The sequence below is a fragment of the Panthera leo genome, chromosome A1 (assembly GCF_018350215.1).
Source record: "Panthera leo isolate Ple1 chromosome A1, P.leo_Ple1_pat1.1, whole genome shotgun sequence".
NCBI lineage: Eukaryota > Metazoa > Chordata > Mammalia > Carnivora > Felidae > Panthera > Panthera leo.
In genome coordinates, this window is record NC_056679.1 from 112,452,617 (window position 1) to 112,574,512 (window position 121,896).

Here is a 121,896-nt window from a genome sequence, read left to right on the forward strand (position 1 = left end):
TTTTACTGTCTTTCAGAACCCCCAGGAGTTGTTAGCACAATTGCACTGTGATGCTTTCTTCTCTGTAGAAGTTAGTAAGAGTACAGTAATTGACCAGGAATGAGCCTGGGACACACACTGCTTCCATAGACGTTTCCTTTTAGAAGCCTCCCCAACCACTCCCTCCCATTCACAAACTCAATCACATACCATTGCTTTATTCTTCCAGTGCGACTTGTCCCAATTTCAGGGATGGCATTTCTCATGCTATTTCACGATTTGACCATAGCTCTTTGAGAGCAAGTTCTCTCTTACCTCTATATCCCTAGCATGTCGCAGTACCTATCAATGCAGGAAAGTAGATTGCTATTAAAATTTGTTAAACTGTTTTTCATTTTCTAATGTTAATCCATACAATTAGAAGACACATGTCTAGGAAATGAGGAAAGTATTATCACTTAACATCTTTTGATGTTTACAGAATGAAGAGGAACAGTGTATCTGTTGTGAATAAAATTGTCCAGTCTTCACCAGCAGTGAAACAACCAAAAGTTGGGTTCTACTCTTCTCTCAGCCACACCCACATGCACACTGTTCTTCTAGACTGGGGGAGTTTGCCTCACCACGTAGTATTACGCATTTTTCAGTATCTTCCTTTAATAGATCGGGCCCGGGCATCTTCAGTATGTAGGAAATGGAATGAAGTTTTTCATATTCCTGACCTTTGGAGAAAGTTTGAATTTGAACTGAACCAATCAGCAACTTCATATTTTAAGTCTACACATCCTGATCTCATTCAGCAGATCATTAAAAAGCATGCTACCCATCTCCAGTATGTCAGCTTGAAGGTAAGAAAAGTGTTAAATAGAAACGACTTGCATTTTGTTAATGTCATTTTTTTTGTAGATCTAGATCCCAATATTGAAGCGGTCAATGAAGTTTGCAGGATTTTTATTCTGAACAATTTCCTGTTTTTCTGTAGTTATTTGCATAGATTGAGGTAAAGAACTTGAGCTATAACTTAAACTTCATTTTGCTTCCTCTGGATTGTACTACTAAAATTCAGGTCATTGTAGAGGATTTGAAAGCATGGAGCACCTAAAAAGTTACTGTGTCACTAGCTCTATTTCTCACTTTTTGTCTGAGACCTTTTGTATAAAGAAAAAATACTAATTTGTTTTATAGCTTGACGGGATAAATACAGTTTTGCAATTGAATTCTGTTAAATAGTTATATTGCCAATAATTTTCTGATAACTTACCTTCAGGAGATTAAGATTTAAAATTGTCTTTGTAGGTTGACAGTAGTACTGAATCAGCAGAAGCTGCCTGTGATATACTTTCTCAGCTGGTAAACTGCTCTCTCCAGACCTTGGGCTTGATTTCGACAGCCAAACCAAGTTTTATGAATGTGTCAAAGGTAAAGATGCCAGGCTTTTTTGTGAGATAAACAAAAGTTCTCAAATATTTCAATCTAGGCAAAAAGGATTCTTTTACTAGAAGTAGATGGTGTCTTCCTTATATTCAGAGAGTTACTTGAGGCAGTTTTCTCTTGACTAGCACGTATTTTTGCCGAAATAGCTTATGCATGGTTTCATTCTTTACGTATATTTTGTAATTTTAATAATTGTTTCTACAGTAGCTATCGTTAATGTAAAATTCAGATGTTGTGCTTAGGATTTTCAAGTGCCTTTCTTAGTTTCTTTGAATATAGAGTGTGTATGGCCAATAGTGGATGTTTTTCTTGTAATTCTATAGCTTCTGCATTGGAGGTAGAACAGCATAATTCTAAATGAACTATACCAATTAGGATGATATTGGTTTCTATAAAATAGAAACTCTAAAACGATAGTAGCTTACACAACATGGCTGAAGTTTATTTCTCTTACATTAAAGAAATCTATGCATGAGCATAGCTGGGTGAAGCTGTTGGGATCTCGAGCCCCTTCCATGCATTCCATTTTCTTTAAGGCATTTTCTTCATTTTCACCGTCCAGGATGGCTTTCTGAGCTCCAGCCATCACATCCTGTTCTAGGCAGCCAGGTGGAAGAAGTGGGGAAAGAAGGGTACGCCCCCTGCTTTTCAAGGACGCTAGCCATGAGCACCACATAATGCTTCTGTTGGTATGTCAGGGGTCAGCACTTAGCTGTGGGGCCACATCAGGTTTCTGTTTGACGAGGAATATTTCTTAGCTTGCTGGTAATGTGCCCAGCTAAAACTTGAGACTGGATTACCAAAAAAGAAGGGATGAATGGTTGTTAGGAAGCAGTCAGCAGTCTCTGCTGCATAAACTAGTAACTGTCTTCATTCAGGCTTCAGCTTGGATGCCATCTCTTCAGACAAGCATTCCTTGACCAATTTTGCTAAAACAGTGCCCCCTCCCCCAGTTACACTCCACTATATGTCAATATTTTCTTTATAACATTCATCAGTGCCTGAAATTACCTTATTTATTTAGCATGTTCATTCTCTTCTCCTAGAACAAAATGTAAGTTTTTTGAGGGCAAGGGTTCTATTTTGTTTATTTACCACTGTAAACCTAGAGTTAAGTAGTGCCTGGTATGTAATAAACACTAAATTACGGGTGCCAGTAAAACCGGCTAATGGAAACCTTCCTGTTGAAGAGGACCGAGGAATAGTAGCATCTTCTCTCTCATAAACTGGGTCATGGCTCTCAAGCATTTCCACTAGCTTGTTTATCTTTTTAAGAGACAGGGAAAATGGGTCATTTGGGGATTAGAGTAATATAAGCCATCCGATGGAAACTTACTACTTCTAAACAGTTATTTCCTTGTATATGAATGATGGAATCAGATTAGCCTGAAATTGTTAGATTCTAAGCTGTCTCAAATGCAGCCCATCAGCATCTTTTCTGGGTAAGCTGATGCAGTCACGAGGGTGAGGCAACAGTGATTAGCAGACTTCCTTTCAAGCTCTGCCTTTACAGTTAAATGAGTTGAGTGGCTTCCGGTAAAGTTGTGTATCTCTCTTGAGTGTCAATTTTTTTCACTTGTAAACTGAGGAAATATAAAATACAAGGACAGTATTTTGTTAGGCATAGGCGTAGAGAGTGCTTGCTGAAGGAATATATGGATACGATAATGAAGTGTGTACTCCAATGCTTAAAAACATCCTTCAGGACCATAAGGGTCCATTGAGAGTTGATGAAAGGGAAAGTAAACCTTAAATTTCTTAAGGAAAACGTGATGTATTTCTCTAATAATTTTTGGCACAATAAAATTTGGTAAAGAGATCTAGCTATCCACCGTTTAAAAATTTATATACATCAATTTACAATTAGTATAAACCAGTGTGCTTGATTATAAATGAACTGAGACATAACCAGTTTGGTCATTCTTTTTTTAAAAATTTTTGTAATGTTTATTTATTTTTGAGAGAGACAGAGCACAAGCGGGGGAGGGACAGAGAGAGAGAGACAAAGAATCTGAAGCAGGCTCGAGGCTCTGAGTTCTCAGCAGAGAGCCTGACATGCCTGACATGGTGCTCAAACTCACCAGCTATGAGATCATTACCTGAGCCAAAGTCCAAAGCCTGTTGCTTAACCAACTGAGCCACCCAGGAGCCCCTCCAATTTGGTCGTTCTAATAGGAGTAATAGAACCTTTGGCAGAATCTGGATGGACTTTGAAAAAGGGAAAATGATCATGCATGGATTTGGTTTTCAGGCTATCTGTCAAAAATTTCGAAATTGTATGCACTTTGGAGTCTTTATTTAATTTTCTATAAAAGGCATATCACTAAAGAATAAGATTATTTATTTATTTATTTATTTACTCATTCATCAACAAATATTTATTGATCTCCTACTATGTGCCAGATATTATTTTAGGTACTAGAAATACAGGAGTGAATAAAACAGATGAAAAATTTGTTTATTCTATGGCAGGGGTTGAAAAGATTCAGACAGTCAGTAGTTTAGGCTCCACAGGCTGTAGTTCTGCAGCTCCTCATCTCCAGCATGGTAGTGTGAAAGCAGACACGGACAGCATGTAAGTGAAGGAGCACAGCTGTGTGCCAGCCACACTTTAATTGTGAGCACTGGAAGTTTCATATAATTTCCACATGTCACAAAATGTTATTCTTTACAAAACTTTTTTCAGCCGCTTAAAAATATAAAAACCATTCTGAACTCAAGAGACATACAGTAACATACTAGGTTGGATTTGGCCAGCAGATCATAAGTTGCTAGCCCCTCTTCTAGGAAATAAATATAATTATATCCTTTTAATATTGGCAATCACATTCTTAAGATGGAAAATAATTGGAAGATGTGTGTATGAAATTTTGGAAACCTTCTTCCTTTCTTACCATTCCATTTATCAATTGTAAAAGTATGAAAGTATACTTTGTCTTCTACTGACTAATGGTGTCATGAAAAACACTAACATGTTGATTGCTTTTACTGTGTTTTTGTTAGTAAGTGTTGATATAAGTAGTTTTAATGGCCTATTTGATTGAAGCTTTAGATGTTTGAATAATGTTTCCACAATTCTTTCCTTATTGCCGCGGAAGTCTCATTTTGTGTCAGCACTTACAGTTGTTTTTGTCAACTCAAAATCATTATCATCGGTCAAAATTGAAGATACACCAGTGGATGATCCTTCACTGAAGATTCTCGTGGCCAATAATAGTGACACTCTAAGACTCCTAAAAATGAGTAGCTGTCCTCATGTTTCATCTGATGGTACACTATATCTTTTTAAGCTTTTTTGATGTTTTTTTTTTTTTTATTATACTAATAGTCACAATGTAATTTCATACTGAAAAGTACATGCTTATGAAACAATTGAAAAAGTAATATTTTTTCAAAAGAAGTCTTAATCTGTAAACTAGGCATAGTTTAAATTGCAGCTAAAAGTATTTTAGTCATAGGTATATTTTATTATACATATATTTTTATTACTACATATAATTATATGCCTGTATCTTGGCATCCATCTCAGAAATCATTTCATGTCTATTTTGGCAAATAATGAATAACTAATGTCAAATTTAGATTTATGAAATGTTGTATTAGTATCAGTAATTCTTGGTTCTTAAAAGTTTTTCCCTGTTTCCTGCAGGAATCCTTTGTATAGCTGACCATTGTCAAGGCCTTAGAGAATTGGCATTGAATTATTACATTCTAAGTGATGAACTTCTCCTAGCCCTTTCAAGTGAAACTCATGTTCGCCTTGAACATCTTCGAATTGATGTTGTGAGTGAAAATCCTGGACAGGTTGAATTTCACACTATTAAAAAACAAAGTTGGGATGCACTTATTAAACACTCCCCTGGAGTTAATGTTGTTATGTATTTCTTTTTATATGAAGAAGAATTTGAGGCATTCTTCAGAGAAGAAACCCCTGTTACTAACCTTTATTTTGGTCGTTCGGTAAGCAAAGCAGCTCTAGGCCGGATAGGTCTTAACTGTCCACGACTAATTGAGTTAGTGGTATGTGCTAATGGTCTTCAGACTCTTGACGATGAACTTATTTGCATTGCTGAATGCTGTAAAAACTTAACAGCCTTGGGCCTCAGTGAATGTGAAGTGAGTTGCAGTGCATTCGTTGATTTTGTAAGACGGTGTGGGAAAAGGCTGACCCACCTCTCCATAATGGAAGACGTTTTGATCCCTGATGGTAATTATAACCTAGATGAAATTCACACTGAAGTCTCCAAATACTTGGGAAGAATATGGTTCCCTGATGTCCTGCCTATCTGGTAATTAGCTACCAAAGATTCTTAATTTTTTTTTTTATTGGTAAGATAAGCTTCTTTCTGTCTATGCAAATGTAAATTTTAAGATGCATTGTTGAAATATTTTAGGTAAGGTATATTAACATTTGCAAACTGTCTTAATGGATTGCAGCAAAAACATTTGAAAAAAAAGTAGGAGAAATTTTAAGAGCGAGAAATATCCATAAACAGGGCTTAGATCCTGTATTGTGGATTAGGTAGCTGATATGCTAAACGCTATCAGTGGTTTGTAGATGAGTTCCGCAGCCTTCCTCGAAGGGATATTTTAGCTTGCTAAATAAATTTATAATATTGAGCTTCGGATCCCTAAATTATGATGTTTATAACTTTATATTGCTTTAATTACTTCTCTTTTATCTTGGTATTAGTGTGTTTTACAAGATATGTAGTATTAAAAACTAAGAGTAAAATAAAAGTATAGTTACAGAGGCTGACTTAATTGTACTTAATTTTTAGCACTATATAAGATCATATTATAATTCAGTAAACGATTTCTAATTTCTAATACACTTTGAATTCTTTATTACATTAGCTTGAGAGAAAATGCGCATTAGATTAAAATTAATACTAATTGTTAATAAAAATATTCTAATTGTTCATTGATTAAATATGCTTCTGAAAAATTTAAAAAGTAAATTTTGCAGAGTGTCTTTGGGAGGGAATCAGCATTTACTGACCTAATCCTCTGTATCTAAAATTGTCCCAGAGGTCCTTTGCAGAAGTGATCTTCTAATTTCATTAGTGACACAACTAAAACTCTTTAGTAGTTATGTATTGACTTGAGGGTGAAGATATATGCTTAAAATGACCTACAAGACCCTACATAGTGTGGCATTTCCCTAATTGTACCAAACTTCCCCTTGGCCCTTCTCCATTGTCTTTCACTTCCTTAAGACTGCCATGCACTCTCTAGTCAGAGGGCGTGAGGATGTGTTCTTCTTTCTGCTTAGATTACTGTCTTTGCTCCCTCAGATCTTTTCTTTAGATGTCATTCCTTCAGGGAAGCTTCTGACTTTCCACACTGACTTCTGTTTGTGGCACTCAGCGTTAATGAAATTTGCCATTTGCTTCTATGATTATTATCTGTTAATTCTACTGCACTGTAAGCTTTATCAGTGCAAGATCACTGTTGGGTTTTGCTCACTGTTGCATGCTAGCATGTAGCATAATACTTAGCAAATAGTAGACTCTTAGTAAATTTTACTTAGGTACTTGCATTTCCAGACTTGTTCCCTTATGCCTTCCCTTAATATCTTGTTTCTTTCTCAGAAAGCAACTTAAAAAGTTGCTTCATCTAAACTTAAAGTAAAAAGAAAAAAGAAATGTTTATTACTTTACAGTTCTGAACATTTTTTAATTAGGAAAAAATTTTAAATATTCTCACCTGTTAAAGAAATTAGAATAGAATACATTGTGGTTTGTACATGGTAGTTTTTTTTTAAAGAGCATATTTTAGATCTGCCTTTTTTAGAGCGTGTATTTGTGCAAGCATTCTCAGCCCTGCCCCCGTGTTCTTTCTCAGGGCAAGCTGTGTAAGAGCGGGCATCTTACCTCATTTACTTTTGTGTTTGAGACTCTCAGACTGGTGTGTGGTACATTAGTATACCCTCAGTAAGTGGGAGTGGAGCTCATATACTGGTTAAAAAATAAAACCAGTTTCTTAAAGACAGTTGTTACTATTGCAGAGCATGTCCTTTATACCTTAAGATTCCAGGAGACTACAGAAGCGGCATATAAGAAGGCACTCAAAGTCTGGTTAGGATAACGGGACAAACATAAAGGAAATAGGATAACCAAGATGGAGGGTCGGGCTGGTTGAAGATCAGAGTGATGGTGGAAATAGTGAAGAGGTAAACTTTCGGTCTCACCGGGTATTACTCTAACATGACATGGTGAAGGAGTCAGGGAGGAGTATATATACCTGAATGGTAAGGTGGTGGGATGCCAGTGGTGGTTTCACCAGAGAGCAAAGAGAGGGACTAAAGAAGGGAGATCAAGATGGAGTTTCTCCCTGTTACCTACTAACGCAGAGCGATAATGAGTACCAGTGGCCTCTTTTACAGTTGCTGCTCTAATTGGTGGTTTTTAGGGACCCAATAGTCAGACGTAGTGAACTAGACAATAAAATAACCCTTACAAAGACAACTCAGTAAAATTGATCAGCTCAATTACATGACCCTGGTTGGTCTGACTTTTATTGGCTTTATAAATTGAATAGCAAACATTTTTGGGATAGCCAAAATCAAGACAAGAAAATACAGAGTATTTTTGATGCTTTATCTAATGAAGATGTCTCCATTTACTTTGGAAGCTTATGAAAAGTACTGTTTACTTAAGATTAGAGGATTCTAGATTAAAATGGCCACTTATCTTGTCCTTCCATTAAATTACCTTCCTGCAGAAAACTCAGAACATTTTGTAAGTAAAAAGTAATTTTGTTTCCATTACTAATTTAGTCATCAAACCTGACACCATTTTTGAAGTATATTTTGCTATCATTTCACAAAGGAAAAATAAGTTATTTAGTACTATCACTTTCCTGTCATTTGAACCTTAACAATACTTTGAAGATGTTGACACCCAGATCTAAAAGGAAAAGGAAATTAAAAAACAAAACCCTCTGATGCACCAGAGGGCGCTGTATTCTGGTTCTTCATAAGAGTAATCCTTGGGTCTAAAGTTTGCATTTCCATTCAACAGATATGAGAGTGCTTATCCAGTTCTAGGCAGAAGGCAGCGTTCTTGGGGAAGCTCTCAGTTCCGGGCAATGAGTTTGGTCTTTTAAACAATCGCTTAAGAAGGTTAATTATTTATTGTTCAAACATTTTAGGGCTCCTTTAAAAACTGTCTTTGAAGTCTCCATGCTATTGCCTATTTTGTGTTCTCAGTGGGAACACAGTCTTTGTCCTTTGAAAGCAAATTTAATTTCCGGAAACAACCTAAAGTTATTTGGCAATAAGGGATCAATAAGGTAGATGATCAAACCAGAGAGTGTTGGTTATAGGTTTTGTTTTAACTAAGAATCAAACTCTTGTTAGCCTTGTATGAAGTGTCATGATACAGTAAAGAATAATATCTACCTGGATGTGAGAATAAACCAGTTGTGTAGTAGAGACTCTGAACTGAGTCTTCATTAACTCGTTCTTCTTGACCACCCACCTTCACGTCTTGTTACCAGTATAACATATCAGAATAAATACTCATGAAATCACCCCCCAGCTCTAAAATGACAACAATGACATAACAAGAACTTAAATTTTTCTGTGTGGTTTCCCTTATTCACTTCTGAGATAATTAGTCTTCATTATTTGCTTGATTTCCTTTTTGTATATTCTTACCACACTTGTATGTGTTCCTAAAAATTATGTTTTGGTTTTAATTATTTTGACTTTCTAAAAAGAGTATCATATTATATGTAACCTTAAGTACTTGTTTTTACTCAAAATTATATTGTTGTGATTCATCCATTTTGTCATGTCTAGCCGAGGCTCATTGATTATGACTTCTAGACACTATTCCATTCTGTGCTAAATCACACAGTTCATTTTTCATATCAGCTGTCCATGGGGATGTGAGTTCAGGTTTTGCCATGACAAATAGTTATATTATGAACATTTGTATGTGTATGTCCTAGCATACAGATGCAGCTACTTCTCCATTAGTAAAGTTCAGTTAATTACATTTTCCATTAGTACATCTGTTGTAAGAATGGAATCTTCTCACTGGAATTCCAAAAGGATTTAAGCAAAAATTCGTGAAAAGTTTCCAGAATGATAAATCAACCTACTCATTTCTCACTAACTAAAATCCAGGGAGCCAGTTATTTCTGGTCCTTTGAATAGTTGTATGGTCTTTTTTCCCCTTCCTACCTGTTGTCAACATAACTAAGGAAGAATGATCTAGATTTAAAGTGATGTGTAGAGGGGCACCAGGGTGGCTCAGTGGGTTAAGCATCTGACTCTTGATCTTGGCTCAGTTTGTGATCTCAGGGTTGTGAGTTCAAGCCCCACGTTAGACACCTTGCTGGGCATGAAGCCTACTTAAAAAAAAATAATGTGTAGAAATAAGTGGCTACGATATGCCTATGGCTAGATGAGGCTGACTGACTTGGTTCCAGGAGATACTTCAGGTTAAGATAGACCTCTTTCTCATTCCAGTGCTTCCTATAATGTGCTCTTACTGAAATTGAGACTACTAATGTATTTTCTTGGAATGCCATCATTTATGATTTAGAAAATCTTGTTGATATAGTGTGGGGAAGTGTGGTTGTGCAGACCAGCAAACTCTGTCTTAATCCATGCAAGCTCCTCACCCTGTGACCAGTTTGACATACCTGAGGATATTGCTTTGCTGAAACTTTTTAATACCTTAACTAAAGTTTAACTCTCATTTGTTCACTCAATATTTGTGCTTGTGTGTCTACCATTGTGCAACATTCTCTTCTTGTACCAAGAAAATAACTTCAGGCTTTTTCTTATTTTCAAGCAGAAAGGTAGCTAGTTTTAGAAGTAACAAAAATGCAGCCTGGATAGCTGGAAGTCATGTTTGTTAATCCTATGTATTGAAGACTAAGGAAATTTAAACAAACAAGCAAAACCCCTCAGATCCCATATGTAACAGAAAAATCAGAGAACCCTCAGAAATTAGTTGACAATCAAAAATCAGAGTGGCAATGAGTTGAAATAAAACACTATTTTCTATTTTGCACTCATCATGTTTTTATTTGGACACAAATTTCTTGAAAAGTAGGATATGCATCCACGTTTTTAAGAAGATGGTTTTCTATTTAGAAGATCAGGTCATCTGTCTTCTACTTAGAGATATGCAGTAGGATCACTCAAGTCACAGTTTTCAATATGTATATGGGATTGTATGCCAGGATGAACTTTCTGCAAGGGCAATACAGTTCCCAGTTTTTCTCCCTTCTTGATGGAACCTTTATATTTAATTGGCTTAATATGGAGCATTTTTATACAAAAACCTAAAAGAAAAGAAATTAAATTAGTTTTTATCTGGGTTTTAGTAGCCTTGAATCAGGAATTCAAAAAATAACAGAAATGGAAGAAAAGACCAAAAAAATGAGTTGATTGAACTCAATGAGGAAATTGAGGAAGATGACAGAATCATACCAGAAATGACTAAAATTACAAGATGCCGAAGGGAAAACAGATTCATATGAAAATTTAATAAAGACATTGAGGAATAACAGAAAAACGCTAGCTGAGAAAATTGAGACTATTAACATATTTTCTTGTTCTCACCCAGAACAATTTCAACTCTAAGACATATTCTTATAAAATGATGAGACTTTAAAGACAAATAAAAATGGACATAATTGGCACAAGATTGAAACTCTTACTAAATACCCAAAGAAAATAATTTTAAAGACAAAGACCCACCAAATAGATAGGTGGAGTTATTGTAATACTATCATCATAATGTAATATGACAATGTTGAGACCACATATATGAGTTATATCTATAAATGTTAACTCATCTGTTAAAAAAATGTTCCTACTAGCTTAAAAAGCAAAACCCAATTATATCTTATATACAGTAAAACACAACAGTTGAAAAAGGCAAAAAATAAGGGGCTGGAAAAAGATTTGTCAAGCAAATGGAAACAATAAGGAAAGCAAGGGTTATGATTCTGTTATCAGAGATTCGGATTCGGGACAAAAAGCATTGAAACGTAACAAAGGAGGACAATTTGTAATGCTAAATCCAATGAAGATACAGCATTTACAACCCCCTGCGCACTAAACACAAACCATCTATATAAGGCAGAGACTACTGGAGAAACGGAGAAATAGAAACACACTAGAAGATTTTAATACACATATCAGTGAAAACAGTCAAGTAGACAGAATTGTGCTGTCTGACATGGTAGCCACTAGCCACAAGTGGCCAGTCTGCACTTGAAATGTAGCTCATCTGAATTAAATGCACTTTGAGTATAAGATGCATGCTGGATTTTGAAGACAGTACAACAAAAGTAAAATATTAGTAATTTTTATGTTGCATTTTAAAATAATATTATAGACACTGAATTAAATAAAATATATTATTAAAATTAATTTTACCTATTTTTTAACTTTCTTAATGTAACTAGAAAATTTTAAATTATCTATGGTGACTTGTATTTCTGTTGAACATTGATGATTTAGAAGATCTAAACAAAACCAATATAATGTGTCTTATATGCATGTTAAACAATATGTGCACAATTTCAACCCTGCAAGCCAATGTGACAACTAATATAACAGTACAGGAAGAACTAAATAAATGGAGAATATAACATGTTAATTAATTAGAAGACTCATTACTTTTAAGATATCAGTTCTCGATTTCATCTGTGTAGTCAATGCAAATCCAAAGTCCCAGCAGAATTTTTGGTGGAAATTGATAAACTGATTGTTTTTTTAATGTACTTTTTAAAGTTTATTTATTTTGAGAGAGAGAGAGTGTGTGTGTGTGTGTAAGTGGAGGAGGGTCATAGAGAGTGGGAGAGAGAGAATCCCAAGCAGGCTCCACGCTGTCAGCCTGATGAAGAGCTCAAACTCATCAACCATGTGATCATGAGGCACTCTAGATCATTGAGCTGAGATCAAGAGTCAGAAGCTTAACTGACTGAGCCAACTAGATGCCCCTGATAAACTGATTTTGTAATATATTTGGAAATACACATGAGGAAGAATTGTCAAGGCAATCTGAAAGAATAAATTTGAAAGATTTATGTTATATCAAGATGTGTTTTTGGTTTTTAATATTTATTTTTAGAGAGAGGGAGTGCAAGTGGGGTAGGGGCAGAGAGAGAGAGAAAGAAAATCCCAAGAAGGCTCCGCACTGTCAGTGCAGAGCCCCATGTGGGGTTCAATCTCATGAACCATGAGACCATGACCTGAGCCAAAATCAAGAGTTGGACGCTTAACCAACTGAGCCACCCAGGCGCTCCCAAGATATTTTAAAGCTACAGTAATTAAGACAGTTGGATATTTGTGTAAGATCGTCACATTGACCAATGAAATACAATAGAAAAATCAGAAACAAACCCATGTTTATTCAGACCATGACTTACCACAAAAGACTATACTGCATTAGAGTAGGGGGAAAAAATAGTCTTTTCAGCTTAATGGTACTGAGTCAGAAACTAATGTGAGAAAAAAAGATCTTGAACCCTATCTCATTCCTTACACAAAACCCAATTCCAAGTGGATTATAAATCTAAATATGAAAGATGAAGCAATAAAACTTACAGAAGAAAAAAATACTTTTATGACTTTATGATGAGCAAATGTGTCTTAAACAGGTAAAAACATGTTATCAATAAAGGAAAATACTACCAAATTGGACTAAAACAAAAATAAGAATTTTTGTTTATTAAAAGACAGCAAAAATAAAGTGTAAAGGTAACCCATGAAGTGGGAGAAGATATTTACAATACATAGATCTGACAGACGACTCATCTACAATATACAAAAAGCTCCTACGTGCCAATAAGAAAAATGCAGAAAACACAGGGAGAAATACTTGAATAGGCACCTCACAAAAGATAACATCCATGCTATCAATAAATACAAAAAGGTGCTCCGTTGCATTAGCCATCAGGAAAATGCAAGTTAAAGCCAATAATGACATGTCAGGTAAAGGGTTAATATCCAAAATCTATAAAGAACTTCTCAAATTCAAAACCCAAAAACAATCCAGTGAAGAAATGGGTGGAGGACATGAATAGACACTTTTCCAAAGAAATTAGATGGCTAACAGACTTGTGAAAAATATGGTCAACATCACTCATCATCAAGGAAATAAAAAACAAAACCACAATGAAATACTTCCTCATACCTGTCAGAATAGCTAAAATTAACAACTCAGGAAACAACATGTTGAAGAGGATGTGGAGAAAGGGGAACCCTTTTGCACTGTTGATGGGAATGCAAACTGGAGTAGCCACTCTGGAAAACAGAATGGAGGTTCCTCAAAAAATTAAAAGTAGGACTACCCTATGACCCAGAAGTTGCACTACTAGGTATTTATTTATCCAAAGGATACAAAAATGCAGATTCAAAGAGGCACATGCACCCCAATGTTCATAACAATGCTATTAAGAACAGTTAAACTATTGAAAGAGTACAAATGTCTATTGACTGATGAATGGATAAAGAAGATGTGGTATATATATAATGGAATATTCAGTCATCAGAAACAATGAAATCTTGCCATTTGCAATAATATGGATGGAAGCAGAGTGTATTATGCTAAGCTAAATAAGTCCATCAGAGAAAGACAAATACCATATGATTTCACTTATATGTGGAATTTAAGAACTAAAACAGGTGAATATAGGGGAAGGGAAGGAAAAGTAAAGATAAAAACAGGGAGGCAAACCATAAGAAGCTCTTAACTATAAAGAAAAACAGGGTTGATGGAAGGAGGTGGGTGGGGGTTGGGCTAAATAGGTGATGGGTATTAAAGAGGGTACTTGTGATGAGCACTGAGTGTTTTATGTAAGTGATGAGTCACTGAATTCTACTCCTGAAACCAATACTACACTATATGTTAATTAACTTGGATCTAAATAAAAATAAATAAAGCCAATGAGATGCCACTATATACTCATCACAATGGCTGAAATGGGGGGGGGGCACTTGGGTGGCTCAGTCAGTTAAGTGTTCAACTCTTGATCTTGACTCAGGTCATGATCTCATGACTCATGAGTTTGAGTCTCGTGTTGGGCTCTGCACTGACAGTGTGGAGCCTGCTTGGGATTCTTTCTCTCCCTCTCTCTGCCCCTTCCCTGCTTGCACTCTCTCTCTTTCTCTCAAAATAAATAACTTAAAAAAAAAAGAATTGCTGAAGTGGAAAGTTGGAAGATAGCACCAAGTATTGTGTATGGAGCAACTGGAACTGTTACACACTCCTCGTTGGAGTGTAAATTGGAACCACTGCTTTGGAAAACACAGTAGCTGTTAGAGCAGAAGGTACATATGTACCAAGTGATCCAGCTCTTCCACTTGTACAACATTCTGCCATCAGTGAGTGTGCTGATTCCAATTATGCATTCTGAAACTGGGGAAATTACCAGAGAGTGGATTTGTGGACACACTGGGACCACTGTCAGATGGACCCTAATGAAAATCTACGTTGATCACCTGACCCTAGAAGCCTCTATTCTGACTGATTGGCCACATTGGCCTTTTGGGTGTCCAAGAATTAAGTCTCAGTTGTTGAGCAAGTGTCCAGTAGTCTCTGTGAAGCGCAATTCTTTCTTCTTCCCCAGTGTACAGCCATCCTGCTTAATGGTGGCAGTTCCCTTTGAGGACAGCTAGAAGTAAGGTTTATGGTATAAATTTTAGGCTGTGTGAACTAATCTTTGACAAAGCAGGAAAGAACATCCGATGGAAAAAAGACAGTCTCTTTAACAAATGGTGCTGGGAGAACTGGACAGCAACATGCAGAAGGTTGAAACTAGACCACTTCTCACACCATTCACAAAAATAAACTCAAAATGGATCAAGGACCTGAATGTGAGACAGGAAACCATCAAAACCCTAGAGGAGAAAGCAGGAAAAGACCTCTCTGACCTCAGCCGTAGCAATCTCTTACTCGACACATCCCCAAAGCAAGGGAATTAAAAGCAAAAATGAATTAATGGGACCTTATGAAGATAAAAAGCTTCTGCACAGCAAAGGAAACAACCAACAAAACTAAAAGGCAACCAACGGAATGGGAAAAGACATTCGCAAATGACATATCGGACAAAGGGCTAGTATCCAAAATCTATAAAGAGCTCACCAAACTCCACATCCGAAAAACAAATAACCCAGTGAAGAAATGGGCAGAAAACATGAATAGACACTTCTCTAAAGAAGACATCCGGATGGCCAACAGGCACATGAAAAGATGCTCAACGTCGCTCCTTATCAGGGAAATACAAATCAAAACCACGCTCAGATATCACCTCACGCCAATCAGAGTGGCCAAAATGAACAAATCAGGAGACTATAGATGCTGGAGAGGATGTGGAGAAACGGGAACCCTCTTGCACTGTTGGTGGGAATGCAAATTGGTGCAGCCACTCTGGAAAGCAGTGTGGAGGTTCCTCAGAAAATTAAAAATAGACCTACCCTATGACCCAGCAATAGCACTGCTAGGAATTTACCCAAGGGATACAGGAGTACTGATGCATAGGGGCACTTGTACCCCAATGTTGATAGCAGCACTCTCAACAATAGCCAAATTATGGAAAGAGCCTAAATGTCCATCAACTGATGAATGGATAAAGAAATTGTGATTTATATACACAATGGAGTACTACGTGGCAATGAGAAAGAACGAAATATGGCCCTTTGTAGCAACATGGATGAAACTGGAGAGTGTGATGCTAAGTGAAATAAGCCATACAGAGAAAGACAGATACCATATGTTTTCACTCTTATGTGGATCCTGAGAAACTTAACAGAAACCCATGGGGGAGGGGAAGGAAAAAAAAAAAAAAAGAGGTGAGAGTGGGAGAGAGCCAAAGCATAAGAGACTCTTAAAAACTGAGAACAAACTGAGGGTTGATGGGGGGTGGGAGGGAGGGGAGGGTGGGTGATGGGTATTGAGGAGGGCACCTTTTGGGATGAGCACTGGGTGTTGTATGGAAACCAATTTGACAATAAATTTCATATATTGAAAAAAATAAATAAATAAGTAAAATTAAAAAAAAATAAAAAATTTTAGGCTGTGTGACGGAGCCCTTCCTCAAAGGGGCTGAGCCTTGGTTTCTTTCAAGGGGCCCTGGGCTTGTGAACTGCTGCAAGTCTGGGGGTGGGAGGCAGTTTTGTGACCCAGTATGGTGATGATTGAAGTCACGATTTTGTTCATCAGACCTAGAGTGTTTCCATTTATACAAATCAAATCAGGCTTTAGTAGGCTGCCCGTTTGTTCAGTTCTTGGGTCACCATGATTAACTAGACAATGCCACAGATCTCTGTCCTTCAGATGAATCTGATAGCCTCTTCAGCTCTGCAGCCTGTTAGGTAACCATGCCAACCTTGGCCTTGCTTACTAAGTGGACTCCATCCAGTGGCAGCAGTTTCTCTTGTCATTTGGGTCCTATAGAGAATAACCACCATAGAGCCCTTGAGGATGTGAGCTCCCTCACAAAGTGTTTCTTATGGTGGTGAGGGGAGTGTCCTCAGGGCCCGTTTCTGACAGGAATGCACATTTGTGTTCATTAAAAGACACATGCAGGAAAGTTCATGGAATTTTCATAATTGCCTGAAACTCGATACTACCCAGATGTCCATTTAGAAAAGAATGATTATGATGCAGATCTATGCATAGAATCAAGCCCTCTACATCAACGAGAATGAAGGAACTAGAACGACACACACAAGTAAACAGTAAGCCCAATACCTGGAGTACTGGGTGACCCAGCTTAACCTAGAACATAGAAGCCTTTGAAAATATTTTCCAGTCAATTTTTGCAGGAATGCCAACATCTTTGAATTGTAGGATTTTGATGAATGAAAGTATTTATTTATTATAGTAGATACTGTTGAAAGTGACCTTGTTTGTAGACTATTAGGCAAAACCACATGGGCCACAAGAAGAAAGCCCTTCAGTCAGCTGTGGGGTTAGGTAGAGTGTGTGAATAAAGAAAATGATTTCAGAGGAAGAGGTGGAACGTATTTGAAAATGCATCTAGCTGTTTTAGTTTGGTACCCTATGGCCTTTGTATTCTAGGTGTTACTATTTTGAAGGATGTATGACACTTCGGCATATGGCATGTGCATTAAATAAATAAGCATCAAACATTTCCAGCATGTGCCCCAGGTATGGACAGCACCTCTCACCTCTTCCAGATATCCGAACTCCATTATTAATGGCATTTTTGTTCTTATAAGGTTTCTCCTGGCCTACAATCGTTCCAGTGAAAGGCGCATACACAGTCGATCCATCAGAGCACAAGACGTCCACACCCTGGTGAGGCCTATGATTTCTAAAATGTAAATAAGAATGAACAGACTGAGGAAACTGTCCTAGGGACTTTATTGCCCAGAAACGTGGTGTTAGCCCACTGTTCCCAGACTAGGATATCAAACCCTGAAACTGCCACACCATATTGGGAGGTCCCAGGTTTCCTCACTCTCTTTAGCACAATTTTAACCTCCCTTCCTGCAGGTAGTAATAACCATATTGTAAAGATTAAAGTCTTTAGGATAGTATTTGGTATATGGAGAGCCTTTAAGAATTCATTAGCTATTATTGTTGCATGGCATTTTGGGGAAATGAGACAATCTATGTAAGTAAATTTTTAAAACCTATTTATTCTTTTGAAGTTTATTTATTTTGAGAGAGAGAGAGAGGGAGAGAGAATCCCAAGCAGGCTCCATGCTGTCAGTACAGAGCCTGATCCAGGACTTGATCCCCTGAACTGTGAGATCATGACCTGAGCTGAAATCAAGAGTCAGACAGTTACCTGACTGAGCCACCCAGGGGTCCATATGTAAGTAAATGTTTAAAAGATTTTTTTAACATCTATTTATTATTGAGAAACAGAGAGAGACAGAGCATGAGCATGGGAGGGGCAAAGAGAGAGGAAGACACAAATTCGAAGCAGGCTCCAGGCTCTGAGCTGTCAGCACAGAGCCCGACTTGGGGCTCAAACTCACAAACCGTGAGATCATGACCTGAGCTGAAGTCAGACACTTAACCGACTGAGCCACCGAGGTGCCCCCATATGTAAGTAAATTTTATAGATATATGACTCTTCACCCCATCAAGACCAGTTGTAAAAGAGTTATCTCTTTATGGAAACCTATCATAAAAGAATCATATGTTCCCTTCATCTTATTTTTGTCTCAGTGACCAGAAGTTGTCATAAACAACATTTTTTGTATATGGTATTTTAATACAGTGAGTGATACCTCCTGAGTTTATTAAAGTGGGTCAAGAACAAACACAAAATGATCCCAGATTGTGAGATTTCTTGAAGTTGTCTCTGAAAATCCTCACTGTTGTTTGCATTCACTCTTTCCAGCCCCCTCTCCCTTCTAATAGGCTAGCACCTGAAAAATCCAATCTGTGAGGATTGTTAGAATTGTGTATAAAGCAACACTGAGCGGGATTCCAAGTGAAAAACCAGTAAATTATTGTAGAAGTCAAGTGCATACACACTTTCGGGTATGAACAAATTAAGTCTTAATTCTGGCAATTGAGCGGCCATTTTTCCATATTTCCCATCTCAACCCTGCTGCTCCGGGTATTTGAGGTTGCTTTGTAAGTAGCATTTGTTTAAGTGAGAACTCCACTATAATTAGGATGGAGATCGATGATGCAATTGGACACATGGCTATTTCATCAGAGAGTGGCACCCCTAAGGTGGTGCTGTGCATTATTGAAAATTCACAAATGTGTCCCTTATTGTTTAGAAGAAATGGCCTGTCGAGGGCCAGCCTCTGATGTTGAACTCCCACATCCTGGGTCAGTAACATCATGGTGTGATGGCAAGAGGAACCAAAAGCGTGAATCGTTATGCAGCTTTTCCCACCTCCAACTGTGGTGGACGGGTGCCTTAACCCTTCATACCTCAGTTCAAGTCCCTCTTGAATAAAATGTGATAGTAATGTTGATTTTCACCTTGGAAAAACCAGGTGGGTAACACTGAGAAGGAAAACACTGCATTTGCTCCCCTTTCTCTTTATTACATGCTTTATCCCCAATTCAGAGGCTATCCTTGAAACAGAGGTCTCAGAAGTTGCTCTAAAGATAGTAGTCCAGCTGGTTTCATCGTTGTGTCCTGCTGTTAAAGGGAGATGACCGTGAGTGTTTGAGGCAAGGACACTAAGCAAAGAGGTTAAGAACCAAAAGAATTTATGGTTATTTGTGAAACCCCATACCTTTGAGCAGTATACTGGCCACAGCCATGCCTGTCACATGTCCTGATCTCATTGGAAGACTTGCCAGCACAGATACTAGCCCATGGTCCAGCCAGAGCTAAAAAAGAGAAACATGACAAGCAGATTTCCTGACCTCACATATTTCCAGTCTCTTTTTACCTTGTCAGTCTCCTGGTAGCTTCAACGCTTCTGTTTTCACTATAGTTTTTCTCTAACTTTCTATATTTTATGGGCAGGTGTTCCTTTAATTCCTGATTCGGGTGTAAAGTTCGCTTTTTCCCTTACCATAAAATTCTGTCTTATGACATACACCGTATTTGTAAATGTGTTTATTTATAAGCATTAATCTCCATCATTACAGTTTGTTTCATATTATCAACTAATAAATGCCCTAAGTTATGATTCTCAAACTTTCTTTGCTTATTACTTGGGACTGCTGTGTTTAGGTTAAGCAAAAATAATCAAACAGCATGGTGCCAAGAAATAATTCAAGAAATTCTAAAGTAACTTTGAGATGTTCCTTTATCGTTAGTCCTAAAAATCAAATCCAAGAAAATGTATGAACTGAAGAAGCAAACTCTGAACTAGCAAAGCAGACTCTGAACTAAATAGATCTCTTTTCTGTCTGCAAACATGGAAGAGGGAGATTCTTAGAAATAAGAACATGTCGGACCAATTTAGCCTAGAGTGGAGGGAGAAGACAAGGGAAGGGAGTAGAAATAATTATATGAAAAATTGTGAAGTAGTAAAACATGGAGGAAGGGCTGGCTCTCTCAGTGTATTTTGTGCACACTTGTTTTAGGTGCATCTTCTCTTTAGTATATGCTAAATTGAGATAAATGCTCAATTGAATTAAATTTCCCAGATTTCCAATGTTAACGTTCACAGAGAGATGCAGTTAGCCAACTCATCCTTTCACTTCAGAATAAACTAACAAAACAGAAGCAAAAGCAAGAACCAGCTAATTTGATTGTTGATTTTCGTCAAAGATATTTTACTATTCATTAATATATGTGCTGTGAGAGGAACAACAGAATATGGCCATTTAAGTTTATATGGCTGTTTAAGTATATTCTTTAATGTATTTTTTAGAAGATGGGCTTCAAATGTCTTATACCTTTGAGCCAAACTTCAAGTCAACATCTTGATCGAGATACAATACCATCACTTTGGCAACTAGTATTTATTCTGGGGAATTGAGGCAGATATTAGGTGATTTATTAGCGTATTCATTTTTCCTCTCCTGCTGTGATGGTTAAGGGAGCGAGAGTTCCCTTTGCCATAATCCACGCCAGTCGCTGCGTAAGGAATTCTCCAAATCAAATTCTTATACAAACTTCTTATTTTCTAATTATGTTCCATTTAAATCCTAGGCCAAGATTAATAGACTTTTCTTAAAGTCCTCTATTCCACTTTTATGATTCCCTTGTTCAAGAAGGACAGCATTCAGGTGGAAGTCGGGAGAAGTCCCCCTTTCCCCTGTATTCTTCTTCCTAGTCCATTTTCAGTAGTCAAACACACACATTTCTCTTGTGGTTGTGATATTCCTGACTTTTGAATCTATTACTGAAATCCATTTTTTAAAATTAGCCGAGATTCTCAAATTGTTTTTTGGACTTACCAGTCGAAATGAAGACAGCAAAAAGGAGGACTTCTGTGGAAAACATTTGGCTTTTGCTTTCCTTGTGATGTTTCTTTCTCTGATAATTGGAATTGCCCCCACACTCTTTGAAGAATAGCCAAGGTTGAATTATGTAGCCTTGGAATTCTGCATCATTCAGGTCTTTCGTTTACTGTGAGACACACACAAAAACAAGAATGAAGCAAGTCAAAGTCAAATATTCCCTGGGTAGCTATTTGGTTCACATGTAGGGCCTATGTAAAATTGTTTGATCTGAAGAAGGAGTTAATTTTATTGGAAATGCTGACTAAACATTAACAGAAAGTGATAAGGTAGCTGACTGTCTTCTGGGCTGCAACTTCATGAATGGCTGCGTACATAGGAAAAATACAAAAATATGCACAGATTAATTTTAAGATAATAGGTACCTCTCAGGAAGGAGGGAAATAGAATTGTGGAGGACTCTACCGAGTGCTTAAACTCTAAAATACTTAGTAAAAATGTGAGAAGGAAACATGTGAAAGTATTTGTTAATTATTAGAGGTAGATACATGGCTATTTGTTATATGAATCTCTGTGCTTTTCTATATTTTTCAACAAATAGACACTATTTCTGTGTATTAGCCTCTCTTTCTTGTTATGCTTAATACTATATGAGGCCTTGGGATTTTCTACAGAAACATCCCCCTTTAAATAATTTGTCAGTAGCTGTGGGAGACTGAGATTGTGGCCCCAGTTCTTTTTACCCTTCCCTGAATCCACACCCTTCCCATGACTCTAAGGAGGCAGAAGGCCTTTCAAACTTTTGGTATGTGTTTCAGCTGTATGACATGCTGTGACCGATCAAAGGAGACACAAGTGACAGTTCGTGAGTACAGCCTGAGCCCTACGGGGTGTCGTGTCTTTCGCCTTCTTGTGTTCTGCCTTGGCCATGCAGAGAGCCCTCCCAGACTAACCTGCTGGCCCCAGGAAGAGAGTAAAAGTCCCGTGGAACAGAGTCACTGTAGCCAAGCCACACTAACTGAAGCCAGCCTAGCACACCCCTTAATTTATAGTAGAAAATCATCAGCTCTCACAATTATTGAACAGAGTAAACGCCATGGTGTTCAAAGAAATACTACAGGAGTTGAAGCAAATATAAGCTAACTAACCCAACAGTTGTTTGAAAGGCTGGCTAATGCCCCTTTTGAAGTGGTAGGAGGCACTGTCACTGTTCTCTTGTGTATCGTCCGTGACTGTAAGGAGTGTTGAGGTGGTTGCCGCGTGCTAGAGATCTTGCGATGAGAAACTCTGACCTATTCACAGTTTTGCATAAGACCTTTATCTTCTCTGAGCTCTACTTCCTCATAAGGAAATGTGTGTGGAAGTAAGGTGACTTGTTGGGCTACAGTTACTGAAGGGCATTTAACTTTTGCAAGACAAGCTCAACTATCAGCATTAAATTGACCTCTCATTTCTCCCCCATGCTTTGACTGTTTTACTTTTCTTAGCACTTTCACCAAAGCCAGAGGGAACCTGGAGGAAGAGGAGAAATTCAAACTGGCTATAATTTAGCTTTGAGGGCAGTGGTGCTAAAGTCTACTTCCGGCATCGAGATTAACTAAAAGTTACTTGCCTCTTTCACCACATCATTCTCCTGTCTAGTTAGAAGAGTTTGAGGTAAAATTACATGAGAGCTCATGCAATTGCAAGACTCAGATTGTTTCTTCCTCTTGCCCCGGCTTCTCTGTACCTGTCTCCTGCTTCCTCTGAGATGGGTAGTTCAATACCAGAGTGAGAGGGTTGGCTGTATTCCAGGAGCCAATGAACAAATTGCTTATGATAAAAACCACTGAATCGTATGCTTTTCTCTGATTAGCCAAAGAAAGCACTTGATTTTCTTCTCTCAGGGCTATTGTATCCTTTTGTTAATAGTTTCTTAATTGATTTTTAAGAAGTAGCTATATTACAGAACACTAAATCACAGAAGAGTTGAAGTTTTGGGTATGTCTGAGTGCTTCCATTTGGGAACAATTTACATGAAACCTTTTTGGTTTTCCTTAACTGTGGGAATAGTGGGCTAGAGGGTGAAGATATAATTTCTTTGGTAGCTTTGATCTTTGATTTGCTCTGCAGTTTGGAGGCCTTTGTGAAAGAGAGGAGGCCAGCGTGCTTTGCAAAGGGTTGTTGGCCTGGGGACCTGACCAAACGCACTGGCTCCTTCCTTCTGTGTTTCACTAAAATGAACCTACCTAGAAATAGCATGCTGTGTTAAGCTACTGATTTATTAAACAAATGCCTTCAGAAATCTGAAATTAGTCCAGAACTGCTCTGCTAAAGTCTGTCCTAGTCATGATAAGAATGAAGAAGGCATTAAATACAAGTTGTGGCCAGTAGAGCCTTAGCCTCATGATGAGGCCTTGTGTGTCACTTTCCATCTCTGATTTTAGAATGCCGAATGAACATTTAAATCCATTCTTCCTTCTCCCACCCCCTTCCCCTCACTCCTGCCACCCCCCACAAATCCTCTGTGTGGACAGACAACGGTAACAATTGCAAGTATGACACATTAGTCACCACAGGTTTGGGAAGTGCAGTTAGCAAAGGGGAGGGGTTTGATTACAAAAATCATTTTATTTTTATTTATGTATTTATTTTATTTCTTTTTATTTTTCTTTTTAAATTTACTTTTAATGTTTATTTTTGAGAGAGAGAGAGTGCACATACGAGTGTGGAAGAGGGGCAGAAAGAGACGGAGACACAGAATCCGAAGCAGGCTCCAAGCTCTGAAGTGTTAGCACAGAGCCCGACTTGGGGCTCAGACCCACAAACCATGTGATCATGACCTGAGCCAAAGTTGGACACTTAACCGACTGAGACACCCAGGATCCCCCCCAAAATAATTTTAATATGGAGAATCATTCCTAAGTTTTCCAATGTATGGGGCAGTTGACTTATCCTAGAAAACAGGAACTTGAAGCATTTTCTAATAAGCCATTTACTTTTTCACTCATAGGATAATGGGGGGGGGGGGGAGGGGACAGATAGTGATTCCTAAAACCGGCATTAGATTTTATTTGCTTTTTTTTTTTAATGTTTTATTTATTCTTGACAGAGAGAGAGAGCATAAGCGAGGGAGGGGCAGAGAGAGAGGGAGACACAGAATCTCAACCAGGCTCCAGGCTCTGAGCTGTCAGCACAGAGCCCGATGCGGGGCTCGAACTCACAGACCACGAGATCATGACCTGAGCGGAAGTCGGACGCTCAACCGACTGAGCCCCCAGGCGCCCTGGATTTTATTTGCTTTAAATTAAGTTGTAAACTACTGAAAAGGGAAAGTTCTCTTTATGAAATGTAGACATACAACACAACTTTGTGTCATGTCTAACACAGTATTTCAAGGTTAGAGGGATGTGGCCAGGAGGTTTGCTGACTAGAGGCTTCTGAGGGAACATTATCTGTGTCAGAGTGGCAACTGTGAAGTGCAGGTACCATTACTTTCCTGCCTACATCCAAGGCAGACATTACTCATCAAGCACGGTCATCTGTCAAACTCTACTCACATGTGTCCTCATGATCTTGCTCCTCACAGAGTCTTTCCCAACTGGGAAAGCATCCTGATTAATATCTACTTCTCAGAGCACCTGGGTGGCTCAGTTGGTTATGTGTCCAACTTTGGCACAGGTCATAATTTCACAGTTCGTGAGTTCAAGCCCTCCTTGGGCTCCGTGGTGACAGCTCAGAGCCTGGAGCCTGCTTCAGATTCTGTGTCTCCCTCTCTCTCCACCCCTCCCCCGCTCACGTGCTCATGTGTGCGCTCTCTCTCAAAAATAAACATTAAAAAAATTACAAGTAAAAATAAAATAAAATCTACTTGTCATTCTTGATTGAGGTAAATTTATCTTAATCCAGAGTCTGCTCTTATTTATTTTATTTTATTTTATTTTACTTTATTTATTTATTTATTTTTTAATTGTATTTGTATTTTTTTCAGTATCCCAGACTCAGGCACAGGCAGGGTGAGTGACTCAAATTCATCAAGTTACTGGAAGATAAATGAACACAGAGGTAGATAGATAAGTAGGTGTTACTTTCATTGGAGGTGATTCCTCTCTACTGAGGGGTTGTACTCCCTTCTTGATGTTGGAGCCCTCGGAGAAGTGGTTTGATCAATTTGGAATGAGAACAATAAGAGATAAAGAATTTTAAGGGCTTTTCCAACCAACTATGTGGAATCTTTTAAATTTTTTCCTCTTGATTAAATGGACTAGAAAACATGTCCCTCTTGAGTGACACCAAATGCACCCATGAACCTCTGTCTCTTTGATTCCCTTTCTGGCACCCTAAGCCCATGTTTTTCAACTGGGAGTACCTGGATGTAGGCCAGGTAACACAAAAGCAGTGACACTTGATATCTATTTTTTTAGGATTTGGGAGTGGGGCGAGAGGAAGAGGAATAACCATTATTTATTTACTATAGTAAGTGTGTGTTTTTTTTATATCTGCCGACATATTAAATCTTTTTTAAATTAATATTTAATTTATATATTATAAAATTTACCCTTTTAAATTTTGTAAAATTTATTTTAAATTAAATAAAACCCTTTTTTAGTCTGTTTACAAAATCACACAAATATTACCAGAACTTTTGTCACCCCCAAATGAAAAACCATACACGTTAGTAACCACTCCCCATTCCTACTATCCCCAGCTCCTGGCACCTGTTGATCTACTTTTCCTCTTTTTGAATTTGCCTATTCTGGACATTTCATATAAATGAAATCCTTCAATATGTGGCCTTTACTGTCTGGTTTCTTTCACTTAACATAATGTGTTCAGGGTTCATCCATGTTGTAATATGTATCAGAACTTTATTCCTTTTTATGATTGGATAATAGTCCAGTGCATGAACATACTACATTGTTTAGTTGATGGGTATTTGGAAGGTCTCCACTTTTGGCTATTATGAATAATGCTGTTATAAACAATCAGCTACAAGCTTTTGTGTGGCCATGTGTCTTCAGTTCCCTTGGGTCTGTCCCTAGGAGTGGAATTGCTGTGTGTTTAACTTTTTGAGGAACTGTTAACCTGTTATCCAAAACAGGTGCATCAGTTTACATTTGCACCAACAATGCATGAAAGTTTCATCTTCTCCATGTCTTTACCAATGCTTGTTATTATCTCTTTTTGTTTTTTTAATGTTTATTTTTGAGAGAGAGACAGAGTGCAAGTGGGGGAGGGCCAGAGAGAGAGGGAGACACAGAATCTGAAGCAGGCTCCAGGCTCTGAGCTGTCAGCACAGAGCCCGAGGGGGCCATGAGGTCATGACCTGACATGAAGTTGGTTGCTCAACTGACTGAGCCACCCAGGTGCCCCTTATTATCTCTCTTTTTAATTATAGCTATTCTAGGGGATACAAAGTGGTATCTAATTGTGGTTTGGATTTGAATTTCTCTCATAACCAGTGAGGTTGAACACCTTTACATGTGCTTATTGCCCATTTGTATATCTTCCTTGGAGAAATGTCTTATTTAAATCTTTTGCCAAGTTTTCAATTGAGTCATTTAACCTTTTATTGTTGAGTTGTAAGAGTTATTTTTTATCTTCTAGGTACTAGTCTTTGTCAGATATATGATTTCCAAATATTTGGTTTCACCATATGTGTTGTCTTTTCACTTTCTTGATGGTGTTCTTTGAAGGTCAGAAGTTTTTAATTTTAATGAAGTTTACTGTATTTTTTTTCCTCTGGCTGCTGGTGTTGCAGGTGTCATATCTAAAAAATCATTTTCTGATCCAAGGTCATGAAGATTTATGCCTTTATTTTATTCTAAGAGTGTTAAATTTTACATTTAGGTCTTTGATTCATCTTGAGTTAATTTTTATATATGGTGTGAAGTAGGGGTTCCAAATTTATCTTTTTGTATGTAGCTATCTGGTTTTTCTAGCACCATTTGTTAAAAAGACATATCATTTCCCTCCTGTAATTTTGTTTTATTTATTTTTATTTATTTAATTTTGTTTTATTAAAAAAGTTTTTTAACGTTTATTCATTTTTGATAGACAGACACAGAACGCAAGTGGGGGAGAGGCAGAGAAAGAGGGAGACACAGAATCTGAAGGAAGCCTCGGGCTCTGAACTGTCAGCACAGAGCCTGGTGCAACGCTCGAATCCACAAACTGTGAGATCATGACCTGTGCTGAAATGGGACATTTAACTGACTGAGCCATCCAGGAACCCCTCATGTAATTTTATTTTCTGTACCCTTGTTGGAATTCTGTACTCTTGATTCTGTTTCATTGATCTATATGTCTGCCCCATGCCAATAATGCACAGACTTGACTATGCTTTCTAGTAAATTTTGAAATCAGGAAGTATGAGTCTTCCAACTTTTTATTTTCAAAAATTGTTTTGGTTATTCTGGATTCTTTGTATTTTCATATGAATTTTACAATCAGCTCGTCAGTTTCTGGAAAAAGACTGACAGGTGGCTGAAATTTTGATAGAGATTGAGTTGAATCTGTAGATCTGTCTGGGAAGTATTGTCATCTTAATGATATTAACCCCCCAAGTTTTTTTTAAATTTTTTAAATGTTTATTTATTTATTTATTTATTTTAAAAATTTTTTTTAATGTTTATTTTAGAGACAGAGAGAGACAGAGCATGAACGGGGGAGGGTCAGAGAGAGGGAGACACAGAATCTGAAACAGGCTCCAGGCTCTGAGCAGTCAGCACAGAACCTGACGCGGGGCTTGAACTCACAGACCGCAAGATCATGACCTGAGCTGAAGTCGGACGCCTAACCGACTGAGCCACCCAGGCGCCCCAATGTTTATTTATTTTTAAGAGAGGGAGAGAGACAGAGCCTGAGTGGGGGAAGGGTAGAAAGAGGGAGACAAAGAATCTGAAGCAGCCTCCAGGCTCTGAGCTGTCAGAGAAGAGCCTGATGTGGGGCTTGAACTCACAGACCATGAGATCATGACCTGAGCCGAAGTCAGACACTCAACCGACTGAGCCACCCAGGCTCCTCTCCCCAGGTTTTGAACATTTATTTCGGTCCTCTTTAATTTATTTCAGTGAGTTTTGTAGTTTTCAAGGTATACATCTTACACTTCATTTGTTAAATGTATTACTAAGTATTATATGGTTTTTGCTGCTCTTACAAATGGAATTTTTTTAAACTTTGTTTTAAATGTTTATTCATTTTTGAGAGACAGAGAGAGACAGAGCGCGAGTGGAGGAGGCACAGAGAGAGGGAGAGACACCGAATCTGAAGCAGGCTCCAGACTCTGAGCTGTCAGCACAGAGCCCTATGTGGGGCTCGAACTCACCAACTGTGAGATTATGGCCTGAGCCAAAGTCATATGCTCAACTGCCTGAGCCACCCAGGTGCCCCAAATGGAATTGTTTTCTTAATTGCATTCTCATATTGTTCCTTCCTAGTGCATGGAAATGCAACTGCTTTTTGTATATATACCTTCTGTCGTACAATTTTGCCAAATTAATTTATTAGCTCTAAGAGTTATCATTTTTTTGATGGATTCCTTAGATTTTTTTTGATATACAAGCTTATATCATCTGCAAATAGGCCTTTCTATTCCCCTGTTCCTCATTACTACCTTCTTTTGTGTGCAGTAGATATTTTCTAGTGTACCTTTTATTTCCATGTCATTTCTTTTACCATATATTTTTCAGTTCTTAATGGTTACCCTGGTAATTAAAAGTTAACTTTAACAGTCTAATTCAGATTAATACCAACTGAATTGCAATAATATACAAAAAGTTTCCCCCATATAGCTCCATTCTGTCACTCCTCTTCTTTGCTTTGTCATACAAATTATACCTGTATCTATTGTGTGCTCATCAACACCCAGATTTAGAATTATTGCTTTATTCACCTATGTAGTTACTTCACTGGTACTTTTTATTTATTTATTTTTGTATGGGTTCGAGTTATTATTTAGTGTCCTGTCATTTCTGCCTGAAGGACTTTCTTAGCATTTCCTGTAGAGCAGGTCTTTTAGCAACAAATTCTCTCCAGTTTTGATTATCTGCAAATATCTTAACTTCTTCATTTTTGAAGGATAGTTTTGCCAGTTGTAGAATTCTTATTTAGCAGGTGTTTTTCTTTCGGTACTTTCAGTTTTGTTTTGTTTTTGTTTTGTTTTCTGTACTATGTCCTCCCAATGCCTTTTGGCCTCCACAGTTTCTGATGATAAATCAACTGTTAGCCTCCTTGAGAATTCCTTGTATGTGATGGTTGCTTTCAAGATTCTGTTTTTGCCTTTGTCTTTTGATTGTTTGAGTATGATGTGTCTGGTCTTTGAGTTTTTGAGTTTTCCTTACCTAGATTTTGTTGAGCTCCTTAGTTGTGTACATTAATGTTTTTCATCAGATTTGAGAAGTTTCCAGCCGTTATTTCTTTAGATATTCTTTCTGCCTTTCTCTTTCTCTCTCCTGTCCTTCTGGGACTCTGTTATGCATATATTGGTATTCTTGAGGATGCTGCACAGGTCTCTGAGCCTCTGTTCATTTGTCTTTATTATTATTATTATTGTTTCTGAGACTAGGTAATCTTAATAGACCTATCTTCAAGTTTGCTGATTCTTTCTTCTCCCTTCAGGTGTTGAGCCTCTCTAGAGATTTTTTTAAAATTTCAGTTATTGTGTTTTCCAGCTGTAGAATGCATTTTATATATGCATACATTTTATAAACGTATATAAAATTTCTGTCACTTTATTGAAATTCTCTATTTGGTGAAACATTGTTTTCATACTTTCCTTCAGTTCTTTATAAATGATTTCTTTTAGTTCTTTGAACATATTTAAAATACTGACTTATAATCTTTGTCTAGCCTGTGCAGCATCTGCTTTTCCTAATGACAACATCTATTGGCTGCTCTCTGTGCTGAGTCCTCATATAAAATTGTGTGGCTTTTTCTGATTGTCAGAGCCTTGACCCCCATGGGAAGTGCTTGTACCTGTATAAAATGTAAATGTCCTCTCTCTTTATTTGTACTGTGTGCTAAGGACAAAGGATCAAAAGTGAGGAGGTTACTCCTTGCAACTCATCAAACTTACACTTTCTGCCTTCACAGCTTACAGCCACTAATATTTTACCTGAGGTTGCTCTCAAGAGCTCTTGTGAACTGATTGACTCTCCATCTCTGGCAAACCTTATAGCTAAAAGACATAAAATAAAACAAGACCACTCTAGCCTGCAAGATTTAAATTATACATGAATTTTTCCCAATAAAAATTTTCTTTATCTCATTGGGCACAAGTATATAACCAACAAAGACTCTATACCTGCTCTTCATTTAAATCCACTTTTTTCGCAAATGAGAGACTCTCGGTTTTAAAATCCTGCCTAAGGATTTTGTCTCACCACTGACCATTTGATTATAAGATTCTAGAATGTACTAAGCCCCAGTCAATAGACAACCCTCACTCTATCAAATACTTCCAGACCCACAGTGGGCATATTTCCTCACCCAGTTTCACCATCTGCTAGTACTTTGACCAACAGAGAGCAAACAGCCCAGGGCCACCTAGGGAAACACAGACTTAGATTACCTCAAACCATGGTAAACAGATGTAATGGGCCCACTGAGCTTTGAACCCTCAAATTGCACCACACACAGACATGGTCAGAGCACTGCCAGAGGTTACAACACACACATTCTTGGCACTATTGTTCTGATTGACTCAGACCAGCTGAACTTCTTAAACTGTATGATAAATTCATTACAACAATGGAAGAAATGATGCTCTTCTGTTCAGGGATTAAAATGTCTCTCTAGCTACTGATACCTCCTGAAAAAGAAACTGACTTCGAAAGTTACAGTGCTACTTCACCGTTCCACAATTCAAGCCAGCCCACATTTGGTGGGCAGTGTGTGTGCAAGGCGCTGGGTGCAGCACTGTGAGAATGGAAGAGGAGTCGGGAGGCAAATAAGCCAGGAAAGCCTGAGAACTCGGGAGGGGTCAACCCTGGACATGAGAATGAGGATGACAATGGGTCAGAATGTACGACACAGGCAAAGGGAGTGTTGATTGTCCTGTAGCTCCCTGAGCCCATGAAGGATTTCAGAGCGCCTTATAAATCCAGCCCAATCCTACTGTTTGCTTGTTTCCAGGAGTAAAGATGGGATTTTTGGATTTCATTTGACTCGAGGGAGATCTGGAACTGCTCCAGGAAGATTTGCGTTGGATGCTATGAAACAGGATAAGGAAGTAATTGTTGGATATGTAAATACATTTGTGCAAGGGTGAGGTACATTTGTGTTTCTGTCTTCAAAGTTTACTTTTAAAGTGTTTTATGAGAAGTAATATCAGAGATATAAAACAATTTTTTTGTGGTTGCTAAATAGAAACCATCAGGAAAAGAAATGTAGTTGGACCTGTTGGACATCAAAGATAGAGATTGTGACATTCAGAGTTCATTACCCTACCTAAACTGAACCTGATCCAGACAGCAAGGTAAACAGAAGTTTTCAGGGACAATAGAATAGTTCTAGGATGGAAGGATCTTTTGTAATTCTAAATTCAGATGTTTTTGACCCTTGAACAATAGGGATTTGAACTCTGTGGGTCTACTTATATGCAGATTTGGGGGGGGGGTTGTCAATACAATACAATACAATACTGTAAATGTATTTTCTCTTCCTTGACTTTTTTAATAACATTTTCTTTAGCTTACTTTATTAAAGAATACAACATATGTAGAAGATACAAAACTTTTCTGTTGCAGTTAGTTGACTGTTTTATTTTGATAAACAGGCTTCTGATCAAACAGTCTATTCATAATTAAGTTTTGGGGGAGTCAAAAATTATACATGACTGCTCAGGGGATCAGTGCTCCTAACCCCTATGTGGTTCCAGGGTCAACTCTAATTTTATTTCTGCTGGAGATGTTTTCTTTCTGTGGTTAACAAAAGAATATCCATTTGTATTAATTAAGGTTCTTCCCAGAAACAGAACCAGTAGGGTGTGTGTGTGTGTGTGTGTATGTGTATTTGCATGTATGTGCATACAAAATAGCTCTATTATTTTTTATATTTATGTTATATACTTATGTATATAGTCCATGTATACCAAAATAACCCTCTATAGACTACATACTAGAGAGAGAAAAAAAACGTGAGGGAAGAGTTATTTTAAGAAATCGGCTCATGTAATCGTAGAGGCTGGCAAGTCCAAAGTCTACAGGGCAAACAGTCAGGATGAAGACCCAGGGAAGAGTTAATGTTGGAGCTTGGATTCCAAAGGCAGTCTGGAGGCAGAATTCTGTCTTCCTTGTAGGGACCTCCATCTTTTTTTCTTTTAAGACTTCAACTGGTTGAATGAGGCTCACAAACATTGTAGAGAGTAATGTGCTTTACTGAAAGTCTACTGATTTAAATGTTAATCCAAAAACTACCTTCATAGAGATATTTAAACTGGTGTTGGCCAAATATCTTGGCCTAGCCAAGTTAATCCATAAAATTAACGAGCCTAGCACCTTTGCTTCGGAAATAAGAATTTAACTATGTGCTTTGACTTCAAGAGTTGAACTAGAACAGAGGCAAAACTTGACATGCTGTGGGGACTTGCAGCTGTGGGAGCCTTCACAGGACTTCAGGAAATTTCATTATGTTGGTTTAATTTATGGAAGCTTTATGTACCTAATTACATTGTCGCTGAAAACTTTCCTTATGGTCTGTCCAATTTAAAACTTTTGATGAGGAGTTAGAGGAGAAATAAGACATAATGAAAATGATTGAGCCAGGGAAACGTCCCTAATTCCCACGTTTCTTTAGCATGTTTTGCATTTTGTGAGCACTCTGCACATCTCTTTGTATTTTACCAGTGCCAAACCGTACAGAAACAGAAGGGCGGCCCGGGAAGGGCAGAGAGTGGGTGGTGTGCTAGAGCAAACGGAGAATCCCACAAGGGAGCAGGCATTCAGGTTAGCCTGAGGCCCCACATTTTCGATAGCAAATAGCACAGTCTGTTCCAACTCATCATGTAAGAGCAATGTCAGTTGGAAGAGGGATTTCTGGCCATGGGTTTTGAAACAGAAATCACCTAGTCAGTGACTTAGTGCATTTGTTGATCATTATCAAATATTTTGAAACATCTTTTCATTATCAGAAGTTACAGTTTGTCCCTTTCTTTCCTAAATCTTGGTGTAAGAAAAAAAAGGGGTGGGGGAATGTTATGCAAAAATCCTCTATTTAACAATTCAGAGGAGTTCATTTCTTGGCGTGTTTCTTTTTAAAAGAACAAAGCGCTTTTTTGTGTGTTTTCCTTTACTGACTCATTCGTTTGTGGTCCTGGTTTATGCCAAAATTGCAGCTCAGATGAGTTAAGTGATGACTGTCTGGCCTTGATTCCTGGGAAGCTCTCTTCTGCACCCATTGCCCTCTGAGGATGGTCTCTCTGGGATGACTCTTCATTCCTGGTCTCTTGGAACCATGGGAGCTCCGGGTGTGAATAAGTCGGAAAGAGATTTTCCCTTTTGTATCTCACATTCACCTAAGGCACAGAATACCCGAAGGTAATAATGGTGCTCTCTTCTGTGGGAGACTGAAAATGTAAGAGTCAGGGAACCTGATTATATCATGTTACCTAAGGCAGTGCTATAGGAAGATGAAGGGTGGTCTGAAGGATGGATGGAGAGTAAGTGACCACAAAGAAACATTTTAAAGTGGTGACAGGGTATGTTGGGAAGTCATGTAGAATGGCTTCACAATCTTCTAAGATTGGGTAACTAAACAAGATGAAGGTGGTGAACAAACAACCATGAGCTTGAGATGAAGCATGGTTGGAACTGCAGCTGAGAAATGAGAAATGAAGAAAAGGATTGCGAAGCAGCTGGGGCCCAGGAAGCCAGGCATCGAGTCTCCAGCAGTGTCTGACTGCCCAGGAGTGGGAACAGAGGATGTGATGAGCAGAGGGAGGCTGAAAGGTATCTAAAGCCCAGGACTGACACGCTTGAGGGAAAGTGCTGACCATGAGTTCTAGGCTAGGCAGAGAAACAAGAAAGAGGCCAGATGGGAACTTGGAAGAAGTTCGAGAAGCTAAAGTCATGAGATGAGTGATGGCAGGATTAGTCTGAATACTCTCTTTCTATCCACGGAGCTCATTCCTGCTTCAGCCACCACCATGAATCCTTGTGAATTTGCTTCCCTGAACACTTTTTCTTCCTTCCATTCTACTCGAATGCCCTTCTTGTCCTTAAAGTTCGGTCAAGTTGTCCTACCCGCTCCACGAAGTTCTCCTATTTCTAGATTTGTCAGCACCTTTTCTCAAAACTCCCTCAGAACTTTTTTTCTGAGCCACTTAAATTACCTCAAAATTATAGTCCTATATTGTATCTATTATATGTATATATATCTTATTTCCTTGTGAAGATTTGCAACCTGTCCTGATGTAGGAATGGAGTCATATGCTACTTTTCTTTCTCTAACATGGTTAAATGCTATTTGAACACAACTATGCTTAATTTATGATGTATTTGGTGGCTCTGTTGGTTAAGGTTTAACTTCAGCTCACATGATGATCTTGTGGATCATGGGGTCCAGTTCAGAGCCTGGACCCTGCTTCACATTCCGTGTCTCCATCTCTCTGTCTCTCTCTGCCCCTCCCCAAGTCGTGCTCTGTCTCTCTCTCAAAAAATAACTAAACATTAAAAATAAAATAAAATAAAATAAAATAAAAGTAAAAAGTATTGGTTGATTATCCAGTAAATGGCATTACTACCACATACTTATTTTGAGACTGGTGGGTTTTGTCAGATTTTTTATATTTGAGTATTTGCAATATGTTGTCCTGGTCACTCATGAGGAGTTCAGAATATGTGTCAAATAATTCTTGTTTCCAATATTATTTATCTCTATGAACCATTTGATTCCAATAAAATGTTCATGGGAGAGGGGTTCCCAAGCATTTATTTTCACATTTATTAAATTATGATAGAATCAAAAGAACTAAGACTCTCCCAGATATTTTATATTTCCTTGGATTAAGCATAGAGCAACTTTGCACTCTATTGTAACATGGTGACTAGTATCTAGCAACAAATAAATATTAAATGAATGATGAAGGATTAGTGTATTGTACAGAAGGTGACTTTTCGGCATGGACCAAAATGACTGCCAACAGGCCAACTCTACCTCTAATTAGCTGGTGACCTTGGACAAGGTGTTCCCTCTTTCTCCTTCAGTTCCTTGTCCGCCCCCCCCCACCCCCACCCCCATGAGATGCACGAGTGGACTTTTGGCTTAAGCAGTATTCAGAGCTGTTGGAACCCCTGCCGCCAGCTAGTCTGCATGGTCACATCATGGCTTTCCACTAGTGGGTGCCATTGAGCAGACTTCAGAGACTGCCTCTGCCTCTGCTCTCCGGAGTAGCCTGCAGCATTTCCCATCCTGACTGACGCATTTGGGTCTGAAATGGCATAGGATTAGGAAAGTCATTGGGCATAATTCGACGCCATCAGCTATTCTGAAGGTCTTCCTTGGCTCTCTGGTTTTGAGTCATGCCCACACTGGAAGCTTGCTGTTTTGCCACCACAGCCTGTTGCCATCAAAACAGTTCATCCTTTGTGGAAAATGCTGACCCTTCTATTGCTCTGCTCTCTTAATAGGCAATTAATCTCTTCCTACATATTCAAGGCAGGCTTCATCCTCCCTGGGCTCCTGGACTAATTTTCACAGGCAAAATCTTAGAGATGACTTAAGTTGTAAAAGTTCAGAGCAGAGTGAAAGCTGAGGAGTCATTCTAGTCAAATCCTCTTGTTTTACAGAAGAAAGATCCAGAGAGGATTAAGTGATTGGAAGCCACCCAGCCCCTCAGAGAGGCAGGGCTGGAATACTTGTGAGGGATACTTGTGAGGCAGAGGTCGACCCAAAAAGTGACCCTCAACTCAAGGTTCCTCGTAGCTTTCATTACCTTAACTGCCCTCTCTGGCATTTTCAGTGATGCGGAAGGTATGTGAGTTGCAGCTTGTATTGGTCTGTTTTTGAATAAATGTCCTTCACTTTGCCCTTATTGGCCGGTCATTGTATGCCAAGTGCTAGGCTAAGCTCCCCAAATGCATTATGTCTCATTTAATCCCAGGCTGTGCAGTCCAGCCTCATAAGGACAGTCTCTGGAGCCAGCAACCTGCGCTCAAATACCAGCTCTGCTTCTCAAGAGACTTGTGGGCTGGGGCAAGTGATATACCCTCCCCGTGCCTCGTTTTCCTCTGCTGAATCTGGGGATGATACTAGAACCTCCTTCTATTCAGTGAAATAAAGCATACAAGCCACTTAGCAGATAACCTGGCCCATGGGAAGCACCCCAAAAATGTTAGCTATTGTTTCTATCATTCTAAGGCATTAGTTTCCTTCATATTGATATACCACAAGAACTATCTATGTTCCCATTTATACTGTAAGCGAAATATTAAAAGTATATTTAGCTATCAATATGTTAATAACTCATTTGTCCTTCATATAAATAATGTTATTGTGAAATGAACAAATAAAACCAAAGTGCTATAATTCTGCTTAAAAAATTCTATGCTAGTCTTCAAAAACAGTTTGTTTTCTCCTGACGCATCTCTTCGCCCTCACATTTACAAAGGTCGAAACATGGGGCACCTGGGTGGCTCAGTCAGTTAAGCATCTGACTTCAGCTCAGGTCATGATCGCATGGTTTGTGGGTTCGAGCCCCGCGTCGGACTCTGTGCTGACAGCTTGGAGCCTGGATCCTGCTTCTGTTTCTGTGTTTCTGTCTCTCTCTGCCCCTCCCCCATTCATGCTCTGTCTCTCTCTGCCTTTCAAAAATGAATAAATGTTAAAAAAAAAGTATATAAAAAGATGAAAACAAAAATAAGAAAACACTCCAGATCAAAGGCATCACCACATTTCTTCCTGATAGTCTGTTTTCTTCTTTTTTCTTTTTAAGTTTATTTATTTTGAGAGAGAGAGAGAGAGAGAGCACAAGCAAGGGAGAGGCAGAGAGGGAGGAAGGGAGAGGATTCGAAGCAGGCTCCATGCTGTTGGCATGGAGCACAACGCAAGGCTCAATCCCACAAGCTGCAAGATCATGACCTGAGTCAAAAGCAAGAGTTGGACACTTAAATGACTGAGCCACCCAGGCACCCCTCTCTTTGTTTTGTTTTTTCTTTTTTTCTTTTCTGTTGTGTTTTTTTTCTTTTAAGGATTGGCACTGTGTTTATGGCTCTGACCCAAAGTCCTTTTCCACATACACTTTGTAATGTGTAGGTGATAATTGTGGTTAACTTGTTTCTTCACAGAAGAGGACAGTGAAGGACAGTGGAGACTTTGATTCCCCACATGGGTCAATGTGGTAGCATTGTCTGAGCCGTGCATCAGATCCCCATGACAATAACCCCCACGTGTTTACAAGTTACATAAGTTCTTGCCTTCTGGACAGCCATCAGAGTTAATACACCACAGTCCGAGGATTCTGCTTGAATTCCCTTGACAGGCTCAATATTCAAAGCAATAGCTGTTTTCAGTTTGTTGCATTATAAACCTGAAAGCTGGGGTTCTAGATATAAATAGTATGCACAGTTGGACAACAGCATTGCCATCACGGTGAGATCACTTCCAGGAAAACACTGAAATGTAGCAATGGGAATAACATCTGGCCTTTCAACAGTTGCATTTGATTTAGCCTTGGACATCCCACATGAAATAGAGGCTGTATTTATTAATGACTTCAGTTTCCATGCAGTTCACTCATTTTAACTTGGAACTCACAACTTCCATAGCTATTTGTTAAACCTACTATGTTTAGGGTATGGATGCAAAACTCATTTGACCTAGTAACTGCTTGCTCATGCATTCCTCCCTGATGCATCCATTCCCACCTTATACTACCCCAAAAGAATACAGCCAAAGAGGACCCTAGGGAGCTACATTTGTCTTTTTCTGATAGTGGTGGTGGTGATAGGCTGGGGCTGGAAAAAAAATTGTTTATTTAATAAGATAAGATCAAAATGGGAATCTTTTGTTTCTCTCTTTCCATTTCAGTGTCTGGATATCATTTTAGTTTTCCCTGTGTAGCATTGAAACCCTCTTTTTCTTTTTCTTTCTTTCTTTCTTTTTTCTTTTTTGCTGGCTACATGGCCAACCAAAATAAAAGTTCCCTTGCCAGCCTCTGTGAAGCTAGATATGAAAGTAACAAGTGTTGGCCAAAGAGATACAAGCAGAAATAGGACTTGCAAATTCTTGAAAAAAATTTTTTAAATGAGCTTGTAAAAAAAAAAATGTTTTGTTTTGTTTTTAAATGGGTGGCACAGTCAGTTAAGCATCCAGCTCTTGATTTTGGCTTAGGTCATGATCTCACGGTCATGAGATTGAGCCCCACATGAGGCTCCGTGCTGAGCATGGAGCCTGTTTAAGATTGTCTCTCCCTCTCCCTCTGCCCCTCTCCCCGCCTGCACATTCTAAATTAATTAATTAATTAATTAAACGAGCTGTGAAATCCCTTTTCTTATCTTGTTCTTCCCATATTTGGAAAGTGGTTCCAACAGCTGGAGTTTCAGCAGTCATTTTGGACCAGGGGTGGCCTTGAAAATGGAAGATATATATGTGTTGTGAAAACAGGAAATAGAAAGAGCCTCAGTCTCTGACACGGTGGAGGGTCTTAATAATCCTAGGCAGAGAATTTCCAGATTAATGTGGAGAAATAGTATAAAAACAGTAATGTAAATAAAATACAAATATACAGCACAATGATTTATCAAAAAAGAAAGCCCCGTGCAACTACCACTTGGTCCATTTTTGTAAATATTCCATGTAGGCTTGAGAACAAAAATGTATCTTTTGTGTTTGGGATTGTAGAAGATGTGTCCATTGTGTTAGTTTGCTAATCATGTTGTCTACATTTACTATATTTCAGTTGGCTGGCTGCTTGCTCTTTTGATTATTGAAATAGGTGCACAACAATCTCCTGCCTGTATCCTCTCTGATACTTTATTCACACACTTATATTTTGAGGCGATTTTATTGGATGCATACAGTGTTAGAATAATTGCATTATCCTCTGAATTGAACTATTCAGAAACATTTTTTTAATTTGTTTAGATTCAAGTTAGTTAACCTACAGTGGAGCTTTGGTTTCAGGAGTAGAACCCAGTGGTTCCTCACTTACATGTAATACCCAGTACTCCTCCCAACAAGTGCCCTCCTTAATGCCCGTCACCTGTTTAGCCCATCCCCCCACCCAACACCCCTCCAGCAGCCCTGTTTGTTCTCTGTATTTAAGTCTCTTATGGTTTGCCTCCCTCTCTGTTTTTATCTTATTTTTCCTTCCCTTCCCCTATGTTAATCTGTTGAGTTTCTTAAATTCCACATATGAACAAAATCATATGAGATTTGTGTTTCTCTGCCTGACGTACTTTACTTAGCATAATACACTCTAGTTCCATCCATCTTGTTGCAAACGGCAAGATCTCATTCTTTTTGATCGCTGAGTAGTATTCCATTGTATAGTAGTGAGTTGAACTACTTATTTTTAAAAAAGTGTTCATCTCTGGTAATACACTTTACCTTAAAGTCTCCTTTATCTTTAAATGTTAATCTAACAAAGTCAAATATATTTAGAGGTTTCCGTGTTAATCTTTTTTCATTCCTTCACTTTCAACCTTTCTGGATCCCTATGTTTTAGGTACATCTCTTATAAATGGTATATAGTTGGGGTTTGTATTGTTAAATCAGGTGTCATAATCTTTCTTTTTTTTTAAATTAGAATACGTAAACTGCCTTAGCCACACTGAAGAAGCATGATAGGTCCCTACGCAAAATGTGTTGGACGTTGAGGCTGCTGGCACCACACATATATGCCAGAGGATATGAAAAGGTTTATCACTTACATAAGTGAAGCTGTCTGGGAGAACACGTCAGGCTCCCAGAGGAGGTCTGAAATGGCTTGAGAGAGCAAGGAAGGGAGACTGTGGTTAGAGTATTGGGTTGGGGGCTTACGTGGTTTGCATCTCCTACTGGTGCCAAAGGAGAGAGCACCAGCTTATCAGTTTTCCTGGATGTGGGGGAGGGTGAGGGAAGGGTGAGACTTAAGACCTGTCGGCACTGAAATTTCCAAAAATGGAGGCAGACTCTCTTTGTTACATAGACCCATTCGTTTAATGTAAAAACTGATAACTTTTGTTTAAATCCATCATGTTAGTCCCTTTCCATTTTTATTGCCTATTCTATATTAGCTTTTCTCCCCACTCTTTCCTTTCTTTTGACTAAGGATTTTTATATTGGCATTAGTCCCTCTGTTAACAGAAGCATTTTGTATGTTTAGTCATTCTTTTTTCCTCTTTTTTATTGAAGTATAGTTGACGTCCAACACTTTATTAATTTCAGGTGTACAACATAGTGATTTGACAATTCTTTCCATTATGCAGGACTTACCATAACAAATGTGGTCACCATCTGCCACCATACAGTGGTGTTATAATATTGTTGACTGTATTCCCTATGCTATACTTTTCATCTCTGTGGCTTATTTGTTTTATAACTGGACGTTTGTACCTCTTAATCCCCTTCCCATATTTTGCTCTTTCCCCCACCCCTCTCCCCTCTGGCAACCACCATTTTGTTCTCTGTATTCATGAGTCTCCCTCTGTTGGTTCATTTGTTTTGCTTTTTAGATTCCATATATAAGTGAAATCATATGGTATTCTTCTTTGCCTGAGTTATTTCACATAGTATAATACCTCTAGATCCACTCTTGTCGTCACTCATTGTGAGATTTCATCCTTTTTAAAAATGGCTGAGTAGCATTCCATTGCACATGCACACTACATCTTGTTTATTCATTCGTCCATTGATGGTCACTTAGGTTGCATCCATATCCTGCCTATTGTAAATAATACTGCAGTAAACATAGGGGTTCATGTATCTTTTCAAATTGGTGTTGTTTTCTTTGGGTAGATACCCAGTAGTGAAATTACTGGACCACATGGTATTTCTATTTTTAATTTTTTTGAGGAATCTCTGTACTGTTTTCCACAGTGGTTGTACCAGTTTGTATTTCTGCCCAACAGTGCACAAGGTCTCCTTTTTCTCCACGTCATCACGAATGCTTATTTCTTGTGCTTTTGATTTTAGCTATTTTGACAGGTGTGAGATGATATCTCATTGTGGTTTTGATTTGCATTTCCCTAATGGTTAGTGTTTTGAGCATCTTTTCATGTATCTGTTGGCCATCTCTATGTCTTCTTTGGAAAAATGTCTATTCAGATCCTCTGCACATTTTTAATTGCATTATTACAAGTTTTTTGCAGTTGAGTTGTATGAGTTCTTTGAATATTTCAGATATTAACTCCTTATTGGATATATCATTTGCAAATATCTTCTCCCATTCAGTTTGTTGACTTTTCATTTGGTTAATGGTTTCCTTAGATGTGTAGAAGCTTTTTCTTTTGATGAGGTCCCAATAGTTTATTTTTGCTTTTGTTCCCCTTGCCTCAGGAGACACATCCAGAAAAATGTTCCTAAGGCCAATGTTCAAGGGATTATTGCCTGTGTTTTCTTTTAGGCGTTTTATGGTGTCATGTCTCACATTTAGGTCTTTATTCATTTTGAGTTTTTTTTGTGCATGGTGTGAGAGAGTGGTCCAATTTCATTGTTTTGCATGTTACTGTCCAGTTTTCCTAACACCTTTTGTTGAAGAGACTGTCTTTTTGCCACTGCATATTCTTGCCTCCTGTGTTGAAGATTAATTGACCATATAATTGTGGGTTTATTTCTGGACTCTCTCTTCTGTTCTAATGATCTATGTGTCTATTTTGTGCCAGTATCATACTGTTTGGATTCCTACAAGTTGGTAGTATATCTTGAAACCTGGGATTGTGATACCTCCAGTTTTGTCTTCTTTGATAAGATCGCTTTGGCTAGTTGGGGTCTTTTATGGTTCCAGACAAATTTTAGGATCATTTCTTCTAGCTCTGTGAAGAATACTGTTGGTATTTTGATAGAGATTGCGTTGAATCTGCAGATTATTAGTCATTCTTTTAATAATTATTTTAGAGATTTTAGCACATATTATGACTTTCCAAAATCCAGTGTGAATTGGTGTTTTTCTTTCTGGACAATGCTGTGATTTTATTTAATACTTTAACTCTCTGCTTTTGGTTGTATTTTCATTTTTATGACTTTTAAACACATAAGACATTATTATTTTACACACTTGAATGTCATTTAGATTTATCCACATGTTGTCCATTTCTTTTCTTCTTTGTCTCTTTCTGCATCTTCAGATTTCTGTCTAGGATCATTTTCCTTCTACCCAAAAAATACTTTTTAGTATTTACTTCAGTACAAGCCTGCTGATGAAAAAAATCTCTCATTTTTTACTTGTCTGAATTTTTTCATGTCACCATCTCTGAAGAAATTTTTTGGTGGATATAGAATTCTGTGAGAGCTGAGAGCACAGAGCCTGGAGGCTGCTTGGGATTCTGTGTCTCCCACTCTCTCTGTCCTTCCCTGGATGCTCTGTGCTTTACAACACAGAGCCTGAAGGCTGCTTGGGATTTTGTGTCTCCATCTCTCTCTGTCCTTCCCCTGGAGGCTCTGTGCTGAGGGCACAGAGCCTGGAGGGGCTGCTTGGGATTCTGTGTCTCCCTCTCTGTCTGTCCTTCCCCTGGAGGCTCTGTGCTGAGAGCACAGAACCTGGAGGCTGCTTGGTATTTTGACTCCCAGTCTCTCTGTCCTTCCCCTGGAGACTCTGTGCTGAGAGCACAGAGCCTGGAGGCTGCTTGGGATTTTGTGTCCCCGTCTCTCTCTGTCCCTCCGCTGGAGGCTCTGTGCTGAGAGCCTCTGTGCTGGAGGCTGCTTGGGATTGTGTGTCTCCCTCTGTCTCTACCTTCCCCTGGAGACTCTGTGCTGAGAGCACAGAGCCTGGAGGCTGCTTGGGATTTTGTGTTTCCATCTCTCTCTGTCCTTCCCCTGGAGGCTCTGTGCTGAGAGCACAGAGCCTGGAGGGGCTGCTTGGGATTCTGTGTTTGACAGAGAGGGAGGGAGACACAGAATCCCAAGCAGCCTACAGGCTCTGTGCTCTCACCTGTCTATCCAATAATTACTCCTTCCCGGGTAATCTGTTTTTAATGTTTGTCTGGGATGTTTTTACAGTTGTTTTTGTTTGCTTATTTTTGTTTGTGATTTTGAACAGAATTGCTGTGATGGTCCTATTGTGGCTCTCCCTTTAGTCCTGTTAGGTTCTTAGAGCTTCTAAGCTCTGTGGCTTGATATCTTGTATCATTTTTGGAGAGCCCTCAACCACTGTCTCTTAAATTTTTGCTTGGGATCCAGTCTCTCTGTAATCTTGTTTGGAGATTGCAACTACACTTTTGTAAGACCAGAGTCTCACCATCTTTGCTGTGCCTCTTCCTTTCTCCTCTGTGTTGTTTAGTACCTTTTCCTTTCTGAAAATTTTCCTTTTTCTGACTAATGCTTCTCCAATTTTAATGTCTTTAAAATCACGTAGGGATCTCATTAAAATATAGGTTCTGATTCACTTGGCCTGTAGTGGGGCCCAGGATGCTGCATTTCTAAAATGCTCCCAGGCATGAAGAGAACATTAAAAAAAACAAAACAAAAAACAAAAAAACAACTAAGGAGGTATGAATAAAGTTGGACTTGAGTATTAGTTCATTAATTGTAACAAATATACCATATCAATATAAGATATTACTGATTGCAATAATTGGGTGTGAGTTATATGAGAACTTTCTGTACTATATTTGCAACTTTTCTGAAATCTAAAATTATTTAAAAATTTAAAAATCTACTTAAAAAAATACCCCCAGCTTATGTCAGTGCTGCTTGTCCACAGACCATAGTATAAGCATAATATTCTAGCCTATCTTACCAATTTTCTCGTGGGTTATCTCTATTACTAAACACATCTATTGAGTTCTTAATTTCATTTATTGTATTTTTAATTTCCAAAACTTACATTTGATTCTTTTTATAACTATTAGTTCTCTGACCAATATTCTCAAGCTTATCTCCTATCTCTTTGAAGGTAAATAGCATAGTTGCTTTTAAGTCTGTGTTGTAACTTAAACATCTGAAGCCCATGTGGGTTTATTTCTTCTCTCTATTGTTTTTCTTAATTGTCTCTCATGTTGTCATGTCTTTGTGTGCCTCTGGTTATTTTGAATCCCATGTTGAACATCATATTTACAAATTTTTTATAGAAATAATTAGAGGACTAAGATGCAGTTATAATTCTAGAAAGGAATTATGTTTGCTTTTGCCAGATCCCAAAGCATCCCAGGAAGCCAGGGTGAGCTCAAAAGCATTCTAAGATTCAGATGAGCTACAGTCCCTGCAAGACCTACCCCCCTCTTTCGCCCCTACTCCCTGGGGGTGCAGATGATTTTCAGTGTCTTGCCCTGAAGCAAAGCGGGTGACTTCAGTCTTTTACTTGACAGGCCCTGGATTCCACTGCCAGATCTCCTAGGCTGCCTAAAGTCTGTTTAGACTGTAAGTCTAAGTAGTAGGTTGGATCAGTTCAGCCAGAGGCCACTGAGAGGAATGCCCTTCTCTTATTCAAGATAATTCCTGTAATGTTAGCAATACACTCTTTCTCTCTTAAGCCTTCATAACATACAAGTCCCTCACTCAGCCCAAGTACCAGTGACTTCAAATGGGAAGATTCAAGAAAACTGTAGGCTTTATTCTACATCCTTCTTTCTCCCTATCCTAACAGTTTACAAATTCAAGTTGAAGAATAAAACTGGAAAAGATGTGACCCTTCAAGGCAGAAGATTAAGTACAGCTATGTGGTCCTCAAATGTCAGTACACATGAGAATCCTTGGTATGGTTATTGAACATGCTTATGTCTGGGTCCCCTACCCAGAGGTTTTTGGCTAGAGTGTTTCCCACAAACTCTGGATGGTTTTGATGCAGGTTTGATCATGAGGTCTTCTCAAAATGCCTTCGTGGACAGATTTGTGCCATGCTCCTCCACCCAGCTCAGAGCACCTCAGTGGCTTCATGGCACAGGTAGACTAATCAGGGTGATCTGGCCTCGGCCCACCCGCTTCTTTATTCCCACGCCACCCACTCCCCACTTCCACTCTGCGCCCTTTAGCCATCTGGATGACTTCTTCCTGTTTCTCTAGCATGCCACGGTTTAGTTCTGCCTCGGGGCCTTTGCACTAGCTGTCTCCTCCATCTGGAAGGCTCCTCCCTCTGTCTCCCTTCTTTTGTCCTCAGAACTCGCTTTAAAGGACACAGGTCTTCCCTGACCCTTATCACTCTCTATTCATTTTCATTCCTTTAACAACTGCTGCCATTTGATTTGTTGGTTGGTTGTTATCTGTCCCCTCATTAAATTCGAACTCCTTGCGGGTAGGAATCTTCCTCGTCCTGTTCATTGCTGTATCCTCAGTATCTAAAAGAATACCTGGCATAGAGTAGATGCTCAGTAAATATTTATCAACTACAGAAACCGAACACACGCAGGCCGTGTGGGTGCCTTCTGGGGAATGCTGTTCTCTCTGCTCTTTAGCGAAGTCTTGAGCTGACTTATTTATTCGGTGTAAGCAGTCGCTGCTGAGCACTGAGCATGTGCTCTGCATAGGCTGCGTCTGAGGTGAGAAGTGGACATGGCGTGCAGACTGATGGAGACACAGCCACACAGACGAATACGGGACAGTCTGGAAAATGCTGTGACCCAGCTGGGGAAGCAGAGAAGGCACGATCTTCTGCTGACCCTTAGGCAGCAAAGTCCGGGGCAGCCACAGAGAAGGATCCTTTGGGATGTGTGCGTTTCCCCCTCTTACTTAATGTCTCATTCCAAACTTTAGTAAGTGCCATTGAGGACAAGTGTGTGCTTCTCTTATAGTGAATAACAAGGGAGTCTGGCCTAGCCTGTGAGTCAGGGAAGGATTCCTTGAGGAAGTAATGGCCTGAGCCAAGTTCTGCAAGAAGGGCAGGGGATCAGAGGGGGCTGGTGCTGGGGCAATGCCAAGGGGGAGAGAAGAGGAGGGCACCCCAGGTGCAGGCATAGCTTGCGCCAGTGCCCTGCACAGAGATGACCTGTGTGTCCTGCAGGGGCACGAGAAGGGAATGTGGGGTGAGAGGAGCCCACAGGTGGGGCTTGGGGCAGGTGTGCAGAAGTCCAGCGCACAAACTTCATGGACCACATGAGAGACTTCGGTGTCTATCTCAGAATAAAATGGGAAACCACTGAAGGTGTTTATAAGCAGAATAAGAGCCATGATCGAATTTGTGTTTGGGAAGAGGACTCTGGGTGCAGGGAGGGAAACTGAGAATGACAAAGAGGGACTGAGAAAGGGTAGCAGGGAGGACATCGCAGTATCAGTGGCTGGGTCTTCGCTGGCAGTGGAAGTGGAGAGAAGTAGACAAAGTTTGGAGACATTTCGGAGGGAATACAAGCAGCACGATAACAGGAACACTCATGTGCTGTGCTGTGCTCACTGCAGTCTGTCACTGCCCAGCACAAAGTACCTGGGTGATTACCAGTAGTGCCATCAGCCCTTCAGATTAGCCCAGTACGTCATTCAGAGGGGTCGGTTCCCAGACAGGCCTTCCAGAGTGACTGCAGGGAAGACGTTTCCATTCGATGCAGCTCAGGTGTGTGAAGAAGCTGGCAGGTGAACCCAGGCCCTCTGCACGTGGCCCACTCTGGGGTAACAAGGAGCTGCTGGTTCTTAGCACCCACACCGATGAGTAGAGGAAAAGCTGCCTCCTGTCTTCTCTGTGTGCTCCAGCTGCCCTTCCTCTGTGTCCCCTGTTGTCAGCTAGCTCCATGTGTTCCCTCACACGGAAGAGGGAACTTCTGATTCACCCAGACATGGAGGCTGCATGAGCCAGGAAAGGGTTAAGTCAGCCAAGTACATTTTCTGAGTCAAGTTGCCCTTCTCCCCCCCCCCCCCCCCCTCGCTCCTTTTCTTCCATTTTATGTTTCCTCTCTCTTCGTCATATTCCTATGCAGCTTTTTCCTCTGGATTTCCCATCCGTGGGGAGAACAAATGACATGCTAATGCGTTCAATTGGTATCATATGTGGTCGCTTGCAGAGGAAAGTGCCAGAATGGGTAAGGGAAGTTGTGGGGCAGTGGAAAGTATCCATGGCAATGTTACCCTGTTTAGCAAACATATTAAGAAAATTTGTGCTGAGATAATCAAAGCATAACTTAGAGGTACCCTTTGGCAGGTCCACATTCAAAACTGGGATTTTCCACTACTTGGCTACAAAGCAGAAATAATTTTCATACAGTGTGTGCCCTGAACGTTGTAGCAGTGGTGAGGTGGGCTTTCTGTCACTATGGATAATGATCAAAGTGTCCTGTGACTTTGGGGTGTATCCGGATCTCACAACAGTATCAAATTTCATGTAAGACAACTCCACACACCTCTCCCCCCACCCTCTGCAGTGAGATGACCTCTGGTCATGCCTGTTTCACCAAATAATTTTTATTGTTGTTTTCTTACAGATTCTGTAAGTATGTGGAAAGAGAAATATTTACATGAAATACCAAAAATGCTTACTCAGTGCAATCAGCATTTATAAGGAGTTGAGTCATTGGCCATCACTCACCATTGAGTGTGCCCTCACTGCTACTCATTCAAGTCCTCCTTGTTCACGCAGCAGGTGTCCCTGCATGCCTTGGTGCATTCTGAATTGCCTAGAGTTTATGTCTTGTCTAAACTTGGCCCAAGAAAAAAGATTAAAAGCAGCAGCGTGTCACAGTTTTCTGGAGGAAAATGGAAGGTCTGGTTTTGGGGATGGCTTTGAAATTGGCATACGTTCCATTTTCTTGCACGTAAAGTACGTCAGAACAAATTAGGCATTGGCCTGTGGGTCCTCTGGGAATTGAATCAAATTCGTCCAACAAGGAACTATGCAAAGCTCTGCGAAAATCCAAAAGGACCTAAGTCTGGGGGCTTCTAAGAAGTGGACATTGAAATCAACCATCTTCCAATGGCAAACGCAGTATGTGACCAGTCGGTAACAATTTGTTTAGTTACAGCAGCAAATGACGTGCTGTCCTTGCTAAGTGTTGATGATTCACTGTCGAGAGGACATTTTCCTGGTAGGCTAAGTTAGACATAACCTAGGTAGTGGTATGTATATATTATTAAATGCTGTATAAACATAAAAATTGCCCATTATCCAATTATCCTAAGGGCCATAGATAATATTTTGTTGTATGTTCTTAGGGTCTGTGTATCTCTGTGTGATGCAAACTACCCTATGCTGATGCAAACAACCTGGAAATCTGTTTCGTTGGGTTGTCACGTGACCACTGAACTTCTCACAGGGCTTAGTACACAGTAATTATCCAATGAATTTTTGAAACAGCAAAGTGATAAGGGCAGTTTAGTCTAGCTTTGGTACCGAATCTTAATAGGCATGCCCAAGCCCCTCTATAAAACACATTGATAACATCTACTCTGTTTTCGGTGATCCTTGTAATTACCTCAGCCAGAAAAGTGATTTTTGGATTTATGGCATTCTTGTCATTCTTGTCTGTCATTCGTTCTGCCAGACTGAACCCAGGCTACTCTGACATGACACAGGCCACGTGCTGGGTCCGTGGCTGCCTTTCCAAGCCCAGAGTCTTTCCATGGAAGAACGCTAACAGCAAGGCCTCTGTGCCCAGGTGCTCGGCAGGGGGAGGGAAGCATGTCAGTGTCTCCCCATCCCAAACCCCAGCATGTACTCCGGGAGCACTTGTTACAGTTCCACTTCTGCCTACCCACCCCACCTCTCCCCTGAAGTCACAGAGAGCCACCCAGCTGAAAATGGTGTGTTAAGTTATTCAGAACACGTAACCTAAGGTGAGATCAACAACGTTATTCTGTCTCAGAAAATCTAACTGAGTCATTGTTTGGGTTAAGTCCTTTTCCAATCCATTTATCCACCAGACCTCCCACATTGAATGTTGTAGCTTTACTTCTTCATTTTTTTAAGTTATGAGAAAGAAAAAGGAGAAGGAAGAGAAGAAGAGGAGGGGGGGAAGGAGGAGGAGGGGTGGGGAGGAGAGGAGGAGGAAGAGGAAGGGGAGAAGGAGGAAGACAAGGAGGAGGAAGAAGACGGGAAGGTGGAGAAGAGGAGGAGGAGGAGGCGGGGAAGGCAGAGAAGAAGAAGGAGACTATCTGGACGATGGTTCTGTGATGCTTGCTCCACTTGGTAACTTGAAAGGGAAAGATAAAAACACGGGAGCCAGAGTCTACATGAAGCAGAACGTCACCTACTTTGTCTCAGAAGCATAGGCATCTTCAGAAGGACATTCTGCCTCCCTAGAAAATCATTTCTAGAAAATTGTCCAAAACAAAGACTTCAGATGAAACAGGCTCTAAGAAGTCAACACCAACAAAACAGATGATTTCAAAAACCTTTGAAATGTACACAGCCACAGATCTCTTTTCTGTCATTGGTGGGGTTTCAGGTTTAGCTCACATTTACCACCTCCTTGCAAGCAAAAGTTTCTGAGGCTGAAAGCCCATGGGAGATGCACTCTGTCAGCCGGCAAAAGGAGAAAGGGCACAAGACCACCCCGACAGAGAAGATACTGGAAACTTTCTCCCCAGTGGCTCACTCCCCTCCTGCCCAGAAATGCCTACCCCCTCGGCTGTCTGACTCATCCAAGAGCAGACAGTAAGCAATCAGGTTCGTTGATTACAAATCAGCCTATCTGGAATATAAATATTCAAGTAGCTATATTACTCTATCTCTGAAGCATGTAGGAAGTCTGCTCCGTGTCATTTTTCCATTAAAATGTAGTCCTAACAGAATTCCAGCTACCCAGTAACATCTCCAAATCTTCACATGATTTATATGATTTGTGGCCAACTCCGTGTATAAACACAGATAGAGTCCGAGAGGGATCTCATTCTAAACATGAGTAAAAGGGGAAAGATAGGTACTTAATTACATCATCAAACTTGTTTTAAATCTTAGAACCTCATATTGTCAACCACGTTTATTATCTCACATCATTGAATCACAAGAGTGCTGTAGATATATATGTTCCTTGTAATTCTGAATATTTTACATAATTTATTTCTATGAAAACTGCAGGCAAGAGAGAAGGAACAGATTCCATTAACTCTGTTCTATGTCTGATGGAACTCAGTGGTCACACCACAAATCAAGTAACCAGCACCCTACCCTTTTGGCTCTCAGCTTACTTTTTTGGTTGATAGTCTCTGCTCAAAGTCGTAAAAGTATATTTTTAAATTTTTTTAAAAATGTTTATTCATTTTTGAGAGACAGAGCGTGAGTAGGGGAGGGGCAGAGAGAGGGGGAGACACAGAATCGGAAGCAGGCTCCAGGCTCTGAACTGTCAGCACAGAACCCAATGCGGGGCTCAAAACTCACGAACTGTGAGATCATGACCTGAGCCCAAGTCAGATGCTTAACCGACTGAGCCACCCAGGCACCTCATAAGTATTTTAAATAAAAATAAGGAGAAATGTATGGCCACATTTGATTGAGGGGAAGGGCAATGCCACTCAAAGGTCTGCAAGTTCCTGTGTCAGAGTGGCCCTCTTCTTTGGCTGGGAATTTTGTGTTAACTTACTTTGGCTGCTGTGTGGGGAGTAGACTACACCCTCAGGGTACACAGGTAGGGGTGGGGAGGCTGTGCCACTGTTCCGGGTGAGAGACGGTAATAGCTTGGGCTTGGGTGATGGGGTGTTTGCGCTGTGAATGAAGAGCAGGAGGCTAGTTCAAGGGAGATGTGGAAGGCCAACCAAGTGGGCTTTCTGATCACGTATGGAAGGTGAGGGAATGAGAAGACAGAAAGAAGAGTGGCACTCAGGTTCCTGCATGGATGGTCTGACCATTCATTAAAATAGGAAGTTCAGGAAGAGGCCAGGGGTCCAATCAAAGAGTTTCGTCTTTAACAGACTGACAGGAGATTGAGGCTTGGAGCGGAGAGGTCACTGGGAAAGCAGACCGGGCATGCGGGCCTCACCCCCTCACACCTGCTCCCATCTGTGTGATAGGTTAGTGTTCTGTGTCAATGGGTTTTGGAGAAAATAGTCTATAACCATGGAAAATACTTTTAGAAACACCAGCTGTAGGCATTGGGGAGTCACTGAAGGATTTCAATCAGGGAAATGCATTGAATGGAATTGTGTTTGCGCCTGCCTTAGATCAGGAGAGAGGAGAGGGAAGAGGTTTGAATCATGGCAGGGGGCCCTCACCAGCTGTTTAGATTTGGGCAAATTAGTCAAACCCTCTGGGCCCCAGGTTCTTCGTCAGCAAAGTGGACCTAGGACTTCCTTCCTCCCAGGGTTGTTATGAGAATTGTAATTAAAATGTCTAGGATAAGAAATACTTAATATGTGTTGGTTCTCTTGTCTGTGACTAAGCACCTATTGGCGCAATTCAGCAAGTGGGGTGGCCGGAGGTGATTCTAGCAGTCTCCCCAGGGAGGGGTGGGCAGAGTCCAGACTGCTGGGTTAAGTGGGTCAGGGCCACGCCGATGAGTGTGGGGTTGGGGGCCCTGATACAAGGTGGTGCTGTTGATCGTGTTCAGGGGGAGAAGAGGAGCATTTGGAGTTTGGTCAGGTAGAGGGGCCATCTGATAGCCATTTGTATAAACAGGCCCCGTGATCCTACTAGACCCTAAAGCCGCTTTGCACTTGTCTTTCCTCATCATCACCCACTCTTCCTCTTTTAGTCTCCGCTGCTGCCACTAACCACTGCTCAGCTCACGGCCTTCTTCCTCTTCCCAGTGCCCACGACCTCCTGAGACTCTCCACTTCTCACAAGCCACCAGCCCATGTGTAAGCGCTCTCTGTTTTAACCCCAGGACTTGGTTTCTGCCTCTTTACAGTTAGGGGTGCTAGTTGCTCAGGTGTGAGCTCTTTGCTTCCAAAGATGGGGATGTTTTCTTTTTACCTGGTTCTCTCCATGTCTAGAATCCTGCTGCCGTCTCCTTGCTTTCCAGCCAATGCCTTTGCTGAACCTCATCTCGTGGGCAGTATCCTGAGTGACAGTGGGAAGTGGGGTAGTGGCTGGCTAGCCACAGGCCGCACCAGGCAGCAGGACCTGGGCAATGGCCCTCTGACCCTTGATCCTGGTGAGGATGCCTTTCATTGGTGGGAAACCCCATGCCCCCTGTTCAGACTGTAATCAGGCTGGTGGCCGGGACGTGTGGATTCAGAGCAACATGGTATGTCCTGAAAGCTCTTCCCTCTGAGCCATGGTGAGACCTCTGCATGGCTTACCTGTTGCATGGCATGGGGTAAGCTTGGGGGTGGCCAGACCATCTTTGAACCTCCAAATCCAGGCTTCTCTTTCAGAACACCTGGCCCCTCTCTGTTTTCCTCTCTCTCCTTTTTCTGGGCTTTTGTTGCTGAGCGGACACTGTTTTAAGTCGGTTAGTTCACCTTATAAGCCACATTTTGGTCTCAGCCTAAGAGCTCATCTGTCTGGGAGAGACGGCGTTATCAGCGTTCTAGGGGCTGGCTGCCTCCAACATGAGTCCCCAGGCATTTTCCCGGGCTCACCCTTTACAAATCACGTGCACATCTCCATTTCAGAACGGTATGGCCTATGACGTTGCCAACAAAGTCTTAGTTGATTACGAATATACAAAGATTTTTTCTTTTTAAGTCAGTCTTGAGGCATGACTTACATATCATAAAATGCATCCATTTTATTTATCTTTTAAATGTTTTATTGATTTTTGAGATAGCGTGAGCACGAGAGGGACAGAGAGAGAGGAGGACAGAGGATCCGAGGCAGGCTCTGCGCTGACAGCAGTGAGACTGATGCGGGGCTCAAATTCACAAACCATGAGATCATGACCAAAGCCGAAGTCAGAGGCTCAACCAACTGAGTCACCCAGGCGCCCCCCAAAATGCATCCATTTTAAAAATACAATTGGATGACTTTTGATAAATGTATACTTCCCTGTAGCCAGCACCACAATCAAAATACAGAACATTTCCATCACCCCACATGGTTCTTTGTGCCCCTTGGCAGTCATCCCCCTGACCCCTAGCCCCAGGCAGCTACATATCTACTTTCTGTCAGTACAGATTAGTTTTGCGTTTTCTAGATTTTTATACACATAAATCATACAGTATGTTTATTTTCCTGTCTTCTGGTCAGCATAATGTCTTTGAGATTCATCCATATGATAGCATGTTATTAGTAACTTATCCTTGCTTTAGCTGAGCAGTATTCCATTGTATGGAAATCGCATGGTTGGTTCATCTCTTTACCTGTGTGTCCAGTGTAGGGGGTATTATGACTACAAATGCCTTTTCTGATTCTGGATGTAGCACCTGGAGTAACCATGGCTGTTGCCCTTAGAGAGCTTGAAATCTTGGCAGGAAGAGGTTTAAATGATGCGATATTCGTGGAGGTGTATTATTGGTTGTAATCAACTGCAGGGATGCTTAACAGTTGTACCAGGTGTGATAGAACAGTCAGAGAGTGAGGGAGTACAGTGGGAGGGAGTCACTGTTATTTTATCTGAGGGGGTGGTATGTTAAAGCTCCATCAAGTGAATGGGGACTAAGGAGCAAGGGGCAGGGGAAGTGCTCCTGGGAGTAGACAGGAGTGGAACACAGGAGGGAGCAATCCTGGCAGGCAGGAAGGGCCATGCGGATTCCATCAGACCTGGAATAGAGAAGTTGTGTTCAGTGAGAGGGAGAGAAAAGGGCTGGAAGGCCTTGAACACTGGGATTAGAAGCTCAGAATTGATGTCCCAAGCAAAAAGAATGGAGGTGCTGTAGGTTTTGAGCAGGGAAGGGCAAAAGCTGTATTTTTGAAAGATTCCCATCATTCGTGGGCAGATTAGCTTGAATGGAGCAAAGAGTGCAAGAATAGAGATAACAAACAGTAGGTGTTCATTTGAGCTCATTTTCTTGCCAGCTTCAAGGGTGGCCTCCCCAGCTGCAAAACATGCCTGGTCATAGAGTGCAGCCGAGACACAATGGGGGCAGGAAGTCGCACAACATACCTCTGTCATGGTGTATTAGTTTTCTGTTGGTGCATAACAATTACTTCAAAATCAGTGGCTGAAACAACACGTTTTGTTTTGTTTTGTTTTAATTGCACGGTTTTCTGAGTCAGTAGTTGGGACATAGGTTAAGTAGAGTTCTCAGCTCATGGTCTCATCAGGCTAAAATCAAGGTGTTGGCTGAGGCTGTGTTCTCATTTGGAGCTCAGGATCCTCTTCCAAGTTTATTCAGCGTGTTGACACAGTTCGAGTCCTGCACTTGTAGGGTTGAGGTCCCCACTTCCTTGCTGATCTAGGGGCTGCCCTCAGATTCCAGCCAGGTGGCCCCCTCCATAGGTAATTCACAACATGGCTGTTTGCTTTCTTCCAGACCAACAGGAGAGAGCCTGCTGTCACTTTGTCTCTTTTAAGGGCACTCCAGATTAAGTCAGCTTCACCCAGGATAACCTCCCTTTCAGTTGACTCCAGTGATCTTAATTACATCTGTAGAACCCCTTTTTTGCCGTGTAAAGTAATGTAATCATTGGACTGATATCATATTTATAGATCCCACTCATGCTGAAGGGGAGGAGATCAGGCAGGATGTACACCAAGGAGTGGGTGGCTGGGAGCCATCTTCGAATTCTGCCTACCACACGTGGTTTGGTTTCTCTTTTGACTCCCCGTTTCCTCCACCTATAAGCGAGGAGTTGTCGGCTAGGTCCTCTCAGAGGTTCTGCTCTGTGTTTTCCCTTCCTTTATGATTATGGACTCAAGGTGGAAGCTCTGTTACCAATCCTCTCCTCCAAAATGTGACTGAAAGATTGTGGTGACCTGCTGGGCAAAGATGGCTGACTGTCATTGAGAAGGGTGTGTGCTGAGGGAGAGGACAGCCAAGTGACAACAGGTGGGTACGTTGTGGAATGGGTGGTTGGTGTAGTTGTTAGGGCTGTCCACACATACACCCTTTCCTCTCCTTCTGAGCAGAACATGGTAGGACTGCTTACTTTGGCCAATGGAATGTGAGCAGGTGCGACATCTATAATTCTGAGTGGCAGTTTTCAGAGCCAGTGTGTGTGTTTTGTGTCACTCTTTTTTCCTCTGCCACAGTGACTAATAAGATTTGAGACAGTGGCTGCTCCTTTAGCCTGGGTCCCTAGGTGAGGATAGCAAAGCCCCAGCCAACCCACCTTGGACTGTGGCATAAACAAAAAATAAACCTTTGTGGTTTAAAGATCCTGAGATTTGGGGTTGTTTGTTACTGCAGCATAACCTAGCCTATCCCTGGCTGATACAAAGGACAGTATCATTGTTAATCTTGCTGCCACCTTCTCTCTCTTTTAATTGAAGCCTAATTAACCCACAATACTAGTTTCATTACAACATAATGATTCAATACTTGCATAATTTTATGACCACATGTGTCACCATACATGGTTATCAATTTTTTTCTCGTGATGAGAAATTTTAAGATCTATTCTCTTAGCAACTTTCAAATATGCAGTGTGGTATTATTAACTGTAGTTGGCATGATGTATATGACATCCCCATGACTTATTTCATTTATAACTGGGAGTTTATAGATTTTTTAAATGTTTATTTATTTTTGAGAGAGAGACAGAGTATGAACAGGGGAGGGGCAGAAGAGAGGGAGACAGAATCCAAAGCAGGTTCCAGGCTCTGAGCTGTCAGCATAGAGCTTGACACGGGGCTTGAACCCATGAACTGCAAGATCATGACCTGAGCTGAAGTCAGAGGCTTAACTGAGTGAGCCACTCAGGAGCCCCGGGAGTTTATGGCTTTTAATGTGCTTCACCCATTTTGTTTACCCCGTAGGCCCCCTGTCTCTGGCAACCACGAGTCTATTTTGTGTATCTATGAACTTGGTTTTGTTTTTTGTTTCTGTTAAGATTCCACGTGTAAGAGCAATCATACAGTATTTGCCTTTCTCTGTCTTATTTCACTTAGTGTATTGCCCTCAAGTTTTATCCATGTTGCAGATGGCAAGATTTCACTGTTTTTTTATGGCTGAATAATGTTCCATTGTATCTGACTATAGCACATTTTCCTTATCCATTCATCTATTGGTGGACATTTAGGTTGTTGTCTATGGAACTTCTCACCTTAGCCTGATCCATTTTCTTCTGTGAGATATAGCTGTAGGACCCAATCCAAAAACCTTCATGAAAAGTGATGGTGTTGCTATGTCATCTTGTATTTTCTTTCTGTCATTCAAGCAGGACTACCCACCTGCTCACTGAGAAGATGCTTTCTCACACCCTGGGACCTTGGCCATTATGACAAATAAGCTATTTTTGTTTGAGAACAAATATGTGTAATTAGCACATTTGGGGAAAGCAGCCAGGCAGGTGCACCCTCTCCTGATTTGGATGTGCTTGATGCAGTTTCCCTGTCCCCACTTTCTGAAAATCTCAATTACCGTGCAGTCAACACAGACCCTGGCTCTTTTCTTTTCCTGCACCTGTAATTTGTCCATCATGTTGACGACTTTATGATTCTTGTGTTTACAGACTTGCGTGTTGACTATGTCTCTCTCTTAGATCTCTCTTTTCTGCCACTGAACTGTTTCTCTTTCCTGAGCATTTTGAAGGTCTGTCCCTTCTCTGACGTCTTGTCCAATGCTCCTTGTTTGCTTCCCTTCCTCTGAGGACTGTTTCCCCCTTTTCTTCGTAGACCTGCCTTTGCAACCCTCCACTAAGGGCTTTCTTCTCCTGCTCCCTCATATCTGAGGGCTTCAGGGGATGCCTCTCTACTGGGACTATGTACAAGCCTCCATCTGGTTCTCAAGACTGTTGTCCCTGCTACACAACTGCCTGATGGGGGGAAACACAGGGCCTTATTGGACTGTCACACAGTGATCATATACAACAATCCGGACTCCTCCCAAAGACAGCATAAATCATTGGTGACTGCAGGTGGAGATCCATGTGGGGCACATAGGCAGGGACCAGCCTCAAGGAAAGACTGAAAATAGTTGCTGCTATGGGAAGAAATAAGGCACAAGAGCATGCCGTGGTGTCAGTTATGCTGTGGTGTAAAGAGGAGGGAAATAAAACAGCGAGAATCTGGCAATTATAACAATGATAGCCAGTCATTAACAAACACTTATTGTGTGCCAATTACTCTGTAGACACCTGCTATGGATTATCTCCTGCATGATATTTCCTATGTGGTAACAGAAGTCTCATGCCCATCTGTCTGATGAGGAAATCGAGGCTCATGGCGTTTAGGTAGCTGGCCTAACATAACGCAGCAAGTAAGCAGAGAGCTGGGATGAAATCCTGGACAGGACAGCTGGTTCCAGAGCCCATGCCCCACCCAGGAAAGCATGGTGCCTCAAGGCAAGGGGAAGGAAGAGCCCCACGTGCAGGATGGCTACCTGTTTGTTGCCAGTGCTTATAATGATTCCCTTCACTGCAGGGTGCAAGGCCTGCTACCCACCGGCCCCTCCACCTTCCTTCCTAGCTCCTGTACACAATGCAAACTGAAGAAGCCCCAGTTTGAATTCTTCCCTTGCTGGTCCTAAAAGCCTAGAGCCGCGGGGTCCAGACCATGGGTTCAGGGGTCGACTTGCTTCCGCCTGAGGCAGTGCAAGATGGGCTTTGAGTTTACAGCTCAGCCAAGGCAGGCACCCAGGGAGGTTGCACGGCCTTGCCTTTCAGAATAGGAGAGAATTGAATCATTGTTACATCAACTCCCCTGACACTTTCAAAACTATGGCCTCCCGCCCTCCTTCCTCTGCAGCTTTTCTCTGCCTATAAAATGAAAAGCAGATTGCCTTGCCGGGGGCTCAAAGCCGGCCCGCATCGGAGGTGTGTGAGGAGGGGAAGCACAGCGTGCGAGGGCGTCTGGGCCATCTGCTTCTCATTGACCGCGGTGCCGCCATGGAACACAATGGGCCAGTGTGCAGCCTGCCCCCAGAGCGGCCGCAGCGGTGACCCCGGGCCTGCTGCCTGGCAGGCTGGGGAGTGGCCCCAGAGGCTGGGATCTGCTTTCCTAGAGTGTGGGGGTGGTTCCCCCTCATCTGACCATTTCTTCTTTCTTTTCTTCCTAGAAAGATGGCTTTCAGCTGTTTCCTCAAGACTCCTGGTAACCTCTTGAAAAAGCGGTATTTATTGTATGTGTGTTTTAACATTATAAATGTAATCTGCATTTGATGCACAAAACCCAGAAGAGTAAAAAGAAGCGAAAACTCGTGACAGTCCCACTACCAAGGGTCAGTATGTGTTCTGCCAGTCTATTTTCCGTGAATGTTTTTCAGCATTGTTTTTAAAGACATTAATGACCTAATTATACACTTCTGATTTAGGCATCATTCTAAGTACTTTGCCTGGATGCTCTCAGGCTGCATATAGTACAGCCCTGTTACGTCAACACTTTTATTACCACCATTTTTACAAATGAAGGCGTTGCAGTTTAGAAGGGGCAGGAAATCTGCCCAGGACTTCCCAAGGCGATGGTGGGGCCAGGATTCAGTAGCAGGCTGGGCTCTGCAGATTCCACAGCTCCAAACCGCCTCACGATACACATCTGTGTGGGATACAGACTAATGTGTGTCCAGTTTTTCACTGAACAACAAATTGGGACTAATTTCTCATTCTTTTGATAGCCCTCTACACATGGGTTTTACAGTTGCCTATATCCCACTGCACAGACTTATCTTAACCTTTGTAGCCACTTCCCTGGTTTTGGATTGTTACAGATTTTGCCATTGTGATCCTGAGATGATCAGTCAGTACAGATTTTTTAAGCCCACCTCCCGTGATCTGATGGTAGTGGAATTCTGTGTGAATGGACACACACACACATGAAAGAGTTTTGAAAGACTGGCAAATCACCTTTAAGAAAAATTATACCTGCAACATTCAGTATTATAATCTTCTATCAAACTGGCAAGCATTTTTATTTTATTATTTTTTTAATGTTTGTTTGTTTAATTAATTAATTAATTAGTTAATTAATTTTTGAGAGAGGAGAGAAAAGCAAGCCAGGAAGGGGCAGAGAAAGAGGGAGAGAGAAATCCTAGGCAGGCTCTCTGCTGTCAGCATGGAGCCCAACGCAGGGCTCAAACTCATGAACCACGAGATCATAACCTGAGCTAAAACCAAGAGCCACCCAGGCACCCCAGCATTTTAAAAAATTTATATCTAACTTTTAAACTTTTAACTTATTTTTTTAGTGATCAAGCAATGAACTTTCTTATTTATTCATTGTCAATTTTAATTTATTCTTTTGTAAATTTACTGCTTATGCTCCTTACCTAGTTTTCTACTGTGTGTGTGATTTATTTTTAGATTGACTTGCAGAAACTTATTAGATTAAGGATATTAATCCTCTGCTTTCTGGATTGCAGATAGGTATCTCAGTTTGTCTTGCTTTTAGTCAGTTTTATCCTAAGATAAAATTCAATTCGGTTTACCTTAGGATGTTTTTGCATTTTCGTTAGAGGCTTGAAAATGTTATGCAGCTGATTTATTGATCTTTTTCTTTGTGCCTGCTTCCTTTACTTTTTTTTTTTTAACTTCCTTCTGTCTCCTCAGCAATATGACATAAACATTCATGTTGAATGTGGATTTTATCCTGTTGCTTAAAATTAAACTTGCTACAACATGAACTAAAGCACTGAGATGTCAGAGTGGGTGACTCAGTGATAGAAGAGAGTGAAATGAAACCATACCAGCTAATTACCCAGGAAAACACAACCCAGTAACACATCGATCCTGAAACGGAGATGTAGACTGACACAGTTATGTTGTTTTATCTTATCACACAACTACAGGAGAAAGAAATGTTTATGTGTTTATTTTTTGGTGTGATTTGTCAAACTTCTAAGGAAGATATCACCATTTCTTACCTTATGAATGGAATTCATATGTATTTTCTTTAAATATCAGAAAGTGTTGCTTAATTTTCTTCATAATCATTATAAAGCTAACATTTTATGACTTGAAGCACTTTTTAACATAGAACTGCACCCAGTTTCTACATGTTCAGAGTTAAGATATCATCTATATGCTGCCACAGAGCTCAGAAGCAAGGAGTGCCATCCTGATCCCAGCCTCAAGTCCCCAATCCAGGTGCCTCCATGCCTTCTCAATTTCTTCTCCATGGAAAGGAATAGAAATCTTATAGGTCAACAAGTATGGGGTAGATTCCAACTTGCAAAACCTTTATAGATGGCCTCATTTACTTATATACATGGGGAAAGGTATCCAAAAGACAGGAAGGAGCAGTAAAATATGTACATGAGTGATCCACCATACTGTTGAGAAATACCACTGAATGCCAGTGTTACTCCAATGTTACATTTCCTTGGCCTCTCTTTTTTTCCTTCCTTTAATCTATTCCAGACACGCTCATTGGCAAAACCCAACCAGAAGCCAGAGCAGAGAGCCTGGGTACTGTGTCCTATAGAGGTTACAGATCCAAGTTCACAGACCGAGGTCGAGAGACGTGGAGAATGGGTCTCATGGCAAGCAGAAACACAGAGAATTAGCCAGGATAAAGATGAGAAGAAAATTAAAAATCCTTCGGAAGTCCACCCTCCAGAGGTAACTTTGATTAACACTTCGGTCAGTTTGCAATGAGTTTGTCATACGGGTTACTTTTATACAGTTGAGATCTACTACATAATTGCTTTTGAAAGCATAGTTAACCAGGAAACCGAGGTCCAAATCAAAAACTGTTTTAAGAAGGGTTTGATGACAGATAATCATTGCATTTGAGTCGTTTATTAACTTTCCAAATATGTTAAAACATGCAGGTGCACGCGCATGTGCGCGCGCGCGCACACACACACACACACACACACACACACACACACACAAAATGACCCAAGTCATTTAATGGGAGAATTTTTTTCCCCAAAACTTTTGCTCTAGCTTCTTGAAATGTAAATGCTCTTTTTTCTTACACTGTGAGACCAACTATTCTTTCATGGACAAAATTAAGATTTTTCGGTTTATTAATTTTTTTTAAATCGCAGTATCTTGAGTATGTAATCAGAGATAACAAATGTATGACACATTTACTGCCATGTTCCATTGGATTCCCCAAGACAGACATCACTCACTGGTCCCCTTCTTCTTTCCTCTGGAGTGCCCATGTGGCTCGGTTTCCTCCCCAGCACAACAATCCTCAGTATAGTAAGTCTCATAAATTGAGGCCTATTCCTGGCCATCAACTTCAGCAATCATTAAGAATAGACGTATACTACCCGATAGTTTCCGTGGCCATCAACCATGGCAGAAGATTCTTCCTAGATGTGACGTGAGAGATACAGCACCAAAAAATACATTTCTTAGCCTCAGCAAAACTGCACAAGCTGAAAAACAGCTGAGGAAAATAAGTGAAGAGATGAGGTAAAGTGGCAGAACTCTCCACCAAAGCAACCCAACTGGATTTTGAGTTTGGGATCTCCAGAAAAGAAGAAGTGCATATCCACAACTTCCCATTCTCACATTCTTGGAGTTCATGATCTCAGCCACCAGCCTAAGTCTGTTTTGCATGCTTACGCATCCAGGAATGTCTATTGCCCTTGCTCCAAAGACTGCAAAATGATTGGGTCCCCACTTTTTCCCTCCAGAACCCTCTGAAGGCTGCTCCACAGAGAGTGGGAAAAGAAGTCTAAGGCCAATCAATATTTTATGTTCTTTATAAGAAGTTGTTTTTTCTTCCTTGATGCCTATAATGTAAAAGTAAATTATTCTTAATATTCAAATATTTTGCTAGAATGTGTTTTAAATGAAGCCCCTGTGTGATGGGTCCTGAAGGCCATCCATCACTAGGTTTGGAAATTCACCAAAATGACTCCCAGAACTCGGCCTGAAGTATCCTTGTGGCTAAGATATATTATAGCAAAGTCATAGGAATATGCAGCTAGCTTATAAGGGCAAAGGCACAAGCAAGTCTGGCGGAATATAGGCTTCTTTTTCCTCTCTCCCTTCTCTTAGGGGTCACAGAGAGCTCACTCTTCCCCTGGCAAGGAAAACGGAACAACATATGTGTGATGTGTCTGCCCAGGGAAGCCCATTAGAGACTCCATTCTCAACTTTTTTATTGGCATCTGATCATATAGGTCCTCCAGCTAGCGTGGACCAAAATTCCAGACTCCCAGAAGGAAAGCAGGTGTCAGCATATACCCCAGCATTTGTAAAAACAGTTCAGGCACTGTGAGCCACTCTTTCCAGTTAGGCGAAGTTTTCTGTCAGTGTAGGGAACTAGTTACCAGCCAAGTTCCCAGATACCAGCCAGCATGGCTTCCTAAGGGCAGCGGCTTCAGTCTGCTTTATTAACTCTTTTCTGCACAGCCCTCTTTCAGTTTATTTTTCCTTAGAATGTAATGAGCCCCTTCAAATTGCATACTAAATAAAGTTCTTTAATTCTTTCATCATTGCTTTGGTTCTGGTTGTACAAGTTTATTCCTTAAGACGTTCTATAATTCTTGAATTTGGTGAGATAGTCAAGGAGGACACAACCTCTCCTCTTCTTTCCTTTCCTTTCCTTTCCTTTCTTCCCTTCCTTCTTTCCTCCTTTCCTTTTCTCTTTCTTTCTTTCTTTCTTTCTTTCTTTCTTTTCCTTTCCTTTCCTTTCCTTTCCTTTCCTTTCCTTTCCTTCCTTTCCTTTCCTTTCCTTTCCTTTCCTTTCCTTTCCTTTCCTTTCCTTCCTTTCCTTCCTTCCTTTCCTGAGAGAGAGCACAAAGTGAGTAGGGGCAGAGAGAGAGAGGGAGAGAGAGAATCTCAAGCAGGCTCCCCATTCTGTCTGCCTGGAGCCCTACTCAGGGCTCAGACTCTCAAACTCTGAGATCATGACCTGAGCCAAAATCAAGAGTTGGACGCTCAACCAGCTGAGCCACTCAGGCACCCCTCTTCCTTTTTATTTCCATCACTTTGCCTGTCTTCTCTGCATTGTCTTCTATTTCCATGCTTGTCCTCCATGTTACTCGTTCATGGTTCTATGGTCTCAGCTCTGCTTCCTGCACCCCTAATGCAGGGTTGGGAGGTAGGTTTTTGTCTGGTATTGCATTAAAAACCTCTAAATTGCAAACCTGAGTGCTTTTTCCTCAGATGTTATTTTCCTGTTGTTGCTTCTCCCCCTCCAGCCTTTCTCCACAGTGAGAAGTCTATCTCAATCCATTACTTTCCATAAGAGAGGTCGTGGGGGCTTAGGCTTATTGCTGCCCCCGTCATTGGGGGTGGTGTCTGTCAAAAGTCCTTTCCAGGAGTTGAGTCATAGATTGTGGTGCAACTTCCCGGTCTTGCTCCGAGTGACCATCAGGTAGCATTTACTGAGTATCTGTTAACTGAAATCCTTCTTCTCCTGCCCCGCTGGATAGCTCTCTGACGCAGCGGAGACATGGAGAACGTAGAAAGAACGGTGCCCTGGCGTGCCTGCCTATGGGCTGTGCCATCTGCAGGCTGTGACTGTCGTGTCGTATCTGTGAAGACTCCCGTCCTGGGCTGCTGTGGAGCCTCATTGTTCTCCACCCCCGTTTCCCAGGACATGAAGAGAGGGGTGCCCATGGACGCAGCACTCTGGATGGTGTCCTGCTATTTCGGACAGGTCAGCCCTGTGGTTCTGGTTTTAGGGATCTTGGCTCATGGAATGAGAGGTCCTGAAGTGGCACTTTTAATCCAGTTCATTGCCTGGCATTTGTTTGAATATTGATCTTAACTCACTGAATGATGTTTTTACTGTTTCCAATGTTTCCAATCTTAGGTATTTTCATGAGAAGTTGGGAAGGGCTTGTTAGGGAGCTATTAACCAAGCATCATTTAAAAACTCGAGTTCTAAGGAAGCTTCTGATTAAGGAGCTATCGGGGCTCACAAAGAATAAAGCGCTGCAAGCAGCCAACAAAGATTAGAGTCTCATTAAGGGGCTAAGACAGGTACATGTGGAAAATAACCCACAATCCCAGACAGTGTATTTTGATGGGTGCCCTGGGAGTACAGCAGGCTGGGACTCGGGCACCCTGGCTTCTCCTTCCTGCGTCCAGCATGGACTTGCTGTGTGACCTCGGACAAGGCAGGGCTCCCTTCTGGAACTCTCTTCCCTTGTTTACAAATGAGGGAATTGGTCTAGAGAGTTCCAGTATGCCTCCCGCTCCAACATTCTTCATCTTTCTCAGCTGTTGTGATTCAGTGGGAATTCTGTAGAAAGGAGGGATGGGCTGCCCTTGGACTGAGGGATCACCTCTAAAGGCCAAAGAAGCAGAAACTACAGACCCCTCCCTGAGTCCTGCCTCCGTGCTGGGAGTGCCTGCATACCTCCAGGGCTGCTCAGCTCCATGTCTCTTGCTTGTCTCTTTGTCTCCTAGATTTCCTTACGCATAATGGCCTGTAAACGATATGAGCATGAAGTTTACAAAGGTCTTGTCTGTTTGAATCATCCCGCCTGTGTGCATTTATGTGTTCAGTGTAGCAGAAAATGGATGTCAGAGCCTTTTCAAAAGGGAAAAGTCCATTCTCCCTTTTATAATTGATTCATAATTTAGCCCTAAGGAGTTGGGTGTTGCTTCCTTCTGACAGTAAGCCATGACCCTTTTGTTAGGCCAAGTTTAGACAAGAGGTCTAAGGCTCGAGTGAGTAACTTCTGATACATCAGGGTATGCGGAGACCTCGGGACCTGGCCTGGATCCTCCTCTGCTCCAGGTAGAGTTTCTTCCTGTGTTCAGAATTCCATATTCTCCGTGAGCGTCTGGCAGGCAGAGGTGAGTCACCACCCATGGAGACAGCAGCCTGGCACACTGCTGTCTGAAGAGGCTGGTCTTAGGTATGACTCCCCCAACCCTGCCCTGCCTTGGGTCAGTGAGATAAAGACCTGGGGCCTCAGGGACTGTCCTCCCCGTGGGGACACTGCTGTCTGGCTGTCCTCCTGAGCGGGAGGCCCTGCTTCCCTCCACTGTATCTCATGTGAGAACTCCTCACCCCGCCACCCCCGTCTACCACCAGGATAGGAGGGCAGGGAGCTAATTTAGCAGATTATAAGACACCACCAAAACCAGATGCTCAGGTTGACGCAAAATCCTTGTGCGGGGGATAAATAATCTAACTGGCTGTTGATCTGCAACCCAATAGAGAGATCATCGAAAGTGCTCCCTGGTAGTTGTGTTGCAGTTTCCCCTTCTTCCGAGACAAACTGCTCATACTGATGCCTCTCACATGCACCCATACTTGCAGGAGAGAAGAGAGTGGGGAGAACTGTTGTTATCTTTAGTATCTGTGAAATGTTGCAAGAGGGGGAAAAGCACGCATCCCAAAGGATCCTTCTCTGTGGCTGCCCCGGACTTTGCTGCCTGAGGGTCAGCAGAAGATTGTGCCTTCTCTGCTTCCCCAGCTGGGTCACAGCATTTTCCAGACTGTCCCGTATTCGTCTGTGTGGCTGTCTCTCCATCAGTCTGCACGCCATGTCCACTTCTCACCTCAGACGCAGCCTATGCAGAGCGCATGCTCAGTGCTCAGCAGCGACTGCTTACACCGAATAAATAGGTCAGCTCAAGACTTCGCTAAAGAGCAGAGAGAACAGCATTCCCCAGAAGGCACCCACACGGCCTGCGTGTGTTCGGTTTCTGTAGTTGATAAATATTTACTGAGCATCTACTCTATGCCAGGTATTCTTTTAGATACTGAGGATACAGCAGTGAACAGGACGAGGAAGATTCCTACCCGCAAGGAGTTCGAATTTAATGAGGGGACAGATAACAACCAACCAACAAATCAAATGGCAGCAGTTGTTAAAGGAATGAAAATGAATAGAGAGTGATAAGGGTCAGGAAAGACCTGTGTCCTTTAAAGTGACTTCTGGGGACAAAAGAAGGGAGACAGAGGGAAGAGCCTTCCAGATGGAGGAGACAGCTAGTGCAAAGGCCCCGAGGCAGAACTAAACGTGGCATGCTAGAGAAAGAGGAAGAAGTCATCCAGATGGCTAAAGGGCACAGAGTGGAAGTGGGGAGTGGGTGGCGTGGGAATAAAGAAGCGGGTGGGCCGAGGCCAGATCACCTGGATTAGTCTACCTGTGCCATGAAGCCACTGAGGTGCTCTAAGCTGGGTGGGGGGAGGGTGGCACAAATCTGTTCATGGAGGCATTTTGAGAAGACCTCGTGATCAAACCAGGGTCTCATCCTTCTGTGGGATGACCCTTCCACTGTCATGCTGCTTTTAAGGGAGGGACGTGACTTTCTGCTGCTCTTTCGCTACCACCTCACTTGCTTAGCCCTTCCGGTGCACGTTTGGGCCTGTAGAGGAGAGAGACTGGCTCTCAGGAGGACGGAAGCCACAACTCTGGGCTTGAAAGCACTGAACAACTCCACCCTGGCCAGGGCTCTTTGGTTTTGTGTGTGTGTGTGTGTGTGTGTGTGTGTGTGTGTGTGTGTTTAGTTTATTTATTTATTTTGAGAGTGAGAGAACCAGGGAGGGGGAGAGAAAGGAGAGAGACAGAATCCCAAGCAGGCATGGAGCCTGACGGGGGGCTCAAACCTACAAGCCCACGAAACATGAGATCATGACCTAAGCTGAAACCAAGAGTCAGATGCTTAACTGACGGAGCCCCCCCGGCACCCCTGACCAGGGCTGTTTTAAACTGTAAGTAAGAGAGACACCACACGAACCAGCTAAAGTCAGAAAGGGAGTTTGTCGGCTGCCAAGACTGATAGTGACTGTGCTTGAACTTGAATGGTTCAGTGTCAGCAGGACTGTCTCTGTCAGCTGTCACTCTGTTTCTCTCTTTGCACTGACTTTATTTTCTCTTACTCTAGCAGAGCTTCCTCCCAGATGCCTTCAGTCCTGCAAGGTGGAGTGTCTGTCCTGGACCTCATGCCTCAGGGGACCCCATGCTTTGGAGTAACTTCCTTGAAATTACTGGAGCTGGAGCCATCAGTCCCTTTATAGGTGCTCTGGTCCTCATTTCTTCCATTAGGTCCCTCTTTCACCTACAGAGTCAATCATAGGCTGGGAGGAACTTGAGAACTCACATCCGTGGGGTTATCCTGGGGCCCTGTGGACAGGCCCCAGTTCCAGGATGATGGTCTGATGAGTAGTTCACTCTCCCAGGGTAGCATGGTATTTCTTTCACTGGATCTCACAAGATGGCCATCAGAATGATGCTGACATGCTGATTTGGGATGACTTAAAAAAAAAAAATTAATGTTTATTTATTTTTGAGAGAGAGAGAGAGAGAGAGAGACCCAGTGCAAGTGAGGAAGGGGCAGAGAGAGAGGGAGACACAGAATATGAAGCAGGCTTCAGGCTCCCAGCTGTCAGCACAGAACCGAACACAGGGCTTGAACCAGGAGATCGTGACCTGAGCGGAAGTCAGATGCTTAACCCACTGAGCCATCCAGGCGCCCCTGATTTGGGATGACTTTTACTCCCATCTGACACAGGATGAGTTCAGAGTTCTGGGCTACCATGCCTCTTGGGCTCAAGGTGCATGTGAAGGCCTGAGCATCAGTCTCTCCTGTTCATGTCCTGATTGTGGTGCCCTTTTAGTCCGTAACCCCCGAGGATGGCCTGTTGGTGGCAGGCATCCTTTATCCTGTCCCCTGCTGCTGTACCACCCCACACTACACCACATGTCAGGATCTATACCACATGGCCATGCCTCTCTCCCTCGAGGGTTTTGAGACCATTTCTCCACAACCACAATGTGCTATTATAACTGATATTCTCTCTTGCAACAGATTGATTTTTGTGCCCTCCTGGGTTGGTTGTGACGCATGCCAGATAAGGGACAGGCCTTCTTTGTGCAGGTGGAGATGATAATATAGCTCTGACCTCTGCCCTCAACCACCTGCATCTTTTCATTTACCTCCCTTCCATATATGATTGGCTAGGAAACCTTTATAAAGCCAGGACTAAGTGGCACAGTTCCAAGAAACACAGACCATCTACCTAAATTAATTTCAAAATGGCTCAAGTATTTTTATTCCTTACTCTTTGAAAATTCTGAAGGGAATCTAAGTACATGCTTCACAGCAATTCTGTACATTTTTACCTGACAGTTCACAGCTTCTCTAGCACAGATTTCTTCAAAATTCATACCCTTCTTGGGCACCTGGGTGGCTCAGTCAGTCGGGCATCTGACGCCTGATTTCAGCTCAGGTCATGATCCAAGGGTCGTGGGATTGAGCCCCCTGTTGGGCCCCTCACTGAGTGTCAAGCCTGCTTAAGATTCTCTCTCTCTTTCTCTCTCCCGCCCCCAACTTCTGCCCCTCTCCCCTGCTTGTGCTCTCTAAAAAAAAGAAAAAAAAAAAAATTCTTGCCCTTGCCAAAACACCTAACCCCACAGCCCATGTGGCCTTTCTTCTTCATTTCTACTCTTCCTCTTAGTATTTAATTACCTAGATCTGTGCTGTCCAGAGTATGGTGGCCACTAGCCACATATGGCTGTTAAGCACTTTAAGTGCGGCTGATCTGAAAGGAGATGTGCACTAAGTGTAAAAAACACACTGTATTTTGAAGGCTTGATATTAAATTTAAAAAGGAAATTTAAAATAACTGACTGATTTTTTTATATTCATTCCAAGTTGAAATGATAATGTTTTAATATATTGGGTTAAATGAATGTACATATATATGTGTATATAATATATATATATACATGTACATATATATGTATATATATGGGATATATGTATATATATGTATATATACATTTTTTTGAGAGAGAGAGAGAGAGAGAGCAAGCAGGGGGAGGGCAGAGAGAAGGAGACATAGGACCCAAACCGGTCTCTGCGCTGACAACAGCGAGTCCAATGTGGGGCTCAAACTCACAAACCACAAGATCATGACCTGAGCCGAAGTGGGACCCTCAACTGACTGAGCCACCCAGGTGCCCCTCCTTTTGCTTTTTTAGTATGGCTAGTAGAAAATTTTAAGTGGCATATGTTGCTCATGTTATATTTCTTTTGCACAGTGCTGAGTCAGATCAATGAAGACTTCCCAGTTTTCTCCTTTTCCTCCTGCTTCTTCCTCTTTCCTTCCTGGTTCTGTCTTCCTTGACCTGATGTCTTGGTTTGAAAATACAAAAGTCCCACTAAGTGGTCTGGCAGAAAAGAAGCTCTCCCAGATGGGGGCATCAAAGGGCAAAGGCTCTAGATATAAATACATCAATCATTTATTTTAAATTTTTTTAATGTTTATTTTTTTTGAGAGAGAGACAGCATGAGTGGGGGAGGAGCAGAGAGAGAGACACCCAGAATCCAAAGCAGGCTCCAGGCTCTGAGCTGTCAGCACGGGAGCCTGACACAGGGATTGAGCTCATGAACCTCAAGATCGTGACATGAGCTGAAGTCAGACACTTAACCACCTGAGCCACCCAGGCACCCGATACATCAATCATTTTTGTCTCATCCCACGTATGTTAAATAGATCACCATCATAAAATTTACTACACAGAAAACAACATCAGATGGAGGAAAAACAGTATTTTTTTTTCCTGAAACACTTACAATGTCCACATCTTAATCTAGAGTTTAAATTATTTCATTCATGATTTAACTCCTCGCAAATGTCTGTTGTGTCTAGGCTCTGCCATGATTCTATACTTCTCAGTCGACACATTCATATTAAGACCATTAGCTCTTTTTTATTTAAAATTGGTAGGCAACACTTTCCTATTTTGTGTTTCTTCACTTGGATAAATGTCTAGTTCCCAGTCCATCATCACCAATAACTTAAGAACCATTTTATTCTTCACTCCAGGAGGCTGTCCCTAATCAGGAAAGCCAGGCTGCTGTGACTCACGCCTCGCATAAAATATGTCTGTTTGGGAAAACAGCCAGAACTATTGCTTGACCTTATGATAAGAGATAAAAAGTAGTTGTGAATACAACAGGAAGATTTGTTCTAAACTTTTAAATATTTTTATTTGATGATCTTTTAAATTTTATTTGATGATCTTTTAAATCTTTTGAAATGCAGTGCACAATGACAGCTAACAAGAGACGTATTCCCACGTCTAAGTGTTCACATATGTGAAAAATAATTGGATGTGGGCTGAATAGATGCATTTGAAACAAATCATGGGTGAAGAACAAGAGACGATCTTTTACTTGATGATTATTCTCCCTATGTTAATAAGGGAGTAATTTACCCTGGGTGGTTGCAGCCAAAGATTGAAAAGCTAACCAGTTAATGCTATCAGCCTGTGGTTTTGTTAAGTCAGGAATCGAACTTGGAAAATAGTTTCTTGGAATCTCCAGGGAACAGGGTGGGGCTGGAAAGCCGGAATCCCATGTCTTTGCCCATGAAGAGCACACATATATAATTTTAGGATTTATTAGTTAGTATTTACTAATACTTTGGTTTTGTACATTTAAAATTTCAGACAATTGCTTGTTCATGTTCACGGAGGAAGAGGAAGTCGAGTATTGTGTAATTAAACGGAATCAGGAGAATTTACGCTGATATTTGGTAAGCCATTTCCTCTTCTTACTACAAGTGTCTGATACATGCTTTTCCCGATAAGTAGCGGAACTGCTGTTCTCATCAGAAATTTCGGAGCTGAAATAGAAATCTCTGAGGGGCTGTTTGACTTTGAAGTGGCGTTTTCGTAAGGATTTTTTGGAAACAAGGAGCAGTTGCGAATTTAGATCTTCGAGGACTGTGCTATTACCTCTGACGAGATGAATGTTCAGGCATGTGCAAACAAGTCTCTTGGTGTTTGGCCCAGAAAGCTTGATTGTTTCCCCTCTGGCCTGCACTTTCTGTGTGAGAGTGGACCCTTGCAGTAGAGCAGGAGTAGGACAGTGATCTGGAGATCTGCACGCTTACCCAAAAGCCCAGCCAGCTTCTCCTGAGTTAGGATGAGGCCGACTGCACTCCTCAAGAAGTCCCAATGTAGAAGCAGCTTTCAAAGATCCCTTTCCCCACCCCTCCCCCTCTCTGCGGTGCTTGCCCTCAGCCAAATGCATGGCTGTGTGCTCCTAAAGATCTCAGGACACCTCCCAGCAGCTTTTGCAATCCGTCCCAAGCCTAACACTAGAGCAAATCCTCTAAATGTGTAATATAAATTTGCCCTGGTCTAATCTGGGGACCCCATGGGGGCGCTGCCTTAATACCACATGTCCAGGTGAAGTATGGAGAGACAGACTGATTTCTATCTCTGTTAAATATGCTCCCTCTTAAGTGATGTGACTAAGGAAGGAACACCTTCTCAAATTTCTCTGGAGGCCTATGGTTTGGTGCTAAGAAGATATGGAGGCCGAAATTTGCAGCTCTTTACTAAATCCTGCCATACACCTGCAGCCTTGTCAGTATAAATTCTGATCTCAGAGGAAAAATGAGCTTCAAATGTGACCCACACGGATGCATATCAGAACCCTGTCTAATAGATAGGCTGGCGGAGCCGTAGAAGAAGTGGGTACCAAATCACCAAGTCAAAAAGATGTCTACACCCCAGTGTTCATTATGGTATTATTTATAATAAATATGGAATATATAACAGATAGATATGGAAGCAGCCCAGGTGCCACTGATGGATGAGTGGCTAAAGGAAAGGGGAGGTGCACACACACACACACACACACACACACACGGGATGGAATACTATTCAGAAAGAAAGAAGGCACTGTTGCTGTTTGTGAGAACATGGATGGCCCTTAAGGACAGTATGCAAAGTGAAGTAAGTCAGGCAGAGAAAGACAAACTACTGTTTGATATCATTTATACGTGGAATCAAAAGAAGAGAGAACAGGCTGGTGGTTGCCAGACTGGGTGGTAGGGGACAGGGGCAGGGGACAAAATGGGTGAAGGGGGTGGAAAGGTACAAACTTCCCATCATAAAGTCCCGAGGGTGTAATGTACAACATGGTGACGATAGTTAATAATACTGAATGGCAAATTTGAAAGTTGCTCAGAGAGTAGATCTTAAAAGTTCTCATCACAAGAAAAAATAATTATATATATGTATGGTGATGGATGTTGACTAGACTTACTAGGGTAATCATTTTTGCGAGATGCATCAAATCATTATGTTGGAGAAATAAAACTAATACAAGGTTATATGTAAATTATCCCTCCATTTAAAAAAAGGTGTGGGTGGGTGCCTGGTAAGGGCAGGAGGTGAAGGTGAAGAAGACCTCCCAACACTAAAGGAGCACCAGCTGGGGCCCCGGGTCCCTGGGGAGGAAGACACAGGTCTGCCCTGCTTAGAGGCACGTGGAGCAGTGATGGTGGGTGGAGCCCTCCTCCCGGCATCCTGTTTCTAGACATTAAATATCTGGTTCACTGCCTGAGCAAATCTCTGAATGCTTTTCATAGCGTGAAGGGAAAACAGAGGAGGAGTCCAAGCCTAAATGCTAATGCAAGTCTCTGCATTAAAGAAACATTTATTATGGGTTTGAACCAAGGCCAGGCTCAGGCTGCCAGAGAGAGCTGGAAGGAGAGATTGGAGAGTGCTTCCTTTGAAGCTGGTGGTCAGATCTCTGCTGGCTGTGGTAGCGAACCTATCTTATCCCACCAAAGAGGAAGGCTATTATTTAGGAGGGAGGGGGTCCGCATTTGAAGTTCTGTATTAACATTATTACAAATGATAGAAAACTTTTTTTTTCCAGACAGCTTTTATGTTGCAGAGACCAAAACAACTTGCCTAATGTGGGTTTTGCCCACTCCCCTTAGAGTAGTAATTTTAAAAGAGCTTTAATTTAATGAAACAAACTGCCATGCCAAATAGTCCCCAGTGGGGGTGGAGATGGTCTGCAGTGCTGAAGGGCTGTCAGCCCTGCCTGAAATTTCCAGGCTGTGGAGTTGTCCTGGGCCTGCCGGCCGCCTAGGGGTGCAGCTTTTCACGAGTAGCTCTCAGTGCCAAGCCAAGAGCCAGGATGAACAAGGATGAGCTGACCTTACTGTGCCCTCATGGCAGCTCTGAGCCTGAGGGGGCCAGGTGGGACGGGGAGAGAGGGCATCCAATGTGAATCCAAAGCAGAAAGTATGAAGGGCCATGTGAAAGTCTGATAGAACATTGCAGGGAGATCACCACCAGGCAGGGGGCATCAGGTGGAGAAGGCATATTTAGGATGCACTTCAAAAGATGGTCAGGATTTGGACAAGAAACAGAGTAGAAGACAGATGAAAAGAGGGCACATGGGGAAGTTGGAGGCATGCCTGGGGAAGGAGGAGAGTTTGGAGAAGAGTCTGAGAAAGGTAATCAGGGCCAGGTTGTGGAGGGTCTGGTGTGGGAGGGAAAGGGCTGGGGGTCGCCGCAGTGGCCCAGGGGAGAGGAGACGAGTCTGGCAGTGCTGTTGCAGGCGTGTCTGTGACAGTGACTGTCAGCGGGGCCGGGAGCTTAAAAACTGAGGCTGGGAGCACAGAACCTGAGTTTGGGCTTAAATGGTCTGAGGTGAAGCCACGGGCATTAGGATTTGTGAAAAGCTGCCCATAGTCACTGATTCTAAGATGCTATCAAGGTGAAGAACGAATCGTTTGCATTCTGATTCAGTGGGGTGGGACTTGTTTTCGAAGCTTGCGGTGATGCCAGTGATCCTGGTCCACGGGCCACTCTTGGAGTAGCAAGAGGGTCCTTAGGACTCGGCCACGCAGAGCACCTGCCTCAGTTGAATCTTGCTGGGGAGGAAAAACAGAAAACATTTGACCTCTTCCATCTGGTATGCCCTGGGATGCTGGCGCTTGCTGAGGGAGGGCAGCCTTTTTCACTAGCGGTTGCTGTCCTTCAGGGACAAATGGGAACTCTAAACTGAAGCACACATACTCCTAGGGCTAGAGGAAGACGTTTCAGGGGTTGAGCGAGCATGGGCAGCTTTTGCTGGATCCGTTTCCTCAACTTCCACAGCTAGGCTGTCCCACAGAAGATCCGCCGGAGGGCACCCTCCTCCATGCTGACCCGCCTACTCCTCCTCGCCTTCCCTCCCAGTCTCTTCCCTCACCCTTGGCAGAGGGAAGATTTCCCTCTCATAGGCCTTACCACGGATGGGGCACTGTGGCCGGATGCAAAAGTCCCCACGATTCAAACCAGAGGGCAACGAGAAAATGCAGGCTCTTGCGATCAAAGCAAGAAATAGTTGACGGTGTTGCCCTTGGCTTCATGAGCACAGAGCCTTCTCTATCGCTGCTAGAATCATATCTTGTAAGGGATTCTCAGGAGGGCCCGCAGCAATATGCTTATTTGAATTTAAAAGATGAAATCATTCTTTTCTGACCAGAAGTAAGTCAACTTTGCTTAATGTTGACAATGAGGACTGACTTTGCAATTAGATCATACATTTATTTAGCCGTATGGACCAGTCCTTATTCTAAACACTTTACACAAATGCAGTGATTTAATCCTCTCAAAGGCCTTATAATTAAGTACTATTATTCCCAGTTGATACAGAATATTGATGTACAAGAGGTTAAGTAACCTGTCCACAGTCACATGGCTGGTAAGGGTTGACATTTTCTATAAATTTCACAAACTCAATCTATAGTTCCAACATTTTGACAAAAATACAATGTGATGTCCATGTTCAAAGTACAGTACTCGGGCATCTTTGGCAGTTATTTAAACATATGGTAAAGATCTTTAACTATTGCCTTTAAAATTTGGCTCACTGACTATGCAGTCTTGGCCCAGTCCCACTTTTCTGAGGGTCAGCCCCTCGTCTGCAAAAAATGGAACAAGCATCTCTGCTCAGCAGGGTTGCTGAAAGAGCAAATGTGAGAGCCCAAGAAGTAGCCTGGCCCGTAGCCAGTTCTGGATGAATGGCAGATATTATTAACATGGTTGGCATCTGGAAAGCCATCTTGGAGTGTGGTAGGAGCTCCCTGAATGTAAGCGCCCTTCCACCTGATTAATGATCCCCAGATTTCATTCCCATGGCATAAAATGCCCTGTGGGGGGTGGTAGTGTGAGGCAGCTATGCATCCTCTTGTCTTCCTTGTCCAAATTTCCTCAAAGAAGACATCACAGTGCACTTCCTCCAGCATGCCCCCTCTGAGTGATAAAGCCTCACAATGACCTCTCTTTTCGTTGATCATTTGACTGGCTCACACTAGGTCTTCGCGAGCAGATCAATGAATCAGTGAATGAATGAATGCTGGGAATCGGGGAGAGGGAATGAGGCAGACACTTCCTTGCCTTCACCAAACTTGCGGTCTAGATGTCACCAGACAATTGCAACACTGACAGATGCCAAAATAGTAGAAGAAGAGGGGCCAGCGCAAGCCCACGTAAGGGGCATCAAGGAAGGGAAGGCTTCCTGGAAGGAAGTGTTGTCTAAACTAAAATCAAATGGACAATTAGAAGTCAGACAGCAGGAGCGGTGTGTTCATAGGCCTAGAGGTAAGAAAAGATCCACTGAGCTTTGAGAATAGGACTTAGTAAACTTGACCATGGATGAAGATTTCCTAGTCCTAAGCTTGATTTCTTGCCTTCTATTGCCCCTCCCAGATGGTCAAAACACAAGGAGTTTTCTACATCTTTTGTATTCACCCTATATTTGCTCATTTCTTACCTCCTGGAGCACTGCATAGAACCCATTCTAGCCAGGAAATGGGTTAAGAGCACCCCATCTGCTTGTCCCTAGGACACACATCCCCAGGAAGCCATGCTCTGAAATATCTGTTCACACATCAAAATCGGGATTATGTGGGAGCACTTCACCTGCAAGGGGCAGACAGACCCCGTGGCCTCAGAGCTGGGGCTTTGGGTCTATAGGGTGGATGAAATGTGTGGCTTGTCCCAGTCTGCCTTTCGATCCCAAGATCAGAGAAGAGCACAGAGTCAGCAGCAGGGCAGGGAGAGCAGGATTGTCTGTTCATACTCTCTCTCTGTGACTGAAGGTCAAATCCTGTCACCAGCAGACAGACTAGCCTTTTTTGCTTCCCCGGAGTGGCCCTGGACACTCTCTCTCCTCCATACTTTCTGGGGCTTTCTGTTCCAGTCTGCGAAATTAACTCCTGCAATTGGAACAAGAAACAAGATCTGGACACTGCAAATCCACCAACCGAGATCAGATATGTCTTTTGAGGCATGAAAGCAAAGATTTTCTGTGATTTTTCAGAGCCTTCCCAGTTGCAAGATTTTCCTGGAAATCCACAAGTAAGTGCTACTTGTGTACTAGAAACAATGAAATTCATTCTTACGGTTGGCTCCAGAGTGGTCAGTGATATCACCACACAGGCAAACACACTCCCTATCCGTCTGCTAGCGAAGGCTACATTTATGTCAAACTAATTTATGTGTTTCCAGTTTAAAAAATTCAGTTTATTTTCCCTTTGCTTGTGATGAGCAGGTTGGCTGACAAAGAAAAATCAGTAGAAGGAGACTTTCCCAAAGATCAGAAAAAGAGTAAAGCAGAATGTGAGAACACTTGGCTCTGTTGGCCTGACCGGTACATTGACCAAAGTCTGAGGTCTAGGGTGAAGTTCCCTGCACATGGAGACTTGGCCACTTGAACCATACTAGAGCCTGCCATTTTCTCTCTTTCTTTCTTTTTTTAAATATAATTAAGTGTCAAGTTAGCTAACATACGGAGTGTACAGTGTGTTCTGGGCTTTGGGACTAGATTCCCCATGATTTTTCACTTACGTGCAACACCCAGTGCTCATCCCAACAAGTGGCCTCCTCGATGCCCATCACCCATTTTCCCTCCACCCCCCCCCATCAACCCTCAGTTTGTCCTCTGTACTTAAGAGTCTCCCATGGTTTGACTCCCTCTCAGTTTGTAACTATTTTTTTTCTTCCCTTCCCCCATGGTCTTCTGTTAAGTTCCTCAAATTCCACATACGAGTAAGAACATAAGATATCTGTCTTTCTCTGAATGACTTATTTCACTTAGCATATTACATTGTTGCAAATGGCAAGATTCCATTATTTTTCATTTCTGAGTAGTATTCCATTTTATACACACACACACACACACACACACACACACACACACATATACACACACACACACACATATACACCACATCTTTATCCATTCATCAGTCACTGGATATTTGGGCTCTTTCCATAATTTGGCTAGTGTTAATAGTGCTGCTGTAAACATTGGTATACACGTGCCCCTATGAATCACCACTCCCGTATCCTTTGGATATAAATGCCTAGTAGTGAGTCTGCCGTTTCTAAGAGCACTTCTTTTTGCTCCTAAAAGTAATCCCAACTTTCCTTTACAAGACCTTTAACATGTGTGTTTTCCAGGATGTCTTTCCTGACCGATCTCACCTGGCCCTGGTCACTCCTTTGGATTTTCTTTCATGGCTGTGTGCCCCACCTTGGGTTGTAAGCCCTGTGAAGTCAGGAACAAACCATTTCTTGACTGTCCTCTCTGCAGCTCTAGAGGAAGCATTTTGTCAATGGGAGGGATGGGGTCCGAGGCTACCGACTCCACAGGTACCATTTCCTTACTGGCGGGATGTTTGAGCCCAAATCCATCCCCTGTCTTCCTCCATCGCTTTGGACTCCTCTTGCAAATAGGCCATTTTGCACAACTGCCTTTTCCAGGAGACACCTTGCACTGCGATGCTTGTGTTTGGCTGCAGTTAATTCCAAGGCCTGTGCCAGCCACACACTCAACAAGGGCCATGCTTCCAGCCAAGTGAGTCCTCTGAAATGAAAACACAAACAGGCCATCCTGCCGGGACCGGTAGCCGCCTGCTGCTAGCTGGGGAGGAAGGACTTTCATTAGTTATTGTCACTGAGCTGGCACTGTGCCAATCCCCACATCTGGAAACAGTTATGAAGAAAGAAGAGGCATGAAAGCCTGGGCCTCATGACCCTGCAGTGTTCCTTTCTGCTGCTTTATTTATTAATTTGCTGGTTTGGAGTGATCAACTCAGGTCCCCAGTGTAAGTTACAGGAACCGAAGTTAAAAAGGGGCCACGACAGTCACAATACGCTCCGAAAACAGGCCAAGATCTTATTTATGGGGTCTTGGATGAACTTTACATCTAAATAAACATGTTTTGAAGTTGCATAGTGTGTTGGACTTTAATCACCAAGCCAAGCCTTTCTAAGCTCTGCCTCGAGCTTCATGCTCCTCCCCAACTTGGCAGGACTCTGCCACATAGGTCTCCAGGGCACGCTAGGATTTGTGCTCATTGGATTTGGACATGCAGATAGAGCCTGCTGTTTGCGCACGCGTGCACACACGTGCACGCACACACACACACACACACACACGCACACACACACGCACACACACAGGGACACACTTGTTACCTTCCCCGCCTGCCTCCTTTAAACTGTAAGTAACTGAAATGTTTCAGTGGAGGCTGACCTGTGTCTGCACGTACCAGTGCCATGTGCCGTTAGCTGCTGACAGTGCCCTGAAGATGAAATAGTCCACAAGGCCTAGGGGCCTGTTCCAGAGTGCTTATTGGTTCTAAAGTTTGGAAAGTGCTATATGGAAGATGGGCTTTTTGAAAAGGACCCAAATTCAAACGTTAGGATATTTAGATTTCTATACAATGGAAGGGTGGAGAAGGATGGTCTTAAATCGAATGATCAAGAAGGCATTTTCCTTGGCCATTGAGAATGGATGCACAGAAAAGCAACTCTTCCAGGCTCTTGTAGGTCTCAGAAACTGTAAGGTGCTAACGAGAACCAGAAACCCAGACTAGCAGTATATCTGTCTCTGGTACTAACTCTGTCTCTGGTTTGGGGTTTGATGAGTTGCAGTCTACCTTGCTGACTTGGCTTCCCTCCCAACCAGATGATGAATCACCTCTTCTGGGAAGAATCCCAAACCCCCTCCACTCCTCTCACCCTCGACCGACTAGCCAGCCACCATCCCCCCCTCGCCCCGTGTGGTTGGGTACTTTCCTTTCGAGCTCCTTTCTATGGAGCCATATATTAAGCACTTATTTCATTGTATATACGCCTGGCTCCCCCACCAGACTGAGTGCCTCATGGACGGGGAATGACTGAGTCATTTCTGCAACTGCCACAGGCAGCCCGTCGCTGAGCTCGTAGCATGATTTCTGTGAGTGTTTGTACAATCAGTCCAGAACCACTTTGTGGAGCGAGACGGTTGACCCATGCATCGGCAGTAGCATTTTTTTTTTTAATGACATAGAAAAATAGGAGTTACTCAAACTACAGTTCAACTGTGACTTCAGAAACGTGCTAATTAATCCGGACACATCTTTTCTACAGACTCTGGGGGTCATTTTAATTCTTTTGTTGTCCTGGGATTCTGTTGTATTAAATGTTAATCTAAGTGACTGTGCCGTTAATTTGAAGAATTCTCAAGGACAGATAATTGATGTTTGATCAGTAATTTAAAGAGGAATAAAAGGAAAGTTTGGGTTTTTGTTTAAATGAGACTTGCCGAAGTGTTGTCATATGTGGGGTTGTGCCAGGCACCCCAAAGAATTATCTTTCACTTCTTATGTTACACACTTTTACGGTGCTTTAAGAGAAATGAGGGCTCAGAATACATAGTCCATCCACAGTGTGAAATGTATTAGGAAAGAAAATGATCTGTCTTGCCAGCCAAAGAGTCAGACGGAGGTCATTGCTGGAGTACGGGAGGCTGCAAAGAGGGGTCTAGATAATTAAAGAGGAATGATGAGGCCTTGCCAGCGCTTGCTGCAGTATGTTTAAGAGTCCACATGTGCTGAGACCATAAGTTAGCTCTGGGAGCCTAGAGGCTACCTGATGGTAAATTGGGTGCAGGTGGGAATGTTCCCTTTGGGAGGTCCCAGGCCATGGGGAGCCCAGTGTCAGTGCTGCAAACTCCCTCAGGTGTCTGCTTAAGCCCTGGGGAAAAGACAGGGATGTGCTTCCCCCAAATTCAAGAAAGCAATTCTCGTCTTGCCTATGCCAGCTGAGTAGCATTTTTATTTGTTCAACGCAAATTCTGGAGACTTCATCAGAGGACCCTGCAAGTGGCTAATCTGGAGGAGCAGCGAGTCACTGCTATGGGAGCAGGTGGATAATCCCTTCCCCTGTATCTGGGAGGCACGGGCTCATCTAGATTCACCAAGCAGTAAATACAGATGATTCTTTCTGTAGGCTGGGAGTGGCCTAACGGTAAGGTTGTTGAGGGGTGCTAAATAATTCTAGTTGAGTCACTCAAAGGAACACAGACAGATTTCATGGTGAAGATAAACGATGGTTCCACAGCTCAGTCCTCTGCCTCTCTGGGGTGGGAGGGAATGGCTCTGTGTCACCACTTTCCTCACCGAAGCTGCCTCATTCACCAGAAAGTTTGCTGGGGACTTGCGGGGTTTGCTCAGTGAACATCTGTGCAAGCGAGAGAAAGTTCTAGAGCTTTCGAAAAGTGTGCAACTACACTGCCCGCCGAGGGGCATTCAACAGTGGTGTAGGCAGTGAGGCTACTAGGACCTGGTGGGCCATCTCTGTTCAAATACTGATTCTTCCGCTTACAGCTTCATCACTTCTCTGGCAAGCTCCTTCACCTCTCCCAGCCTTGCCTTTCTAATATCTGTAAAACAGAAAAAATAACGATTCCCAACCCATAGGATTATGTTAAGGATGAAATGACTTAATGCATAGAAAGTACTTAAGACAGCACCTGCCGTTGGTAAGCTAGGAGTGGTGTGCAAACGGATAAATAGTCCGTGTGCGCGCATGCGTACACGTGTAGCCTGTGCTCATGCGTGCACGTATATGCCTTTCTCGGCTTCCCCATGGCTCTGAAGCTCGCTGCCTTTCTAGAAACAGCCTCATCTGGGGGATCCCCGGGCTAACCCCTGCTTTTGCTGTCTTGGGAAGCAGCAGTCCAAGCCCCTTTCCGTGGCTCCTCTCATCACAGCATTTAGGCCCTCAAGTCTTGGTGAAAGGTCAGGAGCCCCATGGGTGGAAGGCTGAGGAGGAAATGCTGGGGAAGGCTGGGAACGGGGAGGGAGCCGACTCGGAGAGGCGGCTGGTGCTGACAGGTGGGCTCTGGGCCCAGAGCCTGACTGCTGCGTGAGGGGCGGGGCGGGTCCAGAGAAGTCAGGGTGTGTATCACAGAACGCTGAAATGCGGAGTAATTTTGCCTCCATTTCAGGGTAAAGGTGCTGATCTAGAGAACGGGCATGTTCCAAAGTGTGTCAACCAGCAGGCAAGATGTGTCTGTTATCTCTCAAGCTGTCTGGCCTGCACAAATCACCTTCTGTACCATGGATTCAAATGTCCTGAGGCCTTTTGGGGGAGGCAGGGTGGGGGCAGGATCAGAGCATTTCTTAGGCACTTTCAACATGGCTCTCAGGATGGCTGCTGTAGAGCCACATCTCTCGATGGCTGCAACCTCTTCCCCCTTCTTCTGATGGTCACACAGCTTGCGGCTGAGGAAGTGGAGGCTTTCTCTGCATTTTAGCACGGCGCGGGGGGGGGGGGGGGGGGGGGGGGGGGGGGGGAGTCAAAATCAGGATGTGACTTTGGGAGGGAAGGTGGGGAGGGGAGCCAGAACAAACATTTTTTTAAGCCCCTTGGTTTCTGCCCGACTCTGAGGGCCACTTAAATCAGAATCCTAGCTGGGTGGAGGAACCACCAGCTAAAGTGGTGTCTGTCTCCGCTTACTCCAGACCCATCCGTTGCAATGGGTGGGGGTTGCACCAGAAGGGATTTAGGCTGGACCTTCCAAAACACAGACAGCAGTCAATTACTGAGGCTGTAGCTGTTAACTGGGCTCCATGCGGAGCTATTCTGAAGTTCTAAAAGAAGAGCATGTGTAAACACTTGGGCTAAGTGTCACGGCAGACCTAAGGGCTAACATGGGAAAGGAGAGCCTCCCTCAAGTGGGAAGGCCAAGGAACGAAGACGAGATGCTAACACAGCAGCCCAGAAAGGTTACGGAATCTGCCTGAGGGCACACAGCTTCTCAGGAGCAAAGCTGTTCTTACATGAGTGGAGACCAGGAGGAGCCCAGTGTTCTGCATAGCGGAAGCAGAAGTGGGGCTGTGTGGGGTGTGGGCTGTGTGCTGTGTGCCTTGCGCCGCAGGAGCCAAGGCTGATGTCAGGATACGTGGGAGAGCAGGCTAGATCCATCAAAAGGAGGCATTCTATAGGAGCCTTAGCGGCCAGGCACAGCATAAGAACGGCAATGAGTGGAAAGTAACTTTGGGTGTAGGGATTATGGATGGGATCAGGTTTATTCTATGATCTAGCCTTTTCGGTGTTTTCCAAGCTCTGTATAATCTGCATGCGTTCTTTTTTTAACCAGAAAAAAAAAATGTCCATTAAAATGAAAGAAAACAGACAGGGAAGTCTGGATTTTCTCTCATAAACAATAGAAGCCATTGGGCGTGTCCTAGGAGATCAGTGTTTCCAGAGAAGCGGTATTTGGGGAAGATAAGGCAGGCAGTGTTGGGAAAGGTGGATGGCGGCAGTGAGGGTAGGGTGTCAAGGAGACTGGCTGGGGACTGCTGCTGGTGAGAAGTGAGGCAGTGGGGTATTTGAGTGCTACCTGGGGGAGCAGAAACATCTGGAGAGGTGTGGAAAGAATGCTTGGAGGGTCTTGGTGACCGTTTGCATGTGGGGGGCAAGAAGAGGGAAGAGGCAAAATTTGCTGTGGGGTTTCCAACCCTGGGCGGTGCCCTTGGCAGGAATATAGAAGCCAAGAGGAGTGGGACGAAGGAGAGGAGTGGGACAAAGCAGCCATTGGGGCTTGCTGGAGTTTGGAATGCATTGCCTTTGGGTGATGTCTATTTTTTTGAGGCCTTTGCCCTCCAAGCAGGAAAACTTGAGGGGAGTAGAGAAAGGCATGGGTAAACTTTGTGTCTTAAGTTCCCTACTGTGGCTATCACTCCTCGAAAGTATTTGAGGTCAGGCAACCTCAAAAGTGCCTGCCGATTCTTCTAGGAGATTTTATCTGAGCCAAATCAATGCAACTCTCGTGTGAAAAATCCATTTCCCTGGAAAATGAAGTTGGGTTCTAACCAACAAGTAGTAGCGTTTGGCAAGCCCTGATTAAGAAAGCCAGTGTTTGGAGAAGTTGTGACAACAGCCAGTCATTTAGGAAAGTAAACACTGGGGGCCTCATGCCATTTTAGGGCTGTGACAGTTGGTTCTGTCCCCTTCAGATGTAGAGACTGACGCTGCAGGTTTAAGCGCTTGCTGGTACCAGCCTGTGGACCACCCAGGCCCCCTTTGCAGGCTTTGAAAAGCAAGAAGAATTGAAGGTGACCCCGACCAGACACCGTTTCCTTTCCCTGTTCATTGTGGAGAAGACACTGAATATCTAACAACTGGACTTAGCAAAACAAAAGACAAACCACCTGCCAGTCACCACGGTATCTTGACCGACATTCAGAAAGTCAGCTGGGCCTCAGTGCAGCAGCTGACCACTTTCCAACGTGGTCATGTCGCTGGTAAAAATTTTCGGGTGTCTTTCTCTTTGTCGATGTCTGTATTTCTTGAAAAGCTTTACATGAATTGAATCGTAGTTTAAACTCATCTGAGCTTTACCCGTTTAACCTAAAACGCCACTGGGCTATGTTTCTCAGACTTTGACATGCACACAAATGACCTGGTGATCTGTTAAAATACAGTATCTGACGGGGGGTGGGGTGTCTAAGATTCTGCATGTGTTCCACACGTTCTCAGGGCAAGGTTATGGTACGCCCTTGACAACCCAAATCCAAATTCCCCAAATGGCACTGCAGTAACCCCTCAATTTTAGTAGACAGGGCTGTTTCTTGAATTTGTCAGGGGGGATAGAGAATTGCTGTGTGTATAGTACTGTTCTAAATGCTGTGTGTTGTACAAAGAATGGAAGCTTTCCCCCAGATGTGACTCATGTGTTCCTTTAAGTTGGATATCTCATGCCAAAGCTCATCCTTCTTTCTCCCCAGCAAGTCTTAGGGTGCTGAAGAGCTAATTCGCTACATGGCGGCAGCTTTTTTAGGCCGAGTGCCCTCTGGAAATTATTTTGGCCATGTCATCTGTCCCCACTGATGCACAGACATCACCAGGAGCTCTGGGGAGGATGGCCAGAGGGAGGTATGAAGTGGACCAAGCTGCGAACACCAGTTCTCCCACCCACAGACCCCCAAACCAGTTTCTCTCGGTTTCCTTTGTGGGGAACTTGCTGGAACCACTAATTCGTCGTGATGTTTAAAGCGCGTCGTCAAGCACAACAGGGTTATTTTCAAAAACTGAACTGTTTTTGGTGATCTTACATGAGCCACAGAATGTGAAAGTAGTCATTTTTATAAAGTGCCTGAAAAAGCCTAGTAATTATTGTTCCAAACAAGCCGGTCTTTCTCTTCAGTTTGTCTGACATGGAAAGAAAAAGAAAATCCTTTCCAAGTGAGCGGTCTTTTAGTGAGCTGTGCTCGCCCTAGCTGGATCCAGGTCAGCGGGGATGGGGGACCCCTGCTTTTCTCTCCAGCTGCATCTTGTCCTGTGGTCCAAAAACACCCCTCCAAGCAGCTGTCTCTGGTGGGAGAGCATGTTTACAATCACGGCGCTCTGTGTTTTACAGTTTCCGAGAGGGGCAGTGGTGGGCAAGAACGGGATTTATTTTTTACTTACATCTAAACAGTCAATGAAATATTACTGTAATCTCTTACTGAGCTCATGGAAAAACTCAAGTCATCGAATGTTAGTTTTACAGATGAGGGAAGTTTTACAGCAACATTACCTGACTGGCTCCAAAGCCCGTAAATCTTGCTACAGGGAGAGTTAGGCTGGGAAAGCAGGGCTCCCGGGCTCTTATACACAAGATGCATCTTCCCTAAAACTGCGATGCAGCTAATGCTCCAGCCCCGGGGGAAATTTCGAGCCTGGGCTTGGATCTCTTTGAGTGCTTCCTAATGTCCTGTGCCAAGCAGTCATGTTGAAACAGAGAAACGTTCTGCTTGAAATTAATTAAAAGATCATTTTCACATGATCGCTTCTAGAGTTGCTAATCAGTGACCTCTATTATATAAAACAGTTACTGGGGAGAAGTAAGCAACTCAAATGCATCAACCACTTGACTTGAGTTATATTATAATCTACCCTAAGTCCTGTGGGGTAGTTTTGATCATCATCTCTATGAGATAAGTAGCAGTTGAAGCTCAGAGGAATTGACCAGCTTGCCCAAGGCCACACAGCTTATAAGGAGCTGGGATTTGAACTCAGGCCATCTGCCTCCAGAGCCTGTACTCAACAGCTTTGTTATACTGGTGTCATTACTCAGGCAAGGCTGGCTGTCTACATGGTGGATCCTGGCGTGGGGACAAACGTGAACCAGCTGCAAACCTGAACCATCAAGTGAAATTGCCAAGGGCTGCTTCCTCCCTTTCCTTACCAGAAACTTCCTGTTGTTTCTTACCTTACGCTTCTGGTCAAAGCCACCCCAAATTTATAAAGGAGTTATTTTACAGCAGCTCACACTCAGATGCCAAACCATGGAGGCTGCTGTGTGCTCAGACGTCAGCCCAGCCAATGCAGCCTTCCCAGCTGGTGATCTGAGAGGCCATCCATCTTGACTCAGTGAGTGGGGCCATTGCCAAAGATACCTCTCTCTTTGCTTGACCACTGGCTGAGCAGAAAGTCAGCAGATAGGATTTTTTGATGGGAAAATCACCAAAATAGTTCTTTCTATGCTAATCTCTGGATTTTCTCCCACAGGGTCCAGAAAGAAAAAAAAAAGAAGAAGAAGAAGAAGAAAGAAAAAAGAAATGATAATAAGCACCACGATGAGGAAAGAATTCATAGATAAAGTGGAGCTAAATCGTAGGGGCCCAAACCCAGAACCTAGGGCAGCAGGAGAGACATTTTCCTCTCTCAGAAATTTGTTTTCAGGAAAGTGCATTTATTCCAGACTGAAGTGTGTATTTGATAGTGCTCCCCAGTGAGCAGAATGAGCCTCATCTGGACAGAGATAGGCAAAGGGAATATTTTCCCCAAAGTGGCAGAGGTCCCCAGCGCTGAGCCTGGCCCCCACAGCTAGCCAGCAGAGTGAATGTCCCAACCCTCCCTTCTGGGGAGGTGGGGAGGGGAGGAGACAAGGAGGGCATCAGGGAAGGTCAATGTCAGGACCACTCCAGATCACCTCCTGGTCTTCAGGGCAGAAGACACAAGTGGGGTTTCCCGGAAACTATAGCCTTCTGGTCTTTGGCTTCCTGAGTGCCAGCCAGAGGCTAGAAGCCGCTTAGTGATAGGATCCAGCTGGAACTCTGTGCCCCAGCTGACAGTGGTGGTAGCTCTGTGAAATCCTCCTCTCCATTGGCCTCCCTTCAGGGTTTCTTCTCTGCCTGCCTCTCCGCCTCTCAGATGGATCCTTCCGCAAGCTCGGACCTGCTTCCTCACCTCCCTTCCCCTTGCTCTTCCTCCTTGTCTTTTCCAATGCAGGAGCTGCAGAGAGCTCACCTAGTCCACGGTTTGGCCACCACCTGCTGGTGTGCTGACTCAAATCTGCATCTCCAGGCCTCAGGATTCCCGTGGCCTCCGGCCCTGTGAGGGCAGGTCTGTCCTGGGCCTCTCCATCTGGAAATGCAGGGGGCCCAGAAGGCATGATGTGGACACACCCGGACTCGTGGTTCACTCCCCACTGGCACCTCAGTGTGCCCTTCCTGGGGTGCTCGTCATGTATCCAGTCATCCGAGCCTCAAGCCTTGGTTAACTCTGACTACCCCCCTCCCTCCCTTACCCTCCAGTGCCCACGGGGTTTCCAAGTCTAGTCAAGGCCACCCTGAAATCTCCCTGCAACCTCCTCTCCTCTCGACTCCCTCTGTTCCCCCAAGTCAGGCCCCCAATAGCTCTTCCTGCCCCTTCCCCTGGCCCTCAACTGCTCTGCTCCCCTCCTCTCCTTGCACCCCACACTCTGATGACCCCTTCTTCTCTTTCTTCTTCCTTTCCATCAGCATTCTAACATGTACAAGCCTCTCTTGATTTTGTCTTCACCTGACCTCCATCCTGACTCTCCCCTTCCCTTCCCAGACAGGATTCTTGAGAAGAATCTTCTCTTCTCCATACTCGTGTCACCACTCCAACCACCGCAGTCTGGCTTCAGCCATCCTGCTGCCCACAACCAGGTCCCCAGGGGCTCTTTGTAACGGGGCAGGCTGAGTCATGTATACAGTAGTGCTGCTAACAGCCCCTCCTTGCGGGGCCCCCTCCCCAGTGTAGCTCCACACTTCCCATCTCCTGTCCCTCTATCAGCTGCACCACCTGCCTGGTGACTGTTCTGTGCCCTGCCTCCTCCCCATCATTGCCGTCACCCACCTGCTGCTTTGCCTGCCCTCCCCTAGAGTTCAGGGACTCCTGCAGCTTCAGTTTCATGCAGGCCCAGGGTGACGCCTACGTGGGAATCTCCACACCCCAGCCCCCCCCCCAGAGAGCCCCATCCCACATCCAGCTGTCTGTGGGACCCTCCACCTGGATGAGTCACAAGCACATCAACCTGAGAGGATCCAAAACCACTTACCCTCTCCTGGCAAACCTGCAACCCCATCCGTGTCCCTTATTCTAAAAATGGTGTCACCACCTGCCTAGATGCCCATGCCAAGAGCACCTTAGTCATTGTGCCTCCTCCTTCTCCCCTTACGTACAGCGTCCAAGTCTTGCTGAGTGTATTACCTCCTCCACACCCCTGGAGTTTGTCCACCTCTCTGAATGCCCACCTCCACCACTATTGGTCCAGCTCTTACATGGTCCCCCTCCTAGTCACCTGACCTTCCCACCCCAGGCTCGCCCTGTTTTGCCTGGGCCTCTCCCAGCCTGTTCCTGACACTGATCATGTCACTTGCCTGCTTTTCTGTCACCTGCACGACTCTTAGTTTGGGTCTGGGTCCTGTGACGTGTCATCCCGCTTCCTCTCTCCTTGACCTCCCTGTTCCTGAATGCATGCCGTGGTTGCCTGGCTAACTCCTTTTCACCCTCAGGCCGAGGAACAGGTGTCACTTCCATAGAGCCAAGGGTCTCCTCCCGGCCCCCCAGGCCCCAGCTGCCACTCTCCATGGCAGGGTATTGGCTCAGGGATCTCTAAACGGTGAGCTTTTTCAGAAAGAGCCTCGATCTCCTTTGCTAGCATGCCTCTGTCTCCCCAGGGCTACCGGTGCCAGGTAACTGGTGGGTGATTAATAGGTGTTTGGATGGATACTTAGCTCCCTCCCATGTGACTGTCTGCTTAGGCACTCTGCGCTGCTCCGGGCCAGGAATCTTGCCCCTTCTTCCATCTCTTCACAGCATCCATCTGGCGCGTGGTGCTGCAGAGACGTTTACTTAAAGAGAATGAGTGTGTACCAAGGCAAGGGACCCCACCCTTCTCCAGGGTTTCCAAGGGTAGCTTAGCGTCTAACAAAACCTGCCCCATGTATTTTTAGCTTCTGGCAGGCATAAAGTTTACTCCTTATCTGTCTGCCAGTTAGCAAGCCCTGGGGTGAGTGCTCTTCCCGAAATGCAGAGGCCGAGTGTGATGGGAGTGCGGTGGGCATCAGCGGTGCCCGTCAGTCACCCCTCTCCCCCAGAGTTTTGTAGCCTCAGACCAGGGAGGGACCTCGGAGCTGGGCAAGCTGCGGGCCTGGAGGACAGAGACATGTGAGGAACCCAGCACACCACCGCCCCGCCCGCCCCGCTGTCCCCGCTGCCAGCCCCCCACACCCGCTGCGCTGCCGGATGACCCGTGGCCCCGGGGAGGGCGCAGCGGGGAGCGCGGGCCTGGGGCTGCGGGGGTGCCGCGCAGCAGGGGCGGCGGGTCGGAGGCGGGGGCGCCCGGCTTCCCCGCCCCTCGCGGCCGCTCCCTCCCGCTCGCCGCCTACTTAACCTGGCCCGCGGCGGCGGCGCTCTCACTTCCCGAGGTCCGCGTCCTCTCGCTCCATGGCGCTCCTCCTGCGGCTGCTGCCCCTCGCCCTGGCGCTGGCCCTGGGCCCCGCCGCCACCCTGGCGGGCCCCGCCAAGTCGCCCTACCAGCTGGTGCTGCAGCACAGCCGGCTCCGGGGCCGCCAACACGGGTAAGCCGGCCGCCGCGCCGGGGGTGGCCGCGGGACGGGCCGGGGGCACAGGGGACAGAGCGCAAAAACGCCGAGCAGGCAGCACGGGGAGGCCGGAGGGACCGGCCCTGCACCGGGTGAGAGAAGGAGGTGGGGGACCTGGAGGGCAAGCCCGTGGCACGGGCTTCGTAGAGGAAGGGGTGGGAGAACTGAGCGGCAACACCGGCCCTCGGGACAAGAGCACCGACGACCGAGGCTTTCAGCTTCCTCTCCCAGGGGTAGGAAGGGGGAGTTGGCGGCCGTGCCCAGAATAACCGTGGAAAGGTGGCCAGGGCAGAGAGGAAGCCCACCCGGCAGGGCACACGGTCCAGTGCAGCCAGGGCCTTGTCCGGAGAGCGCCTACAGATGTGGCACTGGAGCCGCACAAGGTGGCACCGTCCAAAGCCCATGGGCTCCTGTTCACCTGGTCAGGCTCCGCGCCCACCACCTGGCTCCAGGCAGTGCTCACCAGGCACCCCAGGGGCCGAGCGGCACCTCCTCCCCTGCCAGATGAAGAGCAGAATTCCGTGGGCCTCACCCACACTGTGTAGACTGGGAAACTGAGTCCAGAGAGGACACATCCCTTTTCTCTAGTCCTGCACTGGAGCCAACACTGGAATCTGCCTTAAAACACTAACTGGGATCATAAATGTGGCACATGATCTCGCAGCTATTCCTTTGAGACACTGACACTGATGTGTTGGCTGAAGGAGGCAAACCCAGGCAGAGGGTCTGACCTGGTAAAGATACCAGCCCAGACCCAGGCAGGGACAGGTGATATTTCTACATCCCAGACTAGACCATCCCGCTTCACACTCACCCGGGCTTTGCCATAGCTTCCAGCCCATCCCGTTGCACCAACTCTTTTTTCACAAGTAAGTAAAACCATACGTGGATAGAGTCATGCCACTGGGTCTGGCATTTGAACCCAGGTGGTGCCCAGGCTGCCACATGACTGGGCAGACCTGTACTCAGGTCAAAACTCACTGTTGGGGTTGACTACAGGTGACTTCAGAGGCCTCACCATGCCTTGGCTCTCCACCCTTAGGAGTGCTCCAGGGGTGGGTGCCAGCTGCCCCCAACAGAGAGCAGTTGTCCTAGTTCCCTCTGCCTTGGGCTTACCTGGCCTTTCAGGTGCCCAGGGCTGCGGGGAGGGGGATTTCTGCAGACTGGCAGGGTGAGCTGTGGCCTCAGTGCCCTCCTGGAAAGAGTAGAGCACAGGAGAATGTCTTGGGGTCTTTAGGGAAGGGGGAGAATCACCTTCGACTGTGGCTGTGTGTACAGAAGGGTGAGGGGGGCAGCTCAAAAAGTTGAGGGGGATCATAAGAGATGTAAAAGTCAAAATGTGTGCGACTGGCATCTTCATTGTCTCTGCCCAGCTCACCTTTCTCCTCTTGCCTTTCTTGCCAAAGAAGCATGTTCTGTTTGGGTGCCGCAGTCTGCCTGGGAGGTTTCTGTTCCTTCTGTATGTTAGCCACTAAGTCAGGAGAAGGTCCCCATAGCATGCCAAGCAGTGCTGTCCCCCAGAGTGGGATCTCCATGCACACCACAGTGAGGCTTCCCCAAAGGTGTTGTCAGGGCTCCACCAAGAGTCATCTCGATAGAGAAGCTCCTTCCCTTCAGAGCTCAGAAGAGACAATGACCAACTGAAAAATAGGACTTTTTTTTTTTCTTAAGGTGAGTGCTCTTTGTTATGGATTTCAGATATTAGCTCAACTGCCTCTGCACCCCTCTTCCCCATGCCCCTGCAGGCCAATCCTGTTGTTTTGCTTCTTGGGGGGTGCAAAGGAAGGCCTCTAGGAAGGCCTATAGAGATCTGGGATGGGCAGAATGGTCTGGGAAGTCACACACACACACCCTTCCCAGTGAAGTGTGGGTGTGCAGGCAGGTGAACTGTGACCAAACGCTTGCAGGCACAGTTGCATTTACTGTGATCTAACTGTCCCTGAAAATTCTGAGGGACTGCCTGGCCTTGCACATAGGTGTGGCACCCTGTGCAAAATGGGTAACCTTGTTCAAGCCCCAACCCTTCATTCAAAGTGAGAAGTGGCAGAGAGGGAAGAAAAATCTGCTCTTTTCAGGCAATGCGGCATGCTCCAAGACATGAAGGAGAACTAGGAAGTGTGTCTTGCCCACGGACAGCGTTTTATCACCCCACACTCCCATCTCCACCACAGCGCAGATCTGTCGTTCGTGTTCCCATCTTACAGGTGGGGAAACTGCAGCTTAGTGGGTTGGAGTGACTTAGTCCCAACACGGGAAGCTGTTCGGAGAGTAGAGATTGTGATGTGATCTCTTGACTCCCAGCTGCATCCATGTTGCTACAGGGAGGGGAAAAGAAATACGGACAGAGAAGTAGAAACGCATTTGCACTTCTGACTCCCAACATCCAAAACTGGACTGGATTTCCTGAAGCATTTGAGTTTCTTTTTTTTTTTTTTTAAATGTTTATTTTTGAGAGACAGAGCAGGAGTGGGGGAGGGGCAGAGAGCGAGAGGGAGACACCGAATCTGAAGCAGGCTTCAGGCTCCGAGCTGTCAGCACAGAGCCCGATGTGGGGCTCGAACTCACACCAGGAGATCGTGACATAAGCTGAAGTCGGACACTTAACCGACTGAGCCACCCAGGTGCCCCAAGAAGCACTTGATTTTCAAATCCGAGTTGAACAGCAGAACTGTTGTGCTGGAGGCAGAGGGCCCAGAAATGGCTAGGTCATTTCTATTAAACTTCAGCCTAGATTTCCTGTGTATACAGCCCACCCCTCCCCCCACTGCTGTGAGTGGGAGCCACCCCCAGCCTCTGCTCCTGTCTCAAAGGGGCCGCAGCAGTGGAAACTCACTCCACAGAGGAATGTCAGAGCCACATCCACAAGAGACTCACTGAAGATTCGCCAGCCGCCTACGGAAAGTTGCAGGGAATTCATCGACAGTAATTGTTTCCTGCTTGGGCAGATAGAAGAACTTCTGAGGTTGTACAGCAATAAACAGTACCTAGGGCTGGAGTGTGGCCAGTGGGGACTCTCCAGGGGTTATTTGGGGACGGCTGTAACCTGTGAATCCCAGGCGGCAAACAGAGGAGCAAGGTGGCTTCGGTTAGAATCCTCTGGGCATCTGGTCAGACCCAGCTAGGACTAAGGGGACACGGGCTTACCTCCCTGCCAGCCTGTGATTTGCCACCCCCCCCGACTTCCCTTGCCCTCCGCTTCTTATGCCGACTCACGAATATTTAGTGTGCCTCCTTGGCCCGTGCACCTTTGCCTCCTAAGCCACAAACTGGACAAAGAAGTGACCTCCATATGGTAGAAGAGAGAGGGCAGAGAAGCAAAAGGTCAGTGCGCCCTCCTACCTAATAACCCGATTCTGACTTTTTGAGAGCTGACCACGTTCCTGCAGCTGATATGATGGGGATGGTAGGTGTAGCTGTTGCTGCAGTACCCATGGCTTCCTGGCAGCAAGTGATGATTGCTAAGCACGTTTTTAAAGTAACAGAGGAGGTGATATATAAAAATGACACCTGAATCTCTCAGGACACAGAGGTTTTGTGGAAGCCCTCAGTCTCTTCGCTTTGTTTTCCTCCGACTTGTGGTTCAGCCGAGGAACTTCCTGCCTCAGGTCAGGAAGACCCCCTCCCAATTGTCTCCCGCTACACAGCTAACTCCTTTCCCCCGGGGCTCCTAATGAAGATCCTGCCACTGCGTGGCCTGAGCATGGTTTGGGTCATGACTCCATACATTGGTTAAAAGACACACCAACAAACCCCCCCCCCGCCACCAGCTCTGGGAAGGGGGGCTTCTCAAGAGAACCCTGGGCATTGCACTGAGCTTTTCCAGCGTTCCCGAGAACTCCTCCGAGTGGGTGGTCCCAGCAACAGTATCTTCAGCAAGGTCATTTCCAAGCTCTTTCTTCACCCTGACCCAGTGCTGGGCCCCATGTAGAACGTAAAAGCGAGAACAAGGCAGCGCACCTACCCTCAAGGGTCTTTGGGGGGGTAATTGGAGAGAAGAAAGATATGTACTCTGATCAGTTTTGGATTCTGTTTGGTACCAAGCATCAAACAAGGGCCGTATTTTGGGGTAGATTTGCACAGGAGAGGGTCGCCTGGGACACTGGAGGGAGGCTTTCTGGGGACAGTGGACTCAGGCAGGGGCCTAACTAGTGAATGGCTGAGAGTCCATTGGGAGAATGTCGCCTACCAAGGTCCTCACCTCAGCCAGCATAGTAGTATTCAGAGCCAGGCTCCTGGCTTAGGGATGTGGAGCGTGTCTGTGTGGAGCTGCCTAGGAGGTGCTGGGCTCAGACTTGGGCCTCCTCTCATGACAGAGGGGCTGGCTATGTGCACTGGGATGCCCAGTTAGAGCCTGTGGACATTTTGGCTCAGAGGGGTTTGGGGGTGCAGAGAAGGGCCGGGGGCTTCTCTCAAAGCTGCCTGGCTTCACAAACGTACTACATAGCTAGCTTTCTCAATCTGTAATCTGATCTAAAAATGTTAAGATGCTTTTATTTACACGGACCCACTACCTATGTCAAAGAAGGATACTTCCATGAAATTATGTCAGTGTGGGAGATACACTTTGACAGGGTTTAATTTGGTAGGAAACTTGCAGGGGAGCTTGAAATCAAGGGAGAGAGTATCTGCCCCCGAGCCACCCCGCAGGTCCCAACACTGACATGACTGTGCCTTCTCCATATCTAGAACATTCTAATGACCCATTCTATTACATTCCCATGACAATTCTAGAACATTCTAACGACCCATTCTAGAACATTCTAACGACCCTGGAAGAACCACATGGCGGGAAGGACATGGTAGTCGGGTAGAGGTGCCAACCGTCCTGCTGACACCACTGCTTTTATTTCAGCCCCAACGTGTGTGCTGTGCAGAAGCTCATCGGCACCAACAAGAAGTACTTCACCAACTGCAAGCAGTGGTACCAGAGGAAGATCTGTGGCAAATCAACGTGAGTATCTGTAAGCACTCGAGACTGCCAGCCACCTCAGAGGGCACACTGCACGTAAGCCAGTTGCAGGGCCCCTGGGCCAGGGCCAGCCTTCTGAAAGGTTAGGCTGCCTAAGGAGTCAAGCAGATGCGTGTGCAAACGTGTCACACAGCTGTGTCCTGGGGAGGGGCGCTTTTAGGAGGCTGGCCAACTTTTTTTTTTTTTTAATTCTTTTTTTTAATCTTTATTTTTGAGAGAGAGAGGGAAAATGACAGTGCAAGCAGGGGAGGAACAGAGAGAGAGAGGGAAACCCAGAATCCAAAGCAGGCTTCAGGCTCTGAGCTGTCAGCACAGTGCCCGACGCGGGACTCGAACCCACGAACAGCGAGTTTGTGACCTGAGCTGAAGTCGGATGCTTAGCCGACTGAGCCACGCAGGTGCCCCAGGAGGCTGGCCAACTTTGGTTTGCGTTTTTAAGGCTCCTGACAAGACTTGGATACATTCTTCAGGGCTGCTGTGGGATTATAAGCAGCGTGAACCATGGTGTGTGTGTGCATGTATGTGTGGGCATGCTTCTCAATACTCACCAAGTGGTACAGAGTCAGTAGAGATGCCACTGGCCTGTGACTCTAGGAAAGAGAGCCCACTGGTGAACTTACACAGCACTCCTGCTCTGCAGTCATAAGGTAAACACCCCCAAAAGACTGGATGCCTAGAAACATGCATGTTATGAGGCAGCAAACGTGTTAAAAACATAGGCTCAGGCTCCCTTGCTTCAGATGCTGGCTGTGCCACTTAGTTGGGCAGGCAGCTTCACCATTGGAACCCTCAGTTGCCTCATCTGTCAAATGGGAACAACAAAGGACTGCCTTACAGGGTCATCATGAGGATCGAATGAAGGAATGCATTTAAGGCTGAATAAGGTGCCTTGCATATAGTAAATGCTCAGTAAATGCTACCTGCTGTTATTTGCAGATCTAGGCCATGCAGACAGTGGTGAGAGTGCCAATGGGGTGTGGACCAGTGTGGTTACAACAGGGCTTTTCAGTGCCTCTGTCAGCATCCAGGGAGGTGGCATTCACCCCAGTTGTGCTGCCTGGTGGAAACAGGGTGGCATGCATGTCCTAACAGAATTCCTAGGAAGCTTAATCTGTTTTGGCACCAACAGTCAACCGATCTCAAAGCTGGCTCTCTGCTACAGACAGGAAGAAGTGCTATGAGAAACCTCCTGGGCCACTTTTGAGGGCCTGACCTTCCTCTTGTCTGCATACTAGGAGGATTAAGAGCTTCTAAGCCACTCTCTTGAACTCTTTCCCATGTTAGGGAATTTTAAATGTATTGCTTGCGACATTGCTTTTGAGTAGACGTCTCCTTCGGCTTCATAACCTGCGAAAGAAGGGAAAATGCTCTTTCCTGAAAATGTACATAGAAAAGAAATATCCCAGCCTGTGACCCTGACTGCTTTAGGCAATTATCAATCCTGGTATGAATCAGGAGAAATTAGGGCTCATGGCAGAGCAGGGGAGAGACCGGCAGCTCCCTGGGAGCTTGTCAAGGGCAGATCCATGACAGCTGGCTCTCGCTTGACCACACCCAGCCTCAAAGGTAAGGGCTGAGTGAACTAAGAGGACGTACCTTCTGGGTTCAGTTGAGTAAACACCCAGCAGTGTTTGCTGCCGCGGACAAAAAGAGATTAATGCAAATTCTATACCATACATCCTTCCATGGTGTCCTTCCATGGTGTTTGTTACACAAACAACAAGAAAGTCTTTAGTACTGTTTGATTTTTCCCATGTGTGTGTATTATCTACTCGATGTAACAGTGAATTAATTACTTAATTAAGCATAGAGGTAGGCCGCACATAATTGCTTCTTGGAAGGTGACCAAAGACCTGTACCAAGCAAATAGCCCTTCTACATCTTGGAGCCCTGGGTTTCAAGAGTTTCACATTTTTGTTAGTGCTGGTTTCCCTAAAGATGAGAGCCACCTGTAATGTCAAGTTGGCCTCGGAGTGGTGTTGGCTGTGGTATTTTGTTCAGCCTTGTGTAGAAGCATTTGCCTGACCAGTTAACCGTAGCTGGGTAACGTTCCTCAGCAGTTCCCAGCTGATACCTCTGTCAACGATGAGTCATAACCTTGGCTTATTGGCTGTCAGTACCTACACCCTTCTCATCTATGTAACAGGACAGGGCATAGGCCGCATAGCTGTGTGTTGGCAAATGTTCTCGATGGCCCATTCTTCCCTCGGGGAAGGTCTGGCTTTAAGGAGGTGGTGATGTGGTAGCACAGCAACCTTACGCCAGTGAGCATAGGGGAAGCCTGGGGTAGATAGGGAATGGGCGGCTAGGCTGTGGGGGGGAAAGTGAGGTGTAACGTGGAGTCATGCGGCGCCCCATGCCCAGCCCCAGCCGTTGACCCGGTCCTGCAGAGGCAGAAGGGGTTGCGTGCACATTCAACTCTTCCATGTGGCCTTTGCTTTGGGCGACTTCAAAAACAGGAAATGAGGATAGGAAACCATGAGTTGATATAAAACTTCATGATCCGGGACAAGAGGGTCCCTTCCTGGAACATCACATGCAACATCGGAGGAGCTGACTTGGAAGAGGTCCAGAGGCCTCAGGCAGGGAAAGGGGAGGCAGTAGAACGCGTCCCCATTCTCAGAGACTGAGAAGGAGCAGGCTTACGGTTCACATGTATACATGGACCGAGACCCGAGAGAGAGAGTTACCATCTGACCCCCAGGAATTCAGCGCCATAGGTGGCCACGAAGGGAGGGGCAGAGAGCTGTGTTGGCTGGAGCTGACAAGGGGTCCCTCCAGCCAAAATGGGTCCCTTGGTGCATTTGTTTGGGTGAAGACGAGAGTGGGAAATGGGGAACATAGTTGTGGTTGGAGCAGAGAGGACCGTCTCAGCATGGGGCCGACTTGGGCAGTGAGAATTTTTAGGGAAGAGGCCAGAGCAGAGGTGTGTGTTGGGGTGAAAGGAAGCCAAGCGTCTCGGGGAAGGAGGCAGTCCAGGTCACCAAGGGGCCCAAGTCTGGAGGAAGAGTTTAAACTTGAAAGCAGACAAGTGGCACTAAACCCAGGGCCTCAGGGTGAAGACTTTGCAGTGTCCAGTCACACAGAGACCCGGGACCCTGAAGCCACTTGTTGGATGCTTTGAGGCCCTGGATTCCAACTCCATGGAGGAAGGAAGGGGGCTGGCCACACACTGTCCTCCAGTCAAAGGACACGACATTGTCAGACGGAGGTTTTGCTGCATTTCCAAAAAGAGAAGAACCTGAGTCTTTGGTGCTGTTTGTCTAGCCTGCCATATGGATTTTATTACAGGAAGTGGTTACCAGTGGGCCCCTATTTAGCGACTTGAGTGAATTTTATTACTTGGAAATTCACATGAGCTTTTATTTCAGGTCCTAAAGAGCACCAGCACGATACAATAGCTAATCGAGCAAAGAGGGTTTGGGGGGAGACGGCATCCCATTCCGTGATTTCAGGCCCCAGTCTGATCAGTCACCGTAAAAACTTTATATGCAGCGGCTTGTGTAATGCTGCAGGAAACGGTGGTCAGGAAACCTCGCCGCCTCTCAACAGGCCTCCTTTGTGCGAGCCCCAGGAGACGGAGGCCTGCTTAACGGCCAAGTCGGGTCAGAGTTGACATCACGGGGACGTAGCAGTCATCGTTGGAGCGCAGGCATCATAAACATGGCACAGACAGGGCCGGCAGGGGAGCCGGCAGTTAAGAGTGGTAGCTGTCCATTCTAAGAGTCTTGAAGTTATTTTGTGAGTAACACATCTCACGAGCTCAGCAGCCGGTTCCGCGAAGCCAAGATGAGCTGGCAGGGCACACCCCTTTCTCTGGGAGCAGCGTTGCTTTGCCCAGGGGCTGAAGTATGAATACTTCTTCAGCACTGTGTTAAGGCTGCAGCACCCAAGGCAGTGGGGGTATGGCCGAGCCTTTCCGTCAGCGGGCAGAGCCGTTTCCAGTAGGTCTCACGTTGTCAGGGCACCCAGGGACATCTGCAGGGAAGCTGAACAAGAGCCCTCCTGTTCCTCCCCGTCCTGTATCCCACAGCCTTGGTCCCATGAGGAAAAAGAAGAGGATGGTCCAGGGACGCCAGGCTATCCCCGGGCCCACAGTGGCACTTCTTTCCTTGTTTGATGTTCCTTGTGTAGCCACCTGGGATAAACCACTTCAAAATAACTGAGATCGGATGTAGAGCAAACACAGGGGGTTCACCGGACACATTGGCCATACAGGTTTTCCTGAAGGTCCTCTCCCACTCTGTAAATTCCAAGGAGGCAGGTTAGCCGCCAGGGAATTTTGCTTGGGTGAGAATTTACATGAATCCTTGTACCATCTGGGGTAATGTCCTGTGGTAGGTGAATAACACCCCCCTAAAGACGTCCACATCCTAATCCCTGAACCTGTAACAGTGTTACCTGACCAGGAAAAAGAGAGCCTTTGCCAACATGATTAAGTGAAGGATCTTGAGGGGGGAAGATTATCCTGGGTTATCTGGTGAGCTCAGTATAATCGTAAGGGTCCTTTTAAGAGGGAGGCAGGAGGGCAGAGTCAGAGAAGGAGATGGTGCAATTAAAAGTGAGGTTCGGGTGATGGGACCACAAGCCAAGAAGCGCACGCAGCTTTTCCAGATGCTGGAAAAGACAGATTCCCCCCTAGAGCGTCTAAAAGGAATGCAGCCTTTGGTTTTAGCCTCATAAGGCCGCTTTCTGGCTCTAACATCCAGAATTGTAAGACAATAAATGTGTGTTGTTTTGAGTCACTAAGTGTGGAATTATTTGTTACTGCAACAATGGGTAGCTGATGCAGGCCCTGTCTGTTAAGTGCTATAGATGTGTGATGGGGGATTCGTCTATCACGATGTGATTTGATCAGTGGCCACCTGGGTGGCTTAGTTGGTTGAGAGTCTGACTCTTGATTTCGGCTCAGGTTCTGATCTCAAGGTTTGTGAAATCGAGCCCCACGTCAGGCTCTGTGCTGACAGCTCAGAGCCTGGAGCTTGCTTTGGATTCTGTATCTTCTCTCTTTTTGCCCGTACCCCTGCTTGCAGTGTGCCTCTCTCTTTCTCAAAAATAAATAAACATTAAAAAAAATTTAAAGGTGCTGTCTTCCTCATGAACCAAGCTGGACGCTGGTTGGTGATGGGGCCTTTGATGGTGGACAGTAGGTTAAACAAGCCCTTTTCATGGGGGAGCTCACAATTTTGATTTTGTCCTGGGGGCTCAAGAAAGCTCAGCTGAGTTTCCAAGCCAGGAGGACAGGAAAGGAACCACTCCACATGGGCAGTCTGTGGGGGGGTGGCGGGGGAGGGACAACTGATGTCTAGACCATACCGGGCTGTGTTTGCTCTGTGATTCTGCTTGGAAATCATGACACATTGAGCAGTTTACCTTCTGTCTCGGGCTGCGTTCCTTGCTCCGCCTACTTCCAGAGTCTGCTTAGTCCCTAGATGTTCACAGCCGTGACAGCCGGCCAGAAGTGTGCAGTGCACTTGGAGAGAGTGATTGTTTTAACTTATATTAACTGCTCGGAAAATGACTTTGGGGAGAGAAGTACCAATGCTTCTGTCTATCTGATCATGAGTAACTCTGGAGGGGAATGGCAGAGAGCCTCCCAACTGTCTCTATTCTTAGACCTTGGACCGATGCTGCCTTTGCCTTCCTCCTTTAAATGCCCCTCTAAATTGGGCACCTTTCCTCACCTTCTTCCTCAAATTGTTCTTCTGACCAGAGAAGCTGGAAGGAGAATATTAGTGTCTCACGGTCCTAGAGGATATTCTTTTTCTGATCTCAGGTCTTTACTTACTGGAATGTGTTAGGTCAAGGAAAAGCCAGGAGCCTCTCCTGAGAACAGCTTTCGCTGATGAGATTTGATTCAGAGACCAGTAGATGGTCCTCCCTGCACAGGGAGGCCAAGAAACTAGGGAGACGCAGATGGAGGCCCCCACAGTGTCTGTCTTTCCTGTGTTCATCTTAGAGAGACGGCATCAGCTGCACGAGCCTGTGAGGGTCCCCAGCCACATCTTCCCACATGTGTTCTCCCCGGGGCCAGAGCCCAAGGAGGACACACGCTGGGCTGACAACAGACACTGCTCGTCCAGGAGCTCGGTGGGCTGTCTTCTCAGTCTGCAACTTCCAGCTGCCCTCTGCTTCTCTGGGGCCACACGGACCTGTCCTGAGAAGAGCTGGTATTGTGGGGTAGTGTTGGGAGTAGAGAAGTTGCCAGCTGAGGCAGCGTCTCGGCCCAGGAGGCTGTCAGGCTGGGGGTGAGGGGCATGGCCCGTGCCTGTGCACCTAGGGAGTGCCAAGGATGCCAGACTGTGGCAGCGGGAGTCGGGGGAGACCAGCAGGGCGAGAGGATGAGGAGAGAGCTTCCTGGCAGAGCCACACTCAGTTAATCAGGAAAAAGCCTTCGGCTGGCGGACTGAGCTCTGCTGGGGGTGACCCACGTCCAGCCGATGTGGGACACGGCCGCAGAGAGCCCACGTGGCAAGGCACGGTGGGAAGGGTGCTGATGAGGGTAGGCTCTCGCCACATCAGAGAGAGCCCCTGGGTCCCCTTCATGTCAGATAGGTCTGCTTTCCCCCAATCTGTATGTTGCCAAAAGCAATGGAGAAGGGATTAGACTCCATAAAATCCCAGGGGAGTTCTAGGTCTCTGTGATCTTTTTTTTGTTTTTAACATTTATTTATTTTTGAGAGAGAGAGAGCATACGTGCTAGTGGGGGAGGGGCAGAGAGAGATGGAAGGAGAGGATCCCAAGAAGGCTCCAGGCTCTCAGCACGGAGCCCAAGGTACGACTTGAACCCACAAACCGTGAGATCATGACCTGAAGTGGAAACCGAGAGTCAGAAGCGTAACCTACCGAGCCACCCAGGCGCCCCCTAGCCAGCTGTGATCTTAAGAAACCCTTTTGCCCCCTGAACACCCTTGCAGCTCTCTGGTTCCATCCTAAGTATCCTTCTCCATGCTGACACTTTCCTGCTTAAGTAGGTCTCTCCTCCCAGACGCTTAACCCCGTTTCTCCCCGATGGAACCCACTCCCCCCACACATGCCCGTGTATATGGGGCCACATAAACTAGTGAGTGCACACTTGAGTTGCTTTTCTCTGTCCTCCGTGAAATCCTGGTGAGGCACCTGAGCTGTGGAGCTCTCTCGTTTTTTTGAGATGGAACTCAAAAGGTTCCATCTGGATACCCTGAGAGAATCCATTGGCCAGCACAGCTGGGGGCTCCCGGGTGTGGAGTGTGCAGCACCCATGTGCACAGGGTGCACAGGGTGCCCCGGGATGAGAAGAGCTTTGAGGAGAAGACCCATCCTCCAACTGTACTACTCTGATTTCACGGAGTGCCACCCAAGCACTTTTGGAAAGAAGCTAAGCTTTGGCGGACCTGACCGTAATCCCACCTCTCCAACCCCAGCCACAGAGCCCTGGCGTTTATCAGAGGAGCCCTGGGATCCCGCGTATGGGTGTCCTGTGGACCTATGGGCTCAAGGCTTGGAGCTCTTCCCAGACGTATCTGGGAGAAGCCAGCGGACACTCTCCTTCAAAAGACAACTTCTCTGCCCCCTACAATACTCCCAGGGACTAGGACCATGAGTGTGAGATTGGAATGAACCTTGGATATCATCTAGTTTAACCTCACCCCATTTTGTAGATGAGGCAACTGAGACCCCGAGAGAGAAGTGGACTTTCGAGGTCACAAGCCAGGTCTCCTAGCTCTAGTACTGTTTCCATGACACCACACTGCCCTTAGAATCAGTGGCATACCTTTGCACATCAGTCAAATCTTACTTTCGTTGCAGAAGATGACTTCAGTTTCCGAAAATAAAATTGTAGGTTGGTCGACATGAGTCCTGAGACTATTTAGCCCTTACAAGCAGAACTCTTATGGGTTTAGGGATAAGAGGTTAGAAGGGAGCAGGATGAGGGGAAGGCTGGAGAGGAGGAGGATGGGGTGGGCAGGAGGATGGAGGGAGCCGGGCAAAGAGGAATATGCGTGGCTCGACACTCCTTAGCCATTTCCCAGTGGACTGACTCATTTCTGGCAAAGCGATTCCTGTAGCTCCCCGGCTGCCTGAGAATCCTAGTCGGTCTGTCTCTGAAACACCCCCTGGATGACAGATGAACCTGGCTTCGTCTTCTCATGACTCACTAGGGCTTCCCTGAGCTGACTCCAGTTGAATTAATAAGAGCAGAATGTCCTGGGCTCATAGAGAGCAGCCTCCCCAACTCCCAAGCCCACATTTCTCCCCCGTCTGCCCGCCTGTCTTTGAACGAGGTTATTAAACATCCTATGAGAGCCCCGTGGTGAGCACCTATGTGTCAAAACCCGAATTCAAGTCTGAATTGTCTCCTGTCCCGAAGGGACAAGAAAGGAAGAGGCAGGGCATAGCTGCTCACATCTGGTTACAAGGCTGCCAGAGAGGACTGTGTTCACTGCCAGTGCAGGAGTGGTCTTCGAGAAAACTTGGGGATTTGATCAGAAGCAAGTCTTTCCTAGGTGTAAGCTTTTAGAACACTTACTTCCTTATGATATTTCTTGGAATTCTCAGTCTTTTTGGTTCCCCAGAATATGCGGTTAGCTGAAGCTGTGTGTTTCAGACCTCCAGAAGACAACAACTGTCCCATAATATACTGGCCAGAATTGGGAGAAGAGAAGTTTTTCTGCCAAATGATTTCAAAGTTTAAAACTGTATACTTCCAGGGACGCCTGGATGGCTCAGCCGATTGAGCATCTGACTCTTGATTTTGGCTCAGGTCATGATCCCAGGGTCGTGACACCTGCTGAGCATGGACCCTGCTTGGAATTCTTTCTCTCTCTTTCTGTCTTTGACCCTCCCCTGCTTGCTCTCTCTCTTTCTCTCTCTATCTTCAAACAACAATAACAACAACAACAGCACACACACACACACACACACACACACACACACACACACAACCCACAAGTTGTATACTGCCAGTCTTGTTTTCATCCAGGTACCAAAGAACCTTGAAAACTGGTGATATGAATGATGTGGTCCTGGAAGGACGATAGGATGAATTGGTTGAGGGATGGGGGTGAGTGGGGGACACTTTGCTATGTAATCCTTTGTATATTTTCAATTTGAAACCATATAAATGTTTTTATTGATTAAAATTTTGTTCTTATTTTAAAGAAATGAGAAAAAAGAGCTTTGTTTTTACTTTAACTTTAAAAGTGTTAGAGTTTGATTGTAAAGACAGAAAAACTTGATGATCATCTATACACTGTCCTTCCGGGTCCTCGAATTGGAGAGCAAATGACTGTGAGAGACTGAATCCCATGACTGTTGGAAGATACACACGTACGTTTTACAGATAAGGAAACGGAGTCAGGAGATAGGACTGGCAAGGGAAGTCCCAGTTGGTTAGTGGCAGACTCAGCCAGGACAGGTCCGGGGCTCCCCTTCCTCCTCCCTGCTGGCCCAAGAACGCTAACCATGGGGTTCGCCATGAGTTATGCTGGAGATAAGTTCTTGGTGGGGCTCTTTTCTAATCCTGCTATTGAACAGGCCACCATTGCTGGAGGGATGGCGACCATTAGGAACATTCTACAAAGCTGAGGAAGAGTGACAAGGTCTTTGCTCCAAAAGGCACAAATAGGACTGAGAATGAATGATCTCCTCCAAGACGGTACAGTGTTGTACCATCGTTTCCCTTCCTCTGCCTGTGGACGCCCTTCCTGGAGTGAGGACTGATGACAGCCAGGAGAAGGGGAGCCCCGCCTTCCCCTCATGCGTGTGTCTCATTGCAGAGTCATCAGCTATGAGTGCTGCCCTGGGTACGAGAAGGTGCCAGGAGAGAAGGGCTGTCCTGCAGGTGAGTAAGCCAGGCCTGGCCCGTTGGTACAGATGGAGGGAGATGGGGAGGGAGGAACACCCATGTGAGAGACAGCAGTGTCCACGGCGGAGGGGGTGGTGGCGCGGGTCTGACACACAAGGCTGCATGGACATGCTCCCCACGTGCTCTCTGGTTCTGGGCTCCGTGCGAGGGCCAGAGCATGGAAGCTGGGAACACGGAGCTTCCCGCCCTGCTCCTTCCTATGCAAGCTTACCTCCTCACGGGGCTAGTGGAACAGACTCCAATTCCAGCCTGCCTGTGCTGGCCTCCCAGCCATGGGCTGCTGGCCTTGTTGTCTCTGGCTAGGAGTGATTTCTGATCAGCTCTGCCAGAGAGCCAGGCTGGAGCACGAAGCCACCCCTCCTCCCTCTGTCAGAACTTGGCTCATCACAGTCCAACGAGAAGAGCAGTAGACCAGGCAGGATCACCCGGAAATGGCATAGGGAACCACCAATGGCCAAAGACTGTGTGGCCCCTGTGAATTTTATCAGCTATCAGGCATATCCCCAGGGGCTGTGCAGAGTGGGAGTTTTAACTATGAAATACTTGCTGTTGATTCGTTGAGCATGTGAGACGGACTTAAAAGGAAGGGGCACTTTGGTTGGTACCAAGGTCTCGAGGTCATGGTTGGCATGGTGGGAGACTCAGGCAGAAGGCAAGTGGGAAATAGGCAGTGGAGAAAGGAGAATGGCCTCAGAGAGGAGCTCAGCCTCTGAGCCTTCCCTCGCGCCCGTTGAAATGGACGGTGAGCTCACTGTGGGAGGGGAAGGCCCCTTGTGGGACATAACATTTTATTGCTTGTAAGTATACAAAGAACCTGGAAGGTCTGTAATGCTCTTTCATTCTAGTAGAGGCCATTAGGAACCCGGTTGGGACAACTAGATGAATCAGAAGGCCTGGTGTGTAAATAAGGATATCTATTTCCGATGTCCATTCCTGCCGGTACTCTCTAAATGTCTGGGAACAGAAGCTTCATCTTGCGTATGGCTAAAAGATGAAAAATTACCAATTAGTTGGGGCCAAGTAGGGAGGCGTTTGACCTATGGAGGCGCCTTAAGAAGCGTGTGACACACGTGACGAGCTTGAGGCACATTGAGACACAGTGGACGTGTCTGGGCTTTCCCGCACACTTGTCCTGCAGCTGTACCCACGCTCTCTGCAGCCCAGGGAGGGGGCCGTCTGCCTGGGGTGGGCCCCACAGCCTGTGCCTCCTCTGTCCTCTGCCCCCACAGCCCTACCTCTCTCAAACCTTTACGAGACCCTGGGAGTCGTCGGCTCGACCACCACCCAGCTGTACACAGACCGCACAGAGAAGCTGAGGCCCGAGATGGAAGGGCCAGGCAGCTTCACCATCTTCGCCCCCAGCAACGAGGCCTGGGCTTCCTTGCCAGCTGTGAGATGCCTGCCTTACTTCCCAGAGGGGGGTGCTTGTGGGCATGAAGGATGAGGCTCTTTAGTGCTTTCCCACTGTTTCAGGAAACGTCTTCCTTGAGCCCTCAGAGAAAGCCAGGGAACCCGAGTTAAAATACACCTCACCAGGTTGCCTCCAGTGCCCCATCTGTCCAACTGAGCTCAGCAGACTGACTTTGGTGCTCACGGAGGAGAGGTCCTTGGCAGAATGGAGGCGTGGGGCCATTGGGGTTTCAGAAGCGCCTTTCCCAGGGTAACGAGAACCTCCCCCCTTGAACATGTGGTCTGCAGCTAAGTGCAACTCCGGCCTTCCTTCTAGGAAGTGCTGGACTCCCTGGTGAGCAACGTCAACATCGAGCTCCTCAATGCCCTTCGCTACCACATGGTGAACAGACGAGTCCTGACGGATGAGCTGAAACACGGCATGGCCCTCACCTCCATGTACCAGAATTCGGACATCCAGATCCACCACTATCCCAATGGGGTAGGGAGTCCCCAGCTACACTTCCCTGTGTCCACACCAAGACTGCCCCTGCTCCGCATGTGGGGCTGGTTTCTGGGGTTTTGTCCTGCAGGTGAGATTGGCCGGAGGTAATTCCTGCCTCCCGCGCCTGCGTCTCCTCAGGCCCTCTGGGTCCACAGGTGTGGAACCCGCCTTCTGCACCGCGTTTTCCCTTCCTGGGGCTTCAGGCCTGTGCCTCCGATGTGTCAACCACTCCTCCTCATTTCTTCTCTGGGCAGATCGTGACCGTCAACTGTGCTCGGCTGCTGAAAGCCGACCACCACGCAACCAATGGTGTGGTGCACCTCATCGATAAGGTCATCTCCACAGTCACCAACAACATTCAGCAGATCATCGAGATCGAGGACACCTTCGAGACCCTTCGGGTGAGGGACTGCCCTGGGAGGGGAGCCGACCTGGGGACACACCACCTCCCCAAAGGGCCTTCTTGTGTGGGAGAAGCAGAGGATGTCTCCATGTTCATGAGCATTTAGGGGACATGGAACAAGCTCCTCTAAGTGCCCACGAACAGGACGGGTCCACTTACCAGATGCTCGGCTTGACCACAATGAAACATCATAATCCTCTGCTGGAAAAAAATGTCTCTGCCCGTCTTCTCCTTTGTCAAGCTTTCCTTTCATGGCTCCCCTGGAAAGTTCCATGGTCTCCAGCTGCAGCGGGGCGGGTCGCTTGAGCCCGAGGCTGCCTGGGCACGCACTACGGGTCCAGAGGGGAGAGGGCCCTTCCTCCCAGACAGTGGCTCCCATACGTGGGACTAGAATAATGTCAGGCTGCCTGATCTTCTGGAACACATGTTCCTACCATGGGGCCCTGCTGCAGCCATACCCGTGTCTCCTTTGAACCCAGACCGGCAGTGAGGCCACCAATGTGGACATGGGAGGCTGGGTTTGACTTCTGGCCTGGCTTCTGACCTGGCCACCGAGTACTGTTCCTTCTGCCCTTCCCAGCAGGCATTTGTCTTACAACTGGAGTGGCAGGCAGGCATTGCTCTTGGCAGTGGCTGCTGAGAGGAAGTGAACACAGGCTGCCCCGTCAGGGGTTTTGCCCTGATTCAAGGAGAACTTCCTGACCACAAAGGACACCAAGGGGGGTGGGGTAGTTCCTCCCCTGGAGATCTCCAACACAGAGAGACAAACACCCTGGGGCTGGGCTGCCTCTGAGGTAGCCTCAGGAAGTGGCTCTGCAGGGGACTCTGCTCTCCAAACTTTCCCCCTGCTTTCCTTCCGGGTCACTCCAAGGGCAGGGGTCTGCAAGGGAATGATGTCCCCACAAAGTTGGGGGCACGTCTTTTGATTAACCGTGGTTGACCCCGCTGAGTAACCTCCTCTTACTGTTTAGGTTTGGCAAATATTCCTTCTTTCCTTCTTCCTCTTTGGATCCCCCTAATGCCCATCCTTCCTCCCACTAACCCGTACTTAGTAACACCTGCTACTTCCCAGATATTGTTCCGTGTGCCAGGGGTATACAGGTGAACAAGATGGACCAATTTGTGTCCTCTGTGGCACTTCTTATTTTTTCCTGGGGAGACAGACAAGATGCACACGAGGTAGCCATGGACTGTGCTGGGCATTGTAAAGTCAGTGAGTAGGGAGCAGAGGAGGCCAGTTGACACTGGATGGTCAGGGAAGGTCTCTCTGGAAGAGGTGACTTTTGATCTGAGGACTAGAGGATGAGAACGGCCAGTTAAACAAAGCACAGGGGCAAGATCACGGTCAGCAGAGGGGAACAGGTCGAGCAAGAAGGAGGCCAGCAGGGCCAGAATGAAGACAACTATGCCGACAGAGCGTGAGGCGGGAGCAGCTGGGCCACCAGGGGCCAGTCCTGTGGGGCCGCAGACCGGGCATAGGAGTGTGTCCTCATCCCGAGAGCACAGGGAGGCGCTTGATGCTTTTGCAAGATATTCTGGCTGCTCTGTAGACGCGGGTGATGGGACCCTCCCACTCCTGGAGCTCACCCAGGTAGTATAGCCAGTAGTTCTTTACACAACGTGAGGACAGCAAGCCCTAAGAGTATGGCGACAGACCCCTTCTCAGTTGCAGAGTGGGGGTGGGCATGGGGTGATCGGGGGTTGGCTACCTAGAGAAATGACATTTCAGTCAAGTCCCAAAGAAGGAATAGGGGTCAGAGAAGCAAAGAAAGAAGGAAGGGCAGAGGGAATAGTGGGGCCAAAGCGTGGGGGTGGGAAGGACAAAGCCATGTGAAGTCACTGAGAGCTGGCCGGAGGGGTAGCAGCTCATCAAAGCTCAGAGAGGTAAGCTTTGGTTCGGCTCTCCATCTCGTCTTGGGCTTCTACACAAGCCTGAGGCCCTTGGAGGCAAGACTGGCGACACCGTGTGTGCCTCTTGCCTGCGGAGCATCCCAGAACCTTTAGGGAAACCTCCATCCTCTCCCCTCCCCACAGGCCGCCGTGGCCGCCTCTGGGCTCAACACACTGCTTGAAGGTGATGGCCAGTTCACGCTGTTGGCCCCGACCAATGAGGCCTTCGAGAAGATCCCTGCTGAAACCTTGAACCGGATCCTGGGTGACCCAGAGGCCCTGAGAGGTGAGCACCCCTCTGCTCCTCCTGCCCCCTCATCGGAGCAGCAAGACTGAGCCTAAGGCCTGCTCTTGTCCAAGACAGACATGTGGCCTGACATCCTGTCACAGGACAGACATGCCACCTGACATCCTGTCTCATTGCTCCCAGCTGGCTCCATCTCTGCAGAAACCAGAGCAGAGCCATGGTTGGAGGAGTGAATACAGAATCCAGCCACCTTTGTCTAATGACACAGTTGGGCTGAGGAGCAAGGCAGAGTTGGAGGTCCAAAGCAGGCCCTGGCCAGACTCAGAAAGAGCTAAAGGCCTGAACGATCAAAGCCAGAGCAGGGCATCCAAGCGGGCAGCAGCTTGGAGGTGTGGGGAGGAGATGGCAGGTTCTGGCATCCTGGAAATGAACCCATCGTGCTGACCCTTGAATTCTTCCTATGTCTGGCCAGGGGCCTCATGGATAATCGAAAATTACAATTAAATTCAGTTACGGTCAACTTCATAGCAGAGTCCCTCAGTGCTTCCTCAGTGGGTTGCTTAGCTAGGGGTGCATTGATTATTGGAAGGACCATGCACGTGAGAGAAGGGAGGGGAGGGGATGCCCGGCCCTCTCTGCCCCCTGCCCCCTGCCACTGCCCCCTTCAGCTCCATGAGCACTGAGCCGCTCCTGCTGACCGCGAATCTCCTGCAGAGAGGAGTTGGTCCCAGGTCCCCTGTGGACCCCAACCCCACTTAGTCATCCCAGCTATAATCCAGGGGTGACATCATTTCTTTTGAATCTATTTAAACGCACCTTTGAAATCTACAACCTACAATACCTACTGCATTTCAGACACCCTGTAAACGTAAAATGTTCTCCTTGCAGCCACACAGGGACGGGCGAAGGCACATTTCTGAGAGCATAGATGGGGATCTGTTGTGTCCAGATGTTGTGGTGCCTCTGTGCCTGGAGTGTGGCAGGAACTGGGGCCACACAAGGGAACGTGGTACAGACTTGCCTTCAAGGAAGTTTAAGCCTAGCTGGGCTTAAAGACAGGCCGTGGGTTCTGAAGACAGGCCGTGGTGACAGAGATGCCCCCACCCTCATGGGCACCTGCAGCCCGAGGCGTCCCAAAGCTTCCTGGAGGAGCTGAGACTTGGGTCCATCTCAGCACACTGAACTTGCCATTCAGAGCTATGCTTCCCATAACACCTGTTTTGTGCAGAACACATTTGCATCTTTGTAGATATCAGAATTCCTGATGAGAAGAAAAAGACACTAATTTTTCCCTTTTGCACATCTGCCTTTTCCTGCTCAGTAACCCATTTGCTCTAAGCAAGAGCCCTCTGCACAGGGCTCTGGCTGGCGGGCTTGAAGGCGGAGGGACAGGAGTGCAGCCGGACAGGCTCTGTTGTTTCTAGTGGGTTGGCAGACAAGCGAGAGGCCCGGGCTGGCGTGCCTTGTTGGAAGACTGGCTTCCAGCCCTGGCCCTGCTCTCCCTCCCAGTGGCCCTAGTGGGTTACCCCACCCTGCCTTCAGTTTCCTTCCCTGAGAAGCTAAATCCCGAGGCCTCTTTCCCATAGTGACCCAGCTGTCCTTTCTCTCCCGCCGGCCGAAGGGCGTCAGCACTGGCTTTCAAGGCCCCCAACACCCCTGCAGCAGCCTTGTGACTCTGCAGGTCCTCAGTGCTTCCTCCTGTCCGTGACTGTGCGGTTTTGGTTCTCACACTCGGCACAGATTGAGACGCGCCTCTGTGGCGAGAACATAAGACAAAGGGCCCTGAGTGGCCATCTGGGAACTTGTTTTGCGTGGCTGGGGTCATGTGCCCCCCCCCACTGCCTCTTGCAGCTTCCTCAGGGCCCCCAACTTATGTCCTGTCCCTGAAGGGCTCTTGGACAAGTAAATAAAGGATTCTATTTATGATTTATGGGTGGGGTGAATGCAGTGGCAAAGACCGTGTCTTTTTGGTCACTATCCCCAGCCCCTAAGCAAGGTCCTGGCAACTAGGAGACCCTTGGGTAAAATGAACAAAAACAGATAAAGTGAGCAAATACTCCCAGAACTCTCATTTGCTATAGTTTCCATCTTTGCGTCCCACATTTTACATTTTCTAAAGGTCTGTCGATAAAAAGTCCCAGGGTAAACTCACTTTGAGGTTCAGGTACTAGTAAGAGAATTCCCCTTAGATTCAGGTACAAATGAGCCAGCCATTAACACGTGTTGGGCATTCACTGTTGCCCAGCACCGTGCTGGGTGCTTCACGTTCAGAGCTCACACCGCCCCCCGGAGAGGAATGCCAAGCTCATCTCCCCTGAGGAGGAAACTGAGGCTCACAGAGGTTCAGTGACTTGTCTGGGGCCCCAACTGCTGGTGAGTGGCCGAGCTGGGATTCAGACTCAGGCAGTCTGCCCGCGGAGCTGGGCTCGACTCGGGGCAGCAGCAGGAGGAGGGGAGGACCCGGGCTTGTGTGGTGCCCCAGCCTCATCTGAAGGGCAGCGTCAGAGAGAATAGAATCGGTACAGCCATGGAGGCTGCGTGCTGGCCTCTGACATCAGCCTGGAGCCAGCACCGACTCGACCTGTGTCCTGTTCGACCCCCAGACCTGCTGAACAACCACATCCTGAAGTCAGCCATGTGTGCCGAAGCCATCGTCGCAGGGATGTCCGTGGAGACCCTGGAGGGCACTACGCTGGAGGTGGGCTGCAGTGGTGACATGCTCACCATCAACGGGAAGGCCATCATCTCCAACAAAGACATCCTGGCCACCAATGGTGTGATCCACTACATCGATGAGCTGCTCATCCCAGACTCAGGTGAGCCAGGCCTCCTAGGCTATGGCCCTTCCAGGCCTCCTGTCCCTTCTGGCATCCAGGGTGGAGACACTTGGGGAATGTAGGGATCTGGGGGGCCATTTCCTTGCCTGCACGCAGCGCACAGCCTCTCAGGAGAAAGGGCCTGGGCCCCTGTTGGGTTGCAGCCGGGACTGAAGCATCTTGAGCTGCCGGCCTAGGAGTCCAGGCGTTTCCTTGGAGGCAGTGGAGGAAGCTCAAGGGAGGTTGGAGGGAGCTGGGGAGGGAGCCGCTCGATCACAGAAGAAGCCTTTCAGAAGATTTGCCTGCACAGAGGGCCATTTGCTGACCTCAGAGCATGTGCCTTCTCAGTGATGCCCAAGCATCCCAGAGTTGCTGACCCTGGGAGAAATGACTGAATGGACTTTGGCTTGGGTTTCATTCAGCATGCTAGCTAGCCCCATTCTGGACTTCGAGGGAGGTCGGTTGCTCAGGAGTGAAGCAATTTCACAGGAAAGAAACCAAACCAGAAGAAGACTTTGTACGGGTGTGGTTGCTGGCATTATCTACTACTCAGAAGCCATGACACGGATGGTGCTGCCCTGCTGCAGGCATTAGCCGGTGCCCTGACCAAGGGTGGGGACAGAGGCCAGCCCCTGCTCGCCTGCACCTCCCCTCACTCCCCTGCCCAGTGAGACCTGGGCGACCAGTGCCCTGATGACACGAGCCCGCTGCGCCCCAGCAGTGCCGAGAGGGCTGTTGACTCGTGGGGTGACATTCCTGCTGGTGTGTGTCACGCTCTGGGGTGGACAGATGATAAATGAAAACAGCACTTCTAACTTTTGAACCTACGTTCTCCTTCCTTGCAGCCAAGACGCTGTTTGAGTTGGCTACAGAGTCGGACGTTTCCACAGCTGTTGACCTTTTCAGACAAGCTGGCCTCGGCACTCATCTCTCCGGAAATGAGCGGGTGACCCTCCTGGCCCCCCTGAATTCCGTGTTCAAAGGTAACATGGCGACAGCAGCCCCAGGAGTTTGTCTCTGGGGTAGCTGCCCCCCCCCACCACTGTCACCTCTTGCAGCCTCCTCCCTGATTGCCAGCACCCTGCAGAATGTTAGCACTCCCACTCAGCTCAACAGAAACCTCGGAGGCTCTGGCACATCATTTGGCAGAGCAGAGAATGCATTTTGGGGATCTGGTCCCCAGAATTCAAAAGTTCACATCTGGCCGGAGAGCAGAGCACTCTCATGCCTTTTTATGTACAGAATCAATCGCCCATGTGATCATCAGAAGGTCAGAGTGAGGATACAGCTGAGCTGTGGTCATGGGGAAGGCGGAGGAGGGGGCCAAATGGTGTCCATGCCTTCCCCTCCCTCCACGGGCAAATCTCCAAACACCCTCGATTATCTAGAGCTTTTTGTTTGGTTAATTTGCAGAAGATGGCAGATGTTAAGGAATTTGGCAGCCTTACTGCATTTCTCAATCTCCCGTTTCCAAACTTAAGGAGGGTTGGCCTTCTCAACTACATTCGTCTCTCATTCTCTTCCTTTCTGGAGCATGCCTCTGGACCTACGCACACCTTCCCTTACAGATGGAACCCCTAACATTGATGCGCGCACAAAGAATTTGCTTCTCAATCACTTGATTAAAGAGCAGCTGGCCTCCAAGTATCTGTACCATGGACAGACCCTCAACACTCTAGGTGGCAAAAAACTGAGAGTTTTTGTTTATCGCAATGTAAGTTCTGGTTCCCCAATTGTCCTCTTTCTTTGTCTCAGGTCTAAGAAATGGAAGCTGTATTAATGGTAAAAGAACATATATGTCTATGTCTATGTCCATGTATGTGTGTATATACGTATATATTGTATATGTATGTGTGTATATATATACATACCTATTATATATATATATATATATATATATATATATATATATAAAATCTCAATAAACAGAAGCTTGCCTGAGTATGTATGTGTATATTTATATATATACTGATTTCTAATAAGGAAGGAAGGAATTTCTGGAAAGTATCTTATTTGAAAGGATCAAAATGGGAAACTGTAGAAGGATTAGAATCTCCTTTGCTGGCAGCCTTTGGGAATAAACCACACAGCGGTCTCAGCTGTCTGGGTAGGCAGCCATCAGCCTCAAGCTCAGAGTGATGAACAGGGGAGGAGGAATGGAGGTTTTAAATCCTTGGCTTATGTGAACGGAAGCCCCCTTAACTGAATGAGCACAGCCCTTCCTGGTCCAAAAGGCTCTTTTCTGTCTTCTCCAGTCTCTTTTCTGTCTTCAAACCCAACAAAATATCAAACAGGAAGCACATCACAATGCAGTCCTTCCTTGGAACCATCCAGTACCATTGACTAAAGATGGTTGTCGTCTGTTACATAGATGAGTCAATAGACTCGATCTATTGATTTGACCACTGTTGATGGACACCACGTGTGATGGGATATTCTCATTAGGGGACCTCTCTATATCTTTATTGGGGCCTGATAGCCATTTTTCCTCAACACAGTTTTTATTTTTTCTCTTCTGGAGAAAACACAACATTTTATCCTAGTCTTAATGACCCACACCAGTGTATATTCATTGATCTTTGCGGATGAAGCCATCGGCAGGCACATGTCCTGACCAAATTATGAGGCCCCCATGTGGGAGGATAACGTGCCCTTTCTCTGCTCCTCTTTTGCATAGAGCCTGTGCATCGAGAACAGCTGCATTGCCGCCCATGACAAGAGGGGCAGGTATGGGACACTCTTCACCATGGACCGAATGCTAACCCCCCCAATGGGGACCGTCATGGATGTCCTAAAGGGGGACAATCGCTTCAGGTAACCAGCTTCTCCCAAGTGGTCATGCTGGGGCAGGACGTTGGGTCTCAGCTATCTGTCAAGCTCCCCACTTCCTCAGGGATTCAGTTAATGCTGACGGTGCACTGGTCACCTTCCAGGCTGGGGATCTGGGAAGGGTGAAGGTCAGACTGGAAGCTTATGTTGATAAAAAGGGTTATTTCTGGGAATGTGATCCTCACATCCTTGGGAACAGGGAGGGGGTGACATTTTTATATTGAAGTCCGAGGAAGACATCATATTCTCTTTTTAAAGTCCCAAGTAAGTGGAGAGCACCTGGTTTTGAGTGTGGGATGAATCTCGCTCTGAACGATATCCACTCATGGCGCCTGGAGACTCCCAGCTGCTCCTTCTCAGGCTCCCTGTGTTGCTTTGCTTTCTTGCTCCTCTCTCTCCTTTTCTGACTTGCTCACTTACCACAGGGTGCTCTGACACTGGAGTCTGGGAGACCAGCCAGGCACTCCCTGAATCGTATCCCCAGGGCCCAGTGGCTCGGCCAGTCTGTGGGTTGGCCATGCTGCCGGCCTCTCCCTTCCTCCTTCCCTCTCTGGCCTCTGACTTCCGGCCATTTGACTGAGCTTAGCATTTATGGAGAGAAGATGCAGACTGGAATCTTCCCTCTTTGTGTACGAGCCGGGAGTGAAAACCAGCCAGGGGTGTGAATTCCAGTGCTGGGCCCCACCTACCCACAGTGGGGAGGCATCTGGGAAAGTGACCGCCCCTCTCCCCACCACAGGCAGGTGACATTTTCTCTGCTGTCTCCACAGCATGCTGGTGGCCGCCATCCAGTCTGCAGGGCTGACAGAGATGCTCAACAGGGAAGGCGTCTACACGGTCTTTGCTCCTACAAATGAAGCCTTCCAGGCCATGCCACCGGGACAGCTCAACAAACTCCTGGGTAAAGACCAACTGAAGTACATTTTCCATGGTTTCTAAAGTGAACGTATCGGTCAGGGGACCCGCAGGAAACAGGTGGCACGTTACAGAGGGTTTCACTGGAAGGAACTTAATGAGGAGACTGTTTGTAAAACTATGGGCAGGAGGAAGGGACCAGCAAAGGGTGATGACACCCAGGCCTGGGGTTGGGGAGGAAGGTGGAGGAGGGGACAGGGAGAACCAGAGCTTCAGAGGAGGGACACAGGACAGCAGCCAGAGCCACACGCAGCTGCTGGCAGAACCAGGGCAAGGGGGCCAGGACTACCTTAGCCTCGTTCTCTTCCCACATGCCCGTTGCCGTGGGCCTCCTATCAGCTGTGAGTTGGGGGGACACGGGGCAAAGGAGCCTGGACAATGTGCTTCACAGCCATCAGCCTCCCTGGGAACCATACAAGGCAGAGAAGAGTAGAAAGGCATTGAGTGGGTAACAGCCAGCCTGGTCACTGAGACATGTCTGCCACTGAGGACAGCGATAATGAAGCCATGTACCTTCACGAAACGTCCCTTGGGATAAAAGCTTTACCAACAAGCTATTCCTGGCCCTGAGAAATTTAGTTGAGGATGTTTCAGAGGTAATCCTCACAGTTCAGAGCTTGGGCTCTGGGATTAACTCAAAGCTGCTTCCCATCCTGGCTCGGACATTCACCAGCTGAGTGACCTCTAGCAAGTTGCTTAACCTCTCTGAGCTTCAGTTTTCCCATTAGAAAAATGAGAGCACCTTGCTGTGTGTTGTGCGGAATAAATGTGCTGCTGGGCACTGGGCATGCGTCCTCTCTCGGTGATGGCTACGATGAGGAGGGGGTGGGGTGGGGGTGCAGTGTTGAGCTTGCCCTTGACACACACACCTCACAAAAAGGTGAGCCTGGGGGGCAGGGGGAGAGAGGGAGGAGGAGGAGGAGGAAGGACCTTGGCCAGACCTTGGGGCCCACATCATAGACACCTTCCTTCCTGCTCTGGAGCAGGAGAATAGGAAATTCAGGTTGCAGGCAGCCCCGAGCTGAACTTGTGTTCTGTTTAAGATTCTTTATTGCCTGGTAAACGCCTGTCTCTTTGATGCTGACGTATGTTCCCGAGAAGAGGGGAGAAGTTCCTTCTGAACATAAACTTGTTCCATCCTCTCTGTGTCCAGCAGGACTGCAATATTCCCCAGTGGCCTCGGGCCTGCTCGGCCTCCCTCGTGTGTTCGGTCGTGCAGGAGCAGGGACGGGGTGGGATGTTGGTGTGCCCAAGGCTGCCCACACACACACCTTCCACCAGGTCCACGGGCAGGAATAGCCCCCAGCCCTCCTGGGAGACAGAGACGGAAGGCTGTCCAGGTGTAAGAGGTCAATCCAGGTGTTAAATGTCTCGGAAGAAAGAAGCCTCTCGCACCCCCGGGGGCCGGCTGGGCGCAGCAGCTCCCGGCAGTATTTTCGTGGAATGGGAATCCATGGCAGCCAGGCTGTGGGTGTTTGGAAATTACTTGGTACCTGGTGTCTCCATCCCACGGGCACTGATGTGGATTTGTTAGTAACCAAGTGAACTCTCCAAGATGCTTTAAAACTTCCCCCATTCTCAGTTTTGAGATGCTGGAAATAGCCATCCACAGGCCCTGGGGAAATCTAGCCACTGGGCTGGGACTGTGAGTATCGGGGCGGCCGTGATGGAGAGGAGAGGGCAGCTGGCGGCTTCAGGCATTGCCTCCCACACTTAATTTGGAAAATGCCTGTGCACCTTTATGAGCAATCGGATGCTCTCCCCAGTTGGTGGAGGAGCTGATGTGGGCTGGAAGGAATGTTGAGACGTGACGGGAGGGGCGCCGTGGAGGGAATGCCCCCCTCAGCCCTGACCTCATCGGCTCCACAGCCCCCCCAACCAGACTGCAGCTGTTGACTCTTTTAAGTTCTCCCTTCAGGAAACAGCGGCCGCAGAATATGCATTTGAGGGCAGAACGTGTAAATATTTCACTACTGTGTTATAACCATCGGGAGCCATGCTGATGATGAAATGTCCCAGATGCCGGGGCTGGAAAGGTTCCTAGCTTTCCAAGCAAATATTTAGCTCATGGAAAAATGAGTCATACTCATAGAGGAGTATGGATTAACTCCTTCTCGGCATCACAGAGAGCTCTCGCTTAGCCCATCAGCCCCCTGACTGCCGAGGCAGATGCAGGGCCACAGACATGGGCCTTTTTCCCCTGAGCCTTAGGCAGGTGGGGGGGGGGGGTGGTCCGAGGGGTGAGCACATGGCAGGTGCTCAAGGAGTGCTCGTTACCTGTTCAGGGAGTTCTCCATCTCGGGCATCACCGCTCTCATCCCCTCTGGGCCCTCCTTGACCACGCCAGTGACCAGCCTTGGAATGAACTCTGCTCTCCCTTCTTTCCCATGAACCCGCAGGCAATGCTAAAGAGCTTGCCAACATCCTGAAATACCACATTGGCGATGAGATCCTGGTCAGCGGAGGCATCGGATCCCTGGTGCGGCTGAAGTCTCTCCAGGGGGACAAGCTGGAAGTCAGCTCAGTGAGTGTGTTTCAGAACCAAACAGCCGGCCTGGCACCGCCACTGGGGTTCCAGGGCTTCTCTTGCCCCTGGGCCAGCCTTAGACACACACACAGTCTTGAAGATGCACCTTGAATCTCTGAGTGCATTCTGTCCAAAGAAAGAAAAGAGAAAAGGGTTTTCAGGGAAATGAGGCGAGACTGTGGCAGCACACAAATAAGAACTTGCGGATTTGCTCAGGAATCAAGCATCCGACTGGCCTCTGGGAGAGGCCATTAGATCTTCCTCCCTTTAAAGAGACGATAGGCAATTACTTATGCGTCTTGAGGGATCAGTCCCCCCGGCCCCTTCCCGCCCCATCCCTTCCAGTCTGGGGCTCACTGAGCTGTACCACATGCCAGACCATCCCAAGAGCCCTTTCCTTCAGATGCTTGGTCTGCAAGCTTTTCCTTGCTCTGCACTTTGATAACACACATTCCACTCTGAAGCTGCCTCAGGGGGTTCTTACCTTGAAGAGAGAGAACAGATAGCTGGCCCTGCTCCGTGAAGCTGCCCGTGGCCTCCCTGGCTGCACCTGGCAAGGTCACTGGGCTTCCCCATGGAAGGACCGCTCTTCTAGTATGTGGCTGGCTCGGCCTCTGCTGCCTGCTCCTCTCTCCCGACTTTCCGCCATCCCTTTGCATATCACTTTCCCCATGAGGAAGCATGGCGAGGGGTAGGAATGTGATGACTAGTTGACTTCTGCAGGTCACCTGAGAATCTCCCAGCTCCTCTTTTGGGGTGTTGGGATGCCATCACAGGCTTCTATTCTTCCTTCCCCCTTGGGGTGACACCTGAGGTTCAGGAAGGACAGAGAGAGACACCCGGGTGCGCTTCCTATGGGAGAGGTAAGGCACTGAGGGCGAGTGGAAGGAAGGAGCCCTGCACCAGAACTGGAGGTCCAGCTTCTGTTCCCAGCCATCCCACCCGCTTAGCTTAAAGGAGGCACCTGGCATCTCTTGAATCTCTGTTTCTCTTCTGCTAAGTGAGACGCTGACATCTGTGTCTTTACCACATGTCGCTGTGAGGACCAAGTGACTAGCACGGAAGGGTGTTTTGTAAATTACACCGGGCTGAGGCACACAAGGGATCAGAAAGAGTCCACCAGACTGAAGGTGTGGCTGGCAGGGACCGTTCCATTCACCAGGTGTCCCTCACGCTTAGCACAGGCTCTGGCATCCAGAACTGCTCAGTAAGCACTTGCTGAGAGTAAGATACGTACGGTCTATGTTCAACAGTGGTCTCTTTTTCTCCCAGAAAAACAATGTAGTGAATGTCAATAAGGAGCCTGTTGCTGAAGCTGACATCATGGCCACAAATGGCGTGGTCTATGCCATCTCTAATGTCCTGCAGCCTCCAGGTAAGGCCCTAAAGTATCCCATGGCCCCACAGTCTGCGGCTGACTCTTCTCCACACAGCAGCTGGTACTCGACAGGAAAACTGTTCGAAGCAAAGATTAGTGTGCAACGTGCCCACAGAGGGTCCATGGCCAGCATCGCTGTGGCTGATCCAAAAGTGAATTAGGAACTGTTGGTTTCAAACGCGCTACCCCAGAAACTCAAGCCAGATTTCTTTTTGTTGAATTGCCTGGCTGTCTTCGCCCCTCTCAGACACAGACACAGACGCGGATTTCTCACACGTGGATGCTGGGAACGTGGTTCCAAGCACGCTTCTTACATCTCGCCTCATGGGAGCTCTCTTTACCTCCAGCAAAGTTGAACTTGAGTCCAGCCTCTGTCTGCACTGTGCGTTCACCTTTCTTGGAGCTCTCTCCCCATGGGCCATATTCCATCCACTGTCAGTTATGAAAAATTTTAAAGGAAAAATTCATTGGCGAATGTGAGGCAGGAAACCCAACAGTGCCCCTCAGTCACGGTCGCTATGAACGCTGTGCTAATAGTTTTGCCCTCACCAAAGTTGCCTTTTCTTTCATCGCCAGCCATCAGACCTCAGGAACGAGGGGATGAACTTGCAGACTCTGCACTTGAAATCTTCAAACAGGCATCTGCATATTCCAGGGTAAGATGCGGCTAGGTTTGCCTGTGGCCTCAGCACCCTTGGTGCCTCTGCTTGGGCCCCTGGTCGGGGAGGGCCCTCTGGGTCCCTGTCTTCCTTGGCTGCCCTCCCAGGGCTCCCGTGATACTTCTCCTCACTCCCATTTAGGAATCCTTAGCACTGGCCTGTGTGGAGTTCAGAGAAAAGAACCCAGGCAGCCCCTGTACCTTTGTGGGCCAAAACCCAGGCCTATAAACCAAGGCCTCTGAGCCTCATTCTATGGGGAAGCCCATAGAATGCTGGTGAAAACAGATAAAGCTCTAGAATCCATCTATCCAACCAGGGCAACCCATCCCGAATCAGCCTTACAGTGTGGCCTCTAAGTCACCCTCTGGTTTCCATGATGTGGCCCGTCTTGGGTGATGCTGGGGCTCTTCAGGGTAGTGGTGAGGATTCTGGATACAGGGCAAGTGTGTGTGTGGAACCTCCCTTCCTTGCTCCAGCTTCCCTTTCCTCGCAGAGCCTCTGTGATTCTTCCTGGGCTTCTGTTCCTGCTCCCCAGCTTGCCCAGGGCCTCCTAGAAGCCCCACTCAGGCTCCTTTGCTGCTTCGAGTGAGGTGGAGCCCCTTGGGAATATGGGTACCTTACGGAAGACAAGAGGGTGCGGCTGGAGGTGGTTCTTACCCCAGAGACCCAGAGCTGGAATATGTCCTCTGCTTTTGGACAGAGAGGTCTCCTCAGTGCCCCTTCAGAAGGGTTCTTGGCTCTGAGCTCCTACTCCTCAGGGCCACCCCCTGTGCCGTCCCAACTGTCCAGGCTCTAGGCTTTGGTCTCTGTGGAAGTCAGGTTTTGTGGTCTCCCAGGAATATCCACCTCAGACTCTAGTTGGTTGGGGCTTACACTTCACTTGGGGCTGCTGAGACTGACTGAGGGGCTCCCTGGGGCCCAGCAGCTACACATTCCCATTCCTCTCCCTCACCCCTGGCATTTTTTGTGAGTAGTGTGGCAGGGGGCAAAACCATTGCTGTGAACTCATGCAGGGACAGCTTTCACTGGAAAACTTGACACTTTGTGTGTTTTTTTGTTTGTTTGTTTTTTCAGGCCGCCCGGACCTCTGTGAAACTAGGTAAGTCTGGCCTGGATTTGAAGTCCTTGTACGCCAACTAGTTTGGGCCTTTCCCCCAAGCAGGCCCAAACGTGCCATCTGCTGTATATAGATAAGAACGTCATGGTGCAATAAAACCAGCCTGGCCTTTGGGGTCAGATGCAGAACACCCACTTCCCTTCTCCATAAGATGGAGATAATAAGAGTACCAACATTTTAGGCTTGCTGCGAGTTTTTGGCTTTGGGAACCCAGCTGGAAGACGGAGAAAATCCCAGTTCAGAACATTGTTGAGTAAGACAGCAAGGCTCACCAACCAAAAAGCACCCGGGATGTGCGTGAGAGAGTGGCGGAAGGGGCCGCCGGCCATGCGCTTGTGACTCTGACGGTGTCTTGACAGACAGGGGCAGTTCGCACGTCTCACCTTGAAACTTCTCTCTTCCAGCTCCTGTCTATCAGCGGCTATTAGAGAGGATGAAGCATTAGTGCGGAAGATGTAGGAAGAACGCACTTCGGCAGCTCCCTGCCACTTTCTCTGAGTTTACCAAAGAGACTGAATGTTTTTGAAACCAAATATCACACACACTTCAGTGTATCTGGGCGGCACCATAATGAGATCTGAGCCCTGGGTGGGTGGAGGGAGGAGAGAAAGAGATGTCCTTTAAATTGTTTTCCCCCCACACGCGGCTGGTAACCTACTCCATGCAGAGACCTGGATGTCACTGCCTGAGAGTCGCTTCCAAAAAGGCCCTGTCCCAAACGTGGAATTTCCTGCCCGTGCCAAGTGCTCTGGAAAAGGGAGCTGAGGTTTTGTGGAGCTCACAAAACACGAATCACGTGCTCCAGCATCCTGGGTGGGGGGGGAGTCCTGGCGTGGTCTCTGTAAAGCTCTTTTGCAACTGGAGAAATGGCATCATTATAAGCTATGAGCTGGAACTGCTCTGTCCAGCGCGTCTCATGCCTGCACGTGGTTTGGACACTTCTTTGTGGCCCTGTCCAGGTAGGAAAGAGAGGGCAGGTGGAACACGCAGAGCCCAGGATTTCCCAGGTGTGGCAGAGCCATCGTGTGTTGGTGAAAATAAAACCAAAGGAACATGTGCCTGTGTGGACGGGACCTGTGTGCTGGCCTGGGTATTCACGAGGGATAGGTTTCTGTTTCTCGGGGCTGCGCGGGTCCTTCTTACCGGGGCTCCACCTGCAAGCAGCTGCAGTAGCCCTGAAAGGAGCGCTGAGGGGACCGTCTGTGGGCCATGCTGAGTCTTTGCTGAACTTTTTTTCGTTTTCAGTCTCCACAGGCCCTGGGGGGCTGAGTCCTCAGTCTTCGCTTTCCTCCCCAAGTGCCCATCTCCCTTGCAGCCTCGTGAGCCCCGTCTTTGGGTTGGACTTTTGAATGCTC

At 45.5% G+C, this 121,896-nt stretch overlaps 3 protein-coding genes and 2 long non-coding RNA genes across 6 annotated transcripts in view; 4 read left to right on the plus strand and 1 right to left on the minus strand.

Moving 5' to 3' along the window:
• Positions 1-6,185, plus strand: part of LOC122200371 (F-box/LRR-repeat protein 21) — an 11,904-nt gene extending 5,719 nt beyond the window's left edge. For both annotated transcript variants that reach the window (XM_042905942.1, XM_042905934.1), the window contains exons 4-7: positions 461-827; positions 1,276-1,398; positions 4,512-4,683; positions 5,063-6,185. In XM_042905942.1, the coding sequence (XP_042761876.1) occupies positions 461-827; positions 1,276-1,398; positions 4,512-4,683; positions 5,063-5,706 (1,306 nt within the window). In that variant the 3' untranslated portion in view covers positions 5,707-6,185. The remainder of the gene's footprint in view (positions 1-460; positions 828-1,275; positions 1,399-4,511; positions 4,684-5,062) is intronic.
• A 4,261-nt stretch (positions 6,186-10,446) lies between these two features.
• LECT2 (leukocyte cell derived chemotaxin 2) lies at positions 10,447-21,455 on the minus strand. The gene is made up of 4 exons (XM_042905954.1): positions 21,249-21,455; positions 19,628-19,724; positions 17,582-17,727; positions 10,447-10,719 (listed from the first exon to the last, which is right to left on the minus strand). Exons 1-4 carry the CDS (start codon positions 21,292-21,294, stop codon positions 10,553-10,555), a joined length of 456 nt encoding a protein of 151 aa, XP_042761888.1. The 5' UTR covers positions 21,295-21,455; the 3' UTR covers positions 10,447-10,552.
• Positions 21,456-51,635: 30,180 nt separating this feature from the next.
• On the plus strand, positions 51,636-85,730 carry LOC122217982. The gene is made up of 7 exons (XR_006201787.1): positions 51,636-52,010; positions 58,254-58,415; positions 60,550-60,750; positions 63,534-63,760; positions 70,524-70,609; positions 77,337-80,944; positions 83,939-85,730. It is a non-coding gene; the product is annotated as an uncharacterized LOC122217982 (long non-coding RNA).
• Positions 85,731-88,806: 3,076 nt separating this feature from the next.
• Positions 88,807-121,597, plus strand: TGFBI (transforming growth factor beta induced). The gene is made up of 17 exons (XM_042935755.1): positions 88,807-89,026; positions 93,903-94,001; positions 103,778-103,842; positions 105,096-105,256; positions 105,593-105,757; positions 106,015-106,161; positions 108,198-108,339; positions 110,904-111,116; positions 111,962-112,099; positions 112,685-112,830; positions 113,794-113,930; positions 114,716-114,846; positions 117,260-117,384; positions 118,660-118,762; positions 119,342-119,421; positions 120,499-120,523; positions 120,946-121,597. Exons 1-17 carry the CDS (start codon positions 88,893-88,895, stop codon positions 120,984-120,986), a joined length of 2,052 nt encoding a protein of 683 aa, XP_042791689.1. The 5' UTR covers positions 88,807-88,892; the 3' UTR covers positions 120,987-121,597.
• Positions 102,869-103,631, plus strand: LOC122217985. The gene is made up of 2 exons (XR_006201788.1): positions 102,869-103,328; positions 103,536-103,631. It is a non-coding gene; the product is annotated as an uncharacterized LOC122217985 (long non-coding RNA).
• Positions 121,598-121,896: the final 299 nt, after the last annotated feature.

Excerpts from the sequence above, each read along its gene's own strand:
- LECT2 (XM_042905954.1), bottom strand. The coding sequence starts at position 21,294 with ATGTTTTCCACAGAAGTCCTCCTTTTTGCTGTCTTCATTTCGACTG. Across the intron at positions 17,728-19,627 it reads GGCCAGTATACTGCTCAAAG|AAATCATAGGCCTCACCAGG; the intron begins GTATGGGGTTTC and ends TTTACATTTTAG. Across the intron at positions 10,720-17,581 it reads AGTTCGGATATCTGGAAGAG|GTTTTTGTATAAAAATGCTC; the intron begins GTGAGAGGTGCT and ends CTTTTCTTTTAG.
- TGFBI (XM_042935755.1), top strand. The coding sequence starts at position 88,893 with ATGGCGCTCCTCCTGCGGCTGCTGCCCCTCGCCCTGGCGCTGGCCCTG. Across the intron at positions 105,758-106,014 it reads TCCACCACTATCCCAATGGG|ATCGTGACCGTCAACTGTGC; the intron begins GTAGGGAGTCCC and ends TTCTCTGGGCAG. Across the intron at positions 113,931-114,715 it reads AAGGGGGACAATCGCTTCAG|CATGCTGGTGGCCGCCATCC; the intron begins GTAACCAGCTTC and ends CTGTCTCCACAG.